This window comes from Bos indicus x Bos taurus, chromosome 13, assembly GCF_003369695.1.
Source record: "Bos indicus x Bos taurus breed Angus x Brahman F1 hybrid chromosome 13, Bos_hybrid_MaternalHap_v2.0, whole genome shotgun sequence".
Classification (NCBI taxonomy): domain Eukaryota; kingdom Metazoa; phylum Chordata; class Mammalia; order Artiodactyla; family Bovidae; genus Bos; species Bos indicus x Bos taurus.
In genome coordinates, this window is record NC_040088.1 from 35,194,056 (window position 1) to 35,322,058 (window position 128,003).

Genomic DNA, 128,003 nt, shown 5'->3' on the forward strand with positions numbered 1-128,003 from the left:
GATAGTATCAGATTCTACATGTGAAGGGCTCAGTCCTGTAAAACTGCCCTCCACTTCAAATGCAGATCCCAAACCCAGGTTATCTGTGCTTCTAATTGGCTGTACATCAGAGATTCCCACAAATCCCCTCAGTGGATTTCAGTAATTTGCTAGGGGACCTCACAGAACTTCAGAAACCCTTTACTCACTAGAATAGTTATTTATTGTAAAAGGATGTAACTCAGGGACAGCCAGGTGGATGAGATGCATAGGGCAAGTTACGGTGGAAGGATCTGGAGCTTCCACACTATTGCCCAAAAATCTCCCCATGTTCACCACCCCAGAAGCTCCCCAACCCTCTCCTTTTGGTCTTTAATGGGGACTTCATTGTTGTTGTTCTTTAGTTGCTAAGTCGAATCTGACTCTTTGTAACCCCATGGACTGTAGCTCGCCAGGCTCCTCTGTCCATGGGATTTTCCAGCAAGAATACTGGAGTGAGATGCCATTTCCTCCTCCAGGATCTTCCCTACCCAGGGATCAAACCCATGTCACCTGTGTCTCCTGCATTGGCAGGTGGATTCTTTACCACTGAGCCACCTGGGAAGCCTATACCCCTGCCTGACTATATCACCTCTCTCTATTCACCAGGGAAACAGGGCACAGTTCCTGAGATGCCAGCCTACTGTTCCCACTTTGCCTGGCAAAGCAATAAAGCTGCTCTTTCTCCTCCATAACTGTGTCTCCATATTTGTCTCCATATTTCTTTTTGGCATTGGTGCACAGAGAGGCAAGATTTTGGCAACACCAGTGTAAGATGGATTTAGGCCTAACTTCATTTGTTACGTGATTCCCATAGCTCCACCCCACCCTCCATCCAACTGTAATCTACAATGATGTTCTGAATTTCCCAGGACTAGTGTTAGCTCATCAGTAATATATCAAATTTTTTGTTTTGATTCTAGACATAAGAGCTATTTACATATTAATTTAAAATTTATGGCTTTATTGCTTTGTGATGAGAGATTATTGGCTAATATTTTTACTTTTTAGAATTTAAGGTTTATTTGCAACTTCTATGCATATTTGAAAAGAAGGTATACTCTGTCTCCAGGGTGCAGATTTTGATATTTATCAGTTGGATTCACCTCAATAATTATGTTACTCATTTCTTCCTTATTCTTTTTCATTAAAAAAAAATGAAGTATACTTGACATACAATATTACATGAGTTACAGGTGTACACATATTGATTCACAATTTTTAAAGGTTATATTCCATTTACAGGTACTACAAAATATTGGTTATATTCCCTATGTTGTACAATACATCCTTGGGGCTTATTTATTTTATGCATGAGAGTTTGTACCTCTTAGTTCCCTAACTCTATCTTCCCCCTCCTCACTGGTAACCATTAGTTTTTTTTAATATCTTCCTTTTTTGTTGTGGCCACATTTCATTTTTTATATTCTACATATATGTAACATACACTATTTCACTTTCTCTGATTACTTATTCTTGAAATCCATCCATGTTGTTACAAATGGCAAATTTTCATTCTTTTTATGGCTAAGTAGTATTCCAGTGTGTGTGTATGTATTGGGGTATTTGAATTAGTGTGTATTTGAATTAGTGGGGCATTTATATATATATATGTGTGTATGTATATATATATATATATATAACTGAGTCTTCCCTGGTGGCTCGGAGGTTAAGTCTGCCTGCAATGCAGGAGACCTGGGTTCAATCCCTGGGTCGGGAAGTTCCTCTGGAGAAGGAAACGGAAACCCACTCCAGTATTCTTGCCTGGAGAATCCCATGGACAGAGGAGCCTGGTGGGCTACAGTCCACGAGGTCGCAAAGAGTTGGGCACGACTGAGCGACCTTACTTTACTTTATATATAAATTCCCACACCCAGGATTGAAATTGCTGGGTTATGTGGTAGTTTTTTGAGACACTTCCATACTGTTTTCCGTGGTGGCTGCACCAATTTACATTCCCCCTGAACAGAGTACGAGGGTTCTCTTTACTCCACATCCTTGCCAACATTTGTTGTGTTTTTTGATGGTAGCATTTCTGACAGGTGTGAGGTGATATATCACTGTGATTCTACAACTTGCATTTCTCTAATCATTAGCAATGTTGAACATTCTTTCGTGTCCCTGTTGGCCATCTGTGTGTCCTTTTTGGAAAACTGTCTAGTCATGTCTTATTCCCATTTTTTAATTGGATTGTGTTTGTGATGTTGGGTTGTATGTGTTGTTTCTATATGTTGGACACTAATCCCTATCAGTCATATCATTTGCAAATATTTTCTTCCATTCAGTACATTGTCTTTCTGTTTTGTCGATGGTTTCCTTTGCTGCACAGAAGTTTTTAAGTTTAATTAGGTCCCCTTTAGTATTGGGTTGGCCAAAAGGTTTGTTCATTTTTTTCCTGTAAGATGGCTCTAGTAGTGCTTAGTTCTATCTTTAACTTCATTCAAAACAATTTTGTTAGACTGTATTGTGACAGCTGTCATATCAGGGTGCAGGTTTTTTTTAAAAAATGGTAGATTTTTGTGTAGACATTTTAATGTTGAAGAGGGAAGAAGAGAGCAACATTTTCAGCATATTATGTTTTATTATTTCAAGAAAGATAAAAATGCAACCGAAATACAAAAAAAGATCTTTGCAGTGTATGGAGAAAGTCTTGTGATTGACTGAACATGTCAAAAGTGGTTTGCAAAATTTCATGCTGGAGATTTGCTGGATTGTGTGCCACAGTTAGGTAGACCAGTTGAAGTTGACAGCAATCAAATTGAGACATTAACATTGTTGAGAACAGTCAGCGTTGTACCATGTGAGAGACGGGTGACATACTCAAAATAACCAGATCAAGCAAGGAAAATCATTTGCACCAGCTTAGTTATTAAATTACTTTGATATTTGGATTCCACTGAAGTTAAGCAAAAAAAAAAAAAAAACCTTTCTTGACCGTATTTCTGCATGTGATTGTCTACTTGAACATAATGAAAATGTTCCATTTTTAAAACAAATTGTGACAGGTGATGAAAAAGTGGTTCTGTACAATAATGTGGAATGGAAGAGATCAGGGGGCAAATGAAATGAACCACCACCAACCACATCAAAGGTTGGTCTTCATCCCAAGAAAGTGATGTGTATACAGTGCTATTGGAAAGGAGTCTTCTATGAAAAATGGCAGAAGGTAGTGGAACAAAACTGTGAATACACATAAAAGTAAAAATTTAAGTTGAAAAAATGAAGTATGGCTAAGTCCCTTCACTGTTCACCTGAAACTATCACATTGTTTGTTAATTGCCTATCAGTTCAGTTCAGTTGCTCAGTCGTGTCTGACTCTTTGCAACCCCATGAATCGCAGCACCCCAGGCCTCCCTGTCCATCACTAACTCCCGGAGTTCACTCAGACTCACGTCCATCGAGTCGGTGATGCCATGCAGCCATCTCATCCTCTGTCGTCCCCTTTTGCTCCTGCCCCCAATCCCTCCCAGCATCAGAGTGTTTTCCAATGAGTCAGCTCTTCGCATGAGGTGGCCAAAATACTGGAGTTTCAGCTTTAGCATCCAAAGAAAACCCAGGGCTGATCTCCTTTAGGATGGACTGGTTGGATCTCCTTGCAGTCCAAAGGACTCTCAAGAGTCTTCTCCAACACCATAGTTCAAAAGCATCAATTCTTCAGTGCTCAGCTTTCTTCACAGTCCAACTCTCACATCCATCATGACCACTGGAAAAACCATAGCCTTGACTAGATGGACCTTTGTTGACAAAGTAACGTCTCTGCTTTTGAATATGCTATCTAGGTTGGTCATAACTTTTCTTCCAAGGAGTAAGCGTCTTTTAATTTCATGGCTGCAGTCACCATCTGCAGTGATTTTGGAGCCCCAAAAAATAAAGTCTGCCACTATTTTCACTGTTTCCCCATCTATTTCCCATGAAGTGATGGGACCGGATGCCATGATCTTCGTTTTCTGAATGTTGAGCTTGAAGCCAACTTTTTCACTCTCCACTTTCACTTTCATCAAGAGGCTTTTGAGTTCCTCTTCACTTTCTGCCATAAGGGTGGTGTCATCTGCATATCTGAGGTTATTGATATTTCTCCCAGCAGTCTTGATTCCAGCTTGTGCTTCTTCCAGCCCAGCATTTCTCATGATGTACTCTGCATAGAAGTTAAATAAACAGGGTGACAATATACAGCCTTGACGTACTCCTTTTCCTATTTGGAACCAGTCTGTTGTTCCATGTCCAGTTCTAACTGTTGCTTCCTGACCTGCAGATAGGTTTCTCAAGAGGCAGGTCAGGTGGTCTGGTATTCCCATCTCTTTCAGAATTTTCCACAGTTTATTGTGATCCACACAGTCAAAGGCTTTGGCATAGTCAATAAAGCAGTATACCCCAATAAGAAGTTTAAAATAGCAACAAGAAAAAAAGAAATTTAAGTTTAAAAAAGTGAATATTTTGTTGAATAAAGTTCTTGGTGAAAATGAAAAATGTGTCTTTTATTCTTTTAAAAACCAAAGGAATTTTTTTGCCAACCTAATCATTTGAGTTTTTATCTCCTTTGCTTTAGGAAACATGTCAGAAAAATAATACTGCTATGATTTATGTCAAAATGAACTGCCTGTGTTTCCTTCTAGGAGGTTTCTGGTCTTATCTTTACATCTTTAATCCTTTTTGAGTTTATTTTTGTATGTGGTGTTATTAGAGTTTGTCTGCTTATTCTTAATATTTGTCCACTTGACTACCATGAACTGAGAGAAGCAAACCAGAATCTCTTACTAATGGGTTTCTTCATTTCCTAGTATCTCTTGTAGCTTCTGCTTCTTATTGCTATTTGGCACATATCCATAATTATTATTATTATGAATTGCTCTGCCTAGACTTATATTTTCCTTTAATAAAGCTTTGCCTTTTCATCTCCTTTTATATTAAGATGACACCCTTGCTTTCTTTTTGTATTTTTCTGGTATATCTTTGTCCATACTTTTATTTTCAACTTTGTGTAAGTGACTTTGTTTTAGGTATAACTTGCATCCAAGTACTTGTTATCCCATTTGAAAGATTTTTGTTTCAATAGGTGAGTTTAGCCCATTTGCATTTATTGATTTGACATATTTGGGTTTAGGTTTACTTCTGTCATGAATACGATAGGCTTTTTTCTTAGTCCTAAAATCCACAACATGTTTTCTTGTTTTGCTTTGTATGTTTCTAAAATTTGTGCCTGGGATTTATTTTAAACAGGAATAAGTTGACAGACATGAGACAACTGCCTTTGAAAGAATTTATTACTTACATTTCCCAAGAGAAAAGGGCAATACCATACCACAAAGGGCCACAGAGTGAATCATCAAGGCCGGTCAGGGGGTGGTAACAAAGGGAAATCCTAGGTGTTTATTGCTGTGGTGGTGGGAAGTGGTTAGGTGAGGACATCCTATATTGAGCAGGAAGTGAAACACAGTTATTAGGACTTGCGGTTGGAGGATTCATAATCAGAGAAAGCCAGATCCCAGGAGAGATGTAAACAGCTTTGGACATTAGTTTGGCCTTGTGAATAATTGATGTCAAATAGACAACAGAGGATCTAAGAAACACAGAGTTTTTTCTGATAATTTAGATTTATATCATCTTTTTTTTCTATAATTTCATCTAATTATGAAAAATCAGAGAAGGCAATGGCACCCCACTCCAGTACTCTTGCCTGGAAAATCCTATGGATGGAGGAGCCTGGTAGGCTGCAGTCCATGGGGTCGCTAGGAGTCGGACATGACTAAGCGACTTCACTTTCCCTTTTCACTTTCATGCATTGGAGAAGGAAATGGCAACCCACTCCAGTGTTCTTGCCTGGAGAATCCCAGGGATGGGGGAGCCTGGTGGGCTGCCGTCTCTAGGGTCGCACAGAGTCGGACACGACTGAAGTGACTTAGCATAGCATGAAAAATCAGATGAAAAATCATCTAAAATAATTTTATCATTTGACTTTTAAAACATCTATTGTTTTCCCCTTTGAACAATGTGTATTAACATGGTATATTTACACTACATCAGTTGATTTCAGTGCTGTCGTGTCTGACTCTTTGCGACCCCATGGACTGCAGCACACCAGGCCTCCCTGTCCATCACCAACTCCCGGAGTTTACCCAAACTCATATCCATTGAGTCAGTGATGCCATCTAATCATCTCATCCTCTGTTGTACCCTTCTCCTCCTGCCTTCAATCTTTCCCAGCATCAGGGTCTTATCAAATGAGTCAGCTCTTCACATCCAGTGGCCAAAGTATTGGAGTTTCAGCTTCAACATTAGTCCTTCCAATGAACACTCAGGATTGATCTCCTTTAGGATGGACTGGTTGGATCTCCTTGCAGTCCAAGGGACTCTCAAGAGTCTTCTCCAACACCACAGTTCAAAAGCATCAATTCTTTGGTGCTCAGCTTTCTTTATAGTCCAACTCTCACATCCATACATGACCACTGGAAAAACAATAGCCTTCACTAGATGGACATTTGTTGGCAAAGTAATGCCAATGCTTTTTAATATGCTGTCTAGGTTGGTCATAACTTTCCTTCCAAGGAGTAAGTGTCTTTTAATTTCATGGTTGTAGTCATCATCTGCAGTGATTTTGGAGTCCCCCAAACTAAAGTCTGCCACTATTTTCAGTTTCCCCATCTATTTGCCATGAAGTGATGGGACCGGATGCCATGATCTTGGTTTTTTGAATGTTGAGCTTTAAGCCAACTTTTTCACTGTCGTCTTTGAGTTTCATCAAGAGGCTCTTTAATTCTTCACTTTCTTCCATAAGGGTGGTGTCCTCTGCACAGCTGAGGTTGATATTTCTCCCAGCAATCTTGATTCCAGCTTGTGCTTCATCCAAGTATATATTATAGAAACATATAGTGTATGTAAGATTTATATAGTCTGAAGATAACTCTTTCCAGTACTCTTGCCTGGAAGACCCCATGGACAGAGGAGCCTGGTAGGCTGCAGTCCATGGGGTCGCTAAGAGTTGGACACGACTGAGCGACTTCACTTTCACTTTTCACTTTCATGCATTGGAGAAGGAAATGGCAACCCACTCCAGTGTTCTTGCCTGGAGAATCCCAGGGACGGGGGAGCCTGGTGGGCTGCCGTCTGCTGGGTCACACAGAGTTGGACACGACTGAAGTGACTTAGCAGCAGCACAGTGTATGTGTGTACTATGTATGTAATATATTTCCTCTTCCCTCTCATATCTATCACTTTATTTCATTGATGTTATCTGTGTTAACTTTTGTAAAATGTGCTTTTATACTATTAATACCTTTTAACCCTCTATCCTACACATACATATTTACATCACTATCTACCTTCCTTTCTTAAAGTCAGAACTTAATAATTGCCTTTTTTTTTTTTGGTTTTAAATTTCCATTCATTTAATCTATTGTAAGTTGTATTTTAAAGGATTCTCCAAGAATGGTTCACACTTTAAATTCTTAGTTAGGAAGTATCGGTTGGCTTTAGTTAGGAAGTTTTTTGAGGGGCAAATAACATCAGTGGTGGCTGACTTTGTGGCCCCATAGACTGTAGCCCACCAGGATCCTCTGCCTATGCAATTTTCCAGGCAAGAATACTGGAGTGGGGTGCCATTTCCTACTCCAGGGGATCTTCCCAACCCAGAGATCGAACCCAAGTGTCTTGTGTCTCCTGCATTGGCAGGTGGATTATCATTAGCATTTATACATGAATGATAATTGTCTGGCAACCCAGTACCACTTGAACTCTCAACATATAGGAAAAAGGCTGGCTTTACTGGTGCTGCCTTCTCACCTAAAACCCAGAAAACTCCTCAGCATTCTAGGTAAGGGGCATATAACCTAGGCTTCTTCAGTCAGGCATTTCTGGATGAGATTTGTTTTTTGGGGTTTGGCCATTTAAGGAGGCCCCATGAAGAATCCTTTCTTGCTGTTTTGGTGTGAGTGGGGACATTCTTCCAACTTTCTGCAGAGGCAGTGGGTTCCTTGTGTTCCTGGTACAGAAGTGGCATCCATGGGACATGAAGGCAACAGCACCTTCCTCTCGTGCCTTGTGTGGCAGTGGAGTGGTAGCAGCTTCCTTTTCAGAACAGGCTTCAGTAGCTGTGGCACCCTGGCTCTAGAGCAGTTTCAATAATTGTGGCACTTGGACTTACCTGTCCTGCAGCATGTGGGATCTTCCCAGATCAGGGATTGAACCCACGTCTCTTACATTGGCAGGTGGATTCTTTACCACTGAGTGGTCAGGGAAACCCTTTTTCTATATTCTTAAGTCAAGTTGCTTAAGCACTCTGGTTATATAACACTCTGTGTCCTCATTTATAAATGGTATAATCACCCACTTTATATTCACTGGAAGGACTAAGGCTGAAGCTGAATCTCCAATACTCTGGCCACCTGATGTGAAGAACTCACTCACTGGAAAAGACCGTGATCCTGGGAAAGATTGAAGGCAGGAGGAGACAACAGAAGATGAGATGGTTGGATGGCATCACTGACTCAATGGACATGAGTTTGAGCAAGCTCTGGGAGTCGGTGATGGACAGGGAAACCTGGCGTGATGCAGTCCATGGGGTTGCAGAGTCAGGCACAACTGAGCAACTGAACTGAACTGAACCCACTTTATGTGTGTTTACCTCACAGGGGTATGTAGTCAAAATCTGTTTTACATGCTAGGGCCATAGTGGTGAATAAAACAGTCTTTGTCCTTGTGAAGCTGGATAAAAGATGATTAATTGAGCCAGAATATGGAACTGGAAGTAATGAAAAGTAATCAGGTTTCAGATGTTCTAAAGATAGTGCTAAGAGGATTTGTTGATGGACTGATTAGGGGATAAGAGAAAATTAAGATAACGCCAACATTTTTGGCATTAGAAACCAGCAGGATAGTTACTAAACACTATAAGAAACTTCAGAACACCATGGCAAAAGGGAAGATACAAATAGCTTGTCAAGAGGAAATAAAGGTCACATGCCAAAAATATAAATGGCTTTGGAATTCCAAACAGCAACACTGAAAAGTAAAAGCAGTAGAGCAATATCTAAAATTCTGAGTGAAGATAATTTCCAAACTAAAATTCTATGTCAGTCCAGGAATAAGGGTAGAATGTATCTCATAAACTCTTCCTCAGGAAGCTACTAGAAAATGGATTCCACCAAAATGAGGGAGTAAAATGAGAAAGAGGAGCCAGAAAATGGGAGAGAAAATGAGAAGTCTCAGATGGATGTGTAGTTCAGATTGGAAAGGGCCAGAGAATTCCAGGAGAGGTCTCCAGTTAAAATAGGTTTTTTGGCTTATCTGACTTGTATTGGAGCCTTGGGTTCAAATTAGTGGTCGGTACATAGAAAGCTAAGTAGTTGAAAAACAAAATTATTAATTTTAAGGGGAAAAAAGTATACAGGGAAGGAGATGAATAATATTCAATAGACACAGTGACATTAAGACTATGTTCAGTTCAGTCGTTCAGTTGTGTCAAACTCTTTGCGACCCCATGGACTACAGCACGCCAGGCCTCCCTGTCCATCACCAACTCCTGGAGCTTGCTCAAACTCATGTCCATCGAGGCGGTGATGCCATCTAACCATCTCATCCTCTGTTGTCCCCTTCTCCTCCTGCTTTCAATCTTTCCCAGCATCAAGGTCTTTTCCAATGAGTCAGTTCTTCGCATCAAGTGGCCAAAGTATTGGAGCTTCAGCTTCAGCATCAGTCCCTCCAATGAATATTCAGGACTGATTTCCAAAATCACCAGTTTAATCTTCTTGTAGTCCAGGGATTCTCAAGAGTCTTCTCCAACACCACAATTCAAAAGCATCAATTCTTCAGTACTCAGCTTTCTTTATAGTCCAACTCTCACATCCATATATGACTACAGGAAAAACCATAGCTTTGACTAGATGGACCTTTGTTGGCAAAGTAATGTCAATGCTTTTTAATATGCTGTCTAGGTTGGTCACAGCTTTTCTTTCAAGGAGCAAGCACCTTTTAATTTCATGGCTGCAGTCACCATTTGCAGTGATCTTGGAGCCCAAGAAAATAAAGTCTGTCACTGTTTCCATTGTTTCCCCATCTATTTGCCATGAAGTGACAGGACCAGATGCCATGATCTTAGTTTTTTGAATGTTGAGTTTTAAGCCAGCCTTTTCACTAGATTTAACTAAAAATTATGATATATAACTAAACTGGAAAGAAATGGGGAAGTGTATATGTATGTATATACATAGAAGGGTTTAAAAGAACTACACTCTTATATTGTGAGGTAGGTAAAAAGTATAATTTTTGAAACTGAAAATTCAAGAATGAGCATTACTATAGATAGCAAGAATTTACTGTATAGCATAGGGAACTATATTCAGTATGTTATAATACACTATAATGGAAAATAGAAAAAATAATATAATATACACATATATATGCATAACCAAATCATTTTGCTGTACACCTGGAACTAACACAGTATTATAAATCAAGTATACTTTAAGAAAAAAAAAGAATTAGCATTAGGAGCATGTCCTTTAGAAAAATGGAGGTAAATGGGAGAACAATTGAGACTGAACAGAAAATTAGGGCATGTGGAAGAGTGGAACAGAGGCTGCTATAGTCTTGCACAGCTATTTAAATCTTTTTCATTAGCTATGATGTTAAGCTTAATATGTCAATATATGGGTGGACACTAGACTTTAGGTGAGCAGGAAACAGTATATACAGAAGTCTAATTACACATGAAGCTTATATCATGTTATAAATCAAAGTCAGTAAATAAAGCTAAGGGAATTCCCTGGCAGTCCAAATAGTTAGGACTCCATGCTTTCACTGCCAAGGGTCCAGGTTCAATCCCTGGTCAGTGAACTAAGATCCTGTGAGCTGCACGACACAGCTAATAAAAAAGAATAAAGAAAAAAAATTAAAAATTTAAAAAGTCAATATAAAATATTTCCAAAATTTTGGGGAATTGAAAGTTGGCATCAATTTATTTCTATAAGATGCTCAATTTTGTGTGTCAGAACTATTTAAATATTTAAATGTAACCCTGTGACTGTTTACCCAGATGGACATTTGATATGCACAACCATGAAATATTTATAAGAAAAAGATCAAAAACAAAACTATAAATAACTTCTAATTACATCATTTAGATAAAATGTAAAATATTTTTAGTCTTCTGGAGAAGTAAAAAATTAACACATGATTTTATCACTTCTTAAATTAGTTCAACTCTCTTTTCCTATTACATTTGGGATGTCATTTTCAGAGAACAGTTTTTTTTGCATATTCTTCACAACAAACCCAGGACAGCCTGGCTTGGTAGTCCTTTTACATAGTTTGAAGTTGGTAAACCTTTGGGCCTTTTTTCAAGAGATAACCTTGGTCATTTAGTGATCCAATAAAATTTTCAAAATCAGCAACCTAGTAGAAAATAATAAAAGAGCCTGTTAAATAATATGCAAAAAATATGATTTTTAAAATTAATCTCTCAAACAATAATATACAGTTGTCAAGTTTTGGGGGCAAATTAAAATCATTTGTACTTCTTACAGAGAAAGCTGCCTACATATGAACCTTGGATTCTATAACACCTAGCTAATCAAAAATAACTCCAGTATGCATAGAATCTTTTATATTTGTTTTAGCTTAGCTTCAAAATAAAAATTAGACTAACTTTTGAAATTGAATGAGCAATTTTCCATATAAACTGTTTTACATGTTTAAAGTGCTATTATACCCATTTTCACTAAGACTTTTAAGTAGTTAGATCAAGTGGAATCATGTCCATTTAACAAATGAGAAAACTGAGGTTCAAAGATGTGTAAAATGACTTGCCCAGAGACTGTCAGAATAACATGGACACTTGCTATGATGTTTCTCCCATCAAGATGTTGAAAACTCTTTTGAAAAGAAGTTTGAATTTTAGATAAAAACCGTTTTTTTAAAGCTCTGAGCAACTAGTTTTATATCTTAAATAAAACAAGCGTTTGTTTTAAATACACCAAAACAGCCTATTCCATGATTTTAGTCTAAATCTTTTGACATTTAAAAGTTCTTCTATACTAATAAAGCCCTCCTGAAATTATTATAAAAAGATTTACTAATTATTTATTTTATCATACCTGAATGTTTAACTCTTTGGCAATCTGTTGAAGTTGATGAAACTGAAATAAATTATTGTAAGTTCTTTCAGCAATTTTGTTGAGAGCAGAAATAAATCTTTTTGCTGCTGACCTGTTGCTCATTCCAGAACCATGCTGGGATCGTTCAAAATCTAGGTTCCCAAATTCATCAGAGTAAGTTCCTAACATGCTTATGGAAGGAAAGAAAAACAGTTACCCAATGTGTTTCAGCTATAGACATTTTTGTCCAAGTTATAAAAAGAAAAATGTGGAAGTAGCCCTGAGGCTCGGGTAACAAAGATTTAAACATGTATTTACTGAGTGGTGATTGTGAATTAACTATGTATGGACTGATTGGGGATAAAAATATTTTGGACATAGCTACCACTTTTTAAGAAACTCCCTATATTTAGAAAGAGAAATACAAATGAATTTTTGCATAAAAATACAAAGTTGACAGGCTACAATATAAATACTTGGAACATTCTCTTTGATTCATGAAAAAAAGAAATTCTAAACATACTAAATTTAGGTTTTCCTTGGTAAAGATGTCTTCCCAGCTCCTAGGGCAGCTCTGGGAATGAAGTAGAAAGGTTCTGCTGAGTTGCAGTAATGATGGTTAGATAGTAAAGGATACACCTATTTCTCCAGCTCTTGCTGCTTTCTTCTTATTTTCACAATATCATCAGGCAAAGAAATACATAATTCACAGTGAATTTTAGCCAGAAGTCTGAAAGTACCAGTTAGAGATTAGCCATCCTCTCTAGTCCAGCCCTGTTGCTGATTGCCTGCCTTAACTCTCGGCTTATATATAATCTCACAGCCAGGCTCAGAGGCAAAGATGTTATTTAATGAGTTAATTAATCAAATATAAATTGGTCACTAGACAGTAGGCTTCCCATGGCAGAACAAAACAGGTACAATTCCTGCCCTTAAGGAGCTCATAGGCATGAGTTTAAAGGGTTATTAAAAACACAGCTTCATTTTGTTCCCTGAATAGATAAGAGCCCACATGAAACAGAATAAGCTGTACATACAGGAATGAGTCATCCAAATAAGATTGCAGTAACTAATAAAGCAATTAGATGAGTATCTGTATGCCCTAGAAATATAGCCTTTTTTAAAATAATTAACTGCTTTATTATTTGTTGTTGTTGTTTAATCACTAAGTCATGTCCCACTCTTTTGCGACCCCATGGACGGCAGCCCGCCAAGGGAGCCTCATGTACAGGCTCCTCTGTACATGAGATTTCCCAGGAAAGAATACTGGAGTTGGCATTTCCTTCTCCAGGAGATCTTCCCTTCATTAGCAGGTGGATTCTTTACCACTGAGCCACCAGGGAAGCCCATACCATATAATTTACCTTATTCTTATTTCTCATAGAACAGTTGTCACAAATGCTTTAGGCTACTATGTCAATAATAATAGCTAGTATTTACCTTAACTATATTTATTTACCATGCACTGGTTTGATCTCCTTGCATCAAATCAGTCAATCCTAAAAGAAATCAACCCTGAATATTCATTGGAAGGACTGATGCTGAAGCTGAAGCTCCAATACTTTGGCCACCTGATGAGAAGAGCCAACTCACTGTTAAAGACCCTGATGCTGGGAAAGACTGAAGGCAGGAGGAGAAGGGGACAACAGAGTTGCCATGGCAGCTCCAGTTCAGTTCAGTCGCTCAGTCATGTCTGACTCTCTGTGACCCCATGGACTGTGGCACGCCAGGCTTCCCTGTCCATCCATGGCATCCTTCCCTGTCCATCCCTGTCCATGGCAGCTCCAGGTCAGATTTTAAAGCCCAAACTCTGGCAGCAATGCTATACCACTTTTACTCAGAGCTAAAGAGAAACAATTGGTTCTGACTCCAAGCAAGCCCAGAACAGTAGCTCTTAGGGGAAAAAAAATTACTTAACAAAATAATTTCGTCTTTAAATTAGTATTTTTGCAGCCTCAGATTCCTAACAGACTTATATTTTAAGTACTGTGAGAGCATATTAAGAAGAACTAATTTCTAAATTATGATAAATCCACACAATGAAACACTACAGTTGTGAAAAATAAACGGACACTCTTTAGGCATTGACACGGAATGATTTCAAGATCATTTTCTTAGTGAAAAAACTGAGGTATAGAATGTGTATGCTACCCTTTGTTTATAAAAGGGGAAAAAGAATATACAGATATGGAGTTATAATGTATATTTTATATCTGAAATCACAAAAATTGATTTGTTGTCACTAGGGATGAGGAAGAACTAGGTAGCTAGTTAACAGTACATGAAGAAACTTTTACCATTAAATACTGTTTGAACTTTGGAATTTTGAGGTATATGAATATAAACCTATTAAAATTTTTTTTTAACTGAAATGCCTATCTAAAATAATCAGAATAAGATGTTTTCTCATATGCCACTTCTTAAAAGTTAATATGTGCATAACAGGAAACCAAAAAGCACAAGAAGGAAAAAACAAAGGCATCCATGACCACAAGCTGTTTACCATTTGATGTGTTCTTCTAGGTTAATTGATTTTTTCAAAAACCACAAGTCTAAGGTAGTCATATATTATCAGTTAAAATACAATTTTTTTTCTTTTCTGTCTAAGAACTATGATCTACCAAATGATATAAAATGCAAAGGTCACAGATTAGCAATATTAGTCAAATCCTAATGCATTTACTGATCCCTGAAGCCAGAAATATCACTTCTTAGAATACACTTACCACACATGAAGTATCTCACAGAGATTACTCATTGTGGCACTGTGGGACCTGAGATCCCACATGCCTCAGGGTAACCAAGCCTGGAGAGAGTCTATGGGCTGCAAGATCCCACATGCTGCAACTAAGACCCAAGGCAGCCAAATAAATATTAAAAAATGACCCAATTTTTAAATTACCCATTCAAAAAACATTTTTTTTAACATGTGAAGATTATTTACATAGGAATATTTCAAGCCAGGAAAGTATAATTTGTTCTGAGGAAAATAAGTGATCAAATGTGTTAACTAAAAATAATTTTGCTTGGCCTAATTAAATATATAAATTGAGACAGAATGATGACCGTTTTATTTCATTTGATGAATGTTTTATTTCATTTAAAACAGCATTTAAAAATGTATTCTTACCTGTATTTCATAATTTCAACTATGTCCTCAGCATCTTCTTTAGTTGCTTCCTCTCTCAATTCCAACCTTGCTCGTGCCTTTAAAAGAAAACAACCATCTTTAGATAACAAAAGATAAATATATTTAACATTGAGCAGCTAGAGTATATCTAAGCTTATTTCATTAACTTTACACAAAAACTTCTGTATAGAGAGACTACAATATAAACAGTCAGAATTTTAAAATATTATCAATAGCTTGAATATGACAATTATCACTCTTTTTTTTTTTTTTAAGTTGAGGGTTAGGTTTTATTTTTATTTTTTTTTTAATTTTTATTTTATTTTTTAACTTTACAATATTGTATTGGTTTTGCCATATATCAAAATGAATCCGCCACAGGTATACATGTGTTCCACATCCTGAACCCTCCTCCCTCTCCATACCATCCCTCTGGGTCGTCCCAGTGCACCAGCCCCAAGCATCCAGTATCGTGCATCGAACCTGGACCGGCGACTCGTATACATGTTTCAATGCCATTCTCCCAAATCATCCCACAGAGGGATGGTTTGTCAGACACAACTGAGCGACGGAACTGAAATGAACTGAAGGATAATTGGTTTCTGGAATTTTGTTGTTTTCTGTCAAACCTCAACATGAAATCAGCCATAGATATACATATATCCCCTCCCTTTAGAAACTCCCTCCCATCTCTCTCCCCATCCCACCCCTCTAGGTTGATACAGAGCCCATGTTTGAGTTTCCTGAGCCATACAGCAAACTCCCGTTGGCTGTCTATTTTACACATAGTAAGTTTCCATGTTACTCTTTCCATTCATCTCACCCCCTCCACCCCTCTCCTCATGTCCATAAGTATATTTTCTATGTCTGTTTTTCCACTGCTGCCCTGTAAATAAACTCTTTAGTACCATTTTCCTAGATTCCATATATATGTGTTCAGTCGTTCAGTTGTGTCCAACTCTTTGCAACCCCATGGACCACAGCATGCCAGGCCACCCTGTCCATCACCAACTCCCAGAGTTCACCCAAACTCATGTCCATTGAGTCGGAGATGCCATCAACCATCTCATCCTCTGTCATCCCCTTCTCCTGCCTTCGATCTTTCCCAGCATCAGGGTCTTTTCACATGACTCAGCTCTTCACATCAGGTGGCCAAAGTATTGGAGTTTCAGCTTCAACATCACTCCTTCCAATGAACACTCGGGATTGATCTCCTTTAGAATGGACTGGTTGGATCTCCTTGCAATCCAAGGGACTCTCAAGAGTCTTCTCCAACACCACAGTTCAAAAGCATCAATTCTTCAGCGCCCAGCTTTCTTTTTGTCCAACTCACATCCATATATGATTAATGGAAAGACTACAGCCTTGATTAGACAGAACTTTGTTGGCAAAGTAATGTCTCCGCTTTTTAATATGCAGTCTCGGTTGGTCATAACTTTTCTTCCAAGGAGTAAGCGTCTTTTAATTTCATGGTTGCAGTTACCATCTACAGTGATTTTGGAGCCCCAAAATATAAAGTCAGCCACTGTCTCTCCATCTATTTTGCCATGAAGTGATGGGACTGGATGCCATGATCTTAGTTTTCTGAATGTTGAGCTTTAATACAACTTTTTCACTTTCCTTGTTCACTTTCATCAAGAGGCTCTTTAGTTCTTCTTCACTTTCTGCCACAAGGGTGGCATCATATGCATTGATATTTCTACCAGCAATCTTGAATCCAGCTTGTGCTTCATCCAGCCCAGCATCTGTCATGATGTACTCTGCATATAAGTTAAATAAGCAGGATGACAATATACAGCCTTGACATACTCCTTTTCCTATTTGGAACCAGTCTGTTCCATGTCCAGTTCTAACTGTTGCTTCCTGACCTGCATACAGATTTCACAGAGGCAGGTCAGGTGGTCTGGTATTCCCATCTCTTTCAGAATTTTCCACAGTTTAAACTACAATATTTATCCTTCTCTTTCTGACTTACTTCGCTCTGTATAATAGGTTCTAGGTTCATCCACCTCATTAGAACTGACTCAGATGTGTTCCTTTTTATGGGTGAGTAATATTCCATTGTGTGTATGTACCAAAACTTCTTTATCCATTCATCTGTTGATGGACATCTAGGTTGCTTCCATGATCTAGCTATTGTAAATAGTGCTGCAATGAATAATGGGATACATGTGTATTTTTCAATTTTGGTTTCCTCAGGGTATATGAGAGAAGGCGATGGTACCCCACTCTAGTACTCTTGCCTGGAAAATCCCATGGACAGAGGAGCCTGGTAGGCTGAAGTCCATGGGGTCTCAAAGAATTGGACATGACTGAGCGTCTTCACTTTCATGCACTGGAGAAGGAAATGGCAACCCACTCCAGTGTTCTTGCCTGGAGAATCCCAGGGACAGGGGAGCCTGGTGGGCTGCCGTCTATGGGGTCGCACAGGGTTGGACACGACTGAAGCGACTTAGCAGCAGTAGCAGCAGCAGGGTATATGCCTAGGCACGAGACTGCTGGGTCATATGGTGGTTTTATCCCTAGTTCTTTAAGGAATCTCCATACCATCTTCCATAGTGGCTATATCAATTTATATTCCTACCAACAGTGCAAGAGAGTTCCTTTTTCTCCACACCTTCTCCAGCATTTACTGTTTGTAGACTTTTTGATGATGGCCATTCTAACCAGTGTGAGGTGATATCACATTGTAATTTTGATTTGCATTTCTCTAATAATGAGCGATGTTAAGCATCTTTTCATGTGTTTGTTAGCCATCTGTATGTCTTCTTTGGAGAAATGTCTGTTTAGGTCTTTTTCCCACTTTTTGATTGGGTTGTTTGTTTTTCTGGTATTAAGTTGTATGAGCTGCTTGTATATTTTGGAAATTAATCCTTTGTCAGTTGTTTCATTTGCCATGATTTTTCTCCCATTCTGGGGTCTGTCTTTTCACCCTGTTTATAGTTTCCTTTGCTGTGCAAAAGCTTTTAAGTTTAATTGGGTCCTACTTTGTTACTTTTGTTTTTATTTCCATTACTTTCAGAGGTGGCTCATGGAGGATCTTGCTTTGATTTATGTCATCAAGTGTTCTATGTTTTCCTCTAAGAGTTTTATAGTTTCTGGTCTTATATTTAGGTCTTTAATCCATTTTGAGTTTATCTTTGTGTATGGTGTTAGGAAGTGTTTTAATTTCATTCTTTTACATGTAGCTGTCCAGTTTTCCCAGCATCATTTACTGAAGAGGCTGTCTGTGCCCCATTGTATATTCTTGCCTCCAATTTCTGGGCTTTCTATCTTGTTCCATTGGTCTATATTTCTGTTTTTGTGCCAGTACAATCCTGTCTTGACAACTGTAGGTTTGTAGTATAATCTGAAGTCAGGAAGGTTGATTCCTCTTGCTCCATTCTTGTTTCTCAAGACTGCCCTGGCTATTCGGGGTCTTTTGTGTTTCCATATGAATTGGGAAATTTTTTGTTCAAGTTCTGTGAAAAATGCCATTGGTAATTTGATAGGTATGGCACTGAATCTATAGATTGTGTTTGGTAGTATAGTCATTTTCACAATATTGATTCTTCCCACCCAGGAACATGGAATATCTCTCCACCTGTTTATGTCATCTTTGATTTCTTTCATTAGTGTCTTATAATTTTCTGTGTACAGTTCTTTGTCTCCTTAGTAAGTTTATTCCTAGATATTTAATTCTTTTTGTTGCTATGGTGAACGGGATTGATTCCTTAATTGCTTTCTGATTTTTCATTGTTAGTATATAGAAATGCAAGTGATTTCTGTGTACTGATTTAGTATCCTGCAACCTTTGCTAAATTAAATTCACTGATTAGCTCTAGTAATTTTCTGATACTATTTTTAGGGTTTTCTATGTAGTGTCATGTCATCTGCAAACAGTGAGAGCTTTATTTCTTCTTTTTTGATCTGGATTCCTTTTCTTTCTTTTTCTTCTCTGATTGCTGTAGCTAGAACTTCCACAACTATGTTGAATAACAGTGGTGAAAGTGGACCTTCTATGCCCATTTTTTGAAGAGTTTTAATCATAAATGGGCGCTGAACTTTGTCAAAGGCTTTTTCTGCATCTACTGAGACGATCATATGGTTTATCACATTGATTGATTTGCATACATTGAAGAATCCTTGCAAACCTGCAATAAACCCAACTTGATCGTAGTGTATAAGTTTTGATATGTTGCTGAATTCTGTTTGCTAAAATTTTGTTGAGGATTTTTACATCTGTTTTCATTAGTGATAGTGGCCTGTATGTTTCTTTTTTTGTGTTGTCTTTGTCTGGTTTTGGTATCAGGGTGATGGCGGCCTTGTAGAATGAGTTTGGAAGTGTTCCTTCCTCTGCAATTTTTTTGAAAGAATTTTAGAAGAATAGGCATTAGCTCTTCTCTAAGTGTTTGATAGAATTCTCCTGTGAAGCCGTCTCGTCCTTGGCTTTTGTTTTTTGGGAAATGTTTGATCACAGCTTCAATTTTCAGTGCCTGTAATTGGCTTATTCATACTTTCTATTTCTTCCTTGTTCAGTCTTGGAAGACTGAACTTTTCTAAGAATCTGTCCATTTCTTCCAGGTTATCCATTTTATTGCCATAATAGTTGTTCATAATAGTCTCTTATAATCCTTTGTATTTCTGCATTGTCTGTTCTAACCTCTCCTTTTTCATTTCTAATTTTGTTGACTTGATTCTTTGCTTTTTCTTGATGAGGCTCACTAAAGGCTTGTCAATTTTGTATATCTTCACAAAGAACTAGCTTTTAGTTTTATTAATCTTTAGAAAGAAACTATCATTTCTTTCATTTCTTTTTCATTTATTTCTACTCTGATCTTTATGATTTCTTCTAATTTTGAGGGCTTGTTCTTCTTTTTCCAATTGTTTTAGGTATGAAGTTAGGTTGTCTATTTTTCTTATTTCTTGAGGGAGGATTGTATTGCTATAAACTTCCCTCTTAGAACTGCTTTTGCTGCATCCCGTAGGTTTTGAGTTCCATGACCTTTAAAATTTTTTTTTATCTACCTATTTCTAATGTTACCCAGTAGGAAGAAAAGCAAATAATTACACAGAAAATTTAAGAGAAATCTTATAACCCTCTACCCCCTTTCTAAGCCAAAAGAGCAAGAACTTAAAATAAATGAACCTCTGTTAGACGAATCAAAGATTCCAGCTGCCTAGTAGTGATTGGTGAGCTACTTAATCGCTGGCTCTGCTTCCGGAGCTCAAGGTAAAAATTCTGAAGAATTTGAGCAGCTTCTGTGGATAGCCTTGGATAGACATACTGCCTAGAGTAGCCAATGTACTTTCTTAATAACTGGTGGGGAATTGGATCTATTGTTTCTCCAGGAACCACCTAAAACATGATAAAAAAGGCCCAAGATTATAAGGATATGTAGCAAATAAAATCTTTCTGCTAAAATAACTTGTTTAGATAAATATAATATTCTAAAACTATTCTAATACTTAGATAAATATTATATTCTCCAAATAAACCAAACTCTGCAGTTCTAGCTCTTGGTCTAGCTGACTTAGATTATTTCAACTGAACTTTATACAAACTCTAGTATTATAATATAAAAGGTGTTTGCTAAGAAAGTTTACATACTACTGCTCTACAACAAGCAACACACTGAACTCTGACTTTCAAACAAAACTGAACCAAATTATTAAAGAGAAGAAACTTACCTTCAGTCTTTCTGATAGTGGCTTATCAGAAACCACTTCAAGTATAGAAGTATTTGAATCCTGACTATTCATACGAGCTACTGTGGCACTGCTAACAGCTCTCTGCTTTCCAGCCCTTATTGCAATCACATGTTCAGACAGTAAATGATCATGATCTTCATTTGGAGTGTCTAACAGGATAAAGACCAGATCAAATCTGGATAGTAGGGCACTCCCCATTCTAAAGGTATGAAAGAAAGAAGAAACAGTGATTGGAATTAAACAGAAAACCTAGAAAGCTGTTTATTCACTTCTTTACTAATCAAGTTCCATGTAGAACTTAAATAATGAAGCTTTAGGTTAAGGAAACAAGCAATAGCTTCTGGATTCAATTTGCCCACCAACTCCAGAGACATACCAGGTCACATGTACACAGGCTTATATGTACCCATATGTTGAGGATGCTTTTTCTCACACCATCAAAACCACTAAATTCTTCTCTATGTTCTATATGACTTCTGATGATTTAGGATTATTGAAATTACAAGCTAGAATGCTTCATGATACATTGAAGATTATCTGGTTGAGAAATTCTTAATCTTTTACATCTTTTGTCTCACCAAAACGCTAAGTCTCTAAAAGCACCTACGCCCATTTAGAAGCAAAAATACCACTTTTTATTAAATATACATCTATATGCCTATTAGTCATTTTAGTAAAAGTGCTGTGTTCTACTTAATTTTTGAATCTACCAATCACATAACTCCTTTATTTGAGACCAACAAACTGAAATGCAGAATGATTAAAGACTCTGACTAACATTCTAGCGGTACCACTAAAACCAGAATCAAAGTCTCCTGGATCCTTGTTCAATAGGATCTTTCTGATCTTTCCAATTTAGGACTTTTGTCATTTTACTAAGAAACACTAGTAAGATGGCTTTTTTGGTGCTGGTAGTACAGAAATACCCAGAATCTCAAAGTAAAATTGTGTATTTTACTATGTACCATTTCTACAATTCCCAGGCAGTCCAGTGGTTAAGACTCCACCCTGCCAATGCAGGGGTGAGGGTTTGATCTCTGGTCAGGGACCTAGTAAGATCCAACAAGTAGCAAAAAGATTTTTTAAAAAAAGAAAAAAAGTAGCTATTATTAAATATTATGAAATTAGCATTTTGTTTCCCACTAGAATTTTTAAAGTTCTAAATTTTCATCTGAGGCATCTTTTTGTCTTTTTTTCACTCGTGCATCACTTGAGTCTATTTTCCCCTTCCCAAACATTTTGTTCAACCTGTACACAACAAATTAGAAGAGAAAGCATACTCACATACAGATATAAACACTGGTTTTGGAAAAAAGTAGGATCATATCACATATACAAATAAGCAGGTAACGTGCTCCTGTCACTTAACAGTAAAGCACAGACATGTTAATTATCAGAGTATATGCAAAGCTACTTTAATTCTTCTAATTGCTGCTTTCCACAGTATAGTCTTACTGTATAGTTCAACCACTTCCCTATCAATGAGCATTTCGTTTCCAGTTTTTGATGGTGATAAACAATGCTGTAAAACCCACCCTGTCAACATATCTTTGTGTATTCTTGTGCCTGTTTCTGTGAATATAACTCCTAAAAGAAATGGCTGGAACAAACAGAAAATACATTTAAAAGTGATAAACATGCCAAGCTGTCCTTCAAAATCTCAACTATGTATGTGAAGCCCCATTTCCCCACTCCATTGAAAATAATGATTAATATTTAAAATGTTTGCCAATCTGGTAGATGTCAATAGCACTTCATTGCTTTAATGGAGTGTTCTAACACATTTTTGTACATTTATTGGAAACTTGCAACCTCTGTAAAATATCCATATGTATGTCCACAGTTATCTTTTTCATACCTATAGGGATTCAATATATTAAAGTATAAATATTTGAAGAGACTTACTTTAAATTCTCAGAAACTGTTTTGGCTTTATTGTAGTGTCCTCCAACTGGATTTGCAGCAGCAATGATGGAAGTTCTTGCAGGGAGGCTACAAACCATGCCAGCCTTAGCAAGACTAATACTTTGCTGTTCCATGGCTTCTAACAAGGCTTGATGCTGATTCCCCATTTTATCAAATTCATCTATTCCACAGATACCTGCAACCACAGTAAAGTAATTCAGACAAAAATTTTTCCTTTGGTCAAGTTTCAAACCTAACAGGAAAGAAATTATTCCACAATAAAGCATATTTCCAAAAATTTCCAACAGTTAAAATTATGAAGTGTCATACAGTCCAAAATTTGTACTTGATTTACAACAAATAAAATATTGGTCTTATTTAACTTATTTAATTAGCATTTTCCACAGGCAAAGCACTACATGTGAGGGTTACAACAATGAAGATATGAGAGTAACCCTCAAAAAGCTTAAAGAGTTATATCTGAATAGATGAGGTAAGTATATACACATTCAAGATAGTGTATTTTAACAACTATAATAGATAGGCATCATCATATGAATTTTCTGGGGGTGAGGTGGGATTAAAAGAGGAAGGGGAATCTGGAAAGGTTTCAAGAAAAAGGTGCTATACAAGCTGGGTCTTTGGGAACAGTGGGCAGCATAATTTGGGAAGGAACACATGGGCTCTAAAGTCAGAAGACTGGAGTGCAGGTCTCAGCAATACCCGGTGTTGACTATAAAACCGTACAGTTAATTGTACACTCAAACTCTTTAAATATGAAGACCCACCACTGAATGAAGGCATTTTATGTGCCAGATGTATTTTACATCTAATCCACAGGTTATCGGAGGCCCTCTAACGTTATCTTGTAATATTTTTCCTCTCTTCCTCTTCATACCATGATAATTTGGTGGTCATGCCCCAAGGGCTTTGCTATGGTTAAACCTTTGTATACCTACTCTATGACTAGTCAGTGCACACCTCTCTGGAACTGATAGTATTATTGGAAATTCTCGAGATTAGTAGTATAGTTCCTCAGAGGTGGGGATAGGGTAGGAACAAAGTCAAGCTACCTCTTTCCCACTTTTCAAAGTATAAAGCAGGAGCTGGCAAACTTTTCCTATAAACGGGCAGATGAAATTTTGATGTTTTGTGGGCCACATACAGTCTTGTCACATACTCTTGGGTTTTTTGTTTGTTCTTTACAGTCCTTTAAAATGGCTTGTGCCCACACGCCACAACTACTGAAACCCACATACCCTGTGCTCTGCAACAAGAGAAACCACCGCAATGAGAAGCCCTCACACCGCAACTAAAATGTAGCCCCTGCTTGCTGCAACTAGAGAAAGCCCTCAGGAAGCAATGAAGACCCAATGCAGCCAAAAAAAAAAAAGTAAAAAAGGATTAAAAAAAAATAGCTTGTGGACTACACTAAAACAGGCTGAAGGGTGGGTTGATCTGTGGACTGAAGTTTGCCAGTCCCTGGTTTTAAAGCATCAAGTTTAAATTATGAACATTTTAAGCTCTTTCTAGTCTGTCTACAATTGATATATCTTGTTACTTGTTTTCAAACAATTTTTTGGTCGTTTCATCAGATATTGAAGAAGGGAAATATAAAACAGCTCTATTTCTCATTTTTTCCCCTGAAAGTCTTCAGTAAAAATTTTAGTAGGATCCTATTTATCATTTGGTAGGATTATATTTGTTTCTAGAATCTGCTCTCTGTTGACTAATATTCTTTTGTATTTTAACAGTAATATATATATATATAGTTAACGGTGATATTTTTACCATCATAATGCTTGGCTTATCTACATAGATTTGAAAGAGATGGCCATGGAATTTTAACACTCTGCATCTTAAATCCCATTAGCGATCTGCACAGCTAAACACTGTATCACCTTCAACTTCTTTTTTAATGGAAGATCTGACAGTTTAACAAAGTGTGAAAGTGTTAGTTCCTCAGTTGTCTGACTCTTTGCAACCCTGTGGACTGTAGCCCACTATGCTCTTCTGTCCATGGAATTTCCAGGAAAAATACTGGAGTGGGTTGCTATTTCCTTCTCCAGGAGGTTTTCCTGATCCAGGGATCGAACCTAGGTATCCTGTATTGTAGATACATTCTTTACCATCTGAGTAACCTCTTCCTGTTTCTTATTTTCTTCACCTGCTAACTTAATAAAAATAGTCACTTCTAATGAGCTATACAATAACCAGAGAAATGCTTTAGAATTTATGAATTCATCAAATATTTACTGAATGCTTTTTATAAGAAGAGGTGGCAAGAATACACAAAAGAATTATACAAAAAAGGTCTTAATAACCTGAATAACCATGATGGTATTATCACTCACCTACAGCCAGACATCCTGGAGTGTGAAGTCAAGCAGGCCTTAGAAAGAATTACTAAAACAAAGCTAGTGGAGTTGATGGAATTCCAGCTGAGCTGTTTCAAAGCCTAAAAGATGATGCTGTTACAGTGCTGCACTCAATATGTCAGCAAATTTGGAAATCTCAGCAGTGGCCACAGGACTGGAAAAGGTCAGTTTTCATTCCAACCCCAAAGAAGGTCAATGCCAAAGAATGTTCAAACTATCATACAATTGCCTTCATTTCACTTGCTAGCAAAGTTATGCTCAAACTCCTTCAAGCTAGGCTTCAGCAGTATGTAAACTGAGAACTTCCAGATGTACAAGCTGGATTTAGAAAAGGCAGAGGAGCCAGAGATCAAATTGTCAATATTCTTGGACCATGGAAACATTCTTGGACCATGGAAAAAGAGAGTTCCATAAAAACATTTATTTCTGCTTCATTGACTTAGCTAAAGCCTTTGATTGTGTGGATTACAACAAAATGTGGAAAATTCTTAAAGAGATGGGAATACCAGACCAACTTACCTGTCTCCTAAGAAACCAGTATGCATGTCAAGAAGCAACAGTTAGAACCAAACACAGAACAATGAACTGGTTCAAAATTGGCAAAGGAGTACAAGACAACTGTACACTATCACCCTGCTTATTTAACTTATGTGTAGAGTACATAATGTGAAATGCCAGGCTGGATGATTCACAAGCTGTAATCAAGATTCCTGGGAGAAATATCAACAACCTCAAGATATGTGGATGAAACCACTCCAATGACAGAAAGTGAAAAGGAACTAAAGAGCCTCCTGATGAGAGTGAAAGAGGAGAGTGAAAAAGCCAGCTTAAAACTCAAGATTCAAAAAACTAAGATCATGGCATCTGGTCCCATCACTTCATGGCAAATAGAAGGGGAAAAAGTAGAAGCAGTGACAGATTTTAGGACTTCCTTGGTGGCTCAGATAATAAAGAACCTGCTTGCCAATGCAGGAGACCTAAGAGACATGGGTTCAATCCCTGGGTCTGGAAGATCCCTGGAGAAGGAAATGGCAACCCACTCTAGTACTCTTGCATGGAGAATCCCATGGACAGAAGAGCCTGGCAGGCTACAGTCTGTGGGGTCACTAACAGTCAGACCCAAATGAGCAACTAACACACACACACACACACACACACAGTGACAGATTTTATTTCCTGGGGCTCCAAAGTCACTGCAGACTGTAACTGCAGCCATGAAAGTAAAAGATGCTTGCTCCTTGGAAGGAAAGCTATGACAAACCTAGACAGTGTATTAAAAAGCAAAGACATTACTTTGCCAACAAAGGCTTGTATAGTCAACAGATGTGAGAGCTGGAACATAAAGAAAGCTGAATGCCAAAGAATTGATACTTTCAAACTGTGGTGCTATAGAAGACTCCTGAGGGTCCCTTGGACTGCAAGGAGATCAAACAGTCCTTCATTGGAAGGACTGTTGCTGAAGCTCCAAAACTCTGGCCACCTAATGCAAAGAGCTGATGCTGGGATTGAAGGCAGGAGAAGTGGGCGGCAGAGGATAAGGTGGTTAGATAGCATCACCAATTCAGTGGACATGAATTTAAGCAAACTCCTGGAGACAGTGGAAGACAGAGGAGCCCAGCATGCTGCAGTCCATGGGGTAGCAAATAATTGGACATGACTTATCGACTAAACAACAACACTGTATTCTAGGCATGTGGATATAACACTGCAAAGACAAAATTGTCAGTCCTTGTTGTGAAGGTTACATTCTGTTCAGTGTTGGAGGCAGACAATTAAAAAAGTGCTCTGGCAAGAGATGTAGAGTAGGATAAGGCAAACAGGGTCAGTGGGGGTGGGGATTACAGTGTAAAATGTGTTGTTAAGGGAAGGTCACACTGGGGTCTTTTGAACAAAAAATTGAAAGAGCCCTGCAGACTATCTGGAGTAAGAAGGTTCCAAAGTACAAAGGCTGCAATGAGGGAACATGACATGCCTGGAGTGCTGGTGCTATACTTCGAGGTATAGCAAGGAGGCCTATGTAGCTGGGGAAGAGGAATAAGAGTGAAGAAATGGGCAGATAATGAGGCAAAAGAGGTGATTAAAGGCCAGAATATGAAATGGTGATTAAAGGGTATCTGTGTCAATATCAAACCTGGCTTTCACCAAGTAAGATGGGAAGGCACTGAAGGGTTTTGAACAGAAGAACAATGTGATCTAAGTTTTAATGGGATTGCTCTGCCTTGTTACAAACAATAGAGCAAGGGTGGTCACAGGCATGCCAACTAGATCACAGTAATAATCCATGTGAAAGATGATGGTGCAGCAGCAGTGGATAAGTGGTATCCAGAAGGTAGAGCAAACAAAGTCTGCTGACAGCCTGGATGTGAGGTATGAGAAAAAAATCAAGAATGTCTTCATGTTTCCTGATATAAGCAAATAGCAGTATGGAACTGTCATTTACTGAGAGGGGAAGATGAAGATTTTGGCTTTGGACATGCTAGGTTTGAGAAAGTTGCAGAGATACTGCATAGGCAAAGGGATATATATGCCTGGAGTTCAAGGGAGAAGAAACATAAATCTGGAAAACTTCAGCATATAGGTAGGTGAAGAGCCATGAAACTAGATAAAATAACCAAGCAGATAAGTACAGGCTGAGAAGAAAATACTACAAAAACTAAGTACTCTGAGGAGCCAACCAGTTAAGAGGCTGGGGAGATGAAGAACAAGTAAAGACAGACGCAACAGTGAGTAAAGTAAGAAGAAAATCAGAAGAGCGCAGTGTCCTAGAAACCAAGCAGATAAAGTATTCCATTGATGCAGTGATCAGCTATGCCAAACATGGCTGACAGTTACTGGATTTAGAAATGTGACATTGCTGGCAAACTGGACGGAATGATCTCAGCTGGACTAGAATCTGGGTACACACTGCCTGACACATACATAGGTATGTTTTCCCAATAGGGTTAAAACATCACAAAGAGAAACAGGCAGCAGAGCCCAACTGTCGATCTCTTCCTGCTGAGCCTTCCAACTAGATGTCTTATAAATGACTCTTGGAACAGAATGTAAAGAAAGTAATTGAAAAAGAAAAGACTTTAAAAAAGCCCCAGAATTATTATTATTATCTGCTTTGGCCTCTTACCTTGATCACCAAGTACTAGGGCACCAGCTTCCAAAGCAAAATCTCCAGAGGAACTATCTTTTGAAAGAGTTACAGTCAAACCAGAGGTGGTTGTGGTATTACCACAAACATACACGCCACGTGGAGCAACACTGCATACTGCCTAATGAAATGGAGAGTTTAAAAGAATCAAAGTAAAAGGGAAATAATACAGTAGTGGCTCACAAACATTAGCTATATGCCAGTCATTCTTCTAAAAGCTTTCCCATACAATCTTCACCACCACAGTAAGAGTATTATACAGTATTATACACAGTACTATACACCTGTTACTGATGTAGAACTAAGGTCTGAATAGAGTAACTCACACAGCTATGAAGGTGTGAGGTTAGGATTAAATCAAACCCAAGCAGGCTGATTCTAGTCTGTGGTCATGTGAATACACAACTGCAATTTATGCTTCATTTCAAGTTAAAATAGCAAATATATAAGTATTAATTTTAGTTTCAGAAACCCCAGTGCTTCTTTAAACACCAGGTAATAAAATGGCTTAATAGTGTTCACCATGAAACAAGGTAACAGTACACAGAAAAGTAGTTAAGTAGTGCAAGAGCTAAAAGCATGGACCTCTGGAGGCAGGTAGATCTGTTTAAACAGGTCTTGGCTCTATCTTGTACCTACTGGTGGTGCTACTCTTGAACCTCTCTTGAAACCTCAGCTTCCTTCGGTTTTATTACACACTGCCTTGAGGGTTAAATGAGATCATATACGCAGACTTAACCTGGTACATGGCATATATGTGCCTCGTGCAAGGCCACTGTACACCTCTGTGCACCTCACAGCCCTAGTAGGCAGTGCTTACCCTCCTATGTCAATAGTGTGCTCTGGACTGATGTAGCACACACCTAAGGGAAGCTTTGGTGCCTAGCTAAATAAATGGTAGCTATCATTATTTTTGTTACTTGTAATTCCTTAGTTGTTAGTTTGAGAATATGTTGGCTTACTAAATGGTCAGAGGAAAATAGTTTAAAAATATAAATGACTCATAACTGTTCAGTTCAGTTCAGTCGCTCAGTCGTGTCTGACTCTGCGACCCCATGAACCACAGCACACCAGGCCTCCCTGTCCATCACCAACTCCCGGAGTTTACCCAAACTCATGTCCATTGAGTCGGTGATGCCATCCAACCATCTCATCCTCTGTCGTCCCCTTCTCCTCCTGCCCTCAGTCTTTCCCAGCATCAGGGTCTTTCCCAATGAGTCAGCTCTTCGCATCAGGTGGCCAAAGTATTGGAGTCTCAGCTTCAACACCAGTCCTTCCAATGAACACCCAGGACTGATATCCTTTAGGATGGACTGGCTGGATCTCCTGGCAGTCCAAGGGACTCTCAAGAGTCTTCTCCATCATAACTGTTAGTATTAGCCTAATTTTTAAAAACTTTGGCTTAGTGGGGCTAGCAGACTTAAATGAAATTCAGATTCCCACACACACTTTTACCCGCATACCTTACCTAAGTATACTGTTTTCATTTTTACCATCTACTCTGTTTCACCTATAACTGGATACTCTGTGTCTCAGTTACCAGGTTTGCAGCAAGGGTTCAGAACAGAATAAAAACAAGTTGGCCCAACTGGCCAAAACAAAATATGAAAACACAGGATTTAAAAAATATCAGATTAGAAATTAAAATAACTGATTTTTGAAGTATACTTTTTATTTAAATATAATGTACATAATTATAGTACATATAACTGTACAGTTAGCAACAAATTTCCATGCAACTGACACCCATATCAAGAAACAACATAACTAGCATTCCCAAAGTCCCTTTCTAGGCACCACCCAGTTAGCTTGTAACACAATAAACTAGTTGTGATTTATATGAAACTTTAAATGAATAGAAAAAAAAAAAATAACTAATTTAACACTCAGCCATAGGGAATAATGACCCTGATGGACAGGTTATTAATACAATGAGGAGACCAGAGTTTTCAATTCTGGCTGCACTTCAGAATCACCTGTGGTTATAAACGTATAGATGCTAAGATCCTTAACCAAGAGATTCTTAATTCTTAATACTGGGGAAGGCCACAGTATTTTCAAAAAGCTCCAAAGCTGATAGTGATAGGGTTCCTAACCATTCTTACATTGGCTTGGCAGGTGTCACTCCAAGCACAAGCATTCCAAAGGCTGCACCTTCTAGGGCAGCACGGGGAGAACTACTAGGCTCTGATGGGCAGAGCTAGAATCTTGGGGACCAACAACATATTGGTCATGGGAATTCCCTTGTTTTAGACTCAGAGAGAAGCAGTGGAGATGGATGTGATTGACCTCTATCAGACTATTCTTAAAGCCGAATTCAGTGTTTATATAGTTGTATAAAGAAATATTGGGTGAGCCTGCTTTACTTTCTTGAACTATTCTATTCATAGGTAAGGTCACAACAATAAAGACTAGTATAGCAATGCTGCATACAAAAAATGGTTAGAGGGACTTCCCTGGTGGTCCAGTGGCTAAGACTTCATCCTCCCAATGCAGGGCAGGGGGGGCCCCAAGTTAAATTCTTGGTCAAGGAACTGGATCCTGCCTGCTGCATCTAAAGATCCCACATACCCCAGTGAAAACCGAAGACCCTGAATGTCACAACTAAGACCCAGTACAGCCAAATAAATAAATAAATATTTTTGAAAAGAAAGAAATTGTATTTTTTTTTTAAATAAAAAAAATAGGGGTTAGGGAAATGGTTAATATTTTACAATAGTTGACATCTTAACAGAGCAGTATGCTTGTACAGCCTGTGTGACAGGAGACTGGCTCAATGTGAAAGGATGGTCAGATACAAGTTACTCACACAAACCCCCAACTCACTCACACTATTTGACAAATGATATCCTCTGGAATACAAATACCCCATGTTTTAGGAAAATTCATTAGTGAATTATTCATGCATTTTATAAGCAAAAGGTCAAATCCTAAATGTCTGATTTCTTACCTGTAGCATCTGACTTTTTCCCAAGCCTGGGTCTCCAACAACAAGGACATGGGGATCTCCTCGAATTGGAATTCTGTTTTTGTCATCTGCATATTTCTGGCTTCCTCCAAAGAGTGCTAATGCCAAACCTGCTTTAACAAGCTCAAATGTGAAAGAAGAGAGAGAAAAAACAAGAAAGAAAAACAAAGATGACTAGCAAAAGGGGTGCTCCTCCTATATTTAAAACATTTGTGTGGGGATTTTTTTTTAAAAAAACATGACTGCATTTTGCTTTTCTCTTTTCCTAAGAAAAGTCTAAAAATACACTTCTTTAATGTAAATGATTAGAAAGCATATAAAATAAGGTATCGTAAAAGTCACCAAGTAAAGACCTACCTTGCCAGGCATTGAATCCATTCCACAAACCTGAGAAGTATTGGTTAGCTTCTGCTTTGCCATCTACTGTGTCCAGAGTCACTTTAAAAAAAGTCCATTCCTACTAACTCTAATTGGTAGGAAGTTCTATCTTATAAGGAACTGTGGTTTCTCTGTCACATCATTCATTTATGGAGAATAATGATTCATATTAAACTATGAATAACTAGCCAACAGAAATTACTATTTTTTGTAAAATCTTAATATTCTATTTTTGCTAAATTTATGTATTTTTTAGTAAAATGAAGTAAAATACTTACTTCATGACCAAAAATGACAGGGCAAAGCGAGCTGAAAAACAGAATACAATTCATAAATTCTAACTCACATTTTCAGGTGATAAAGATCTACTTTACAATCTGCTTAATTTACTTTACTTAGTACCAAACAGCTCAAGAAACTTTATTCTAACAATAAATTTATCAAAATTCTTGATGAATCTATAAAGGGAAGAATACTTTAGAAATTGTGTCTATGTAAGGGAGACAGGGTACTTACAAAGCATTTACATTACTAGCCTTTAAAACGCATCATAGGGACTTCCCTGACAGTTCAGTGGTTAAGATACTGCATCAGGGGTTTGATCCCTGGTTAGGGAACTAAGATTCTGCATGCAGTGTAGCACGGCAAAAAAAAAAAAAAATTATAATCATGTGTTATGATTATGGGTTATTTTGCACCCTAATACTTTAGGGTAAAGAATTATCTTTTATATGAATAGACATCTTTAGACCTGTGTAGCCAAGTCATTGAAAGAAGGAGACTAAAGGGTGAACTGAATACACAATATTTAAAGAAAGAATAAAATTTCATTTTTTCAGTTGAAAGAATCAGAATAAATAAGGTCATATATTAACATATCAAGTATTATATTTAATATAAAGAAGTATCTCACATCTGTCAGTTGTATAAACAGGAACAAAAAGGACAGGGTGGGAGACATACAATCAGGAATAAACTCTGAATCATTTTCTCTCTGTTAATATATGTAAACACAAAGTTGGTATCCTGCCATATCCCCTTGGCAAATATTGTTCAGCATGCTCCTGCAGATCACTGCTCACCTCCTACCAAGCAACTGCATCTGTGTGCCAAAAGGCTTTCTACGGCTGCAGAAGCATTAGCAGCAGGCAGGCTGGGCAGAACAGAAGTGCTGGCATGTCTAATATTCTCAGGAGCAGCTCCAAATCTAGACCCTTAAATGGAAAAATACTGAGGCTAGGTCTTTAGTCAAGTGTCCCAGAGGCCTCAGAAAAGATTAAGCCTTCATTAAGGCACCAGACACTGATTGCCTCCCTTCTCTGTCTCACTTTCTCATTCCCTTCTCAGTATTTCTGGGGATTATCTCCCAGTAAACCACACTTATGCAAATCATTGTTTCTGAAGGAACCTAAACTAAAACAGCCTTCTATTTGTCTTCTCCATTCTCTTCTCAAAGGCTTCCATTTGTTAATCTAGCAAGGGTTGACAAGGAGATCCAACCAGTCCATCTTAAAGGAGATCAGTCGTGAATATTCATTGGAAGGACAGGTGTTAAAGTTGAAACTCCAATACTTTGGCCACCTGATGTGAAGAGCTGACTCATTGGAAAAGATCCTGATGCTGGGAAAGATTGAAGGCAGGAGGAGAAGGGGACAACAGAGGATGAGATGGTTGGATGGCATCACCAACTCAATGGACATGGGTTTGAGTGGACTCTGGGAGTTGGTGATGGACAGAGAGGCCTGGCGTGCTGTGGTTCAAGGAGTAGCAAAGAGTCGGACATGACTGAGCAACTGAACTGAACTGAACTGAAGGGGTGACAACATTTTTCATAAAGGGCCAGAAAATAAATAGTTTCACTTTTACTGTCTAGGTCCTAACTACCCAACTTTCATTAAAGCAACAATCAATAATTTGCAAATTAATGGGTAGGGCTGTGTTCTAATAAAACTTTATTTACCAAAATAGGCAGCTTTCCTAGTTTGCCAATCCCTGCAAAATTAACAAATGGAGAGCCAAGAAAAATTCTAGATTTAGAACTAAAAGGTAAAAGCAAACTGTAGGAAGGAAACCCAAGTTTTTCATACTAACATACGTACTTCATTAAGTATGGCAGAAAAAAGGACCACCGCACATGTTCATTGTTATTTTAATTGGTAAGAGGTACCCAAGAGGTGTTTTGATCCTCAACCAGGGAGTTCCGTGGCCACCTGCTACAGACCACTCACCACTCCACCACTTACCACCAGATCACCGGAGTCTCCCTAGGTCAGGGCACCCTATCTATCAGGATGGGTTTGGATGGCTATCTATTCAAAGGATATCTTTGAGGGTTTAAGAACAAAAAACCCTCAAGGAATCTATACTTTTCCCAACTTGCTAATTAACATATTAAAGGCAGAAAGAAAAAAGTGTCAAATTCTCCTAGAGCCCAAAGGCTAAATGACAAGATCTATTTTTCTAATACAATGCACTTCAAAATCTCAGTTCCTTACCTCTGTTTGGTATATCTACTATCTAGTCTCTCATTTTCTATTTCTTCAAAATTATCCAAAAAACTGCCAAAATAACAGCACATTGTGTTAACCATGTTAAGGATATAATGAAATCTCATTTAATCTTTAGAACAACATTCTGAGGCAGGTGTTATTATTTCTACTTTAGAAGATAAAAATGAAGGAGAAATTAAATGCCCCAGATTACAACTGGAAGTGGCTGAAGCAAGATTCTAACTTAGGTTTCAGATCAGATCAGTCACTCAGTCATGTCCGACTCTTTGTGACCCCATGAATCGCAGCACGCCAGGCCTCCCTGTCCATCACCAACTCCCGGAGTTCACTCAGACTCACGTCCATTGAGTCAGTGATGCCATTCAGCCATCTCATCCTCTGTCGTCCCCTTCTCCTCCTGCCCCCAATCCCTCCCAGCATCAGAGTGTTTTCCAATGAGTCAACTCTTAGCATGAAGTGGCCAAAGTACTAGAGTTTCAGCTTTAGCATCATTCCTTCCAAAGAAATCCCAGGGCTCATCTCCTTCAGAATGGACTGGTTGGATCTCCTTGCAGTCCAAGGGACTCTCAAGAGTCTTCTCCAACACCACAGTTCAAAAGCATCAATTCTTCAGCACTCAGCCTTCTTCACAGTCCAACTCTCACATCCATACATGACCACAGGAAAAACCATAGCCTTGACTAGACAAACCTTTGTTGGCAAAGTAATGTCTCTGCTTTTGAATATGCTATCTAGGTTGGTCATAACTTTCCTTCCAAGGAGCAAGCGTCTTTTAATTTCATGGCTGCAGTCACCATCTGCAGTGATTTTGGAGCCCAGAAAAACAAAGTCTGACACTGTTTCCACTGTTTCCCCATCTATTTCCCATGAAGTGATGGGACCGGATGCCATGATCTTCGTTTTCTGAATGTTGAGCTTTAAGCCAACTTTTTCACTCTCCACTTTCACTTTCATCAAGAGGCTTTTTAGTTCCTTTTCACTTTCTGCCATAAGGGTGGTATCATCTGCATATCTGAGGTTATTGATATTTCTCCCGGCAATCTTGATTCCAGCTTGTGTTTCTTCCAGTCCAGCGTTTCTCATGATGTACTCTGCATAGAAGTTAAATAAACAGGGTGACAATATACAGCCTTGATGAACTCCTTTCCTATTTGGAACCAGTCTGTTGTTCCATGTCCAGTTCTAACTGTTGCTTCCTGACCTGCATACAAATTTCTCAAGAGGCAGATCAGGTGTTCTGGTATTGCCATCTCTTTCAGAATTTTCCACAGTTGCTTGTGATCCACACAGTCAAAGGCTTTGGCATAGTCAATAAAGCAGAAATAGATGTTTTTCTGGAACTCTCTTGCTTTTTCCATGATCCAGGGGATGTTGGCAATTTGATTTCTGGTTCCTCTGCCTTTTCTAAAACCAGCTTGAACATCATGAAGTTCACGGTTCACATATTGCTGAAGCCTGGCTTGGAGAATTTTGAGCATTACTTTACTAGCGTGTGAGATGAGTGCAGTTGTGCGGTAGTTTGAGCATTCTTTGGCATTGCCTTTCTTTGGGGTTGGAATGAAAACTGACCTTTTCCAGTCCTGTGGCCACTGCTGAGTTTTCCAAATTAGGTTTATATCTCCCTAAAAAAGTCTGTAACCACTATAGCAAAAGTACCTCTACACTGTTTCTTCTCTATTGCAGGACAATAACAGAAATAAAAACTATTCTGAAATACTTCTCAATAGTAAGTGACTTCTATATGACTCTCTTTCTTGCTTTCTAAAAGTAAACAAGCAACCCTCTGCTCTACATACAACTAATTGAAATTACTTTGGAATTCACTGCCCCATGACTCTTCTGTTGAGTAACCAGTTAATGTGAGATAGTAAATTTTCCTTATTGTTTCAACTAGAGATGAGCAATCTTATTTGTAAAGGTACAAACAGTAAATATCTGTGACCCATCTCTATCACGTCTACTCAACTCTGTCACTGTAGCTCAAAAGCAGTCAGACGCTATGTAAATGAACGAGTGTGGCTGTGTTCCAATAAAAGTCTGTTTTTGGACAGCAAAATCTGACTTTCACATAATTTTGTATGTCATGAAATATTCTTCTTCTGATTTTCTTCAGTCATGAAAAAACATAAAAACCAATATTAGCTCACAGGCTATACAAAAATGAGTAAATAGCTGAATTATATCTCTTCCACCCTGCCCTTTTTGTTTGTATGAATAGGATTATATAATTGATGAATGGAAAATACTTCTTTATAGTCAACATAATACTTCATATATTCATATATGGCCTTATGTATTCTAATTCTTTGAACTGAATATGAAATTTCAGTTCAAATATGAATAGAAATAAAATATGAATAGAAATAAAATATGAAATTTTATCCCTTCTTTAAATATTATGTATACAGTTCACCCTTTAGTATCCTTTCAGTGACTTGGCTGCACAGGTCTAAAGATGTCTAATGAATTGTAATTTGCAACCATTTTGACTGGTTTTCAGTTACTGGTAGCCAAAAGCACCCCCAACATGCACATGATAAAATAAAACTTGAGATAATCTCATACATACTTGACAATGAGTTTAAACAGGTTTTCTTCAGACTGAATCTCCTGGATGGCATAAAGGTCTTTAAGTGAGAACTCCATCAATGCTCCATGCTTACATCCATCCTCGGAAGCCTTTGTTTTCTGTCCTTTGTTATTGCTAACAGAATTTGCTTCAATGTACAAAAGGAACATGCATTTGTCATTCTTATTTCGAGAACCTGTAAATTTCAAAGTACAAAAATACAGTAATTGGTATTTTCATTTTCCCTACAGAGATTCAAGTAGAATGTAAAAGAAAGGCATGGTGAGTTATATTACTAAATAAACCTTTATTTTAGAGTTAAAGTGTCACCTATATAAGAATCAAAGAGTTCTTTAAACTGCTGGAAATTCAGAAATATCTTTAAAAGGGAAAAGATGAATGCTGACAAACTACTGAGAGACAGTCAGATTGAGGAAAGTCATACCACACCTTCCTCAGCATTGGAGACTTTGACAACTCCGGTAATAGTCACTGTGTCTCCTGGGACACAGCTATCCACGAGATCATGAACAAGCTCACATTCTATTGTTCGTGGAATCCGACCTGCTTCTCGCTGATCATCAGACATCAACTCCTGTATTCTAAAAAGTTAAACAGTTTTCAGTCAGGACTTATACTGACTCTAGGTTATTTCTTCAACATATTAACTAATCAGGGTCCACATGGTGCTAAGCTAGATAAAGGGCAGTTCTTTAGTTTAAAAAAGTTCAACAGTATATCTAAAACTACTTTGGCAATTTCCAATTAAAGATAGCAGAATAGGCACATGCATTAGCCTACCTTCCCATCAAAATGTGCACCAAGATGACAGTCACTCAAAGAGTGAAGGGAAATTTGGGGGTGTGCGGAGGTGCCATCAACAAGTAAGAGATATGAAATTTTAGAAAATAGAAAATGGAAAAGTATTGATGGATAAAATAAGGTGAATTCCAGAATACACACAGGAAAAATTTACACAGGTACAAGAGCAGTGGGAGCCAATGTTCTCAGCCCCAGAGAGCCTTCTAAGTTGGAGCTGGCAGGAATGAAAACTGGGAGTGGATGGCTGAAACAAAACAAGATAATCAACTGAAAGCAAGTCACTGAATAGCTATTCAGAAATTATTTGGAAGGTGGGTAGACAGGAAGGCACAAGAATGAGGGCACCCCACCAGAGCCATCAGGCCTCCCTACGCAGCAAAACCAGAGCACTGTTTCAAGGAAACAGACCATCTACTCTGTGAAGGTAGATAAAGTGTCCAGAGGGGAGTCAGAGCTCCAACATAAGGCTCCTCATTCTGGCACCTGAGGAGCCCAAATCAAATTAAAAAACACATTCATAAAGCAAAAGGTGATAGTCAAAACCGTACCTTCTATCCAGTGATGAGGCTTTTTGAAGAAAAACTCCTACCCAAGAAATAGCAAAGGAAACCTACCTACCTACTTCAAATTTCTCATTCCTCATCAGATATTTGAGGATGAAATGGCAACAATTCAAAAAGGAGAGGAGCATTAAAAACAAAACAAGCTAACAGTTTCTGAGAAAACATTACCTTCACAAAACAAGAATAAGCTGCTATAAAAAAGAAACTATTGGAAAACACAGGTGTGAAATCAGGAAAGTTCAGTTCAGAAGCTCAGTCGTGTCTGACTCTTTGCGACCCCATGAACTGCAGCACGCCAGGCCTCCCTATCCATCACCAACTCCCGGAGTTTACTCAGACTCATGTCCATCAAGTCGGTGATACCATCCAGCCATCTCATCCTCTGTCATCCCCTTCTCCTCCTGCCCCCAATCCCTCCCAGCATCAGAGTCTTTTCAATGAGTCAACTCTTCGCATGAGGTGACCAAAGTATTGGAAAGTTAAAGATGTATATAAAAAGCAAACATTTACAGAAGGGATACAAGCAAAAAAACAAAGAAATCTAGAGAAGAACATAAAACAAAGGATGGGGGGATTCCCAGGTGGTCCAGTGGTTAAGAACGTGTCTTGCAACTCAGGGAACATGGGTTCGATCCCAGGCCATGGAGCAACTAAGCCCACATGCAAAACTAGAGAACTTACATGCTGCAACTACTGAGCCTCTGTGTTCTACAGCCCAAGAGCCACAACTAGAGGGAAGCCCTAGTGCCTGGAGAACCTTGGGCACCACAACAAAGAGCATATGTGCCACAAATAAGACCCAATGCAGTTAAATAAATATTTTTTTAAAAAAAAGCAAGGGTGAAGGATAAGCAACTAAATGGATAAACCTGAAGGGAAGTACAAAGAGAGAAAACAGAAAGGAGATATTCTAGAGTGGAAAAGAGTGTCAAGCAGAATGAAGACATGATCAGATAGACTCAAACTTTTCCAGAACACCATAAATAAAAAGATTACAAAGAGTTGGAAAAGTGCTAAACAAGATTAAAGTCCAAATATGAAGCATGTTAAAATATGAAATAATTCAGTGAAGCATGAGAAAAGATAATCCATTTTTTAAAAACATTCTCTCTTTAAAAAAAAATTTATTTGGCTGTATCTTAGTTGTGGCACAGGGGCTCAGTAGTGGCAGCCCATGGGCTTAGCTGTCCCATAGCACATGGGATCTTAGTTCTCTGACCAGGGATCAAACCCACGCTCCCTGCATTGGAAGGCAGATTCTTAACCACTGGACCAGCAGGGAAGTGCCAAAGATAATCCATTTTGATTTTGATGCTTGGTCATTTACCTTTAAGGGGGGAAAAAGCCCAACAAAACAACCCAACCCAATTACACAAATTACATTTCCTTCTCTTGGCATCTGATCACCTGAGTTGATTCTTTGTTGAACAATATTTACATTATCATTAAAAACATAAGTGCTGTTTGTTGGTTTTTATCAGATATGACCTATGAATAAAATATAACAGATAATTCTGATTAAGAAACAGAAGGAAACCTGGACAATTTAAAAATAACATTTTAGCTGGAAAAAGTCCAAAGGTGGAAGGGGAAGAAGGGAAAGCAGGTACCATTGAAAGGTTGTTGTTGACCCACAAAAAGACGCCGGGATTCTTGGCCTCCGGAGGAGGAGAATTCAATCCGGGGCCAGAGACGAGGCTTGATCACTCAGAGCTTTTGTGTAATAAAGTTTTATTAAAGTATAAAGAAGATAGAGAAAGCTTCTGACATAGGCATCAGAAGGGGGCAGAAAGAGTACCCCCCTGCTAGTCTTCAGCTGGATGTTATATAGTCATTAGCAGTCTGTTAATAAAAGAATGTCTTAAAACTCAGAATGGCACCAGGTCCCTCATCCATAAGATGTATTTTGGGATAATCTTGGCACCAGACAATTCATCCTGGGCCATAAAACAATTGACTTGAATCTTGTAGAAGGGCAGATTACCATACAAATAGTTTTATTTACATAGATTAGGGGAACAATGAGTATAACATACTGCTTTGTCAAGTAGGTTCTGAGCCATTAGGCGGAACTTGAAGACAGAGTTTGGGGTAAATGCATAGTACATTAACATAGCTTACTGCTGCTGCTAAGTCACTTCAGTCGTGTCCGACTCTGTGTGACCCCATAGACGGCAGCCCACCAGGCTCCCCCATCCCTGGGATTCTCCAGGCAAGATCACTGAAGTGGGTTGCCATTTCCTTCTCCAATGCATGAAAGTGAAAAGTGAAAGTAAAGTCGCTCAGTCATGTCTGACCCTCAGGGACCCCACGGACTGCAGCCTTCTAGGCTCCTCCGTCCACGGGATTCTCCAGGCAGGAGTACGGGAGTGGGGTGCCATTGCCTTCTCCGAACATAGCTTAAGGACAAACATTTCCATAAGAAAAATGCATTGGTTAACTCAAGGTTTGAGAATAGTTAACTTCAGGTGAAACCAGGTGTCATTATGGCAACACAGTATTTTAAGAGAAACCTCCTTTTAAATTTGTATAGAGAAGGAAAAAAATATCGCTAGTTTGTTTCCTCCTGCGGTCAAGAGAGATAAAAATGTCGGACACTTGCAGCCTATTTCCTCTGTTTGGAGACCCCTGGCCTTCCTGCCTGTTACTCTCTCACCATGTCTCTAATGTCCTCAGCTCACAGAGTGGATGAGTAAAGTGAAAAAAGAGACATGATAATGCTATCTAGAATTATGTATAGGACAAGAAGTTGTAGGAACTGTGACCTTCTATGTTGATTAAGTTTTTTAAAACATTTAATATGCATTATTTTAAAACCTTCTAATCACTTACATGATGAATGTAAGCACAAACCCGACTGCACAATTACCCACTACCTTCACTCTCAAAGCACATTTAAAAACTGCCAAACTGGGACTTCCCTGGTGGTCCAGTGGTTAAGAATTCGCCTGCCAATGTAGGGTACACGGGTTTAATCCCTGGTCCAGGAAGATCCCTCATGCCACAGGGCAACTAAGCCCATGGACCACAACTACTGAGCCCACGCTCTAGAGCTCACGAGCCACAACTACTGAGCCCACGTGCCACAACTACTGAAGCCTGAATGCCTAGAGTCCATGCTCTGCAATAAGAGAAGCCACCAAAATGAAAAGCCCACGCACTACAACTAGAGAGTAGCCTCCACTCGTCACAACTAGAGACAGCCTGAGCACAGCCAAAAGTAAATTAATCAATTAAAATCCTGGTGAACTGCAATGAGAAGCATCAGAATGACACAAACATGCTAAGATCACTTTGCTTTAAAAAAAGTATATTTTAGACTTTTCTTATTAAAAGAACACCTATTTCTATGGCACCTTTGGAAAAACTTAAAAACATAGATAAACAGAAAGAAGAAAATAACAATCACCCTCATCTCACTTCCCAAACAGTATACTCTCAACATGTCTTATTTAACAGTGTTGTTTTTTAAAAAAAGATAAATAAAGTCAGTATTATATATTAATAGCAGAAAACATTCTGTGACCTGCTTTATCACTAAACTTAGTGTAAACATTTCTGGATGTCATTTCGAAACACTCTCCTACATCATCATAATTAGTGGCTATACAGTAATTCACTGTACCATCCTTCTTATAATATTAACTTCAGATGTTTAGGCTATTCTCAATTTTTGGTCATCAACACTGTGAAAACGAACCTTCAGCAAGTAATTTCTGCAAGTGTTGTGACTGTCTTCATCAGATGAACTCCTAGAACTGGGACTGCTTCTGATTCTGATATGCACTATAAAACTGTCACCCTGATGCATCCAAACATTTCAGTGCTAGCTGAAAAACTATAATTTAATTCCTTATGGACATCCAAACTAAGGCTCAGGAAAAAATGAAACTGAATTTACCGTAAATGGCAAGAAGGTGCCCTTTCTTCTAGGGCAAAAAATCATTTTATCAATAGACTAAAACAACTATCATGTAAGCTAACATTGCATTAACAAAGTTTTACTATAACTGACTCATTTAAAATGAACTTGAGTAATACCTTTTAAAAACCCACAAAAAGGATTTAAATGGTATGGGGAGGGAGGTGGGAGGGGGGTTCAGGATGGGGAACACCTGTACACCAGTGGCGGATTCATGTTGATGTACACAAAATCAATACAATATTGTAAAGTAATTAGCCTCCAATTAAAATAAATAAATTTATATTTAAAAAAAAAAGGATTTAAATGTCCTCTTTTTCTCAATCATCTACTCCTAAGTTTGATTTCCTAAAATTAGGAGATGATCATTCAAATTCAGTTAAAATACTTACGCCTATTTTTAGCCTGCTATTTTTCCCTGAAAACAAAGAGACTTTAAAATCACTTAAAAGCCATAATAATGTAATTAAATCACTGGATCTTCCATGGATCTATGTGGACCTCATAGCACCTTTGAGGCCCTCACTACCCTTTTCAGTGGTGAAAGTATTACAGACACAGGCTGGAAACTAGGCTTCCCCATTCACAAGGCACAAGATCACACTCAAGAGTTTTAAACATTTCGTCTTCTATAAAATGCTGTGTTTGTAAAGATCTCAGTATAGTGCACAGTTGATTACTGTATATATTGGTCTTGGTTTTTACAGGGCAGAAGGATGTCAAGCTAGGACAGGGCTTGGTAGCAATTTACTTCACTTTTCCCCCATGTTCTTAGAAGTTTCCTGGATAGCACTCTGACTTCAAAACTATCCATTACATTATATTTAGGAATGAGTTACAGGGCTATAGCCAGAAAAAAAATGGGATAAACTGTTAGACTAAAACTATACACACATAAACTATCTGACTTTCAAAAACAAAAAACAAGTTTTTTTAAATACCTATACAGTAAAACGTCTCATGAATAGTGTGAACATAAGATGAAATATCTATTTCTAAGGGAGTCTCTATTTTAAAACTTGAAAACAATATTATTTCTAGAATATCTTCATTATGGAATGAAACACTGTTGTTTAGTTGCTAAGTCATGTCTGACTTTTGTGACCCCACAGACCGTAGTCTGTCATTAATCTGTCATACAGCTTTGCTTATATGTAAATCCAGTTCAATGAGTCACATAAATGAGATACAAAATAATTTCTCAGTAGCAAAATGACAAAACACTTGCCCATCAAATCCTTTCTGGAATCTGATAGAAAACAAATCTCAAATAAAGATAATTATCACTTCAACACATAACTCTTCACCAAATAAACCTTTTATACTTTATTACTCTCTACACATAAGAATCAAAGTATAATACAGGAATACTGTAAATTTACTTGGCAGTATGAGAGCTCTAAAACCTGCCTTTTATTTAATGGTCTGATTGCTTACTTGATTGACTGCCAGTCCATCGTAACTGTGAGAGGAGAGCTACGAAGAGCCGTAAATGACTTCCCTCGACATGCTGGCACAGGACACTGCAACAAGATTAATTCACACTTAAATTTTGCTAAATTATAATCATATCTCAGGAAAATTCAAGTTAAAATGCTTCATTTAGTACGTTTAAAAGTTGATCCCAGAACAGTATTAAAGTAAGATGAGCTAAAAGCTGCAATGATCTATTTCCTTCTATTACTGATTCTGTTTTTGAGGCACTTTTTCACCTGGTCTCTCTTGGTTACTGCTCTTATTCTTTCTGCTGTGGGTATGCAAGGCTCCTTACATGCCTCTCACACCAAGCACTTATTCGTTCCTTTGTATTCAAGTACTGTCCCAATCCTTGAACATTCACTTATATCCAGTCCCACACATCCAGCCCCAATCTTCTCTTTTTCAAAAGCCTTTCTTGGTCTTCTTTAATCCCCAGTTCTCCTATCTAATCTCTTTCTGCCCTATCTGTATAGTATTAAATATAATATTTTTATTGTACCACACAGGCAGTCCTCAACATGTCAGTGTTCAAGTTTTCATGAATCATTTATTTTCATAAATCACTTAAGTACCTCAAGATGCATTTATAAATAAAGAGACTGTGGCAAACTGTGTTTTCCAAATATGGTTGCAATATCTCCCCTCAAACCTTTCCAGAACCTTGCCACTCGCCTATTAAGAGCTGGAGTCTAATTTCCCTCTCCTGGAATGTGGACAGGCTTGTGACTCACTTTGAAACCAACTGAATGTGACCGAAGTGATGCTGTTTGACTTCTAAGGCTGCCTCAAGAGGCAAAGCCATTCCTGCCGTCAGCTGGAACTCTGCCTCTTGAAGCTATCGGCAGTCATGTGAGCAGGAGGAGTGTCCTGAGCAACTATACTGTGTGTGAGAAGCCAAAACCAGCCCACAGAGAAAGATAATATAGAGAAGAGATGCTGGCCAGCGCCCAGCCACTCCAGTCCCTTGCTGTTCCATCCAGCTTCATAAGAGATCAAGACTTAGAAATACCAAGACAACCAGTTCTTCAAAACTCAACCTACAGAAACCATGTGAAATAATAAAATGATTGTTATTTTGAGTCACTATGGTGATTAGTTATGCAGCAATAGTGACTATAACAGAGACCACCTGGAACAATCATCCTTCTGATCATTTTGCTTCACTTAAGTTCAGACACATGAATAACAAGTTAGCATTTCTACCTACTATATTATAGGGCATGGAAATACCTTGGTCAAATAATATTTACAGAAAATATCTGATTTAAATTAGGATTTAAATTCTGGCCTTGCCAGGGAATTCTCTGGTGATCCAGAGGTTAAGACTCTGTACTTTCACTCCAAGGTCTTGGGTTCAATCCCTATTCGGGAAATTAAGATTCTGCAAGCTGTATGGCATGGCCCCAAAAATAAAATTAAAAAAAAAAAAAAAACACCTGACCTCTCTGACCTAAAGGCAGTCCTGAATCTTAAGCCCAAATAGTAGATGCCACACATTTATCAACACTATTGATTATTCAGAACCAACAGCTGAACACATTCTGTTCTTCCTACAAGAGAAGGAAGCCTTAGGAAGTTCAATCTGAGTAAAAATGTAATTAATGCTAAACTTATTAAAGTCTAAGGATGGTAACGGCAACTCTGGAAAAGAAGAATAGGTATGGCAAGTTTCTCTACCTTATTAAAAGTTTTAATAAGGTCAATGTAAGTAGGACCATGTAGATCTGGTATAGGAACAGTAATATAAAACAGATTCATGTGTCTACAGGAGTATAGTGTACGACAGATGACATATTACACATCAGTAGAAATAGAAGGATTAATGTAGAAATGGTGACAATTGGGTTTTCACCTAAAATAATAAAATTAGATCCTTAGCTTAATGCCATTCACAAAGTTAAATTTCAGATGGACGAAAGATCTAAATAGAAAATACAAGACTTAAAAGTACTGGAAGAAGAAAAACATGGCCTGAAAAGATACATGCACTTCAAGGTTCACTGCAGCACTGTTTACAACAGCTAAAACATGGAAGCAACCTAAATGTCCATTGACAGAGGAATGGATAAAAATGTGGTACATACATACAATGGAGTAGTACTCAGCCATTAAAAAGAAGGAAATAAGGCCATTTGTAGCAAGATGGATGGACCTAAAGAGTGTCATACTGAGTGAAGTAAGTCAGACAGAAAAGGAGAACTATCATATGATACTCCTTATACATGGAATCTAAAAAGAAATGATACAAATGAATTTACTTACAAAACAGAAAAGAGACTCAGAAAACAAACTTACGGTTGCCAGGTGGAAGGGACAGTTAGGGACTTTGGGAAGGTCATGTACACACTGCTGTATTTAAAATGAATAACCAAGAAAGACCTATTGTATAGCACATGGAACTCTGCTCAATGTTATGTGGCAGCCTGGATGGGAGGAGGGTTTGAGGGAGAATGGAGACGTGTGCGTGTGTGCGTGTGTGTGTGTACACATATATATATATATATATGGATGTGTGTGTGTGTGTGTGTACATATATATATATATATGGATAAGTCCCTTTGCTGTTCACTTGAAACTATCACAACTGTGAATTGGCTGGATAGGAGGAGGGTTTGGGGGAGAATGGAGACGTGTGTGTGTGTATACACATATATATATGTATGTGTGTGTGTGTGTGTGTGTGTGTGTGTATATATATATATATATATATATGGATGAGTCCCTTTGCTGTTCACTTGAAACTATCACAACTGTGAATTGGCTATACGCCAATACAAAATGTTTTTGGGGTTAAAAAAAGAATAAAATTAAATTTTAAAAGTATTGGAAGAAAATGTTAAGAGCGATGCTTATAATGCTTGAGTGAGGGGCCCTTCTTAAGCTATGCATTTGTAACAGAGTCATAAGGAAAAAGACTGATCAATCTAACCATGTCAAAATGTAAAACTCTAAAACAAAAAATGTACCACAAAGTTAAACTAAAGACTGGGAGAAAATATCTATAATGTAAGAAATCAAAGGGTATGCTCCCAACCCAGGAATCAAACCCAGGTCTCCCACATTGCAGGTGATTCTTTACCAGCTGAGCCACAAGGAAGCCCAAGAATACTGAAATGGGTAGCCTATCCGTTCTCCAGTGGATCTTCCTGACTCAGGAATCAAACCAGGGTCTCCTGCATTGCAGGCGGATTCGTTACCAACTGAGCTATGAGGGAACCCTATTCAATATCTAAAATTCATAAAAACTTCTATCCATAGTATAAACAGAAAAATGAACAGAAATTAAAACAAAATTCAATAAAGTAACTGAATGACCAATAAAGATGTGAAAAGATGCTCAAACATAACAGAAATCATAGACATTCATATTAAAAATGAAATACCATTTTATACCCATCAGTCTGGCAAAAATTAAAAAACCCAACAATACTAAGTGTTAATGAAAATATGGGGAAATTGTAACAGCCTAATACTACCAGAAGGGGTGTAAGTTGGGACCAACATTCTGGAAAGTACTTTGGCTACAGCCTAAAAAGTTAAAATTAAGCATATCATATAACTGAGGAATTCCTCTGCTAAGGAGACGTGTATAAGAACGTTCTCAGCGGCATCATTCGTAATTGTGAAAAAGTGGAAACAGCACCATGTCTGCCAGGAGAATGGATAAACAGTGACTATTCCTTTACTCCACTCAGTAAATGAAAAGATTTAGATATGTATCAAGACAGGTATGAGGAGTGGGAGGGATATATGTATACAAATGGCTGATGCATGATGTTGTACAGCAGAAACACAACCCTATAGAACAATTGTACTCCAAAAATAATAATAAAAAAACAGGCAGAATTCCAAAATAACCAAGTGAAAAAAAGGTAGCAATTTGCTACCTTCAGAATATCACTTATGTAAACAAAACAAATCCTATACATATATATAATCAAACATGAAAATGTAGATTTGAAGAATACATGCTGATTTCATAATAGTGGCTCCAGGGGTAGAACAAGTTTAATGGAACTGTAGAGGGAAACAAAGAGACTTTATAATACACTTAACATTTTTTGTTAAAAAATTAGCTAAATATTTGCCAACTCATAATGGTGCTATCCCCACTCCAGTGTTCTTGCCTGGAGAATCCCAGGGATGGGGGAGCCTGGTGGGCTGCCATCTCTGGGGTCGCACAGAGTCGGACACGACTGAAGCGAATTAGCAGCAGCAATGGTGCCATACAGATATTAGTTACATTATTTATACATTTTCTGTAGTTTTAAAATCTATAGTTTAACAAAAAAGGAACACATCACTTTCAAACAGCAAAACAAAGGGAAGAAAACAATAAGTGTACCTATTAAGTTAAAATATAAAAAAATGAACAGAAAGAATACATGTTAACTTCAAGATAGTGGCTGTCTCTGGGAATGGGACAAGCAAGGGGTAAAAAAGAGACTAAAGTTACACCAGTAATGCTTTATGTATCTTTCAAGATATATCTGGTGCTGGCAAAATGTAAATTCTAAGTGATGGGTAGAGATGTTTCATTTCTTTATTTTCTGTACCCTGAAGTATTTTATAATTTAAAAACCAAAAATAATAAAAATAAGCTCTGTATTTAGAAACACTGGGAAACGGTTTCCGTACACTGATTTGTCTTCTTTATCAAGATAAAGAAGGATGTAGTCAGGACTCCCCTGGTGGTCAATGGTTAAGAATCCGCCTTGCAACGCACAGGATGTGGGTTCGATTCCTAGTTAGGGAACTAAGATCCCACATGCTGCAGGGCAACTAATAAGCCCGTGCTCCACATCTACTGAGCCTGCTGTGATCTGGAGCCTGCACGCCATGCAATTCATGACGCAATAAAGATCTCACATGCCACAACTACTGCAGCTAACTGATACAGCCAAATAAATGAATAAATAATATTTTTAAAAACAATGAAGTAGTTAAAGAACATGATATCACCTTTGTGGGAAGATTATATTTTCCATCTGGAAGAGATAAACTCTGAATTTCTCCACATGCAGCACAAAGAAAAGCCATCTTGGTACAAAGAGGCTTTGTATTACTGACTCGAACCACTGTTCCTCTCAGAGCAATGTATTTTCCATAGTAATTTGCTCGGACGTTCTTCAACTGTGTCAGCGGCTCATAATTATACACCCTAAAAACAAAAATAGGAACGTATTTACTATGAACTCACAGTGAGCACAAAGTTGAGGTTGTCTGTATTTTCACAAGTTCCTTTTAGAAGCTAGTATGGAATTCCCAAACCATATCACCCCATATATCAGGAATTTTACAAATATTAAGTCATCCTTAAAAATAAAAGAAGTTAAATCTTCCCTTTTACTCTTGTCCCATTGGCTGTTCTCTATGGGAAAAGGAAAAAATAACGCCAAAGGGAAAGTCTCAGATTCAGCAATTTTTGAGTTTCTAACTTCTTTTTCAAGCAGTATTAGGAAATGTCTTTTTTAAATTCTGGGGAAAAACAAAACAAAAATACCTGATGATCACCTTATTCATCTCTTCCAATGTGAATTTAAAATCTTGTAATACAATACAGATAAATTCAAGAAAAAAGTCCATTTGTTCTGTGTTTAATAGAAATCTAATAACTTGAACAAAATTTAATTACACCACTTAGTGTATTACAGGGATTATTAAATGTAATCAGCAGAGTCTAGATAGGCATACATCCAAAGTTAACACAAAAATTTGCAGGCTCATATATCAACTGATTTGGGCAGAAAAGGTTTATTTCTATCATGATCTCTTTAAATTCAGCATGTTCACTTGGGTATGATAACCACTGAGTTAGCAATAAAGTCATACCCTTTTTACTGATTTCTCTGACTTTATAAAATGAGGTTCTCATTCTTAAATAGGCTTCAGTGCCTGATTGTGATAATACTTTAATACCAGCAAATTCTTCACCTTGCGTGAATGTGTGGCACATTAACCACTGTTTCCCCATTTCGAGACAATCCTTCTTGGGCTTGTAACTCAGCTGCATGCCTTTCGAGGTCCTTAGTTAATACCTAGACAAGACAGACATTTACTTAAGAGTTACTTAACAAAATATCCTCTTGAAGCAGAACTCTTTTACAGAGACTATGAAGTTTAGAATATAAACAGTTCAGAGAGATTAACAGAACTCTAACTGCCCTTTAAAATTATGATATTTAATTAAGATCAATTATTTTATAGTGGATTATGTTTTACCTGGGGTTTTGCTGTCCCTGGACTGACAGAAAGTCTGCTACTTTCTGTCTCAACTAAACCTAGTATTAAAAGTCCTTACAGAAGCCCCCAAAGCTATACATTCTAGATGTATTCTGGTGAAAAAATATTTTCTACTTCTTCAAATTCAATGTTAAGATAAAGAAATAAAGATGACTTCTGAAATAACCAATACTTACTTTCTTGGCATTTGACATTAGGTAAAATAAATATTTACCATCTACTTGTGTACAAAGCAGCATGCTGCCATGAAAAAAATAATCATCTCTGAAAAAAATGGCTCAACTCTGAAAAAAATGAGATGTGAATACACAGCTGTAATTGTTACCATAAAGATATACAGACCAAAAAACCATATGAGTTTTGAAAAGGAGTCATGAAAAGGTTTCACAGAGTCATAACTGAGTTAGACCCAAGACATTTGGATATGTGAGGCAAGGGGCATTCTATGCCAAATGGACAGCACGTGTAAGAGGTACAGGACTCAGAGAATCCTAGAGGGACCTCAGTTTAGCTGGATAGTAGTAAATACAGAGTGGGAAGAGAAGTTGAACTACGTTATGGAAGGCTTTCAATGCCACATAAAGGGTTTGGGCGTCATTTGGCAGGAAACAGTCACCATGGTTTCCAAGGACAAACCATGTTTTACCATGTATGGCAACCGTTAAGGAAAGATGAAATAGACTGTAAAGATGGAAAAGAGGTGGATTTAAGAGACACTTTAGAAATAAAAGTGAAAGGATGTGGTAATTTAGATATGAACTAATGAACAAGAGGAGTCTGAAAACAGTCAAGGTTCCCAATCTTAGGTCACGAGCAGTGTATAAATCCTGTGATGAATCTTTGTAATGAACCCTCATTCGGATACCCTGACCTCCTCTGCTCTACGTCCAGTCCTCAGTAACACTTTAAGACCCATTATAAAGCCCCCCACACCTACGAAGTCTTCCTCTAACCAGACTGCAACCTTTCAGTTCTAGCAAAGGTCTGTTGATAAAAATTAGTCTATGAGAAGGTACTGTTACTGTGAAATCTTCCTTTTAAAGTTTGACAAAAGTCACAAAATAAACATTTACCTGATGTATTGCCAGACCCATGCAAGCCAGGGTTTTCTCAGGTGTATCCCTTAATTCATTTGCTATATTTGGTATCAGTTTAATTATTTCATCATCATTTATCAGTTCTTTAAAATCCACCAAAATACTTCCCTTTCTTTCTATTTCATCCTATAAAATATTAAGATATGAAAATAAGGATTGGTTTTTCAGAGTGAATTATCATGAGCATTCGATCACACACTATGAGAAAGCATATATGTTAATATGGTGATAATAAGTATTCTATGTTTTGTGTCGAGCACAGTTCTAGTATTTAAAATATATGAGTCTGAGTGAACTCTGGGAGTTGGTAATGGACAGGGAGGCCTGGCGTGCTGCGATTCACGGGGTTGCAAAGAGTCAGACACGACTGAGCGACTGAACTGAACGGAACTGACTTATGCCACTTAACAACCCTTTGAAGTAGGTATTAATACTATTATACTCTAATAATAGACAAGAAAACTAAGGCACAAAGAAAGTAAGTAATTCACCAATGTCCACACTGCTGGTAAGTGGGAAGCTGGTAGCTGGGCCAAGGCAGTCCACTGTCTATAGTCACAATTACTAGCACCTCAAATACACTGTTCAATAAGACGACACATAAAGGTGGACTAGTAGCTTTGTTGTACAAGAACCTTACCTTATCATATAACTCAATACGCTCTGTGAAAAAACTTTCAAATGCTTCAATCTTCTCAATAAAAGGAATGCTGTCACTGTAAACTAATCCAACAAATACGACATCAGACTAATAATAATCACAAATGTATAAGCACATTTTTCATGAGACAGAAGAAATACTATTTATATACATGGTAGATGGCTTATAATCACTGTGCATTCTGATTACATTTAGATTAGAACTGGTATAAAATGTAAACTTAAGATTCTAAAACAAGTTCAGGTCTGCATAATCTGAAATGCAGACAGGAAGTAGCTCTAAAACCACCAATATCTGAAAATCTTTACAATGAAATGTGACACCTAGTAAGACCTACTAGTTCAAATAGCTTACATGATAGAGCCAAAGTTTAGCACACAGACTAAACTCTTATCTCTTTGCAAAGAAAATCCTACTAGTTCAAATAGCCATTTGTCAGATCCCTTCCTGAGATCAGGGTAGGTAGGTTACAACTTGACTCCAGTCCCAAAACTGTAAAGTTATCTTCCACTTGGTAAAGTTCTGTAACATTTTTGAGTTGGTCTCCCACAGACGATCAGTACAATGAAGGAGACTGGAGTTTCAAAGTACAACTGGCCAAAGGCGCCTTGTTCTGCGCTAACTGCTAGGGAAATATTGCAGGTATTGGTGGCTAGTGCATCCTAAAGCAACACAAGACACATCAACTATGAAACATAACATTTCTCATATGACAGAAAAAAAGAACACAACTCTCAATAGGGAAAGCATTTGTAAATCCCTTTCTTCATTCACAAAATGAATACTGAGTACGTGGTATGAAGCAAGCAGTGCAGTCTAGAGGGAGATATAACAAGCCCACAATACTATAAGACCATAGAAAAGACAATTCTCCAAATCCATACACACAGATATATGAAGTTAACCGATAAAGGAGAAATCCTTAACTATGTTTCTACATAAACTTTGTTGGTTGTTGTCTCTTGGTTCTAAGCCTATCCTTCTATTTTCTGCTCTGTGATTCTATTATTAAGATCTGCACAATACATTTCCCAGATTTCTGTAAAGTTCTGCCAATTAAAGGCAACTTTAGGTATTGGCAGGTAGAAGGATAGGAAGAAAGGAATTCATTGTTTACAATTCTTTTCAGCATTTCTCCAGATGTAGAGGATAGCTACAGTTCTAGCCCCCAACTCCAAGCACCAACCATTCTCCTGCCAGAATTACCAGCAGCAACCAGCTTAATTCACCTCAGAGTCTGAGCACAGCTCTGAAAGATATTTTGCAGAGGTCCAAATACAGGTTTGTAGGGTGTCCCTCTAAGGCTGAAACTGCAGCTACGCCGTGGCTCCTCCTTTGAATTCTTAGGTTCTGGAACCTCAGTGTGCACGTGTGCTCAGTTGCGTCCAACTTTTTGCAACCCCGTGGACTGTAGCCCATAAGGCTCCTCTGTCCATGGGATTATTCTGTCAAGAATACTGGAGTGGGTTGCCATTTCCTTCTCCAGGGGATCTTCACCACCCAGGGATCAAACCCACATCTCATCCATCAGCAGGTGGATTCTTTACTGCTAAGACAACCAGGAAGTCCAACTTCAGCACTATTTATCTTTTGTTTCCTCAGTCAAAAGGTTAGTTGCTGTTTTCCAGAGTTAATACTATCTAGTTTACCTTAATGTTCCCTTTTTGTTCTTTTAATCCTCTGTCTGTATACCCAATTCCCTGTATTAAATCCTCTTTTTGAAATAACTAGTGTGGGTTTGTTTTTCTGATACAAAAATGAAAAATAATGCTCCTGAAACATAATTTGTTTGGGTGAATCAAGATTAAAGAAAAGGAGATGGAGGTATATATATAAATATATATACACACATATATATATATGTAAGCAGAATAAATTATAGTAATTTGAGATGTAGCATCTAAAGAAAGTTAAGAAAATAAGACTTATAGTACTTTAGCACTTTAAACTCTACCTTCAGAGAAATAAAGCTTCCAGCCTTTATATGGTATGAAGTGATCCAATGTTGACTGTAGTAGCAAAGACTGTGGGGTTTGTTCTGAAAAAGCAAAAAAACCCACAAAAACAGAATACTGGGTTAATAGAAACATTTTTTTCTAATTTGCTTCCCCTTTTAATGAGATACTGACATGTTATTAACAAATATCTAAATTACAGGTTTCACTAATTTTGGATATTAACATCCAAATGTTACCTTTAAGGGTAACATCAAATAAAAGACAGACAAATTTGAATTAAACTGCTTTTCACAACAGGCATGAACAGATTCCTTCATGGAAGAAAAAAAAAAAATTGAACTACTGTTGGCCTCTCCTACCAGGATGTTTTCCTGTGGCTTTATTCAGGTCAGGTCTGTGCTCTCTTTCTCTCCATTTTCCTGAGAAGCCCCTACCACCTCTTCCACTTTTCCAGCTTTGAAATCTTCCTTGTCCAAATCCTCTGCCTCTGTACTTTCCATTCATGTCTTTCAAAAGATAGAGAATAGGAAAGTCCTCATCAAAACTGTAGGGGAAACCGTATTCCTAAAAATGTATTAACACAGTAAATAAGCAAAAATTAATATATACTCTAGTTTGAGACCAGCAAACAGGCTTGTGATGTTGCACAGAATGGTACAAACTCCAAACACTCTGCAGTTACTCTTCTAATCCTCACCTCTTTTTAAGGCATACCACAGATGTTTAAACAAGTATATTGAATGATTAAAATGATTTTATCCCATGATAAAAATAAGGTACCATAATTGCTTTCAAGGAATTCCCACAATAGAAGTGAAAACAAGAGGTAATTAACTCTAAAATAACTTTGTACTGTTGTGAGACTTACTACAGGGCAGCACTAGCTGAACATTATCTTGACCTGTGACTTTAGAAATACATCATCACAGCTCCTTACAGTCAGTCCAGCAGTGTTCTATCCACTTTTATTAGAGACACATGGATATTCTTTTTTTAGTTAATTAACTTTTATTTTGGTCATTTGTTGTTGTTCACTCAGTCGTGTCCAACTCTTTGCGACCCCATGAACTGCAGCACACCAGGCTTCCTCATCTCCATATTCTGGAGCTTGCTCAAATTCATGTTCATTGAGTTGGTGATACCATTCAACCATCTCAATCTTTCTCAGCATTAGGGTCTTTTTCAGTGATTCAGTTCTTCGCATCAGGTAGCCAAAGTATTAGAGCTTCAGCTTTAGCATCAGTCCTTCCAATGAATATTCAGGACTGGTTTACTTTAGGATTAACTGATTTGATCTCCCTGCTGTTCAAGGGACTCTCAAGAGTCTTCTCCATCACCACAGTTCAAAAGCATCAATTCTTCGACTGCTAAGCCTTCTTTATGATCCAACTCTCACATCCATCCACTGGGAAAAATCATAGCTTTGACTATAAGGACCTTTTTCAGCAAAGTAATGTCTCTGCTTTATAATACGCTGTCTAGGTTTGTCACAGCTTTGCCACGCCACAAATCAAAAACTACAATGAGCTGTCACTTAACACCTGTCAATGGCTATTGTCAAAAACACAACAAATTTATGTTGGGGAGGATGTGGAGAAAAGGGAACCTTACTACACTGTTGGTAGGAATGTAAATTGGTGTAGCAACTATAGAAAATAGTGTGGAGCTTTCTCAAGAAATTAAAAATAGAACCACCATATGATTCAGCAATTTCACTCCAGAGTACAGGAAGAAAACAAAACCACTAATTTAAAAAGGTATTCACCCCAACATTCACAGACACATTATTTACAACAGCTAAGATATGGAAGCAACCTAAATTGAATGGATAAAGATGTGGTATGTACACACATACACACACACCATGAAACATTACTCAACTATGAAAAACAAACTCTGCCATGTGCAACAAAATAGATAGAGCTGGATAGTTTTATGCTTAATGAAGTCAGTCAGAGAAAGGTACTGTATATTTTCACTTATAAGTGGAATCTAAAAAATAAAACAAAGACTTCCCTGGTGATCCAGTGGTTAGGAATTTGCAGCCACATGCCTTTGGGGCAACTAAGCCCCTTTGCCACAAATTACTGAGCTCCAGCTGGGAAAATACTGAGGCGGAGGAGCCCTGGAGCCTGTGCTTTGTAACAAGAGAAGTCACTTTATTGAGAAGCCAGGGCACCACAAGGAAGACCCAACACAGCCATAAATAAAAACATTTTTAATGTTTAAAAACTAGTAGAGAGGGGTGTGGGTGGAATCGGTAAAGGAGATTAAGAGGTACAAACTACTAGGTATTAAGTAACTGAAAAAAATGCAATGCACACAACAGGGAATAGAGCCAATATTTCAATTTCATAATAACTTTATGATTGGGATTTTCTTTTCTTTACGTTTTTGTTTTTTTTGTTTTTTGGCTGCACCGCATGCAGGATCTTAGTTTCCTGACCAAGGATGGAACCTGTGCCCCCTGCGGTGGAAGCACTTAGCCCAAGGTATTCCCTGAAGTATAACTTTAAGTAAAGTATAATCTATAAAAATTTAAACATTATATTGTACACGTGAATCTAACATTATAAATCAACTACACTTCAATTTAAAAAAGTTCCTATCTTAAGGATAAAAATAAGAATTTATCATAACATAGACTGTAGGGCCGGAGAAGGCAATGCCACCCCACTCCAGTACTCTTGCCTGGAAAATCCCATGGGCGGAGGAGCCTCGTGGGCTGCAGTCCATGGGGTCTCAAAGAGTCCGACACGACTGAGCGACTTCATTTTCACTTTTCGCTTTCATGCATTGGAGAAGGAAATGGCAACCCACTCCAGTGTTCTTGCCTGGAGAGTCCCAGGGACGGGGGAGCCTGGTGACCTGCCGTCTATGGGGTCGCACAGAGTCGGATATGACTGAAGCAACTTAGCAGCAGCAGCAGACTGTAGGGCAATTCATTCCAAAACAGCCTATCCGCATCTTTATTTAAAGCATTTAATTAATAAATAAGTTAATAAGTTCATGATGTTAAGGAACTAATAGGGCTTTGATAATATATAGACCACGTCATATATTTTAAAAATTTAGACCACAGGAAATAAGCGAACTGATTAAGATCAAAGTTGTCTGGTGACAGTACTGGGCTGAAACTTCATCTCTGCCATTCTTAAGCTGAAGCGCTGCTTCCAAACGCTACCTGCCGCGTCTTTTACAAATGAGGTAATATGGTGAGAATAACTAGTAAAAATTCCAACACAAATCCAAGAGGTAGGTCTGGAGAATGAGTAAAACCCACTGTCGGGCTGCTATGCTTGGTTATATACGCCACTTCACTTACGTCTCCTCAAGACTAAGCTCTTACTTGCAAAAGACAGAGGTCCCAAAACACTCAATTCACTGCTCGGCTGACTCTCGCTTCCTCTAGTGGGAAGGCAAGGCGAGGTGAGAAGAGACTTCGCGGTGCGAGCTCCTCAGGTGACTCTACCCAAGCCTCGCAGACTTTTCACGCTTAGCTCTCCTGACGTTCCGGCTCAGGACCGAGTCTTGTCTGTTGTAGCGGCTCGAGGACCTCAACTTCTCCACCTAGACCGCATAGGTTAGCCAGAAAACGTCTACAGTAGGCAGCCACAACAGCGATGCAAACCAAACTTTCCCTAGTTCTTTTTTGGCGCTTCTGTGACGCAACTTCCACCCGAAGCCGCGCCGAGATGTGAGGGGCGGGATGGAGGACAGCCAATCAAGGAGATTAGCCAGACGGAAGCCGCGAGGCTACCGGAAGCCCTCCCGAGGTTCCGACCGGAAAGCGGAAGCGGCACGCAGCACGTGGGGGCGGTGCCGGTCGGAGGCTTTGCGTCCCCTTAGGTTTTTGGAGGTGAACCTGCGGGCGGCAACGGCCTAGCCCCAGGGTCGGAGCGCGAGGAACTGGAGGGACGCTGCGGAGCAGAGACCCTCTGAACATCATGGAGAGCTCTGAGGATCAACCAGGCCCACAGCCACAGTATCCCGGGAATCACTGCATCCGCGACGGCGACTTCGTGGTGCTGAAACGGGAAGATGTGTTTAAAGCAGTGCAAGTCCAGCGGAGAAAGTAAGTCAGGTCTCTGGCCTTAGGAGTTCTCCGCCGCCACCTTCTAGACATACTCTCTCACCGGGGTCCCTTTCTTGGTTCTCTGGATTCTCTATCTTCTCCCTCGTTATCTCCTCTCGGATCTTTCCACTGAGGACTTAGCCCCCAGGATCCCATCCTTGGCCCTCGGGATCACCCTCACGCCTCCTGTCTTCCAACAGAGCCGTGACCTTATTCCTGGTCCTCTATGTTAAGTATCTTACTTAATCTTTCCAGAGTCCTTTCCCCATTCTTGGCCCTCGCTCGTGTGCCCCGCCCCTCTTCAGCAAGCCCCTCCTTTCCCCCCTCCCCCCACCCCACTTCCCACATCCTGGGGTTCTTTCCTCAAATGTTGGGTTCTTCTCTCTTGTCTTCTCACAGAACCCACCCTTCACCCTCTGATCTCATCCTTGCCTCCCAGAACCCCCTCATCCCTATTTTGTGTTCTTGAAACCAACAACTTTTACCCTCCCAGATTTTCTGATTAGAAATGTGTGCTTGCTTCCAAGTACATTATTTCTATAAAATGCTTATATTAATTAAGCTTTTAAATTTAAATATAGCAGTACAGCAAAGTCCTTAGGTTATAAGTTTGATGAATGATTCCACAGTTAACACAGCTGTATAACGACTATACAGGTGAACCTTTGGTTTTTCTTTCTCGTATTGTCCTTTTAAGTTGCTTTATCACAAGATGTGGTTGTTCGAATGTGGGTCTTAAAAACATACTCTTTTAGACTAGGCTTTTCATTCCCAAGGAGACAGACAGCAACATCTTTATTTCTAAAAAGTATTCTTAAGACACATACTTTGAAACACTTTTTATCAGTTTTCTTGGCAGAAGCATAGCATTAGTTTCCATTTTATTTAGAAAATGATTCTGAGCTCAACTGCATACCAGGGCAGACTGTCCCTTCACTTTTTCCACAGGGCTGCACTCATCTGGTTGGGCAGAAGCAATCCTGGCTCTGTGAGCAGACTCTGCGCGTCTCACTCTTGCCCATGTCCTTCTGACTAGGTCCCACTTTCCTGACAGCGACCTCCTGTCAGGCCGGTCAGTTTGAGTGACTTTGAGTGACTTCTTTGCATATCAGATCAGCTGCCAGAGGGTAAACCCAACCCAGCTCAGAACCAGTATTTCACAAGCACTGAACTACTCAAAGGATGAGGCAGGGGATGGTGCACAATCTAGTCTGAGCTGAGTTTCAGCTTCTCTGAGGGGATTCATGTCCACAAATATTTTGAGTGTTTATTATGTGTCAGTCACTGAGGACCCAGCAAAGAACATGAATTGGCCCTGTCTGATTCACTTAGGATCTTGGAGAAATTCACTCAGATGATTCTAGTGAGGAGACTTAATGAAGATGGACACATACACATACAGAGTTATGAAAAGGTCTAGAGCACCAGTAGAGACTTGTGATGCATCCAGGGGTCTAGAATGATGGGAAGCCTTTGGCCGGGGTGATGTGGTGCCATCTGATTCTGTTGTGGTCAGCCTCTCAGGGCACACAGAAAGAGAAGGTGTGGGATGGGGCACAAAAACTAGTCAGTACACGTCTTTCAGAATTCAGAGTTCTATCGGTGTGGGCAGTGTCCTGAAGCTAAACAGACTTCCTGAGATCCATTGGTTCTTTGTTGAGTAGACTGTGTTATGTAGTGGAAAGAACCAGGCTTTGGGTTCAGGCAGACTTGGATTTAAATCCCAGCTCCTACTATGTAACTGCATTTTGGGCAAGACACTTTTCCTGAGCTTCAAGATTGCTCATCTGGAAAGAGCTATGTCCAGGATGACTAAATTGAGAATTAAATCAAAAAGTGTGAACCATCTGATACATACTACCTAACCTCTGATCAACACTCAGCAGGTGTTATTTCTCTTCTTTTGAAAGGAAAGTTTTTTTTGGCTTTTGTGGGATTTCCTTTTTAAATTGTGCTGTGCTTCAGTCATGTCCGACTCTTTGCAACCCTATGGACTGTACCCTGCCAGGCTCCTCTGTCCGTGGGATTCTCCAGGCAAGAATACTGGAGTAGGGTGCCATTTCCTTCTCTAGGGGATCTTCCCCACCTAGGGATGAAACCGGTGTCTCTTAAGTCTCCTGCATTGGCAGGGTGGGTTTACTACTAGTGCCACCTGGAAAGCAAAATCTGGGTAGTGGGAAAAGCTAAAATTGCCAGGGCCTCAGTAGAGCGTTGTCAGTGTTAGGCATCACTTACAAATGTGTGAATTGTCAGTAATGTTTACAGGCAAATACCATTTGGTTTTACTGGATAATTTTCAAAGAAAATGGCCATTTAGGCCAGGGAATTTGTTAAATCCGTGTCATCTCAATGACTGTTCAGTTTTGAGGTTTTCTTGTGTTCAGGAGGTGTCACAGTATGTGTGTTAGTGGCACGGCAATCTTGGCAACACTTTATGCTACTCAGGAAATCTGAAATATGCAAATTTGGACATCTTGTCAGTGCAAATTGGAGCCAGACCAATGCCTCGGAAAAAATAATGTCTTCTGTCCCTGTTTCTCATTCCAAATTCTTTGTTTTTGTGCCTTGTTTATTAATTTTATCTATCTGCCCGTAGCCCGGTTCTCTTTCATTCATTTGTCAGTTCATGGTCAGAGATAGTGCTGCCAATTATCCTTTAGGGAGAGTGATTATGAAGTAAACTAGGTCAAATATATCTTTCCTAAATTGAGTGCAGATGAGATTCAGCTTATTGATTGCATTTTTCCCCCCAGGAAAGTAACTTTTGAAAAACAGTGGTTCTATCTGGATAACATCATTGGCCATAGTTATGGAACCACATTTGAAGTGACCAATGGAGGAAGCCTTCAGCCTAAGAAGAAGAAGGAAGAGCCTACTTCAGGTGCACTATACTACTTAGGATGAATAAAATAGATGCTCTTGAGCTGTCCAGTCAGAAACCTGTCAACCTGAATTAATTCTGAAATGCTAGCCCAGGCTGTTCCCAAAGGAATCTGAACTCACAATCTGAGAACTGTAGCTCAGTAGAATGAATTAGGGTTTGGTTTTGGCTTTGAGATATCCTGGGTTCTAACTCCAGCCCATCATTAACCAGCCCTCTGACCGTGGGCCAGATATTTAATCCCATGAATCCTTGCAACTTCAGTGTAAGAACAGGTGTAGAGCCCTGTTGGTGTCTAGAAGTTACCGACTTTTGAGGTAGATAGCATATAGGGAAGAGGATAAGATGTCGGGTTTTTAATTCAACTGACTAGGTTTAAGTTCCAGCTTCATCACTTACCTGGTAACCTTGAGCCAGTTATTTGGTTTCTCTAAGGTTTATCTGTAAAATAGGACCATAACACATGCTTAATGACCAAGCTATAGTGAGTATTCAATCATATGACACATAGGAAGTTGTAACAGCCTCATGGGTTTAGTATTATCATTAAATTGAATCCTTAAATTTTTATTAAAATAAGTATACTTAAAATATTTTATGAATAAAATTATTAAATAATTAAAATACTAATGAAATTCTGATTCAAACCACTTTACTAAATATTTATTAAATATTAGATACAAATATTCATATTTTTATTAACCATCAAATACATTCCAGGCATGATTAAGCACTGCAGTTACAGCAGTTTGTTAGATAGACCATCCCATAAAATTTATTTAGCAGTGGAAGTGTTAGTCATTCAGTCGTGTCTGACTCTTTGCAACCCTATGGACTGTGGAATTCTCCAGGTAAGAATACTATAGTGAGTTGCCATTTCTTCCTGCAGAAGATCTTCCCAACCCAGGGATTGAACCTGGATCTCCCACATTGAGGGCAGATTCCTTACCATCTGAGCCATCAGGGATGCCCACTTAGCAGTGGGAAATGCCAAAAATAATCAAATAGACAAGCAAACAGCATAATTTCAGGTGGTGATGTGTGCTACGCAGATGGTGGAGCAGGGAGGTGTACTGAAGGCTGATTGAATGAGATAAGACTTGGCTAAGATGGTAAGCTCAGCCCTGAGTGATGTAAAGAGGATCCACCCACTTGGAAACGTTGCAAGAGCATTCCAGGTGGAGGGAGCAGCAAATGCCAAATTCCCGCATTGTAACCACCCTGCTGTGTCTGAGGAACATGAGGAAGTGGAGTGGCTGAGTACAGGGCTTGAGAAATGAGACCTGAAAAGTAGCCGGGTACCAAATCATGTGTAACCTTGCGGGTCGCCTTTAAATTGCTACAGGAAGTCACTGTGTGGTTTTGTGCGTTGGAATAGATGAGCCAGTTTGCATTTTAAAAAGAACTCTGCTGTCCAGGTGGATTGTTAGGGGGCAAGAGTGGAAGCAAGAATATGAATGAGAGGCTTGGGCTAGTTGTGACAAGAAAGGGTAGTGGATTGGGGTGGGGGCAGTGGAATTCATTGGAAAAGACCCCGATGCTGAGAAAGATTGAAGGCAAAAGAAGAGGGCAGCACAGGATGAGACGGTTAGCATCACGGACTCAATGGACATGGATTTGAGCAAACTCTGGGAGATAGTAGAGGACAGAGGAACCTGGTGAGTACAGTCCATGCGGTCACAAAGAGTCTGACATGACTTAGCAACTGAACAACAAAAGAAGTAGAACTGAAAGGCCAAATTTAAGTGGCCGACGGGCTGGATATACATATAAACTTAGAAGAAGAAAGATTTTTAAATAATTTCAGATCATATATGTCATAGAGCAATTTTCTTCCTTAGAAACCAAAGAAGCGGGCACTGATAATCGAAATATAATTGATGATGGAAAATCTCAGAAACTTACTCAAGAGGACATAAAAGCTTTAAAGGACAAAGGCATTAAAGGCGAGGTAAAATTCAAAGAATTTTTTGTTTCGTTTTCATTTTTTATTTAGGAAATTGGTTGCTTTTTAAAGCAGACTTTTCCTAAGGTAAGATGTAAAAATACAGTACATTTCTATTAAAAATAGCTTGAAGTGTTTATGCAATTCAGTGTGTCAAAGATTTTGTTTCTTAAACACAAGAATGTAAGTGAATGACATTACTAATATTGTTAACAAAAGGGAATTTGATAACTTACTGCATCTTAGAGCTTGACTTTGTTCATTTTCAATAATGTTTTCAGCCAGTGTCTTCAGGACTGACAGTGTACATTACCTCTTTTCTCCCTAAATTGTATATGTCTGTTCTTTTACTTTGATTTAAATGGAGTTATAAGGTACTAATATTTTAATACAAATTCTGGATAGAGTATAAAAATACTAAGTTCATCCATTTGGACTTCTGTGGAAAAGGGCCTGGAGAATCAGACTTTTGGATACACTCTGTGGTAAGAAACCTTTGAAGTTATCTGTGCTATGAAAATAAAGTTTCAGGAAATCTGCTTGCTCCTTTTCTTATAGGAAATAGTTCAGCAATTAATTGAAAATAGTACAACATTCCGAGACAAGACAGAATTTGCTCAAGATAAATATATAAAAAAGAAGAAAAAGAAGTAAGTAATTATGCTTTTAAAAGGATGAAAATACAAAATATTTTTATAGATTTATAAAATGTATTATTTAAATAAAATATTTTTAAACTAGCTTTTTAAAATTAATGTTCTGTTTTTCTTCCTCCAGATATGAAGCCATGATTACTGTTGTGAAGCCGTCCACCCGCATTCTTTCAGTTATGTATTATGCAAGAGAACCTGGAAAAATTAAGTACGCTTTGTTTCCTTTCAAAAGTATAATTGGGGGAAAATATATCTTTAAGAAAGTCATGATTTTAAATAAAATGAAAATCTTGCTCATCTGCATAAAGTATCCTCCTACTTCATAAATTGTAAGTCCTTTTTTACTGTTGCCTCCAAAGCAATCAATAATCTTATCAACATCATTTTTATGAAACAAACAAAACTTGAAAAATGATGGTTAAAATAGAAGACTTTGCTTAGCTAAAAATGAATACATTATTCTTTTTTCCTTAGCCACATGAGATACGATACACTCGCCCAGATGTTGACATTGGGAAATATCCGTGCTGGCAATAAAATGATTGTGATGGAGACGTGTGCAGGCTTGGTGCTGGGTGCGATGATGGAACGAATGGGAGGTAAGATTTAATGTTTTGATGTTCATTAAAAGCCTACCATGATTTGAGTAGAGGGGTCTAAAAAATTCAAACTCATGGAAAGTGAGGTTGAGTTACTGGAAGTTAATGAAATGACTTGGGTGTGCCTGCACAGCTCCAGTCTCTGGGAGCTTCCTCCACAGTCCACATCTCCCAGCCTGAGCTGTGTTGGCATCCCCAGTGGCAGTGTCCTTTCCAGCTTCCATGTCAGTGGGGGTGGTTCTGAAGCCTGTGACCGGCTAGGACTTCAGGACAGTGATTTCAATTTCAGTAAACTCTTGGGTAACTGGTGCTCATTTTATTGGCCTGAATTGAGGGGAGGGAATAGGGTGGGAAGAATACTAGGTATGTATCCTGTCCTAGAAGAAAACAACACAGCCTGATTTGCCTACCCTTTCTCTGACCCTGTTGAAGATAAGAACTTTTAACGGCCTGTTTAAAGATTGGCCCAGAGAGAAGCTGAGAGCCAGTCGCCAATCATGTTACATACAAATTCGCAGGCGCGCAGGGTTTTACTGTAGTGTCAATGGGGGTATACTTCTTTAAGACTTCCTGTGTACCTGTTTGGAATTGTGTTGCCTCCATTGGGAAGATACATAGAGTCCAGATGGACCTCCCTGAGGAGCTGCATCATCTTCAACCTCTGAACAACATAAAGCAGAGAAACTTTCAGTCTCCATAACATGGCATACCCTGAGGGTAGCATAGTCAAGTTGTCTCCATTAAGCAGATGTCTGTTTCTTTTATTTTTTCAGGTTTTGGCTCCATTATTCAGCTTTATCCTGGAGGTGGACCTGTTCGGGCAGCAACAGCATGTTTTGGTTTTCCAAAATCTTTCCTCAGTGGTCTTTATGAATTCCCCCTCAACAAAGTGGACAGTCTCTTAAATGGTACATTTTCTGCCGAGATGTTGTCTTCAGAGCCAAAAGACATTGCTTCAGTTGAAGAAAGTAATGGCACACTGGAGGAAAAACAGACTTCTGAACAAGAGAATGAAGATAGCATAGCAGAGGCCCCAGAGAGCAATCACCCAGAAGAACAAGAAAGAATGGAAATTGTCTCTCAAGATCCAGACTATAAGGAGCCTAAAGAGAGTGGAAGTAAAAAGGATTATGTAAGAATGTTAAGAGTTCCCACTACCCTCATAATGCTTTCCCCAAGGCTTCAGTTAACTTCATGTAAGCCTTGAGATTTGATTTGACTTTAAGAGCATCAGCTCCCAAGATAATAAATATCAAAACAGAGAAAGAGTGTGTGTGAGTGTATACATGTGTGATTTCATCTTTGGGATGGAACTTTAGGATACAGAAGCATTATATAGGTAGCTCCATGATGGTTTTATAACAGCAGGGATCTTATGTGTTTTCAACTTCCCTATAAATGATCTCCCTCTGTTGCTTTAGTTCAAGTTGATAATTATTGTTAAAATGTTTGGATAGACCAGTATTTCCAAAAACCTGACTCAGCATGTTGGTTTCTTATTTTTCTTCTTGAAGATTCAGGAAAAGCAGAGGAGACAAGAAGAGCAGAAGAAAAGACATTTAGAGGCTGCTGCTCTGCTGAGTGAAAGAAACGCAGATGGGTGCGTTGATGAAAGATCACAGGCGATGTCTTGGTGTTCAAGGGCTCTGCTTCAGGCAGATTAGCACTCTCTGCTTATCTGCTTTGGTTGTAGCGGGGACAAGCATGATGATTCTGTCTTGGATTTGTAAAGAAAGGAGACTGCATCTGGCAGGGGTGGGAAATTGATTATGCTGATTTCAGAGTTTTAAAAGAAATTGAAATTTCTCCAATGATAGCACATGATCAGATGGGGCTTTGCAGTCCCACTAGCTGCAGTGGGTGGGGCATTCCAGTTGATGTGATACTGGCTAAGGGCAAGGGCTAAGGAAAACCTGACGGGAGAGGTAGATTTGGGTATCTACAAAGCCAGTGTTACAATGTTGGATTTGTTTCCAGATTTTTTTTTTTTAATCAAGAATGTCATTAAATTCCACTTCGAGTTGCCAAGCACCATAAGAGTTTATAATCCAATTTGTGTTTCTTAGAAAGTAATAGTTCATGATTTTACCGTTTGGGATCTCTAGAATATTATATTTAAAAGTCTTCCTTGTGTGAGTCATGCAAATAAATATATGAATATTTTAGATGCATTTCAAAACCTGTGCTCCACCTTGGGACATAGAGAAATAATTTGTCTAACATTTTCTTGCAGGTTAATTGTAGCTAGTCGTTTCCATCCCACTCCACTGCTGCTGTCTTTGCTGGACTTTGTGGCTCCTTCAAGGCCATTCGTGGTCTACTGTCAGTATAAAGAGGTAATACTGACATGGAATGGACTAGAATTCTTACATCTAAACATTGCAGCCCTCAAAATAATTATTTATAGAACTCTGTTTATGCCTTTAGCCTCTGTTGGAGTGCTACACAAAACTTCGGGAAAGAGGAGGGGTCATCAACCTCAGGCTGTCTGAAACCTGGCTCAGAAATTACCAGGTACGTACATGTTCTTACAGCCAGTCCCTGGGAGCTACTCTCCTGGGTTGCCAGCACAGTAGTACCGAAAGCTGGGGCTCTCCCTATTTCTATCTACAGAGATGAAAGAGTCTCATGTCTGTAACTCAAAGTGCCCTGACCTTTCCTGACCCTTTTTTCTTTTATCATGTCATAGTAACTCAAGTCCAGAGACACTTAAAATGCAGACAACTGTGCTTAATGTTTCCCCAAGGCTTCGAGAGCACTGTACAGTGAATAACTGATAATAGCAAAATTCCTCAGCTAACAAGAAGGTGACCCTTTCCTCTTTGCTGGGATGTCTTTGCAGCAAGTGTTCAGGATTTCCTGATGGAGTCTGTAAGTTCAGGTTCTCTGAAAGGTAGAAGTGTAAGAGATTGATTGGAGAAACACCTTTGAAAGATAAAGAGAGAGGGAGCAGGATTAGGCAGGGAGCGTTGCCAGACCATCGTGCCGGTCTGATGCCTATGACAGAGTTGGAGGACAAAGCGGGAGGAAGGGCTTGCGTGCTGCTCTGAGAAAGTCTCAGGATGATGAGGAACCCCAGAGCAGAGATTGCCCACTAGAGGAGTGCAGTATTGGACAGTTGTGGTACCTGTGCTCGGCTATCAACTTGGAATAACCCATAGCCTCCATATGTGTGACTGTTAAATGCACACATCTTAAAGGAGCAGCAGCTAAAGGCTTTCTGTTGCTTCACCTCAACAGCCAGTTCCCTGTTAGAGATCTAAGACGTGGCGGGGGGCGCACCTCATGACTGTCACAGGCCCTGCTTTGCTTCCTGGATATCTTACTTAATCCAGGACATTCTGCAGACCTGGAAAACCTTGCACTTCACAGTAGTCAACTTATTTAGTTCTAGAAACAGGAGAAAAGAATTTTTGACAAGAGTTAACAGGGTGTTGGAGAAGGAAGGCTCTGGCTATATGTCAATAGCTACTTCTCCATGGACCCAGCTCCGCTGTTGACCATGAAGCTTTCTGGAGCCAAGAGGGAGAAAGCCAGGCCTAGAGCACTACACAAACCAGTTGCCCTTTTACCTCCAGGAACTTGCTTCAGGTTTAAGAGAAATTATTTCACTTATATTTTTCAAAGAAAATCACTCAAATCAATTTCTATACTTTTATCTGCACTATTATGCGAAAGAAGGACCTCCTTAGGAATTGGTCTGATTAATTTGTTCTCTCTTCAAGAGAATCTGTGTCATTTAAATTCTGATTTCTGGCATGTGTATTGTTAGCATGGCCTTATCTGCTTAGGGAAACATGAATGTCTTTCTGTCTTGATTAGGTTTTGCCAGATCGAAGTCATCCCAAACTACTGATGAGCGGAGGTGGAGGGTACCTTCTCTCAGGCTTCACTGTTGCCATGGACAACCTTAAAGCAGACCCCAGTCTCAAATCTAGCACCAGCACTTTAGAATCTCACAAGACTGAAGAGCCAGCAGCTAAAAAACGGAAATGCCCAGAATCTGACTCTTAACCTTTTAAAAATTGCTTTGATTTTTGTTCTCAGACACTATACAGTTAGTAAGTAAACCTTAAATGCCATTACTAATTGTGTTTTCATATCCTAAGAATAAGAACTTGTTTATACACCTGTTCCCAGGAAGGAGAAGTAAGCCTTTTGTCCACCTCTGACATAGCTAGGTTTGGACTGTCGAAACCTTGAGCTGAAATACCTGAACCTGGGGTAAGCAGTGGTCTGGTTTATGGCCAATTCTGTTTATTTCACAAAAATCTTTAAGTCCTTTCAGTACTCTGTGCAAATTTCTTGAGAATTTAGAGATCAAAGAAATATATTTATACAAAGTTTTGTTTATATGTTAAGCTAAGTGGAATAACACACCATCAGTGAAACTTGGGTACTATAAAGAAGGAATTTGTGGAAGAAATTTCCTCTCTTCATTACGTTCTCTTCAACCTAAGCAATATGAATGAGTGTGAGATTTACAGTACCAAAAATGTCCATCCTTTTCCTTTCAATGGAATAAACTTTTAAAAAATATTTTACTATTTTAATAGTTGATGACCTGGAAAAACTCTTGAGTATTTATTTTATTGCTGTTTTTGTCAGTAGGTGTAGTAGGGTACTTCTTTGCATTGATTTGCCAAACCTCTCATTCTTTTGTTCCAAATAAAGTGACTAGAATTTTTATGTACTATTAAAGGAAGCAAATGGTTTTTTCTCCCCCCAGAGACTTATGGAGATAGATACATGTATGTGAATATTAGTATATGCACATATATATATTTATATACACACACATGCACATGGAGACAGAATGCACTGTCTGTATGAACTATAACAAAGTTTAGTGCAGGGCTTAGACCAGTCCTCATTGCATTAGTGTCACTCCTTGTCAAATGTATTTTAAAGTGCCTTTTTTGGTGATTATTAATGCTGGTTTGTTGAGCTCTGGCATGACTGGGGGTTAGCCTTTCTAAGCTCTGAAAAAAAGTGTAATCAAATTATTTTGGTCATCTGCTGCAGCCAAGAAAAAATGTTTAGAGGAAGTCAAGGCTCTTGTCCATTGAGAATCTGAGTCTTGCTCATTAAACATGTTCATCATGTATGTTGTTAATGTCATCATAGAATAGATGTGGATCATCCAGCAAGGAGCATCTCAAAAAGAAAAAAAGATTGCTCTTTCCTAATAGCATGTACTGTTCTAAAAATGGCCAGTGGTGATTACCAACAAGTACAGTTCTGATTCCTCTTTCTTAAAACAATTGCTTTTAAGGAACAAAAGCATTTTGTTCTATGATCTGTCTGACTTATATTAATGATGCAGTTAGTGATGCCACCTTCATTCACTTTCAGCTGATTGTGACACATGGTCTGTGTAAGAAAACATGCGTGGATTGGCATCTCCAATCCAGGCATGGATTCACTGAACATGTGATCTCACTGAACATGTCCATGAAAACAGTTGTCACCCTCATGCATCCAGTCAAGTCTGGTCAAAGAGAACACAATATATGCACAGACAGATTCAGTAGTGGTTGGTCTCCACTGGTCACTGTTGTTAGAACCATATCCTACTTGAAACTCAACCAGTTTTCAAGTCCGATCTCATTCAATTCAGTCTAGGGGTCTGCACTGCCAAGGCCCTGTGTGCCCATATAGCTACCCTGGAGTTGTGAACTTAATGCACCAGGTTTATCTATTACTTTTTCTCATTCATGTAATTTACTTAATCTTTGAGTCCTGATGATTTAATTCAGTGGTTTGAAGATTTAGTGTGCACCAGAATCTCCTCGTGGGCTTATTAAAACACAGATTGATGAGCTGCACTGAGTTTCTAAGTAAGTCTGTGATGGGGCAGAAGATTCACATTTCTAAGTTTCCAGGTGACACTGGTGCTGCTGGAGCATAACCAACTACTTGAGAAACATTTATGTGTGGACACCCAAATCACACGTGTCTTGTTTGTAAAATGGACATCACCTTTGGAGCAGATAAGTGGGTAATTCTATGGCTACTGGACATCCAGTCACCAGGAGAGTTATGCGAAATAGCACTTTAATGAGTGGCCATCAAAAAGTAAAGACAATCATTAATAATGTCCATCATACTCTTCATTTGATTAGGGTACTTGGAAATATAATGTGTTAATTAGATTTTTTTAGCTTAAAGGTGTACTAAAATTGTATGAAGCAATTTTTTTCAGCTTTATTGAGTTATAACTGACATAATATTTTGTAAGCTTAATGTGTTAGTGTGTTGATTTGATACACATATATTGCAGAATTATTATCACCATAGCATTAACTAACACCTCCACCTGTGACATAATTACCATTTTTGTGGGGGTGGGGGAAGGACATTAAAATTTTACTATCATAGAGCCTGTACAGGGCTGGCCAAAGCATGTCGGGAGCAGGCTCTGAGGCCGCTGGGCCCCAGCTGCCACCTTGGACATTAAATTTTTAGAAGTTATCAGACTTTTCTGTGCAGTTCTACCAGAAATTCAGAAACCTGAAAGGAAAATCCAGTTTAGAGAGAATGTTCGAAGGATTGCTGTAACTCTCTTCATATTCTTAGTATGTCGTCAGATACCACTCCTTGGAATCATGTCATCAGATTCTGTAGATCCTTTCTACTGTATGAGAGTTATTCTTGCATCCAAAGAGGAACTCTAATGGAATTGGGTATCTCCTCAATTGTTAAATCTGTTTGATCATGCAGTTGTTAGCTGGAACCAAAATCATTGAAATTGGAGTACACGAGACAGAACCTTGTTCAGTGGAGCTCAGAGATTTGGTACAATCATTACCATTGGGTAAGCCATGGTTGTATGTATGTCATGATGGGCATGTATGGGGATCTGCTGAAATGGATGCTGGAATCTGTCTCCTTATCATTCAGGATGTTTTCTCAGACTTGGTCTCTTACCTGTGCTGTCAGCCAGGTGGCTGTCATGATGGTAGTCACTGCCTGCATCTGTATGTCAGCTTGGTCACGTTTATATTGTTCCTTATGTCACTGGGTTACGTACATTGTTGGTACAACATGCTGTTGAGTTTAATTGCTATTTAAAATGTCTCCCAACAGTCTGCTGTAATTTGTTATTGAAATAAAGTTACTGTGTATAAACAGGCACAGAGCAAGCCAGATGATAAAAATCTAAGTCTAAACTTTTTTTATAAGCAGACATTAAAAATTCTTTGTAATGGGTTAAAAAAAGTTTACTCTCAACAACTTTTAGGTATATAACTATGATTAACTATAATCACCATTTTGTTGTTGTCCAGTCGCGAAGTCACGTCCAACTTTTTTCAACCCCGTCCATGTACTGCAGCATGCCAGGCTTCCCTGTCCCCCACTATCTCCCAGAGTTTGCATCCACATCTGCTGAGTCAGTGGATCCTGTCTAACCATCTCATCCTCTGCTGCCCTCTTTTCCTTTTGCCCTTGTTCTTTTCCAGCATCAGGGTCTTTTCCAGCATGTCAGCTGTTCACATCAGGTAGCCAAAGTATTGGAGCTTCAGCTTCAGCATCAGTCTTTCCAATGAATATTCAGGGTTGATTTCCTTTAGGATTGACTGGTTTGATCTTGCAGTCCAAGGGACTCTCAAGAATCTTCTCCAGCACCACAATTCTAAAGCATCAATTATGTAGTTTTCCTTATGGTCCACCTCTCACATCTGTACATGACTGCTGGAAAAACCATAGCTTTGACTATACATATCTTTGTCAGCAAAGTGATGTCTTTTCTTTCTAATATGCTGTCTAGATTTATCAAAGCCTTCCTTCCAAGGAGCAAGTGTCTTAATTTTATGACTGCAGCCACTATGTGAAGTGATTTTGGACCCCAAGAAAATAAAATCTGTCACTGCTTCCACTTTTTCTCCTTCTATTTGCTATGAAGTGATGGGACCAGATGCCATGATCTTAGTTTTTTGAATCTTGAGTTTTAAGCCAGCTTTTTCACTCTCTTCTTTCACCCTCATCAAGAGGCTGTTTAATTCCTCTTCGCTTTCTCCCATTAGAGTGGTATCGTCTTCATATCTGAGGTTGTTGCTATTTCTCCCAGTGATCTTGACAGTCACCATGCTCTACATTAATTCCCCAGAATGTGTTCATCTTAGAACTAAAAGCTGGTGCCTCTTGACCAGTATCTCCCCATCTCCTGCACCCACCAGCTCCTGGCAACCACCTTGTTTTAAGGGAAGTTTATTGAATTTGTTACATTATTGCTTCTGTTGTTTTATTTTATGGTTTTTGGGGGTTTTTTGGTTCTTTTTTTTTTTTTTTTTTTGGCCACTAGGCATAGGATCTTAGCTCCTCCACCAGAGTTTGAACCCACACCCTCTGCATTAGAAGGTGAAGACTTAACCACTGCACCACGAAGGTCCCCAGCAACCACCACTTTACTTTGTTTCTATGAGTTTTATATTTTTAGATTCCACATAAAAGTGACATAGTATTCACCTTTAGCTTATTTTAGTTAGCATAATGCCCTTGAGATCTATCCATGTTGTCACAAATGGCAGGATTTCTCTGCTCATTGCTGAATGACACACCATTGTAAATACATACCACATCTACCCATTCATCTGTTGACAGACATTTAGGTTGTTTCTGTTATCTTGTCTATTGCAAATAATGCTGCAATGAACATGGGAGTGCAAATACCTCTTCGAGATACTAATTTCATTTTCTTCAGAAACATATTCAAGGACAAAAAGTCTATACATTTTTACACTCCCCCTACATTTTGTATGTTTGATGTTTTGTCTTTTTCATGTGCCATTTCCACTTTCACTTTCAAGTACTGAAAGTGAAGTGAAGTGAAGTCACCCCATCGTGTCCGACTCTTTGCGAAGCCATGGACTGTAGCCCACCAGGCTCCTCCGTCCATGGGATTCTCCAGGCAAGAATACTGGAGTGGGTTGCCATTTCCTTCTCCAGGGGATCTTCCCCACCCAGGGATCGAACCCAGGTTTCCCATATTGCAGGCAGACACTTTAACCTCTGAGCCACCAGGGAAGCCCACAAAGTACTGAAGCATGTCCTAAAAATCTGATTACTAAGACTCACTTTGTTCTATTCTTCCTGATTTTGGACTCTATAGAAGGGATCTGATTACATCTGATATTTTTTACTTCAAATAGAATGTTGCCTCTGGGCTAGTGATTGGGACATTTCATTTTCAAACTGCCAGAAAGTTAACAAGGCGCTAAAGAAACTTTGTTTCAAAATGTGGGTGGGCTCAATGTGTTGTTTGTTTGGTCTGTTTTGTGTTATCATTCTAAAGCAGCAGGCTTGGAAAAGTAGAGAAATTAATCCAGAGGGTGGAAGTGAGAGTGGAAAGTCTTTTACCTTCTGGGAGTGCTTTCCCCAAACAAATAAGTATAAGTAATGTATTCTTAGTTCTTTTTCATCACCTGTGAGTGACAGACTAAGGCAGAGAGGAGGCAAAAATAAGAAAGTATATGATTACTTTAACAAATCACACCCAGTCTGGTGCATGCCAATTTTTTTTTTTTTTTTTTACTAAAAAAGTTTTTTAAAGTTGGGGGGAGCAAAAAAATAATTTTGTGATATGTGAAAATTCCATGAAATTCAAATTGTAGCACCCATAAATGAAGTTTACGACAGAGGATGAGATGGCTGGATGGCATCACTGACTTGATAGACATGAGTCTGAGTGAACTCCGGGAGTTGGTGATGGACAGGGAGGCCTGGCGTGCTGCAATTCATGGGGTCGCAAAGAGTCGGACATGACTGAGCAACTGAACTGAACTGAACTGAGGCTAATTTGCCCAAGTATTATCTATCCATGGCTGCTTCCATGCTATGGCCAAGTTGAATAGTTGTGACAGAGACCATATGGCCCTTAAAGCCTAAAATATGTGCCATCTGTCCCTTTCAGGAAGAGTGTGCAGGACCACAGATTGAAGTGAAGTGATTAATACAACAGGAGTACAACTTTTCCGAGTCTGGTGGGAACTGGTTTGGAGCAAGCAAAGTAGTGGTGCTAGGGCCCCAGCCATGGTCTGAGGGGGCAGTCCAGAGGGGATAGCTTTGCCCCAACAACTGGGGAATTGCAAACATTCCAAGAATATGGAGATACAGGGTTAATCTGGTTTGGAGAAGAGGGTATGACTCAACTAATGTAGATGCAAAAATAAGATTCCATTGGATGCTTCAGTGCTTTTTTAAAATTAATTTCTCTTAATTGGAGGCTAATTACAATATTGTGATGTTTTTGCCATACATTGACATGAATCAGTCACAGGTGTACTTGTGTCCTCCACCCTGAACCCCTCTTCACCTCCCTCCCCACTCCATCCCTCTGAGTTGTCCCAGACCACCACAGCTTTGAGTGCCCTGCTTCATGCATCAAACTTGCACTGGTCATCTATTTTACATGGTAATATACATGTTTCAATGCTGTTCTCTCATATTGCCCCACCCTTACCTTCTCCCACATAGTCCAAAAGTCTGTTATTACATCTGTGTCTCTTTTGCTGTCTTGCATATAGGGTCATCAATACCGTCTTTCTAAATTCCATATATATGTGTTAATATACTGTATTGGTATTTCTCTTTCTGACTAATTTCACTCTGTATAATAGGCTCCAGTTTCATCCACCTCTTTAGAACTGACTCATGTATACCCATGGCTGATTTATGTCAATATATGGCAAAAACCACCACAATATTGTAAAGTAATTAGGCTCCAATTAAAATAAATTAATTTTAAAAAATAAAAAAAAGAACTGACTCAAATGCATTGTCTTTTTATAGCTGAGTAATATTCCATTGTGTATATGTACCACAATTTCCGTATCGATTCATCTGCCGATGAACATCTAAGTTGCTTCCATGTCCTAGCTATTGTAAACAGTGCTGCAATGAACACTGGGGTACATGTGTCTCTTTCAGTTCTGGTTTCCTCAGTGTGTATGCCCAGCAGTGGGATTGCTGGATTGTATGGCAGTTCTATTTCTAGTTTTCTAAGGAATCTCCACACTGTTCTCCATAGTGGCTATACTAGTTTGCATTCACACCAACAGTAAAAGAGAGTTCGTTTTACTCCACACCCTCTCCAGAATTTGTTTGCAGACTTTTTGATGGCAGCCATTCTGACCGGCATGAAATGGTACATTTTGGTTTTGATTTGCATTTCTCTGATAATGAGTGGTGTTGAGCATCTTTTCATGTGTTTGTTAGCCATCTGCATGTCTTCTTTGGAGAAATGTATTTATTAGTTCTTTGCCCATTTTTTGATTGGGTCGTTTATTTTTCTGGTATTAGAAAAGGCAGAGGAACCAGAGATCAAATTGCCAACATCCGCTGGATCATAGAAAAAGCAAGAGAGTTCCAGAAAAACATTTATTTCTGCTTTATTGACTATGCCAAAGCCTTTGACTGTGTGGATCACAATAAACTGTGGAAAATTCTGAAAGAGATGGGAATACCAGACCACCTGACCTGCCTCTTGAGAAATTTGTATGCAGGTCAGGAAGCAACAGTTAGAACTGGACATGGAACAACAGACTGGTTCCGAATAGGAAAAGGAGTTCGTCAAGGCTGTATACTGTCACCCTGTTTATTTAACTTATATGCAGAGTACATCATGAGAAACGCTGGACTGGAACACAAACTGGAATCAAGGTTGCCGGGACAAATATCAATAACCTCAGATATGCAGATGACACCACCCTTATGGCAGAAAATGAAGAGGAACTCAAAAGCCTCTTGATGAAAGTGAAAGTGGAGAGTGAAAAAGTTGGCTTAAAGCTCAACATTTAGAAAATGAAGATCATGGCATCCGGTCCCACCACTTCATGGGAAATAGATGGGGAAACAGTGGAAACAGTGTCAGACTTTATTTTGGGGGGCTCTAAAATCACTGCAGATGGTGACTGCAGCCATGAAATTAAAAGACGCTTACTCCTTGGAAGGAAAGTTATGACCAACCTAGATAGCATATTCAAAAGCAGAGACATTACTTTGCCAACAAAGGTTCATCTAGTCCAGGCTATGGTTTTTCCTTTGGTCATGGATGGATGTGAGAGTTGGACTGTGAAGAAGGCTGAGCGCCAAAGAATTGATGCTTTTGAACTGTGGTGTTGGAGAAGACTCTTGAGAGTCCCTTGGACTGCAAGGAGATCCAACCAGTGCATTCTGAAGGAGATCAGCCCTGGGATTTCTTTGGAAAGAATGATGCTAAAGCTGAAACTCCAGTACTTTGGCCACCTCATGAGAAGAGTTGACTCATTGGAAAAGACTGACGCTGGGAGGGATTGGGGGCAGGAGGAGAAGGGGACGACAGAGGATGAGATGGCTGGATGGCATCACTGACTCGATGGACGTGAGTCTGAGTGAACTCCGGGAGTTGGTGATGGACAGGGAGGCCTGGCGTGCTGCAATTCATGGGGTTGCAAAGAGTCGGACACAACTGAGCGACTGATCTGATCTGATCTAATCTGAACTGCTTGTATATTTTGGAGATTAATTGTCAGTTGCTTTATTTGCTATTATTTTCTCCCATTCTGAAGGCTGCCTTTTCACCTTGCTTATAGTTTCCTTCGTTGTGCAAAAGCTTTGAAGTTTAATTAGGTATCATTTGGGTTTTTTTGTTTTTATTTCCATTACTCTGGGAGGTGGGTCATAGAGGATCTTGCTGTGATTTATGTCAGAGAGTGTTCTGCCTATGTTTTCCTCTAAAGAGTTTTATAGTTTTTGATCTTACATTTAGATCTTTAATCCATTTTGAGTTTATTTTTGTGTATGGCGTTAGAAAGTGTTCTAGTTTCATTCTTTTACAAGTGGTTGACCAGTTTTCCCATCACCACTTATTAAAGAGATTATCTTCATTGTATATTTTTGCCTCCTTTGTCAAAGATAAGGTGCCCATAGGTGCCTGATTTATCTCTGGGCGTTCTATCTTGTTCCATTGATCTGTACTTCTGTCTTTGTGCCAGAACCATATTGTCTTGATGACTGCAGCTTTGTAGTATAGTCTGAAGTCAGGAAGGTTGATTCCTCCAGTTCCATTCTTATTTCTCAAGATAACTCTATTTGAGATTTTTTGTATTTCCATACAAATTGTGAAATTATTTGTTCCAGTTCTGTGAAAAATACCATTGGTAGCTTGATAGGAATTACACTGAATCTATAGATTACTTTAGGTAGTATACTCATTTTCACTATATTAATTTTTCCAACCCATGAACATGGTATATTTCTCCATCTATTTGTGTCCTCTTTGATTTCTTTCATCAGTGTTTTATAGTTTTCTATATATAGGTCTTTTGTTTCTTTAGGTAAATTTCTTCCTAAGTATTTTATTCTTTTCATTGCAATGGTGAATGGAATTAATTCCTTAATTTCTCTTTCTATTTTCACATTGTTTGTATATAGGAATGAAAGGAATTTCTGTGTATTAATTTTATATCCTGAAACTTTACTATATTCATTGATTAGCTCTAGTAATTTTCTGGAGGTGTCTGTAGGGTTTTCTACATAGAGGACAATGTCATCTGTAAACAGTGAGAGTTTTACTTCTTCTTTTCCTATCTGGATTCCTTTTATTTCTTTTTCTTCTCTGATTACTGTGGTTAGGACTTCCAGAACTATGTTGAATAGTAGTGGTGAAAGTGGGCACCCCCATCTTGTTCCTGATTTTAGAGGAAATACTTTCAATTTTTTGCCATTGAGGATAATGTTTGCTGGGGGTCATCATATATGACTTTTATTATGTTGAGGTATGTTTTTCTATGCTTGCTTTCTGGAGAGTTTTTATTGTAAATGGGTGTTGAATTTTGTCAAAGGCTTTCTCTGTATCTATTGAGATAGTCATATGATTTTCATCTTTCAGTTTGTTAATATGGTGTATCACATTGATTGATTTGCAAATACTGAAGAATCCTTGCATCCCTGGGATAAAGCACTCTTGGTCATGATGCATGATCTTTTTAATATGTTGTTGGCTTCTGTTTGCTAGGATTTTGTTAAGGATTTTTGCATCTATGTTCATCAGTGATATTGGCCTGTAGTTTTCTTTTTTTGTGGCATCTTTGTCTGCTTTTAGTATTAGGGTGATGGTGACCTCGTAGAATGAGTTTGGGAGTTTTCCTACCTCTGCAATTTTCTGAAAGAGTTTGAGTAGGATAGGTGTTAGCTCTTCTCTGAATTTTTGGTAGAATTCACCTATAAAGCCATCTGTTTCTTGGCTTTTGATTTTTTGAAGATTTTTGATTACAGCTTCAGTTTCCGTGCTCATGTTGAGTCTGTTAAGATTTTCTGTTTCTTCTTGGTTCAGTTTTGAAAGGTTACAGTTTTCTAAGAATTTGTCCATTTCTTCCAGGTTGTCCATTTTATTGGCATATAATTGCTCACAGTAGTCTCTTATGATCTTTTATATTTCTGTGTTGTCTGTTGTGATTTCTCCATTTTCATTTCTAATTTTATTGATTTGATTCTTCTCCCTTTTTTTCTTGATGAGTCTAGCTAATGGTTTGTCTATTTTATTTATCCTCTCAAAGAACCAGTTTTTAGTTTTGTTGATTTTTGCTATAGTCTGCTTTGTTTCTTTTTCATTTATATCTGCTCTGATTTTTATGATTTCGTTCCTTCTACTAACTTTGGGATTCTTCTTTTCTTTTTCTAGTTGCTTTAGATGTAAAGTTAGGTTATTCATTTCATGTTTGTCTTGATTCTTGAGGTCAGCTTGTATTGCTATGAATCTCCCTCTTAGCACTGCTTTCACTGAATCCCATAGGTTTGGCGTTATCGTGGTTTCATTTTCATTTGTTTCTATGCATGCTTTGATTTCCTTTTTGATTTCTTCCATGATCTGTTAGTTATTCAGAAGTGTGTTATTTAGCCTCCATATGTTTGTATTTTTAATAGTTTTTTTTTTTTCCCCTGTAGTTGACATCTAATCTTACCTCATTGTGATCAGAAAAGATGCTTGAAATAATTTCAGTTTTTTAAAATTTACCAAGGCTAGATTTATGGCCCAGAATGTGATCTATCCTGAACAATGTACCATGTGCACTTGAGAAAAAGGTGAATTCCATTGTTTTGGGGTGAAATGCCCTGTAAATATCAATTAGATATCAATGGTCCATTGTATCATTTAGAGCTTGTGTTTCCTTGCTAATTTTCTGTTTGGTTGATCTATCCATAAGTGTTAGTGGGGTATTAAAGTCCCCCACTATTATTGTGTTATTGTTAATTTCCCATTTCATACTTGTTAGCATTTGCCTTATGTATTGAGGTGCTCCTATGTTGGGTGCATATATATTTATAATTGTTATATCTTGTTCTTGGATTGATCCTTCAATCATTATGTAGTGTCCTTTGTCTCTTATCATGATCTTTATTTCAAAGTCTATTTTATCTGATATGAGTAATGCTACTACTGCTTTCTTTTGGTCCCCATTTGCATGAAATATCTTTTTCAAGCCCTTCACTTTCAATCTGTATGTGTCCCTGGGTTTGAAATGGGTCTCTTGTAGACAGCATACGTAGGGGTCTTACTTTTGTATGCATTCGGCCGGTCTTTGTCTTTTGGTTGGAGCATTTAACCCATTTACATTTAAGGTAATTATTGATAAGTATGATCCTGTTACCATTTACTTTGTTGCTTTGAGTTCATTTTTATTTTATTTTTTTAAGGTGTTTTAGTCTTGCCTTTATTTTAATACTGTTAACTTTATATTACAACTTTAATAACACCTCGAACAGATTTAAGGGCATTTTTTTCCAGACAAAATTCTCTGTTCTCCACAGACCACTTTATACTTAGTGATTGAATAGGAAAAGTAAGAAATCATGTGGCACTTCAGTAGATTACTTTTCAGTTGTATACACTACTTTTTCAGTTTCACATTCATGTCCATTGTTTTGCTGACTTCTTAGAATGGTCCATAAAGTAGATAGGTTGTAAGTGAAACCAAAAGCACAAGTAACAAAAATTAAAATGAACTTCTGGGGGGCAAAAAAACAATATGTTGAAAAGCTAACCTACAGAGACAGATAAAAATATATGCAAACTATGTGTTTAACAAAAAGTTAATATCCAAAATATATAAAGAATCATACAACTCAATAGTAAAGAAGCAAATAATTCAATTAAAACTTGGACAAATAACAAGAAAAAAATTCAGTAACTATATATAGTGACAAATGTTAACTAGACTTATTGTAGTGATCATTTTTCAATATACAAATATCACATCATTATGTTATACACCTGAAACTAATATAATGTTATATGTCAATTATACAACCCACTCCAGTATTCTTGCCTTGAGAATTTATGGACAGAGGAGCCTGGCAGGCTACAGTCCATGGGGTCTGGGTTCATTTTTATAAACCTTTACGGTGTTTCCTGTCTAGAGAAGATCCTTTAGCATTTGTTGAAGAGCTGGTTTGGTGGTGCTGAATTCTCTCAGCTTTTACTTGTCTGTAAAGTTTTGATTTCTCCTTCATTTCTGAATGAGATCCTTGCTGGGTAGAGTAATATTTGTTGCAGGTTTTTCTCTTTCTTCAACTTTAAGTATGTCCTGCCATTCCCTTCTGGCCTGAAGAGTTGCTGTTGAAAGATCAGATGTTATCTTATGGGGATTCCCCTTGTGTGTTATTTGTTGCTTTTCCCTTTTAATATTTGCTCTTTGTGTTTGATCTTTGTTAGTTTGTTACTATGTGTCTTGGGGCGTTTTGCCTTCGGTTTATCCTATTTAGGATTCTCTGGGTTTCTTGGACTTGTGTGGGTATTTCCTTCCCCATATTAGGAAAGTTTTCAACTATTATCTCCTCAAATATTTTCTCCTGCCCTTTCTTTATGTCTTCTTCTGGGACACCTATGATTCAAATGTTGGGGCATTTGACATTGTCCCAGATATCTCTGAGGTTGTCCTCATTTCTTTTATTCTTTTTTCTTTTTTCCTCTCTGCTTCATTTATTTCTACCACTTATCCTCTCTATTGCCTGTTATTCTACTGTTGGTTCCCTCCAGAGTGCTTTTGATCTCAGTTGTTGCATTACTCATTATTGATTGATTCTTCTTTATTTCTTCTAGGTCCTTGTTAAACATTTCTTGCATCTTCTCAATCCTTCTCTATTCTATTTATCTGTAACTCCATTTGTTTTTAAGATTTTTGGATCATCTTTACTATCATTATTCTGAATTCTTTTTCAGGTAGACTTCCTATCTCCTCTTTTTGTTTGGCTTGCTGGGCATTTATCATGTTTCTTCATCTGCTGAGTATTTCTCTGTCTTTTCATTTTCATTTTGTTTAAATTTCTATGTTTGGGGTGCTCTTTCTGCAGGCTGGAGGATCATGGTTCCTCTTAATTATTGAGTCTGCTCCCTGTGGGTGGGATTGTACTAATGGTTTGTCAAGGTTTCCTCATTGGGGGAGCTTATGTCTGTGTTCTAGGTGGGTGGAGCTGGATCTCTCCTCTCTGGAGTGCAATGAAGTGTCCAGTGGTGAGTTTTGGGATGTTTATGGGTTTGGCATGACTTTGGGAAGCCCGTCTTTTAATGTTCAGAGTTGTGTTCCTGTTTTGTTTGAGAATTAGTGTGGCGTGTCTTGCACTGGATCTTGTTGGCTTTTGGATGGAGCTTAGTTTCAGTGTAGATGTGGAGACTTTTGGGTAAACTCTTGTCTATTAATGTTCCCTGTAGTTAGGAGTTCTCTGATGTTCTAAAGTTTTGGAGTTAAACCTCCTGCCTCTGGCTTTTGGTCTTTCTTTTACAGTAGCCTCAAGACTTCTCCATCCATATAGCATAGAAGATCAAGCCCCTAGGTTATTTGTGAAACAATTCTCCACAGCCAGAAATACTCAGAGAGATTCACAGAATTATATAGAGAAGAGAAGAGGGAGGAGGAAGATAGATGTGACCAGAAGAAAAGGGGTGTCAAAAGGAGAGAGAGCAATCTAGCCAGTAATCAAATCTCTAAGCTCTCTCCACAGCCTGGAACACCCAGAGAGATTCACAGCATTATGCACGGAAGAGAAGAGGGAGGAAGGAGATAGAGATGACCTGGAGGAGAAAAGAAAGAGTCAAAAGGGGAGAGAGCAATAAAGCTGATAACCAAATCCCTAAGTGAAAATGGATACTGAAGACTAGATTCTTAGACATATAAAATCAATAACAAATATCAAAAAGCAAAGATTAAAAACCTAGAAGAGAAGTTAGACTCAAAAATACAATATAAAAAAAACACAAAAATTAAAAAGAAATATATGGAATATGTTTTTAAAAATAGGAGGGTTTTTTTTGGAAAGGTAATAGTAAGCTAGAAAAATGAAAGTTAAAGGAATAATAAAGAACTAAATTTTTTTAAAAAATTAAAAAGTGATAATAGTAAAAATATATCTGAGAATTTCTCTGGAGCTGTTGTGGACAGTGTGGGGTCAGTTCAGTGTCAGATAGTCCCTTGTTCTGGCTTATAATTGTTCCCAAGTTCTATAGTTGCCCCTCAAATGCAGTCTCAGCATTTACTAGGGTGTTAACCTATTGCAGCACTTCCCCGGGCAGTTCCCCCTTCTTTGTTTATTTTGGCTTCCTCTGTTTGCAAGTCTCTTCAGTGTCTAAATTCCACCCTGACACGAGGGGGCCAAGGTGGCCACTTACTCAGGTTCACTTGTTCAGTAGTGCTGTGGAGAGGGAGGGACACTGCAAAGAAATATTGCTGGCATGTTGGGGAGTGCTCGCAGTGAATGGACCATACTGGGTTTGCCACAGCCAAAGGTGGCGCATACTCCCCAGGTCCACACTACTCAGGTTCTAGGGTGCTCTGCAAGGGCACTGTCCCAGGTGAGCTCTGTATTTTGTGCACCTCCCACATCTAAGCCGCTCAGTTTCTCAGGTGCTTCACAAAACCACAGACCCAGATGGGCTGTGCATTTTGTGTCCTTCCCAGGTCCAACCGCTCAGGCAACCGGGTGTTTGGCGAGCTCACTGTCCCAGGTGGGCCGTGCATCTTATTCACCTGCCCAGTCACAGCCGCTCAGTTTCCTGGGTGTGCCACGAAAGCACAGTCCCAGGCATGCTGTGTGTCTCCTCTGGGGAGCTGATCTCAGGCTGTGACACTCCTGGCAGATGTCAACCATCCAGGATCCCAGGAAGACGTGGTTAGCAACTAGAAGTCTGCTTACAGTCTAATGGAAGATGCGGTCTCTGGGGCCGAGATTATAGCAGCCCCTTGCCTTCTGGTTCTGGTTGTCGCATGTCTGCCTCTCTGCCTCCAGGGGTGAGGATTTTGCTTGTGTCATGTATTGGTTTTTTGGCTGTGAAACGTGGGATCCTATCTCCCCAACCAGGGATCAAACCCACACCCCCTGCATTGGAAGGTGAAGACTTGACCACTGGACTGCCAGGAAGTCCCTGGATGCTTCAGTGCTTGATAGGTAAAACTGGAAATGGCAGAATCCAGTTCTTCTAACATTACTGGAGTTGATACAGTTTTTCAGAAATATTATAGAGAAGGTTTATCTAACATTAAGTTGAAAGTAAACTTTTTTTGGCCATGCTATAAGGCATGTGGGATCTTAGTTCCCTGACCAAGGATTGAAACTGCACCCCCTGCCTTGGAAGCCCAGAGGCTTAACCACCGGACAGCCAGGGAAATCCCAAAGGCAAAAGTCTTTTTGAATCTTTTTACAAAGCTGTCTCTGTTTCATATTAGTATTGCCAGAGGGATATTGATGCCATAAACCTTAATCCTGACAGTGCAGTTGAGAAGACGAAGCATAATCTTTCCAGAATGTTGAAAAGTGATTGACTTTTTTCCTAATAACCTCATATAATTTAACCAAGAAATTGTTGCTAAATGAATTCAGTGAAGGAATTGAACTTTCAAAAGACTACTGACAGCCAAATTCAGCTTTGGAGTCAGATCTGGAAACTGCTGCAGCACTGGTTTTCCAAAATATGTGAGACTTTTTATTGGACAAATTCAGTAAACTTTTTAAAAGAAGCTCTACATCAAAGTAAGCTTGACACAAAATCCAAGTGCAAATAAATGCTTAGTAAGCACACAAGATGCACACGTTGAATGGATAGAATGGGTTGGTAAAAAAAAAAAAAAAAAAAACCATGAGCATGTAAGTGGTTGGGTTTTAGAGATAAACCAAGAATAATTTAAATTTTTCTTTTGTATTTAAAATGTAAATATTTTTCTTTCTGAGTAAAAAGTAATTCCTGTAACTACTGAAATAGTTTAAAACTTTAAAGCAGTAAGTGAATGTACAGCGGGGGGAGAAAAGATATAAAGTGAAATCCAGAGCTCTTTCTCAGTCTTCTAAACCTATTGGCAGCATTTGACCCCCCTCTGTGACAGTTTTCCTCTTCCTTTTGTGACAGGTTCCCTGCTTCCTTTTTAGCCTTTCTTCCTCCATCTCTATTGCTGGTTCTTCTTCATCTTTGTGATGAATGTTTAGGAGAACATTAGTGTGCCCCAAGGCAAAGAACTGCACCTTTTCTCTTTTTTGTCTACACTCGCTCCTTGGTTGTAGAAAGTTCAAGGGATTGGATGTAAGAAAAAGAACCATGAGGTGGCAGGAGCACACACTTATTGGATGATAATGATACTCTGATGGGTTTGCAAGGGGAGGGAGGGAGGGGTGTCCCTCACAGCAGGAATCTGTCCAGAAGCTACACCAAGGGGGTTGCTACTGGAGGGGAGGAGGGCAAGGGAAATCCCAGGGAGAGGGGAATCAAAGTGGTGCCTCTGGTGTCTAGGTAATGCCATTCAGCAGCGTAGCAGGAAGTCCCTGGGTCAGAGAGCTCCAAGGGGCAGGAGTCTCATAGTTTGTAAGGATTGAGATCTGTCTTGTAGTCATATGGTTCTATCTTATCAATGGCCAGCAGATGCTAGGTATAGTTTGGTGGAGGTATGTGAAGGAGATGGGCCCTGAATGTGCAAAAATGTACTTCTTTGGGATATGTTTAAAATGAATTTTGATGTTCAGTCACTCATTCATGTCCAACTCTTTGCAACCCCATGGAATGCAGCATGCCAGGCTTCCCTGTCCATCACCAACTCCCGGAGCTTGCTCAAGCTCATATCCACTGAGTTGGTGATGCCATCCACCCATCTCATGCTCTGTCATCCCGTGCTCCTCCCGCATTCAATCTTTCCCAGCATCAGGGTCTTCTGCAATGAGTTGGCTCTTGACATCATGTGGCCAAAGTATTGGAGCTTCAGCTTCAGGATCAGTCCTTCCAATGAATATTTAAGGTTGATTTCCTTTAGAATTGACTGATTTGATCTTCTTGTAGTCCAAGGGACTCTCAAGAGTTTTCTCCAGCACCACAGTTTGAATGCATCAGTTCTTTGGTGCTCAGCCTTTTTTATTGTCCAGCTCTCAAATTCATACACAACTACTGGAAAAACCATAGCTTTGACTATGCAGACTTTGTAAGCAAAGTAATGTCTCTGCTTTTTAATATGCTGTCTAGTTTTGTCATTGCTTTTCTTCCAAGGAACAATTTCATGGCTGCAGTCATCGTCTGCAGTGATTTTGGAGCCCAAGCAAATAAAGTCTGTCACTGTCTCTATTGTTCCTCATCTGTTTGCCATGAAAAGATGGGACCAATGCCAATGATCTTTATTTTTTGAATGTTGAGTTTTAACCAAACTTTTTCACTCTTTTCTTTTCATTTTCATCAAGAGGCTCTAATTCCTCGATTTCTGCCATAAGGGTGGTGTCATTGGCATATCTGTCGTTATTGATATTCCTCCCCTCAATTTGGATTACAGCTTGGGTTTCATCCAACCTGGCATTTCCCATGATACATTCTACATGTAAGTTAAAGAAGCAGGGTGACAGCATACAGCCTTGACATACTCCTTTCCCAACGTGGAACCAGTCTGTTTTTCCATGTCTAGTTTTAACTGTTGCTTCTTGACCTGCATACAGATTTCTCAGGAGGCAGATGAAGTGGTCTGGTATTCCCATCTCTTAAAGAATTTCCAGTTTGTTGTAATCTACACAGTCAAAGACTTTAGTCAATGAAACAGAAGTACACTTTTTTGTGAAATTCTCTAGCTTTTTATATGGAGAAGGCAATGGCAACCCACTCCAGTACTCTTGCTTGGAAAATCCCATGGGTGGAGGAGCCTGGTAGGCTGCAGTCCATGGGGTCTCGAAGAGTCGGACATGACTGAGCGACTTCACTTTCACTTTTCACTTTCATGCACTGGAGAAGGAAATGGCAACCCACTCCAGTGTTCTTGCCTAGAGAATCCCAGGGACGGGGGAGCCTGGTGGGCTGCCGTCTATGGGGTCGCACGACTGAAGTGACTTAGCAGCAGCAGCAGCAGCAGCTTTTTATATGATCCAGCGGATGCTGGCAATTTGATCTCTGGTTCCTCTGTCTTTTCTAAATCCAGCTTGTAAATCTGGAAGTTCTAAGTTCACATACTGTTGAAGCCTAGCTTGAAAGATTTTGAGCATTACTTTGCTAGCATGTGAAATGAGTACAATTGTGCAGTAGTTTGAACATTCTTTGGCACTGTCTTTCTTTGGGATTGGAATGAAAACTGACTTTTTCCAGTCCTGTGGCCACTGCTGAGTTTTCCAAATTTGATGTCATATTGAGTGCAGCACTTTAACAGTGTCATCTTTTAGGATTTGAACTAGCTCAGCTAGAATTCCATCACCTCCACTAGCTTTGTTCTTAGTGATGCTTCCTAAGGCCCAGTTGACTTCACATTCCAGGATGTCTGGCCCCCAGAGTGTCTCACAGAATCATGATGATCCGAGTCATTAAGACCTTTTTTTGTAAAGTTCTTCCGTGTATTCTTGGCAGTTCTTCTTAATATCTTCTGCTTCTGTTAGATCCATACCATTTCTATCCTTTATTGTGCCTATCTTTGCATGAAATATACCCTGCTGCTGCTGCTGCTGCTAAGTCGCTTCAGTTGTGTCCGACTCTGTGCGACCCCATAGACGGCAGCCTACCAGGCTCCTCTGTCCCTGGGATTCTCCAGGCAAGAACACTGGAGTGGGTTGCCATTTCCTTCTCCAATGCATGAAAGTGAAAAGTGAAAGTGAAGTCGCTCAGTTGTTTTCGACTCTTAGCGACCCCATGGACTGCAGCCGACCAGGCTCCTCTGTCCATGGGATTTTCCAGGCAAGAGTACTGGAGTGGGGTGCCATTGTCTTCTCCTGAAATATACCCTAGGTATCTCTAATTTTCTTTAAGAAATCTCTAGTCTTTCCCAGTCTATTGTTTTCCTCTATTTCTTTGCATTGTTCACTTGGGCTTTCTTATCTCTTCTTGCTATTCTTTGGAACTCTGCATTCAGATGGGTATATCTTTTTCTTCTTTGCGTTTTACATCTCTTCTTTTCTCAGCTATTTTTAAGGCCTCCTCAGACAACCATTTTGCCTTTTTGCATTTCTTCTTCTTGGGGATGGTTTTGATCACTGCCTCCTGTACAATGTTACAAACCTCCATCCATAGTTCTTCAGGCATTCTGTCTATCAGTTCTAATCCCTTGAATCTACTTGTCACTTCCACTGTATAATCATAAGGGATTTGATTTAGGTCATACCTAAATGGCCTAGTGATTTTCCCTCCTTTCTTCAATTTAAGTCTGAGTTTTGCAATAAGGAGTTCATGATCTGAGCCAGAGTCAGCTCCCGGTCTTGTTTTTGCAGAGTGTATAGTTTCCTCATCTTTGGCTACAAAGAATATAATCAGTCTGATTTCCATATTGACCATCTGGTAATGCCCACAAGTAGAGTCATCTCTTGTGTTGTTGGAAGAGTGTGTATGCTATGACCAGTGTGTTCTCTTGGCAAAACTCTGTTAACCTTTGCCTGGCTTCATTTTGTACTCCAAGGCCAAACTTGCCTGTTACTCCAGGTATCTCTTGACTTCCTACTTTTGCATTGTACTCCCCTGTGATTAAAAAGGACTTTTTTTTTTGGTGTTAGTTCTAGAAGGTCTTGCAGGTCTTCATAGAACCATTCAACTTCAGCTTCTTCAACATTAGTAGTTGGGGCATAGACTTGGATTACTGTGATATTGAATGGTTTGCCTTGGAAACAAAAAAAGATCATTCTGCCATTTTTGAGATTGCACCCAAGTACTGCGTTTCAGATTCTTGTTGACTGTGAGGGCTACTCCATTTCTTCTAATGGATTCGTGCCCACAGTAGTAGATATAATAGTCATCTGAACTAAATTCGCCCATTCCTGTCCATTTTAGTTCACTGATTCCTAAAATGTCAATGTTCACTCTTGCTATCTCCTGTTTGACTATGTCCAATTTACCTTGATTCATGGACCTAACATTCCAGGTTCCTATGCAATATTGTTCTTTATAGCACTGGACTTTACATTCACCACCAGACACATCCACAACTGGGTGTTGTTTCCACTTTGGCTCCCCCTCTTCGTTCCATCTGGAACTGTTTCTCTGCTCTTCTCCAGTAGCATATTGGACACCTACTGACCTGGGGGTTTCATCTTTCAGTTTCATATCTTTTTGCCTTTTCATATTATTCATGGGTTTCTCAAGGCAAGAATGAAGTGATTTGCCATTCCCTTCTCTAGTGGACCATGTTTTGTCAGAACTCTCTAACATGACCTGTCTGTCTTGGGTAGCCCTACATGCCACGGCTCATAGTTTCATTGAGTTATACAAAGCTGTGATCCATGTGATCAGTTTAGTTAGTTTTCTGTGATTGTGGTTTTCATTCTGTTTGCCCTCTGATGGATGAGGTGGAGGGACTGGCTGTGGGGAAAACTGGATCTTGTTCTGGTTGGCAAGGCCATGCTCAGTAAGTCTTTAATCCAATATTCTGCTGATGGATGGGATAATGCTCCCTCCCTGAGTTTGGCCTGAGGCAAAACTATGGTAGGGGTAATGGCAGTCATGGCAACCTCCTTCAAAAGGACTTATGCCAGCATGCTGGGCCTCCCCGGACTGTTGTAGTCAGTGTCCCTGACCCTGCAGCAGGCCTCTGTTGACCCACACCTCCACCAAGACTCCCAAGCACACACAGGCAAGTCTGGCTCAGTCTCTTGTTGGGTCATGCTCCTTTCCCCTGGGTCCTGGTGTGCACAAGGTTTTGTTTGTGCCCTCCGAGAGTCTCATTTTCCCCAGTCCTGTGGAAGTTCTGTAATTAAATCCTGCTAACCTTCAAAGTCAGATTCCGTGGTGATAAAATGAATGGATGTGTAAAATTTGAGTCTGCCACTGACAGGTTTTTGAGCTAACAGTTCTCAACCTATACTGAAGAAATAAACAACTTTGGGGATGGTATACAGAGGGCATCTTTGGCTCATTTTTATAACACTTGGTGGTCTCACTCACTTTGAAGGCTTTATATACCATCTCTGTGATGGTGATTCCCACACTGTGTCTTTAACAGACCTTTTCCTTGAGGCCCAGGCCCATAAACCCAACTCAACATTTCCCACGTGGTGTCTTGTCCAATCTCAAACTTAACAAATCCCAACCTAAGTTCCACACACCTCCCTTCCAAACCAGTCCCTCCTGCAGCCTCCCCTGCCTCCGTTCTAAGCCCAATTGCTAAGGCCTGAAACCTTGGAATCATCCTTGACTCCTTTTTTTCCATCCTGCCACACCAAAACCATTGGCTCTCCCTGTTATCTGTCTCCAAAATAGATCCTGAGTTTGACTACTTTTCCCCATCCCCAGTGCCACCACCCTGCTGTAAACCATCACAATGTATACCAAACCATGTCAGTCTTCTGGAGAACTCTTCAGTAGCTGAAGCAAATGTCCTTACCAGGACCTACAAAACCCTGCATAATCTGGACCCTGCCACCTCTCTACGCTCATCCTCCATGGCTGTCCCCAAGCTGCCTCCTTGTTCTCCAAGTGTTCTAACCACATTCCTGTCTCAGGGCCTTTGCACCTGCTGTTCCCTCTGCCTGATATGTCTTTTCTCAGATGTCCACGTGGCTCATCCTGCTTCCTTTTGGTCTTCACTTTCTCATTGAGGCCTGTTATGTGTCCAAGTGACTAATTCCTGAGCAAAAAATAGTAATTATTGTATTTAGTTATTTAGCACCTGATCTCCCAATTATATGTTATAATAATATAGTATGTTGTATATTTTCATTTTGTAATGAGAGAATCCTTTCTCCCCTCCTGACCCATCACTTGATAAAATATTAGAAACCATGACAATTAGAATGCTCAACTAAAAAAAAAAAAAAAAAAAAACTGTAAAGTAACTACAGGTGGCTGGATCTGCAGAAGGATTTGGGATGAGGGGGCAGAGGCCGTCTGTTTCTCATTGTATCAGGTACCTATGGTACCCTAACAAAGTACCACACCTGGGTGTCTTAAAACAGAAATGCAGTCTCTCACAATTCTAGGGGCCAGAAATTCCAAATGAAGGTGTCAGCAGGGCCACGCTCCTCCTGATACTTCTAGGTGATAATCTTTCCTTGCCTCTTCTGGTAACCCCAGGCGTTTCGTGGCTGGTGTCAGCATAACTACAGTCTCTGCCACTGTCTTCACATGGCCATCTTCCCTCTATGTTTGTTTTCATATGGCATTCATTCTCCTCTGTGTCTGTATTTAAATTTCCCTCTTTATATTGGATATGGGGCCCCTAATGACCCCAGTATAACTAGATTGCATCTGTAGAAACTCTTATTTCCAAATAAGGTCACATTCACAGGTGCCAGGGGTTAGGTCTTCCACATAGCATTTTGGGCTTCTCTGGTGGCTCAGACAGTAAAAAATCTGCCTGCAATGTGGGAGACCCAGGTTTGATCCCTGGGTAGGGAAGATCCCCACAGAAGGGAATAGCTACCCACTCTAGTATTCTTGCCTGCAGAATTCTATGGACAGAGGAGCCTGGTGGGCTGCAGTCCATGGGGTCGCTAAGAGTCAGACACGACTGAGCGACTTCACTTTCACTTTTCACTTTCATGCATTGGAGAAGGAAATGGCAACCCATTCCAGTGTCCTTGCCTGGAGAATCCCAGGGACGGGGAAGCTTGGTGGCCTGCTGTCTATGGGGTGGCACATAGTCGGACACGACTGAAGCGACTTAGCAGCAGCAGCAGTATTTTCTATCAAGATGCATTGAGACAGGTGGTTATAACTGCAATGTATTATAACTGTGGTTACATTATTTGCCATAAAATAAGCTTGCCTTTGAATTTTCTTATGTTATGGTTTCCCAGGAGCAATCCCTGAACTAAAAAGCTGAGGACAATCAGTTTATCTAGGAGGTGATCCCAGGAAACATCAGTAGGGTCACCAGTAGGAGAAGGACAGAGAGGTAAACACAGCCTATAATGGGTGCATTAGTGAGGTCACCTGTGGCAATCCCCTGGGGAGTTGTGGGAGGCATAGAATATGCGGCTCAGAGTTAACCTACCTGAGGGGTGTGGGAGCTGGCCTGCTTGTTAAATTGTTTAAATGGGTTAGATTTTGCCCCCAGAAAAAGATATGTTGACGTTCCAAGCCCTAGTTCCTCCAAATGTGACTTCAATTGGAAATAGGATTGATGCAGATGTAATCAGTTAAGATGAGGTCATACTGGAGTAGGGTGGGCCCTTAATCCAGTATGACTCACATCCTTATAAAAAGAACATTGTGTGAACAGGAGAAACTCATAGAAAGAAGATGGTTATGTTAAGATGGGGGCAGAGATTGGAGTGATGCTGCCACAAGTCACAAAATGCCTGAAACCACCAGAAGCTTGAAGAGGCAAGCAAAGATGTTCTTCTACTGACTGGGAGGAGTGTGGCCCTGCCAGCCCCTTAATTTTGAACTTCTGGCTACAAGAGAAGAAATTTTTGTTGTTTTAAACTACCCAGTTTGTGGTACTTTGTTATGGCAGCCCCAGGAAACCAGTACAACATTTATATATCAACTCCTTGCCTCACAAGGACTGCCTTCCACAGCCACTTGGAGAAGGCAATGGCAACCCACTCCAGTACTCTTGCTTGGAAAATCCCATGGACGGAGGAGCCTGCTAGACTGCAGTCCATGGGGTCTCGACGAGTTGGACACGACTGAGCGACTTCACTTTCACTTTTCATCTTTCATGCATTGGAGAAGGAAATGGCAACCCAGGGAATCCCAGGGATGGAGGAGCCTCGTGGGCTGCCATCTATGGGGTCACACAGAGTTGGACTGAAGCGACTTAGCAGCAGCAGCACTCTCACTTGCCTCTGCAAGAAATCTATCATGATCCCATGGTGAGAAAAAAAGGACCCTAAAGAGATAATAAGCAGCCTTTGAAAAGTGTGTGCCCAGATTTAGAACAATTTGCTGTCAGTTTCATCACAATGATTGGCTTACTCTCTGTATGATAGAAGGATCACCGAGAGCTAACCTCAGAATAATCTGGCTGAATCACAGGCCATTCTTGACTTAGTCAAGAGGAAGAGAACCAGGCCTTCCAGATGAATAAAAGTCATGGTTGATGCCCAGAAAACAACTCTTTCCCTAAACTGCCAAAAGAGTAGTAATAAACCAAGCAGAAGCCACCATATGTGAGGAATGAGATGACAAGAAAAGGAAGAAGAGATCTTATCTGTCAGTCTTGCTGGGAGAAGCTGCAGCCATAGAAATGCTAGCAGCCAGTGTTTCCTACACCAAGCACTATGCTGAGTGTTTTGCATAAACTCAGTCATCCTCATAACAATCCAATGAACAGATATCCTTGTTTTACTGATGTACCTGAGCTCCAGAGAGGGAAAGTAACTTGCTCAAAGTCACACAGCTACAGAGTCAGAGCCTTGTCTTCTTAAACAGCAGAAATCAAACAGGCCCTGAAGTTCCAAGGATCTGTCTGGCCTATCCCAGATATGATTCCCAGTCAGGAGTTCTTCCCACTATCCAAACTTTCTCCTCAGCCCTGAAAAATGACTCTGGCTGGCTATTCCCAGAGCTCTCTAGGTGATAGGATTTTAAAATTAAAACCATTCTTTAAGTCTATTTATCCTTTCTCCAGCCCAGGGGAATAGATGCCTTTTCCTGATCTCTTTATCTTTATATCCTCCACTGCTGCTGCTGCTAAGTCGCTTCAGTCGTGTCCAACTCTGTGTGACCCCATGGACTGAAGCCCACCAGGCTCCTCTGTCCATGGGATTTTCCAGGCAAGAGTACTGGAGGATTCTTTTATTTCAGATGTTTGCTCTTTTCCTTTTTTTTTTCTATTCTGCATCCAAAGACCAAGAAACCAACAAATCTTAGTGCTGTATTTTAGAATTTATTTTGAAGAATGGATCTGAAAGTCAGACTATTAGACCAAGGGAAACTGCGAACATGATGCTTTTGGCCTCAGGTGAATCTTTTATTACTTCAAACTAAGACATTTTTTCAAGGACAGTAGCACAGTCATTGTCACAAGCATGTTAATATATCTACTTTTTTATAAAGAGTATACTACAAGTCATGCTATTTATATTTCCAATAGCACTCTGGCAAAAATCAAAGACATTTCCAATTGTGTCAAACATTGGATGAGTAAATTCTACTTTCTGCCTTTGGATAAATAAATGGGGTCTTTCAGTGAAGTGGTGGATAACAGATCATGTGAAGGCTGTCTTAAAATCTGCCCTTTACTCTAATGACCATTAGCCCCTTCGGGTACCACTGAACTTCTCAGCTATTTTCTGTAGTTCCAAATCCATCGCAGCCAAGTTTTCAAGTTCTTTTTCCTAGAAAATATAGAAAAGTGGAGGCATGAGGTCCCAGATCAAAAAACAACCTACCTTTTTGTAGTTTGAGGGAGTATGAATAGAAAAGGGAGTTTTTGATATGTTAGAGGCTATAGAAGATACCCTACATCAGTGGTTTTCAAAATGCAGTTCCTTGACCAGCAGCATCAGCATCACTAGGGAACTTATCAGAAATACAGGTTCTTGGGCCCTACCTGGGGCCTACCTACCAAACCAGACACTCTAAGGCTAGAAATCCCATATGATTCTGATGCACATTCAACTTTGAGAAGCACCAACCTACATAATCAATACTGGCAGAAAAAAAACAAAACAAAACAAAACACTGTTAAGGAAGGTAATGCTCCAGGAATGTTACTTCTCCCAGACATAGATGTCTGAATGTTGTAGGCTGCTGCTGCTGCTAAGTTGCTTCAGTTGTGTCCGACTCTATGCGACCCCATAGACCCCACCAGGCTCTGCCATCCCTGGGATTCTCCAGGCAAGAACACTGGAGTGGGTTGCCATTTCCTTCTCCAATGCATGAAAGTGAAAAGTGAAAATGAAGTCGCTCAGTCATGTCCAACTCTTCGTGACCCCATGGACTGCAGCCTACCAGGCTCCTCCATCCATGGGATTTTCCAGGCAAGAGTACTGGAGTGGGGTGCCATTGCCTTCTCCATGTTGTAGGCTAGGAGATAATAAAGAGAGAACAAAGCAACTAATTTCTGTACCATCTGTTCTTTCCTACCCTGGGAAATAGTGATGAAAAGTCAAATGACCAAGGAGAATACACTAGGCCAGTGGTTTTCAACCTTGGCTGAATATTGAAACCACCTGGGAGCTTTAAAACATCCTGATGCTCAGGCAGCACCCAGTACCAGACAGAATCTCTGGGGGTGGGTCACAGAATGTCAGTAATTTTTCAATCTCTCCAGGTGATGACAATGTGTAGCTGAGGTTGAGAAGCACTGCAGTGGGAGGAAGTTGACAGGGATGTGGACAACGGCTAGATGCCAGGTAGAAATCAAACCTAGATGTTGTCTCCATTCCCTTACTAGGTCTACAGTCTCATGGTGATTAATTCCCATCATTTTCCCCGTAACATTAGATAATCTTGTACATAATATACGAACATTAACTATCTGAAGTTAGTTTTAAGCAGAAGCCCCACACTATACCTCTTCCTCCGTCAGAACTCCTTGGCCAGCCTTCTCCTCTTCATTTTCTGCTGTGTGTTGTGGGCTCACCTGCTCCTCGGAGTCATAGAAGTCTGGGAACTCAGCTGACTTCTTCCTGTAGTGAAGGAGCTGGTCCAGTTCGGCCACTCGGTCATACTGCCTTTTTAGATCCAGTTTGGGGACCGGGTTTCTCTTCTCATACCCCCAGTTTACATCCTCTTCAAAGGGCTTTTTCTCCCACCAGTCATAGTTGTATTCTGGGAAGAAATTTTTCTCATTCAAGGTCAGCCCGTTTTCCTCTTCACCCTCAAGAAAACTGTCATCCATGGGGTCTTTTCTCTCAAAACGGCTGCTCTTCCACTGGGAAGGGTCGTAGAATGGATTGAGTAGCTCCCCTAATCTCTTTTCAGTGATGTGATGGGGAGCATACTGTTTGCCTCGAAGCCTAGCCTCTTCCCTGTTCTCGTCAGCGTCTCGCGGGTCTCCCTGCGGCTGCCACTTCCCTCTGGCTGCTTCCTCACCCTTTTCCTCACCATAGTCGAGGTAATTTCTCAGCTCGCCTGGTAGGCGGCGCCTCGCCTTGTCCCTCTGGCTTTCCTGAACACGGTGGTGCGTTTCACCCAAGAACCGTTTCTCATCTGTTTGGCCTAGTGTGGAGTAGGCCGCCGCCTCCCCTCCCCGGGCTCTGTAGCTGGGTCCCCGGGCCGGACCCCTCTCTTCCTCGCTTTCCTCGCTGTATCCCTGCGCCATGTTTAGATCCGGGCTGAGGCCATGTCTCTTGTTTCCCTGCTCTAGGCTCTCCTCGCTGGGACGCCTTAGAGCCTGGTGCTCTCCACGTCCTCTGCCCCCGAATCGTGCCCCCTGCAAGTCTCCAGGAGCCTGGGCAGCTGAGTGTCTCCTCACTTCCTCCCCATATTCGGCTCCCTCCTCCAAAGCCCTAAAGTGGGCTGGATGGCGGGCTTTCTCTTCGTCTGAGTTGCCCGTGCCCACGTGTGACTCCTCCTCGAGGGGAGGATTCCCCTCCTGGGAGGACCTGTCGGGCCTGCTCCTCCCGTGGTGGTGTCTTGGCCTCGAGCGCCGTTTGTCCACCTCGGGGCTGGCATCCTCTTCACTTTCTCCGGGTGCTTCCTGGCCCTCCGGATGGCGTTGCAGCTCTTGGGGCCAGTTCTCCTGGCTCTTGGTCTCCTCTCCACTCTCCTGGCTGCTCCTTTCCCGGCTGTGCGACTTCTCAAGGCCCCTGGCAGACTGTGTATCATATCTGGACACTAACTCCTCTTTCTTAGCCGGAGTCTGGTTTCTTTGGTTGAGAAAAGCCATTTGTGCCTTTCCCGGCCCTTCAGACAGTCTCTCCTCACTGCCAACTTCCCCACGTTCCCTTTTCTGGTATTTCACCATTTCTTCCTCCCTGTTCTGTCCCTCGCTCTTAGAATAGCGTGTCTTTGCTTCTTTGGCCACTTGACTTCCCGGGGGCTCACCTGCCCGCTCTCGGCTATGCCCACCGCTCTCCGTGTCTGCTACTGTTGGGACTTGGGCATCCCCCTCCCCTGAGTCCTCCCTACTGGAGAGCCCGGGGGCTTCTGAGGTGTCAGCTGGGTCTCTCAACAATCTCACTTCAAACCTTGTGTTTTCATTTTCACTTTTCTCTTCATCTTTGAGCTCTTTTCCATCTATAATGAAAATAAAAAAGAGTATCACTTCAGAATTGCTTGTGGTTCAGTAAGCACCAGCCTCAGTGATCACTACAAACCCTAAAGATCCTGAAAATCCTTGGGTAATCTTTTAAGTTAATTTTTTAAGATTACTTTTGAAAGAAATGGTATGAAAACTCCCTAGCTGTATTTAAATCTGATAATAAATATTCTATATATTTATTTTTTCATAACACCCAATAAACATTTATTTTGGCTGCATTTTCTGGGGGGGACTTCTTTGCTGCCTGCGGGCTTTTCTCTAGTTGCAATGAGTTGGGGGTCTACTCTTCCTTGTGGTGTACAGGCGTCTCATTTCGGTGGCTTCTTTTGTTGCAGAGCACAGGCTCAGTAGTTGTGGTGTATTGGGCTAAGTTGCTCCAAGACATGTGGGAGCTTCCAGTTCCAGAGATCAAACCTGTGTCTTCTGCATTGTTAGGTGGATTCTTAACCACTGGATCACCTGAGCATCTTTCAGTGACCAAATTGAAACTCAAATATAGGTTTATAAAATACTATAAAAATTCTATAAAATGTTAGAATTTAGAACCAGAAGAAACCTTAGAATTTGTGTAGTTCAACCTCCTTGTGACTACAGAGACATTGAGGCTCAGAGAGGTGTAATTAAGGACCATTCTTTCCAAATTTACTCTAAGTAAGCCTTTAAAAATTAGCATTGTGTAAATATCTTCCACTAGAACCCAGCTAAGTAAAGTTAAATAGCAAAAATGGGAAATATCAGATTCAACAGAGGATTAAATTTCTTTAATTATTAGTTTGTTGTTTTTCAGTCACTCAGACTTGTCTGACTCTTAGTTTATCAGACTTTAATTATCCAGTCAACTGTATAAATGCAACTTAGCATTAAGTGACAACATAACTTAATAATTGGTGATAAGCAGGGTGTGTATTTCTTCTGAGAAAACCGCACAGCAGTGGAAGGGACCATGTCCTTCCCTCATTCAGGTCCCATCTGCCCCTCCTGTTCTTAAATGTTGAGAATGAACTTCAGTAAACTGAATTATCTTTGTATTACACAAGTCAACAGTTACAGTAGATGGTGTAACAAATACTTTAACTGAATATTGTTTTCTCTCATCTTTTCCAAATGTTGACAGCTTTTTTTAAAGTTATTTAATTTTAATTGGAGGATAATTGGTTTACCACGTTGTGTTGGTTTCTACCATATATCAACATGAATCAGCCACAGGTATACACATGTCCCCTCCCTCTTGAACCTCCCTTCCACCTCTTACCCCATCCCAGCCCTCTAGATTATCAGAGACCAACGAGGCTGAGCTCCCTGCTCTAAATGGCAACTTCCCATTAACAATCTGTTTTACACTTGGTAATGTATATCTTTCAATGCTATTCTCTCAATTTTTCCCAATATCTTCTTCCCCTGCTGTGTCCGTAAGTGTATTCAGTATGTCTGAATCTCTATTCCTGCCCTACAAATAGATTCATCAGTACCATTTTTCTAGATTCCATATATTTGTGTTAATATACAATATTTGTTTTTCACTTTCTGACCTACTTCATTCTATATAACAGGCTCTAGGTTCGTCCACCTCACTAAACTGACTCAAATTCATTATTTGTTGATAGCTTCTTTACTAAGGTAAGGTTAGGTAAGGTGAAGTTGCTCAATGGTGTCCAACTCTTTCCTAACCCACAGACTATAGCTCCTCTGTCTATGGGATTTTCCAGGCAAGAGTACTGGAGTGGGTTGCCATTTCCTTCTCCAGAGGATCTTCCCAACCCAGGGATCGAACCCGAGTCTCCTGCATTGTAGGCAGACACTTTACCGTCTGAGCCACCAGGGAAGTCCCTTAACTCAAGGGCATCCCACGAAAGGAGATAATGCAGTTAACACTGAGTTGTTAGCTTGGAGGGCTTGGATTTCAACAGATGTCACTGAGTTCAGATAGAACAACTGAAGTCAAGGCCGCTCACAGCTCTGGGCTGACCTCTGTGCCATCCATGGTGAGAGTCACCAACCCTTTGTGGCTATTGAGGACTTGAAATGTGGCTGGTCCAAACTGAGACATGCCATAAATATAAGACGTGACAAGATGTCAGATACCTCAGATTAAAAAAAAGAATGTAAGATGTCTCAAATTTTCATATTGATTATATGTTGAAATGATAATATTTTGGTATTATAAATATATTGGATATATAAAAATTATATTGATAAAGTAAATGGGACAAATTAAATGTATTATTTACTTATTAAATTTATTATTATTTATTCTTTTTACTTTTTTAAGGTGGCTACTGGAAAATTTGAAATTATATTTATGGTTCACGTGGTATTTCTACTGAACAACTCTTGATGATTCATTTTGAATTGACACTTGCAAAACAGAAAAAATTGGTCTGTTTTGTAAAAATGTCCAAGAAAGCAGTCTATTCCTCTCTGCTTAAAAGCCTAGTCTGGCATAATAATATTCTCATGTTTTATGAGGCAACTGAAATGTCCCTGACCTTTCATACCCAGACACTTGAGGGCTAGCTCCTCACCAATGCCTCTGCCTTTTAAGAGCCAGTGATGGTGTGTGTAGCACTGAGGCAGGGCTGACCAGGTAGGCACAGATAAGCAGGGAGGATCTGAGCAGATACTGACATCATTCAAACAGCATCTCAGCTTCCCCGGGCAGAGGCTGTGTGGCCCATTTCCTACTCCCTGCTGGTAAGGAAGATAATTATTTTTATTTTTTTCTGGTTAAATGTATGCTGCCTACAGCAGCTTGCCTGAGACTTAGCACTTCTTCCTAAATTTAGCTTTTAGCCCCTTCAGGTGAGATATGAGGAGGGCTGTGATTAGCAGCACACAGTTTTGTCAATCTGAAAATGAAGGTGTAAAGCTCACTCTTACTTCAAATAAAAAGGGGAAAAATGCACCTTCCTTCCCTGACTGTTATGTTGCAAAGAGGACCAGATCAACCAGGTCAAATAGATTTTTGTACCTGTTAAATTGGACCATGAATTCCCTAAGGTCTCTTCAAACCATAAAACAATGATTCTTCTTTATTCCCCAAATGTTCATTTGCTCAGCACATCCAGAGATGTGCTGGAAAGAGTGGGAGTGGAGATGGGCTGGGAATGGGAGGGAGGCTGCATGAAGAAATTCATCCATCTAGTTGGCAGAAAACTCCATTAGTTTTCAGTGAAAGAGAAAACCAGAATAGGACAGAAGTGTGGACAAAGAATGTCACCTGCCAAGTCAGTAAACAAAGGATGTTATTTATGGTCATCAAGACATCAGCCACACCTAATTGTGTACCCAGAAGGGATTTAGGAAGGAAAAAAATAAGATAAAAGTACATAATCCAAGGGATGACTTCAATAATCCCAGACTCTTGTATTTTCCCATATGTAGAAAAGTGCCAAATTCATTAACTTAAGATGTCTAGTTATCTTCAATTACCAGTAAACTTTTGAAGTTCTGATTACCTGGTTTTTGTTGCAAAACCTCCTATATATCCTGGCTCCTCCCTTACCTCTTCAAAATAGCCCCTCAGAGCTATCTGAGAGGCTGTTTCCTGGGCTTAAATCCTCAATATGTCCATGGAATAAAACATAATTCTCAACTTTTGGCTGTGCTTTTTTTTTTTTTCAGTCAACAGAAGTTATGAACTGGTAGCCCAGAGGTGAGTTGTATTTGGCCTAAATAACATTTTCAGTAAATTTGAATTCAGAGGCAATACTTAAATGCCAGGAGATACTGCTCAGGAAAATCCAACTTTTAAATTATTGTGAAAAATCCCAAGATCTCTCAACAGAATCCATATTTCTTTCACAATAGGATTGAAGCTGCGAAAAATCTACTCCCCTTTAGAAGGGGCATGTATCCTCCAGTTTGTGAGTCACTTCATGTCCTGTTTTACTCCTTTCTGTTATCTGTCTGTCTGGCCCTGACTGGTGTTTGAGTCTCTGCCACCCTGGAAGAGCTCAAATTTTCCTGATCTCAGTATTGAATGGCTCTCTGGCTGTGAAGTCTCTAAGGTCCTGATAGACATGGGTCATTTGATTTTTGCCAGTTTTCTTGGGGATCTCTCAAGAGACCTCAAAAAAACCCAGGGCACAGTCAATGATGAGCAAAAGCTAGAATCCTATCTGAGGGTTAAGAATCTGATCTTGGCAGTTAACAGCAGTTTGCCCTACAATCAATAACTCTTCTAAGTGACTGAACAACAAAAAGCAATCATGGTTCTTTGATGACCTAGTCTGACAGACCCAGAACTTCTACGTTCATCTGGTAAACAAAGAAAGGGGAAGGGAGAGAGCAAGATGGGTTGGCCCAAAGGAGCAGATTTTAGTCCCTGCCAGGAGACCCACCCCTGCTCTCACTCATTCCCTGCAACGGTTAATAAGCTCATTCAAACAAGCTCATTTCTGTAACCGCTGGAAGAGAAAGTTGGGGAGAAATTCATAAAAGTATTAGGCTGGGAATGGTAAGGAAGCTTCCTTCCACTGTCCATGGGGCTCCTACGGCCTCAAGCTCCCACACCTCCTATGGTTATCCTGAAGCCCCCAGTGGTGGATAGAGTCCCCCAGGTTACTCTTTTGGCTAGTCACTAATACTTTTTTTAAAATATAATTTTATACATGGGGCCTCATGTGCAGCAATGGAAAGAGAGTATTATCTTGCAATGGGAGATTTTGAAGGTGAAAAGAAAAAAATAAAATCTTTTGTTCATAGCCTGACTCAAAATTTAAAAGCAGAGAAAGATGTTAAAGAGAGCAGAGCTTTGGGGATTTTTTTGAATCAGTTTGACTTTATGATAAAAGAGATGCATAGTTTTGCAAAATTTGTCTCTTTGAGTCAACTCCCAATGAATACTGGTTGTATCACTGTTCAAATTTTGTTTTCAGCATAAGCTGTTTTGCAGAGAAACATCCCAGTCTATACTCAGAAGGCCATCACTCTGATTTTTTGGATGCTCTAAGTCTGTCCCCACCCCTTCCAAGTCTCAGGCCTGAAACTCCTGACACCATTTGGTAGTACCACTCATTCTAACAATGGGCTTCCCAGGTGGTACAGAGATAAAGAATCCGCCTGCCAATGCAGGAGACTCAGGTTCTATTCCTGATTCAGGAATATCCCCTGAAGAAGGAAATGGCAAACCACTTCAGTATTTTTGCCTGGAAAATTCCATGGACAGAAGAGCCTGGCAAGAGCTGCCAAGAGTTGCATGTGTGCACGTGTGCAGGCATGTGCACACACACACATTCTAATAAACTATGCATTAAAATGGCTTACCCAATCTGTTACATAAACCGGCCAAAAGTTTCCCAGTCACCTTTCCAAGCTTCTAACGCCTCGTTGTCAGAAGAGTAGAAAGCAAAGAGAAGCATAATTTTTGTTTTCTTCTATCCTTTCATCTTTCAACACTTCTCCCCTCTGTCTAATCACAAACAAGCATTCCCCATACCTCCCTCCACTAAATAAAAGCCTGTTTTAAAATTCCAAACTCTCAAACCAAGGAATTTAAGAACTGATAAACATCTCACAGACTATCATCGAGTTCAACTCCCTCATTTAATTTGAGGAAATAGGCCCAGAGAGGCAAGGGGTCTTCCCCATGGTAACACTAGCTACTAAGTGAAGTGGCATAGCAAGGACTAAAAGCCATAGCTTATCTCCCCAGATACTGATTGAGCCTGTACCCTTCCCACTACATCACACCCCTGGGTCATAGGGAAGTAAAGTGGAAGTTGAAATGGAGGGAGCAGGAGAAAGGACAAATATTTCCTGCAGTGGAGGGCACTTACTCTTCTTCAGGACTTGTCGGCACTCAGGGGTGATGGGTGGAGCGCTGGACTTCAATAGGGCATTTGAGAGGACCTCGATGATGCAGTGAGTCACCTAGGGGGGAACCCAAAAGTAGGTTGGCAAAGCTGGTATCACTGGGATGGACTACTTAACCCAGAGCTGCTGTCAAGAGAAGCTTGACTGTGTGACCTGTACTTATGCAGAATCCTTGGAGGAATGTAGATTCACAAGGTCTGTACTCAAACCTCCCAGGCCTCTCCACAGAGCAACGCAAAAAGGCACTGGGTCAAGACTGTCCAGAGAAAGAAAGAAATACCCACTTCTGAACAGATTAGAAGGAAAATGGTGTGATGACAGCTATCCTCATGGGCACTAAAACATCCAGGAAGAAGGTAAAAAAAACAGGGCAAGAGGGACATCACTTACTCCCGTTTCCACATTATTGTTTGTTTTTTTGTTTTGTTTAGTTTGATGAGATAATGAGTGGGAGAATCTAGAGTCTAGATAAAAATCTAGATTTCAGAATTCCATTTCAACTTACCACTTCTTCATTGTGGTTCCTGATGTCCACTGGCATAGAGCTGACGGCTTAGAAGGAGAAAAGGAATGGGAAACAACTTGAGTTGATTTTGGAAGCTGTGTATCTGCAAACTCACAAAATCACCCCACCCCTAGCTTGTTACTTGGAAGGAGGAGCAGAGTCAGAGCTGAACAAGGTGGAGACAGTTGGGGATGTCTGCCTCAGGGACCAGAATCACCCCAGTTGCATGTATACACACACACACACATACACATACACAGCTGTTTTCCCTTAACGTGTTGTAAACAAGATTAGGAATCTTATATCCAATATAAATCATATCCACAGAAGGAGACCTTCTGGGATACTGACAGTGTTCTATTTTCCATCTGGGTGCTGATTACACAGGTGTGTTCAATGAGTGAAAAATTCAGTAAGAAGTATACTTTAATTTTTTGGCCACGTGGGATGTGGGATCTTTCTTTTTTCAAAAAACTCTTTTTGAAAATAATTGTCTTTATTTATTTTTGGTTGTGCTGGGTCTTTGTTGCTGGGTAGGTTTTTCTCCAGTTGCAGAAAGCAGGGACTATTGTCTATTTGTGGTACACAGGCTTCTCATTGTGGTGGGTTCTCTTGTGGACCATGGGCTCTAGGACACAAGGACTCATTAGTTGTGTGCACAGGCTTAATATAGTTGCAGAACATGGGCTTAGTTGCTCTGAGACATGTGGGATCTTCCTGGATCAGGGATCAAAGCCATATCTCCTGCATTAGTAGGTGGATTCTCTAGCCCAGAACCACCAGGGAAGCCCAAACTGTAAACTTATGATTCATGCAGTTTTCTATATATAGCAATAAAAAATTAAAAGCAAACCTAGTTTAAATGAAACTAGGGTGCCCTCCTCAACCTTTCTGCCTACTCAAAATGGGTAAAGATATGTGATTCCCTCTGCCTCTTCCAGTCCCCAAGAAAATATTTTCCTGAAATTCACTTCCTTTACAAAACTTGGTTGTGATTATTTTATATAATTAATTACCCTGTTTTACCCCAAGTCTTTTCTTAGACAAGCGTGCTAATGTGGCTGTATCAGTGTGGCTTCCCATCCCCCATGTTGTCTGCATCCAGGTAAAGAACATGAAAGAAAGAAAGAAAGTGAAGTCGTTCAGTCGTGTCTGACTCTTTGCGACCCCACAGACTGACTGTAGCCTACCAGGCTACTCTGTCCATGGGATTTTCCAGGCAAGAATACTGGAGTGGGTTGCCATTTCCTTCTCCAATGGAAATTATCTAATTTTATCAGGACAGCACCGAGTCCATGATAGCACATGCAAATAAGTGTTTAACAGAGGCTCATGAGATATTGTAAAAAGATAAATTTTAATTTATTTAAATTAAATTTTATGAGATTCTGTTTATTTTAAACCCATGATTGAGATGCTTTTGTCGTCTTAGGAAATGCTTCAGGTGTTTTTAATTTTGCAGTGCCTTTTTCAGTTGCTTTGACTTTTTATCTTTCACTTTGATTTTGTTCTGTCTAAGCCCTTTCCACTGGAGGAGTTCAAAGCATTTACATACAGGCCCATCTCCATAGTTCTCCTGATACTTCCAGTTATTATCACTGGAGAAGCTCAGTGCAAAAGATCCTTCCAGGAATTTGAAACAAGTGAAGAGATATTTGGAGCAAGAGCAAAACTCTCAGACATCAGAGATGTAAGCTATTCAAGTGAGCCGCTTATTACCAGCAACCTAACCTTTCCCAAATATTTGCTTTCAAAGTCTCTTGAACTGCTTCCCCCTAGTCAAACCATAGCACTCAATTTAGAAATAAAACTCCTATTTCATTTACTTACCTTACTGAATTTTCCTTATCAAAGCACAGCCTGAGATCTACTTCAGTTGTTTCAAGGGACTTAAGTAATGCAGTGTTGGGTAAAATATTTGAGAGGTGGCTGACAAGGTATGACCCCATGATGTTCCTGAAATGTAGTTCATACAAAATCTGGATGGCCATCTTTGACATTCAGAGTCTAATGTGCTGGGCCATTATTTTATCCCCCAAATGACTGTTATTTGAGAACATTCCTACTTCAGCACTTACTCTTTCCACCTGATATCCAGGAAATCCCCTGAAAAGCAGTAACTGAGAAAATTACTCCTGTGATAAATTAGAAGGTGCCTTTTTAAATTCTAGCTTTACTAAACTTTCATTGGTAATACATTTTCTTGCTAATAACTTTTCTCTTTTTTCTCCCTACAAATATATAATAGTTGCTATTATTAACTATTTGGGGCAGAGGAATATTTTTCTTTAGTGACTCTAAATAATTTGTAACTTATGTTTGTTTTTATAGAACAGTCCTGTTTCCCTGATTGAGGCTCTTCAGATGTGTTTGATGGAACTCAGATCTCCTTATGAAAACATATTATGCATCTAGTGAGATATCTAAGTTCTATCGTATCTCTTCCAGTAGACTCTGTGACAGCAAAGTAATAACCAAAAATATGTTGATACCCCTAAAGTAGCTTACTTTATTTCTGTATAAGTTAAGATTTAGGGGTCACAAAAGAAAACCCAATGATTATGATAAAAGTGAAGTAATCAAATGGCAGAAAAACCTTCAAATAATATCACATGGTAAATCTGAGAATAACTTCCAAAATATTAGTATTCCATAAGACTAACTGCTGAGTTTTCCAAGTTTGCTGGCATACTGAGTGCAGCACTTTCACAACATCATCTTTCAGGATTTGAAATAGCTCAGCTGGAATTCCATCACCTCCACTAGCTTTGGTCATAGTGATGCTTCCTAAAGCCCCCTTGACTTTGCATTCCAGTATGTCTGGCTCTAGATGAGTGATCACACCACTGTGGTTATCTGGGTCATTAAGATCTTTTTTTGTAGGAGAAGGGGATGACAGAAGATGAGATGGTTGGATGACATCACTGACTCAATGGACATGAGTTTGAGTTAGCTTCGGGATATGATGAAGGACAGGGAAGCCTGGGATGCTGCAGTCCATGGGGTTGCAAAAAGCTGGATACGATTGAGAGACTGAAGAAGAACAAATAAGACTAACAAACTAAGGTTTCATCCCAGAGTGAAAATAAAACAGCTATAAAATAATACAGTAAGCAAGCTCTTTTGAATGCAGAAACCATCTTACCTAGTGTAATATGAATAGCATGCACCTCCTGAATGCATATTAATTTTTAGGATGCATAGTAACTACTGTAGAGAGATATAGATCTCCTTCCAGAAGCTCATAATGGTAGGAAATAAACCAGATGGTTTCCACAGGATTCCTGTGATTTTGGTAAATAACAAACTCTGCTCAAAGGTTACCATGTCTCATTTCCAAGCATTTGAAGGAGGAGGGAATGGGGAATAGAGTTTTTTTTTCCTGGGGTGAGAGAAAATGTTCTGAAATGTTATAATGGTTACACAATCTGTGAGTGTTCAAAAAATCACTGATTTATGCACTTTAAAAAGTATAGATTTTATGGTGTGAATTGTAGCTCAGTAAAAAAAAAAAACTTTTTTAAAGAATTTCATGATTTGAGTGACATTAAAATATAAACCCTTCTTAAAATATTATCTTGCAAAAGAGCCATAAATATTTTACCACTATAGGGGCTTCCCTGGTAGCTCAGTGGTAAAGAAACTGCCTGCAATGCAAGAGACTGGGTTTGATCCCTGGGTTGAGAAGATCCTCTGGAGAAGGGAATGGCAACCCACTCCAGTATTCCTGCCTGGAGAATTCCATGGACAGAGGAACCTGGTGGGCTACAGTCCATGGGGTCACAAAGAGTCAGACACAACTTAGTGACTAATACACGTGTAGGTAAATAAGTCTCAGAAATAACATTGTTTTTGTGGTCTATAGCACAATGTATAGCACAGATTTAGCCTATTAAGCAATTCCTTTCTGCAAATATTTTTCACCAGGAAGGACTCTAAACATTTATTTGGCTTTCTTTAATTAAATCATGAACATTTGTAGGCAATTTGTAACAGTGACAGAAGTTTTTGAAAATTCTGACTTTGCAATAAAGAAATTACCTCTGGCTTTTGTCTCTCTTTACATCTGGGATCCAGTAATTACTGTCAATGGAACCCTCATATTCATGGATAGCAATGCTTCAATTCTAGTTAGGAATTTCAATCTTAGATAAGAACAATATTCTACGAGGTCACTAAGACAGTTTAAAAAAAAAACCTCCAGTTTAATCTGGTGGCAGCATATTTACTTTTCAGTGGACTTGTAGTGACTTCAGCATGCAAATACACACACACACACACACACACACACACACACACACACTTCCCCCCCCCCCCCCGCAAATTTCCAAAGATCATTGAGATTCAGAGCAGTTTGAAAGATTAATCCCACAATTTTCCACACATAAAGAAACTGTCAAATATCTACTACTTAAAATTGCATCCTCCCAAATTAACTAAAACAATTTATTTTTACTACTCTAAGAATATTTTTGTGGTTATTTCACACTCACTATTTTTCTGGAGCACAAAAGTCAAAATATCTACTGCACTTCTCATTTATAACTTAAAGATGTATTAATCTGAGTGTGAAATTACCTCTTCCCAGAGACAGAAATATAAAATACAGAAAAATATTACGTTAAACCTGTCGATAAATGAACATACATATGTGTCATTTCTTAACATATATGTTAAGAAAAAAGATATATACATATATACATAAGAGACTTATCTTTATCTCATTATGTTTAAATAATATTAACAGTCATAGAAATTATACAGTTGCCAACTAATATAATAGGTATACTCCTGTCTCTCCGTGGTCATCTGGCTTTAAAAAGCCAAACACTTAATTTCAGATACAGAAAAAGACTATAACAGCATTTCTCTAAATAGATGGAGAGGATGTGACATTTTAGACATGAGCTAGGAAGTCCTCTGGCTTTTTCCAAGTCAGATGTTGGGGCGGGCAGTTGAAGGGAAACACTCAGGGAAGGGAAGAAATTAAGAGCCTCAATCAAGAGGGAGAGACCTTCACTCAACCCTCCCTCTCACCCAGTATCCACCAGCCAAGATGCCCAGAACTGCCAAGGAGACAGAGGCTGGCGCTGTCCGCGGTGCTGAACGGCCAGCCGCGCCCACTCACCTGCAACCACCGTGGCTCCCAGAAGGCCGAGAAGGGCGGCCGGCTGCATGGCCTCGCTCGTCCAAATCTGCGCGGAGAAGAGGATAGCAGTCGGAAGGGTGAATGAGAAGGGGACGGAAGGCGAGATGAAGATGCTGTGGGAAAACAACCTTATATCCTGGTCCCCGCGGTGTGGGGTGGTTGGCGCAGGCCCTGCTCTTTTAAAGGGCAAGCCAGGGCCGCAGGGCTGGGAGGGACTGGCACCCTGGAGGCGGCGCCCCCTAGCTTAGCTCTGACGTCATGAAACGGCCTTCAGGGGCGGTGGCGCACGTAGGTAGAAATTTACGCCAGTGCAGTCGCCTCGGTGCTCTGAGTCTTCAGCGCGAGTGGAGAGTTAGGCAGAAAGGGTGGAAGGATGAGGAGAGGTAGCTCAAATCGAAGTCCAGAGGGGAAAGGAGCGAGTCCTGCTTAGATTGTCGAAATACATTTCTCATCTTCCCCGCATCCCGCCTTCTCCAACCCCTCCAAACCACCCCCACCCCCGACCCCAGCCGCCAACCTCCTTACCTAGAAACGTGTTTGAGGCTGTGTATGAAAGTATCAGTCGCTTCAGTCGTGTCCGACTCTTTGCGACCCGATGGACTGTAGCCCCGCCAGGCTCCTTTGTCCATGGAATTCACCAGGCAAGAATACTGAAGTGGGTTGCCGTTTCCTTCTCCAAGGGATCTTCCCGACCCAAGGATTGAACCCAGGTCTCCCGCATTGCAGGCAGATTCTTTACCATCTGAGCCACCAGGGAGGCTATGTATCTCTTTTCATTATTGTAGTTGGCCGATAACCAGTTCCTATATTCAGACTTAGTTTTCTTTTTTTCTCATTATTTTATAAACTTTTTATTATTTTTGCTTTTGACATTTAGATTAACATGTACAGTGCAGAGGTGGGGGCCGCGGAAGATTTCTCATGAATTCTCTCAAAGCAGGATGACAGAGGAAATCAGTATTTTCTTTATGAACAAGGGCTTTAGAATAAACATCCTATGAGATAGAGGCATGGTCACTTTTTTGTTTTTTGTTTTGGCTGAGCAGGAAGCGCAGAATCTTAACCTCTAGACCTCCAGGAATTCCCATTTTTTTAAAAAAAGCAGAAGTCTATTTTCTATGTATGTTTCTCCATTGTTGCCCTGTAAGTAAATTCTTTAGTACCATTTTTCTAGATTCCTTATATATGTGTTAGAATACGGTATTTATCTTTCTATTTCTGACTCACTTCACTCTGTATAATAGGTTCTAGGAAGGAGAGGGTGAGATGTATGGAAAGAGTAACAAGGAAACTTACATTACCATATGTAAAATAGGTAGCCAACAGGAATTTGCTGTATGTCTCAGGAAACTCAAACAGGGGCTCTGTATCAACCTAGAGTGGTGGGATGGGGAGGGAAATGGGAGGGAGCTTCAAAAGGGATGGGATATATGTATACCTATGGCTGATTCATGTTGAGATTTGACAGAAAACAGCAAAATTCTGTAAAGCCATTATCCTTCAATAAAAAATAAATTTAAAAAAATCAACACCTAATTTTTCTGGGAATTTGTTTTTTTTCTTTTTACTAAAATGACCATATTTCCCAACTGTTGTGTAGTTTAACTTTGGAAAAAACCTAGAATTCATATGTGCATGTTAATGGGCATGTTTCTGGACTCCTCTAGAATATCAATCCGTCCCATTTCAGTGGTCTATGTGTTTGTCCTTGAAGCAGTACCACAGTTTCTTTATCATCATATCTTTTAAATATGTCTTGATATCTGGTGGAAAAGTTCTTCCCCCCTTATTTTTCTTTACGAAGTTATTATTCTTGGCCCTTTGCACTTTCATATAAATTTTAGAAGCAGTTTTCAATTTTCATGAAAAAAGTCTGTTAAGATTTTGATAGGAATTTATCAGATTTATAGATCTATTTGATTGCAACTGACATCTTTAATCTGTGAATTGATTTGGGAACAAATGACAAGAGTGGACTGAGGTTTTTTGATTGCTGTTTTTGTTCTGGGTATAATTTTATCTGAACTTGTACAAAATACTATTACCGTAGGAAAAGAAAAGAAGCTACATGGAAAAACATATCTCAGGAATGCTCTCAAAGAAAAATTGAGGAAAACAAACCCTTGGAAACCAGGTTTTAGAAAAAAACATAGTTTTGTACATGACTCCTGAAATAGGTTACCCGTCAGGATCCAGCTAGTAAAATGAAACTACTAGAAGGAATTTAATTTAGGAAAAATAGGGATTAGAAAAGCTGAAATGCAAATAAGAGAAAATGAGGAAACCCAAAGATTGTTAACTGCAGGCAGCTGGTATGCCCCTAGGGAATGGTAGGATCAAGAAAGGATGTGTCTTTGCTAGACTATGAAGGCCATGGAATCATGGAGGAAGGGCAGTCTGGTGGGAGGTAGAATCACAGAAGAGAAGCAGCCACTGCTAGAAATGCATCCTCTCCTCCCAAGAAGAGAAATTGGGAGAAAAACCCTGACTTCTCTCTTTCAGTGCAAGTACCTCTTAGTGGCAGAACATAACTGGGAATGACTGACAACAGAGACTAAAAAATATGGTTTGCAAGGAAGGAGTCAGAAAGCAAATGACAAACAAAAGGCATATACATCAAAATTACAGGTTAGAAGTTCAGGTTCTGAATGTAGATTTTTCTCTCAAAATGTATTAATTCATTTCATTTGCTTATATCAAGCACTGTGGTAGATGCATATTCCATTGGCTACAGCAGATTACCGAGTCAGTCCCAACATTAATCGTGAAAGGAAATACACTCCTCTGCCTGCTGTAGCAGAGTTCACTAGTCAGAGAGTAAAGATGAGAGAGATGGAGGGTAGACTCCAGGTCTACAGAGGATGGGGAGAGAGCATGGCATGCTGTGAAAATGACATTACCATGGAACCTGCTGCCCTGCAGGTATGCTATGCTATGCTAAGTCACTTCAGTCGTGTCCGACTCTGTGTGACCCCATAGATGGCAGCCCACTAGGCTCCTCCGTCCCTGGGATTCTCTAGGCAAGAACACTGGAGTGGGTTGCCATTTCTTTCTCCAGTGCATGAAAGTGAAAAGTGAAAGTGAAGTTGCTCAGTCGCGTCTCGGACTCTTTGAGACCCCATGGACTGCAGCCCACCAGGCTCCTCCGTCCATGGGATTTTCCAGGCAAGAGTACTGGAGTGGGGTGCCATTGCCTTCTCCTGCCCTGCAGGTATACATCTACAGAATTCCCTGTGTTTGTGGTCAATAAGATAAACATTTATCTATGTGACTTTAAGGGTTTTTTTCCTAATAGAGAGTACCATGTTAATAAGTTTTCCTTAGATAATTTGATCCTACAACACATTTAGTACCTGGTTTCTTAGGTCAGATTCATAACACACTTTGACATAATTAAGAAATAACAAACCAAATTCTCATCTTAAGAGAAGAAAGAAACTTTTCTAATCCACTACATTATGGGTAATATAAATCCATATAGCTTGTAAGAAGATACATATTAATAAAAATTAACACTTCACTTATTAAATGTTAGTTCGCTTTATAGCTATAGAGATTAGTGTGTGTTTAGTTGTTTTCTGCTGTTTCAGAATGTAGTTAACCATGATTAGTTTTGTAGAAATAAAGGACCAAATTTTTGGAGGACTGTTTAAAAAATTAACATATCTCAAAAAAGGTCAAGAGATAGAGCTACAACCATTCAGGTGTGACAGAACGTTCCCAGGGAACGTTCCTCTTGAATTTGGAGTTTGCAGAAAATTGGATGTACTAGATGAACAAGTGCCCTTATTTGTCTATATACTGTAGAGTATGCAAGAAACAGATATTGAGGACTAGGTGGGAAAACCACAATTTGGGTCTGGTGAGTTGATAAGACCATTAAGCTCTTGACAAATCTATTACAGTTAGTAACATATCACACGGTAGGGATTTAGAATGGAGAATGCTTGCTGGTCTTCACATGTTCCTCCTCCTAATACACACACACAGCAGCAGCAGCAGACACTCCTACTTTTCTGCCCATTTCCTTGATTTCCCTCATTCTTACCATTTTGATGGTAAGAATGCTTTGATTTCCAGTGGCCAAAATCTGCATTTCTCTGCCTGATGGCTTTCTCTGGTTACCAGAGTCAACAGTTCTATGCAAATGGCAACCTGAAAATGCTGAGGAACTGAGGCCCCCAGAAGCAGCCCTCACCCAAAGGTGAGATGTATAAAATCCCTAGACTCACAGCTCCTTCAGCTCCCCGCAAAGGCTCTGAGAGCTTCCCAGCAAGACTGAGATTAGTTACACACAGCGGAAGTTTTTGATAGCAAGCTATATATGGGTGACTTTCTTTTCCTGTTTTGCTTTTCCACTCCCCATTGTTATTTCATGGAATTATCTACAGAATAAGTTATTTGAAGTCAAGTCTTTATTTCAAGGTCTGCTTTTGGGGCAAGTTGAACAATGACACATACATTCACAAACCTAAATAGAATTTTTCTTGTTATGTCTGATTGATTATTGGCTGAAGCCTCAGAGGTAGGTATCGTGGGTTTTAAGTACCCACATGTTTCAAAGAGAGGAGCCAGTCACATTTCTGTAAGACTGAAATAGCAGAGTGGGTGTCACTATGTAATGGAAAACTACAGATACAAACTTAGAAATGCAAAACTATAAAGGGACTGGTTAGAGAAAGGACTTTTTTTGAAGAGAGTTTGCAGGGAGCCCTGTACTGTTTTGTGATGTTTCTTCCTATTTCTGCCAAGTCAGGGGCTGCAAGAAAACAGCTCACATAAAGTGGGGTTGTCTGCAGGAAGGGAAACTGACATTTCATTTCCTTGCTAGATGCTTGCTCAAGTGCAGAAACCCATAGACTTCCTCCAATGACACTAGGAGAGAATGGGAAGGAGATCATAGGGCAATTTAATTTGTGGCCCCAAGATTTTGAGAGTGAAGGGAGCAAGGTGGAGGTGGGCAGGAGGCCAGATGGAGTAGCCTCAATGGTGAGCTGGGGAGAGAGGACAGTGGCTAGAGCATCTGCACATGCAGAGATTTTCCCTGGGCCAAGTGAACTCCGTGAAATGTTATTGGTCTCAAGTCATCCCCCAAAGCTTCTGCTTGAAGGGGCAAGGGGATCCCTGGAATGTGCTGATGATGGTAGCTGAGGTGTTATGAGAGGTCAGAGAGCATCATTTCTGTCAAGGACTGGGGGAGTAAGGAGGTTGCCATGGAGGAATCTGAAGAACCAACAAAGGTCCCTTGGGAAAGGATCAGCCATCATCTGGAGGTGTGCCATGACAGAGGGCACTGAAAACCAAGAGAGGACCACAGATGATGCTGGCCATCTCTGACACCTCCACTCACACAGTCGTTTTCCACTTCGTTTCAAACCGACAGGAGCTGGAGGGAGGGGTATGGTAGGAAAGAAAGAAGCAAGGGCCCGTACTTACCTCTTCCTTATGACTGGTTCTGGGTCAGGCAGCAGCTGGGAGATAGAGGGGCTTTGAATTGGGTGAAAAATAGAAGTTTGGACTATTGTAAAGATCCAGAGTTAATGAAAAGCTATTGTTTCTGCCTGAGATATTGTCCAAGGATCAGTAAGGCAGCTTTGAAAGAAATGCTTGAAAAAAAGAATGAAGATGTTTCCTCAATGTACCTTCCAAGTTCATCATGTTCAAATGGTTTATGTGTAACATAGGATAGAAGAGTGTTTGCACATTGTTTACACATATGAGTACTGCAATATAAAGGGGAATGCTCTGATGGGACCAGAAATCATGAAGAATCGTTGAGTGATAAAAACAGATGGGTACAGACTGAAAGAGAAAAATCACAGCTTTTAAGACATGCTCAGCCGTGTCCAGCTTTTTGCGACCCCATGACCAGGCTACCCCATTCATGGAATTTTTCAGGCAAAAATACTTGAGTGGGTTGCCATTTCATCCTCCAGGGCTCCTAAGTTTTGACTAATGATTGAAGGAGGTTTGAAGTTCTGTCAAGCCCAGAAGCAGGCAGAGAATGTTGGGCTGAATGTTGAGGAGTTTGAGCAGAGTCCCTAGAGGAAGCACACAGATTGCATGACCTTCCCCCTCCTCCAGTACTTGTACTGAGATGTCAAGACCTGCATCCTGTTGGGTTCTTTCCACCTCTTAAGAGCAACCTCTTTCCATCTCTGATGTCTTGATGTCCAGGAGACTTTTTCTTCTCTTTTTCTGAAAATTCCTGCTCTATATGATGTTCTTCATAGGGACTTTTAAAGTTTGGTTTCATTTGAAAATATGTATTTCAATTTGTGGAATTTCTAGCAACAAGCCAGAAATAGTGGTCCTCACAGTAACTTCAAGTCAACATGTCTGATACTGGAAATCAGATGCAGTCCTGTGCTGATTGTTTTGAAGTTTCCCTCTGGTACTCTCTCTGGCCTTTCTCTCTGTGCTCACCCTCAGGAGTCATGAAATGTAAGTTGGTTTCACCTTGTGATTCTAAGAAATCTATTGGACTTAGCAAGTTCTCTTTTTTCTGAGAGGAGGCATTCTTTTGCTAATGCTGAATTTTTAATTGCTTATGGCAAATATTAGAGCATACCAACTCCCCAGGCCTCTCCTCTACAAAAATGTATTCTCCAGAAAACTCCATGTAGGCTAATTTCAGTTTTATACCTATGACTATTTTATTTCTCAGTAATTCATAATGATCCTCAAGGAGCCATTCAGTTCAGTTCAGTTCAGTCGCTCAGTCATGTCCGACTCTTTGTGACCCCGTGAATCGCAGCACGCCAGGCCTCCCTGTCCATCACCAACTCCCGGAGTTCACTGAGACTTACGTCCATCGAGTCAGTGATGCCATCCAGCCATCTCATCCTCTGTCGTCCCCTTCTCCTCCTGCCCCCAATCCCTCCCAGCATCAGAGTCTTTTCCAATGAGTCAGCTCTTCGCATGAGGTGGCCAAAGTATTGGAGTTTCAGCTTTAGCATCAGTATTTCCAATTAAGTAAATATGCTTAATCAGAAACTTCCCAAGATGTAATTGACCATGTTTTTGTTCTGGGTAGCATGTATATATACATATAGGCCACTTCTTATCAGTTTTATTAAAGGGTTGTTCTCCATCTTTTTTTCCCACTTTCCTAGCTGCCTTTCCTTTCTTTTGCATTCACTCACAAAGCTAAGAAAAGAGCCCTGACCGATATTATCCTGCCATATAAGCACAATAAACTTGTAAATTGCCTAAACTTGTAAATTACCAATGGATGGGCCAGTCTTAAAATTTTTGTCTTTCAGAAGGCATATTATCCTATCAGGTATGAAAACAAATATTGGAAGACTTACTGCATTTGGTCCTTTCTCTCCAGCAATACAATGAAGAGCTAATTTCAGAGCTAACTTCAGATCAGATCAGATCAGATCAGTCGCTCAGTCGTGTCCGACTCTTTGCGACCCCGTGAATCGCAGCACGCCAGGCCTTCCTGTCCATCACCAACTCCCGGAGTTCACTCAGACTCGAGTCCATCGAGTCAGTGATGCCATCCAGCCATCTCATCCTCTGTCGTCCCCTTCTCCTCTTGCCCCCAATCCCTCCCAGCATCAGAGTCTTTTCCAATGAGTCAACTCTTCGCATGAGGTAGCCAAAGTACTGGAGTTTCAGCTTTAGCATCATTCCTTCCAAAGAAATCCCAGGGCTGATCTCCTTCAGAATGGACTGGTTGGATCTCCTTGCAGTCCAAGGGACTCTCAAGAGTCTTCTCCAACACCACAGTTCAAAAGCATCAATTCTTCGGCGCTCAGCCATCTTCACAGTCCAACTCTCACATCCATACATGACCACAGGAAAAACCATAGCCTTGACTAGACTATGTTGACTAGACCTTTGTTGGCAAAGTAATGTCTCTGCTTTTGAATATGCTATCTAGGTTGGTCATAACTTTTCTTCCAAGGAGCAAGCATCTTTTAATTTCATGGCTGCAGTCACCATCTGCAGTGATTTTGGAGCCCCCCAAAATAAAGTCTGACACTGTTTCCACTGTTTCCCCATCTATTTCCCATGAAGTGATGGGACCAGATGCCATGATCTTCATTTTCTGAATGTTGAGCTTTAAGCCAACTTTTTCACTCTCCACTATCACTTTCATCAAGAGGCTTTTGAGTTCCTCTTCACTTTCTGCCATAAGGGTGGTGTCATCTGCATATCTGAGGTGATTGATATTTCTCCCGGAAATCTTGATTCCAGCTTGTGTTTCTTCCAGTCCAGCGTTTCTCATGATGTACTCTGCATATAAGTTAAATAAACAGGGTGACAATATACAGCCTTGATGTACTCCTTTTCCTATTTGGAACCAGTCTGTTGTTCCATGTCCAGTTCTAACTGTTGCTTCCTGACCTGCATACAAATTTCTCAAGAGGCAGACCAGGTGGTCTGGTATTCCCATCTCTTTCAGAATTTTCCACAGTTTATTGTGATCCACACAGTCAAAGTCTTTGGCATAGTCAATAAAGCAGAAATAGATGTTTTTCTGGAACTCTCTTGCTTTTTCCATGATCCAGCGGATGTTGGCAATTTGATCTCTGGTTCCTCTGCCTTTTCTAAAACCAGCTTGAACATCAGCAAGTTCACGGTTCACATATTGCTGAAGCCTGGCTTGGAGAAATTTGAGCATTACTTTACTAGCGTGTGAGATGAGTGCAATTGTGCTGTAGTTTGAGCATTCTTTGGCATTGCCTTTCTTTGGGGTTGGAATGAAAACTGACCTTTTCCAGTCCTGTGGCCACTGCTGAGTTTTCCAAATGTGCTGGCATATTGAGTGCAGCACTTTCACAGCATCATCTTTCAGGATTTGGAATAGCTCAACTGGAATTCCATCACCTCCACTAGCTTTGTTCGTAGTGATGCTTTCTAAGGCCCACTTGACTTCACATTCCAGGATGTCTGGCTCTAGGTGAGTGATCACACCATTGTGATTATCTGGATCATGAAGCTCTTTTTTGTACAGTTCTTCTGTGTATTCTTGCCATCTCTTCTTAATATCTTCTGCTTCTGTTAGGTCCATACCATTTCTGTCCTTTATCGAGCCCATCTTTGCATGAAATGTTCCTTTGGTATCTCTGATTTTCTTGAAGAGATCTCTAGTCTTTCCCATTCTGTTGTTTTCCTCTATTTCTTTGCATTGATCGCTGAAGAAGGCTTTCTTATCTCTTCTTGCTATTCTTTGGAACTCTGCATTCAGATGTTTATATCTTTCCTTTTCTCCTTTGCTTTTCGCTTCTCTTCTTTTCACAGCTATTTGTCAGAGCTAACTCAAAAAAGTACAAAGAAATCTTGTAGACATTTGACCCAAGGGGAAAAGTGATGCCTGGGTCCTACAGACTAAAGCAGAAGTCTCAGGATTCATCAGACCGGAGTCTTGGGCCAGTTCTAGCCTACAGGTCGAAGAGGAGGTAAAAGGAGCATCTAAAAGACCCTGCTGAATTTATATCCCAAGGAGAGGTTGAAGGAAGGTCAGAGCATGAGGGACAGCAGTTGCTTCAAGGGAAATGGTTGAGTCACTGAAAAGTGAACTTGAATGCTTCCCACTCCTGAATTCACCAAAAACAGCATGAAATGGACAGACAATACTTCTTCAAAAGCTAAAGCAATAGTTTATATGCATAATAAGTCAGTGTTTTATTATGATACTCTGGACACCATTTTAACAGTGGAAATGTAGAGGGACAAAGAAAACAAAAAGTGTATTTAAGAGACCAAGTGCCATACACACAAGTTCCTACCTTGTGATTTAGGTAAATTCACATATGGGTGTTCTTGGATGCTGCTACATCTTGATTTGAGGGGAAAAGTCACAAAGGAGTAATGAAAGCCTCAGAGAAGGCATCAAAAAACCAAATCAGTCAATAGCCCCTGAGTCTCTGGTTCCCATAGCCTATTTTCCATTTCTCCCTTCCCCTCTACATGAAAGGGAGGTGCAAAGAGAATTTTGGGAGGCTAGGAGACAGTAACTTGGGGACCATGTTCTGTCTCCTTGTCATTCTGCTTCAGTTTATGCATCCAGACTATGAACTTCATCATCATCCTGTCCCAGGACCTAATAACATCCCATGATTCTATCTTTAAAAGTGAAATGATAATTTGCATAAAATGTGCTATTACAAAGCACTAATGAATGTTCAGTTAGGAGGCTCCAAACCAAACCAGTATTACTCCTGGAGCCATTTCAGAGCAACTTGTCCTAGAGACATCCAAGGGGAGAGAATCCATGAATAGAATGTCAGACACAAGGAGAGGTTCCCCAGGGACCTACTTCAGTTAAGAGCCTTCTCGATGTCCCTCAGCTCATACCTGTGGGTTGTGGCCCACTTGGTGGGCCAACTCTGCTCTTGCTCTACAAGGAAACAATAACTCCCATAATTATATTCTTGGAGTGGGGGTGGGGCTGCTGAAGTGGACATTTCTGTGAACACTGCAAAGTGGGTGGTGGGAGGATTTTCCAGAACTCCTGGGAGGGGCAGAGGTCTTTATCATCTCTGTCTCTTGACAGCATTTGATCCAACTTCAGTGATTAAGGAGGTGTTCATCTTGGGATGTAACTTGACTGCCTCTGCTGATCTCAGTTATCCACAACTAACATACTTTACCTGTGCCCATGAGCTCAGCCTTGCCTTCATCTTAGGACCTCTCTCAACCTCTGTTAGGAGAGATTCACAGAGTTCAGCATTAGGCCACATTTCTTTCTATGTGGTTGGGCTCAACCCTGCGTCTGACTTTTCATGACTTTTTTATTTCTGACTACTCTGCCACAAGTCTTGGGGTCATCCTCAACTCCTCTATTCTCTTACTCCACTAGTTGATCTTTAGAAAATCCTGGAGACTCTTGATTGAATATAAGTAGAGAATCTAACTGCTGGTTTCCAGCTCTAATTACTAATGCTGCTGCTACAAGTTACCACCATCCCTCAGGTAGATAAATGAATGTCCACCTCACTGCTCTTCCTGCCCCTACTCAGGTCTCTTTATAGTTCATCCTCCAAAGAGCAGCCAGAAACAGACTGAAGTGTGTAGTTGTGTCATGTCACTACTCTACTTTGAAAATGTTCAACTGGCTCCCATCTCATTCAACCAGTCTTTCATGATCTGGCTTCCTTTACCCCTCTTGCTTCTCCACTTGTGTGCCCTCACGCACCTGCTCCAGCTGTACAGGCCTCTGTGCTCTTCCTAAAACATGCCAAGAAGCCTCCTGCCTCAGACCCTTGGTGCTTTCTGTGCACTCAATGCCACCTTTTCAGTGAGGTCTTCCCAGAACTACCCCCTCCCACTTTGCCAGCTTTCCTTATCCTTTCTCCTGATTTTTTGTTTTCCAAAAATAAGTAAAAGAGCACACTTGTTTTACTTATTTGTTTGCTGCCTACCTCTCCCACTAGCGTGCAGGCTCCATGGGGTCAGGGGGTTTTTCCCATTTTATTCTGTACTTTCCCTGGCATCTAGGAAAAAGCCTGGCACACACCGACTGATCAGGGCATGTTGAGTGAGTGACTGATGGCAAAACTAGATAGGGGAATCATTATTAGGGAGGACATTCAACCAGTAGGGTGCTGGTCTATTATGATCTATTTTTGAGAACATTAAAACTATGACATTGTGTAGCATTTGCTGGGTTAAATTCAAATGTTAGATTATTTTTAAAAAACTACTCAATTATGTTCAACTTCCCTGGTGGCTCAGATGGTAAATTGTCTGCCTACAATGTGGGAGACCTGGGTTCAATCCCTGGTTTGGGAAGATTCTCTGGAGAAGGAAATGGCAACCCATTCCAGTACTCTTGTCTGGAAAATCCCATGGACGGAGGAGTGTGGTAGCTTACAGTCCATGGGGTCGCAAAGAGTCGGACACAATTGAGCAACTTCACTTTGTTTCCTTCAGTTATGTTCACTGACTTCCCTGGTAGCTCAGCTGGTAAAGAATCCACCTAAAATGCAGGGGATCTGGATTTGATCCCTGGGTTGGGAAGATCCTCTAGAGAAGGGAACAGCTACCCACTCCAGTATTCTGGCCTGTAGAATTCCATGGGGTCACCAAGAGTCAAGTATTCTGGCCTGGAGAATTCCATGGTGTCACCAAGAGTCCAGTATTCTGGCCTGGAGAATTCCATGGGGTCACAAAGAATTCCATGGACTCTATGGGGTCACAGAGTCAGACACGACTGAGTGACTTTCACTTTCATGTTCAATGGCATTTACAGTGTTTGGATATTTGCTAGAAGCTACAGTTTTTTGTACATACTACTAAGCTGTGTTTCTCATTTATTAGAATATTTAAAGAAATTCATAATAATGAATAAAAAATTTCTAATATTTCACTTTCAAGTCCTAAAAATTAATATTTTTGGAAAATTTAGAAACACTATAATGAGTGAAGATACAAAGAAGTTAGTGAGATCCGTTTTGAAACTTTACCCAGGGTCAGTCTTGTTCCTGGAGGACAAATGATGGTCTCCATGAGGCATGGGTTTCCACAGGAAGCATAGATATTTAGTAAATGTCACAGGCTAAAGAAGCCATAGAAAGTTGCTTTTGTTTATCTTGTCTCCCATGATTGCAATTTCATTTAAAACATAATTTTACTCTGTCTTGGCTGACAAGTCAGCTCATATGCTTATGGGGGCTTAAAAGAATGAGGCAACCTGAGCTACTGTTTGGTTGTAGAATCAGCAGTTTCTTAACTACTCTGAGGCTGAAAGTGCCCAGGGCCAAAGAGCAAGATCTGCAGCTTCTCATGCCAACTGCATGTTTTCCAGCCCAGACCAGTTTAGGTGGAACAAGATGTGATCAAACCATATCAAGTTCTCAAAGAACAGTGACTGCTCTCTTAAGAATAAATTATTCTTTATCACTGTGTTGGAGACAATTGTGTCTGCAGCAGATGCCCTCTGGTCCTGGGGACTGGCAAGCAAAGAGAGGGCATGAATGAAAATCATCAAGCACATGCTTAACTTCTTGCTTCAATCCAAATAAAAATGGAAGCCTCTTTGGCTTCTACTAGCGGGAACCAAAGTTGTCCTTTGAAGCCAGGACAAAGCCTGCAAAGAGTTCACAACTCTTATACTTTAGCCAGTGTGATCAACAATGGTCATGCTCTGTTCTGCTCACATTTTAGTATGTGGCTAGAGGAGAGGAGAATTAAAATTAAATTTTAATTTTAGATGAAATGGACCACTCATTTTGGTGTAACAAACATTTTTGTGTGTGGCCTGTGATATTATGATTTGTAATAAGAAATGTATATATTTGTCTTTGTCCCTGTTTCTGGCACAGAGCTTCTAAAACCCTTGAAATTTCCTAAGAGTGATAAAGTTGCTTTGATATTCATAACAAACCTCTTTTGATTTGAATTTATGTTAAGAAGATGACTTCTGAAAGCACCTAAGGATGGGAGCTGGTTTCCAGAGGAACCAACCATCCACATGATTGGAGATTCAGAACTTTCAGTCTCATCCCATTTCTGAGGAAGGGACAGATCCTGGAAGTTAAATTCATCATGACTATGTAATGACTATGTTTGACTATGTAATGATTGACTATGTAATTAATTTTGACTATGTAATGAAGCCTCCATAAAGATCCCAAAGCATGGAGTTTGGAGATCTTCTAGGTTGGTGAACCAAACTGCTTCCATGTGCCACCATGCCAAGCCCCAAACTCCATGAGGACAGAAGCCCCTTTGTCTGAGACCTCACCTTTGAAACCCTTCACTTATAGTCAGTCAGTCAGAAGAACAGATACTGTAACAGAGCAGGATGAGCACAGCCCTCAGCAGGCAGCCATTGCTGTGCCTCCTCTGCTCCCTGTTACTAGGCAACAGGTCTTGCTCAGCCATTGCTCAGTGCCTCAGTGCCTCAGTGGGCCCTGCCCACAAGCAAGCAACTGTCAACGAGCGACTGTTAATTGTCCTGCTCAACAACTGTTCAGCACCACAGTGGGCCCTGCCCTCTGGTAACTGTCAGTGGGAGACCACTGTGGGGAAGTGATTGAGTCCAAGGGTCAGTGTTGAGGTGGTTAGAGGCAGATTCAGGCCTTCTCCTGGAGGCCCTCTATCTTACCCAGCTTTGGGTCAGTGAGTGAGCTAGAAGACCCAGAGACCAGACTGGGGACTATGTCCTGCAGGTCTCCAGAGCCCTCACCAAGGCCCTCCACTAGCCTTGGTCCAGCCCTTGAGGCAGCAGTGAACCTCTCCCCCATCCCCGTCTCTGAGACCTAATAGAAGTGGCCATATGCCTAGGTCACAATCTGTGAGACCTAGTCTTCCCCTTTGGGTGGCCTGAGGAGACTGAGGGCCAGTTAGGTTGGGGGCCAGGCTCCCTCAGGGATAACAGTTGGGCACATTGTGAGAAACTGACCCCAAAGGAGCTGCCAAATGAGATCTGCCTCCTCTTAGCCAGGACTGGGACCTTGGAGGGTGAAAGTTGTGCCTTGGGACTTTGCCCTTTCTTGTCAGGATAGAGAATAACATTTATCTGGCAGAGATTTACAGGAACATCGTTACCTGACCATGACCTTACCTCAAGAACAAAGGATCTGACACCAAGAAGTCTACAACAATTAACCATGCCCATCCCTTACCTTTTGCTTTTACAAGGATTTGCAGAAAGCATTCAGTAACTTTGGGGTTCTTAGAGCATGAGCCACCCATCCCTTTGTATGAATCTGTAATAAATCTTTCTCTGTTCCAAACTCTAGTATTGATGGGCCTCACTGTGCGTCAGGCACATGGACTTAAGAATTTGCTAACAATACCAACTTAGACTTGTGATTGGCACCTGAAGTGGAGGGCAGCCTCGTGGAACTGAGCCCTCAACAATGGCATCTGATGCTATCTCTGGGGTTGACAATGTCAGGATTGAGTTGACTTGTAAGACTCCTAGTTGTTGTCTTACCATTGCTTAATGGTGCAACCCCTTCCCCCACCAACAAACTCATGAACTGGTTCATCAGAATCTTTATGGTCAGAGAAGGAGAGAATTAAGATTAAATTTTAATTTTAGATTAAATGAACCACTAATTCCAATGTAACAAACATGTTCTGAGCTGCTAATTAGATATAAAGGTATATGTAGATTTAAAAAATGTAGGTTATGTAGATGCAGGTGCTGATATAGATTATGTAGTTTATGTAGATACTGTAATTGCTGTCAATGACATAGATGTAAATGCATATGTAGATTCTTTAGATATAAATACAGATGTAGATAGATATCAGTTAGAGATGTAGATGTGTATGACATAGCTGTAAACATGGGTGTAGATTAAAATTTTCAACTGTAGCACTATTGATATTTTGAGCTGGATAATTCTTTGCTATGAGGGGCTGTCCTAGATGCCAGGGGCCCTCTCTCACCTACTCTCAAGTTGTGACAATCAATGATGTTTCTGGATGCCGCCAAATGCCTTTTGGGTGCACGTTTCTGGGGTTGCAAACCAGTGATGTAGACAATGTAGACAACTGATATATGCAAATATGGATGTATCAATAGATGATGATATGAGTAGATACAAGTTATATAACTCTAAACATAGATGTAGATGCTTTTGTACTTTTAAAATTTTTATTTATTTATTTGGCTGTGTCAGGTCTTAATTGTGGCATGTGGGATCTTTGATGCATCATGTGGAGTCTTGTTGTGGCACATTGACTGTCTGGCACATGAGCTCAGTAGTTGTGGGGCACGGGCTTAGTTGCCCTGCAAGTCATGTGAAATCTTCCCAAACCAAGGATAGAACCCATATCCCCTGAACTGGCAGGCAGATTTTTAACTGCTGGACCACAGGGAAGTCCCTAGGTGACATATTTGATATGGACAATGTAGATGGCATAAATATAAATTTTATGATCTGGGCAGGAAAATGTAGATGTTAATGATGCAGATGACATAGATTAGGTATAGGTGATGAGATAGATATCTAGATAGATTAAAATAGAAATGTTTCTCAATTTGAATTTAAGTTCTTTGAAGGTGATATTCATATCTCCAAAAGCAATTTGAAGCTATTCATTAGTGATCTGTTGATTGGTTAATTAGCTCTACCACTTCAGAGCCACCTAAGTTCTCTTCAATATTTCATGTATGCTTTCTATTAAGAAAAGATTATCTTCAGAAAATTTATGGGAATTTAAAACCCTGAGTTATAAATAAATGTATGTGGGCAGGCAGTAAATACATTTTTAAAATATCCTTCATATATTTTCCCAACATTTTATTATGAAAATTTTCAAACATGCAAAATACTTGATGCAAATTTACAAGGGCTGTATACCCACCACATTTTACCATTAATATTTTATATTTTGCCATTAATTCTTACTGTGCTAACTTATTTCATGTCTATCCATCCATCACCCCATCTTACTTATTGATGCTTTTCAACCACATCCTGCACATGTTTTTAATTGATTTCCTAGAAGACTAAATTCCTGAAAACTGCTTTGACTTCATATAATTACATACTATCATTTTACTTGTGATGGTCATAGGCCACTTGAGAGTTCTGCAGAATAAATCTTTGTAGTATTGGGAAGTTTGTCATAATGTTTATTAAAAATTTGAAGCTAAAGGGGATATATGTACATGTATGTATGTATGTATGTATGTATGTATATGTATGGCTGAATCCCTTCCACTATTCACCTGAATCTATCACAACATTGTTAATCACTATCCCCCAATACAAAATTAAAAGTTCAAAAAAAAAATTTAAGCTGAAATTTAAGAAGGAATAAGCCCAGAGCTTACTAAGGAGAAACACTGAGATCAGGGAGGCTGTGGCATTTCTCACACCTCTTTTAGGAGAGTTTTCAGACCAAGGGTAAGTAGATTCCTTTTAGGAATGGTTTAGTGTAGTGTTGCATGAAGTGAAGTGAAAGTCGCTCAGTCGTGTCTGATTCTTTGCGACCCCATTCTCCAAGCCAGAATACTGGAGTGGGTAGCCTTTTCCTTCTCCAGGGTATCTTCCCAACCTAGGGATCAAACCTATATCTCCTGCATTGCAAGCGGATTCTTTACCAGCTGAGTTACCAGGGAAGTCTAAGAATATTGGAGTAGGTAGCCTATCCCTTCTCCAGGGGACCTTCCTGACCCAGGAATTGAACTGGGGTCTCCTGCATTGCAGGTGGATTCTTTACCAGCTGAGCTACCAGGGAAGCCCAGTATTGCCTGAAGACAGAGAAATTTCCCAGATGATCTATTAAGGCCCTTTTCAATAGAGCTAACTGATTCTGAGATCACTCAGTTTTTAATAAAGGTTAATAATCAGGGTAAAAGAGGGAGAAAAAGGATGAAAATTAGAAAGACATCAGACTCAAGCTATCCGTTTATTAATATAAAATCATATGGCAAGACTCAGATGGCCTTTCAACTCATTCAATAAATCTTGGCAAGATATTCATACATCAGACTACAACTGAGTATATGTTTCTGCTTTTACCAATGTCTTTCTTTCTAGATATTGCCAAGTTGCCAATTCACCACTGGCTGACTCATAGTTTACACCGATACTATCCATAGTCCTAAAGGAATGTGACTTTTTCCCTTGGAGATGAGAAATACTATATCCCCTCAAGATCACATACCGAAATCATCATGTTTAGCAAATGGTAAATCTCTCCAGAAGATCAAAGCTTACAGTTTAGTTCAGATCAGTAGCTCAGTAGTGTCCAACTCTTTGCAACCCCATGGATGGCAGCACACCAGGATTCCCTGTCCATCACCAAATCCCGGAGCTTGCTCAAACTCATGTCCATTGAGTCAGTGATGCCATTTAACCATCTCATCCTCTGTTGTCCCCTTCTCCTCTTGTCTTCAATCTTTACCAGCATCAGGATCTTTTCCAGTGAGTCAGTTCTTCATTTTAGGTGGCCAAAGTTTTGAAGCTTCAGCTTCAGCATCAGTCCTTCCAATGAATATTCAGGACTAATTTCATTTAGGACTGACTTGTTTGATCTCCTTGTAATCCAAGGGACTCTCAAGAGTCTTTTCCAATGCCACATTTCAAAAGCATCAATTCTTCAGTGCTCTGCTTTGTTTATGGTCCCAACTCTCACATCCATATATGACTACTGGAAAAACCATAGCTATGACTATACAAACCTTTGTCAGCAAAGTAATGTCTCTGCTTTTGAATATGCAGTCTAGGTTTGTCATAACTTTTCATCCAAGAAGCAAGTGTCTTTTAATTTCATGGCTGCATTCACCATCTGCAGTGATTTTGGAGCCCAAGAAAATAGTCTCTCACTGTTTCCATTGTTTCCCCATCTATTTTCCATGAAGTGATGGGACCAGATGGCATGATCCATGATCTTTGTTTTTCGAATGTTGAGTTTTAAGCCAACTTTTTCACTCTCCTCTTTCACTTTCATCAAGAGCCTCTTTAGTTCTTCTTCATTTTCTGCCATAAGGGTGGTGTCATCTGCATATCTGAGGTTATTGATATTTCTCCCAGGAGTCTTGATTCCAGCTTGTGCTTCATCCAGCCCAGCATTTTGCATGATGTACTCAGGATAGAAGTTAAATAAGCAGGGTGACAATACACAGCCTTGACATGCTCCTTTCCCAATTTTGAAGCAGTCCATTGTTCCATGTCTGGTTCTAATTGTTGCTTCTTGACCTGCATACAGATTTCTCAGGAGGCAGGTGAGGTGGTCTGGTATTCCCATCTCTTCAAAAATTTTCCACAGTTTGTTGTGATCCACACAGTCAAAGGCTTTAGGGTAGTCAATGAAGCAGATGTCTTTCTGGAATTCTCTTGCTTTTTCTATGATCCAATTGATGTTGGCAATTTGATCTCTGGTTCCTCTGCCTTTTCTAAATCCAGCTTGAACATCTGCAAGTTCTCAGTTTATGTATTGTTGAAACCTAGCTTGGAGAATTTTGAGTATTACTTTGCTAGCATGTGAGATGAGTGTAATTGTGGGGTAGTTTGAACATTCTTTGGCATTGCATTTTTTGGGGATTGGAATGAAAACTGACCTTTTCTAGTCCTGTGGCCACTGCTGAGTTTTTCAAATTTGCTGGCATACTGAGTGAAGCACTTTCAAAGCACTGTTTTTTAAGATTTTAAATAGCTCAACTGGAACTCCATCACCTCCACTAGCTTTGTTTGTAGTGATGCTTCCTAAGGCCCACTTGACTTCACACTCCAGGATGTCTGGCTCTAGGTGAATGGTCACACCAAAGCTAACAGGGACCTGTCTAAAATACATTGGCTGTGGACTATGGAGTTTCCAAACACCTAGGTTGTTGCTGAATTGGAAGTAGGAGTGAGTCAGTCAGTGAGACTTATTCAGTGTTTCCAGAGCTGTGGTTAGGGTCTGAGCTGCTAACATGTTACTAGGCAGGGCTGAAAGAGGACTAAACCACAGATTGACCCTGTAACATGGGGGGAGATGCACTGAACAATAAATGGTGAAATAAGTAATCTGTACCAATTAGAAATCTGGTTTGGAGTAGACAGAGGATGCACACCTACTGGTTGACTCTGGGCTGAATGGATGGGGAACAGAAAGGTTATCCATGAGTCTGGAGGATGAGAGAACACAGTGTAGCAGATGCTAAGGCTATCCTGCCGGTATCACCCTGGGCCTTGACATTTTGCACACAGCAGCCTGATTTCCAACTGCCAGCATCTGCCTGTTTACCAAAGGTCTTCATCTGCTGGTTTGCATTTGCTCTGTTCAGACATGCAGCAGGCCAGAAGTGCTGGAGAATTAGTGCCTTCCCACCTGCAACCTTCCACCAAACACTGTGGAATTGGTGCTTATATCCAGCTCCCTAACTCCTTGTGCAGGATAACTGAGGCTTACATTCTGTACTGACCCCCAAAGTTCCCCAGTAGGGTTGAATTCCGATTGTCTGTGGTGGCAATTTCCTTAAACATGAGCTTCCTACAGGCTTCTGTCCCTCCCGTCTCATGTCCTACTCAGACAAAGTACTTGCACTTGAATTTGTATCTCAGTCTACTTCTAAGGGAACACAAACTATGACACACAAGCAGTGGACAAATGCTCTGAAGGTCACTCTGGCTTTTTTTTCCTTTCTTGTAATCTGTTGGATAAGAGGCTTATGGGAGTGTCCTGATGGGAGAGACTAAGGGGGAAACTGGGTCTTGTTCTGAGGGCATCAGAACAAGAGGGCAGAGAGAATGAAAAACTCTGAGGGCATCAGAGGGCAGACAGAATGAAAACCACAATCACAGACTACTAATCACACTGATCACATGGACCACAGTCTTGTCTAACTCAATGAAACCATGAGCCATACCGTGTAGGGCCATTCAAGATGGACAG

The 128,003-nt window shown here is 39.9% G+C and overlaps 3 protein-coding genes across 6 annotated transcripts; 1 reads left to right on the forward strand and 2 right to left on the reverse strand.

Moving 5' to 3' along the window:
• Positions 1-11,103: 11,103 nt before the first annotated feature.
• MCM8 (minichromosome maintenance 8 homologous recombination repair factor) lies at positions 11,104-57,207 on the reverse strand. Of its 2 annotated transcripts, none has more exons than XM_027559403.1 (19): positions 56,870-57,207; positions 53,880-54,026; positions 53,517-53,600; positions 51,542-51,624; positions 50,878-51,027; positions 49,496-49,599; positions 48,524-48,722; positions 43,520-43,605; positions 37,226-37,377; positions 36,776-36,971; positions 31,975-32,005; positions 31,301-31,441; positions 28,330-28,471; positions 22,831-23,026; positions 20,905-21,124; positions 20,363-20,572; positions 15,235-15,311; positions 12,105-12,294; positions 11,104-11,403 (listed from the first exon to the last, which is right to left on the reverse strand). In XM_027559403.1, exons 2-19 carry the CDS (start codon positions 54,022-54,024, stop codon positions 11,311-11,313), a joined length of 2,499 nt encoding a protein of 832 aa, XP_027415204.1. In that variant the 5' UTR covers positions 54,025-54,026; positions 56,870-57,207; the 3' UTR covers positions 11,104-11,310. The 2 variants fall into 2 exon arrangements, with proteins under 2 accessions (XP_027415204.1, XP_027415205.1); XM_027559404.1 differs by having other exon boundaries at positions 53,880-54,084; positions 56,870-57,199.
• A 19-nt stretch (positions 57,208-57,226) lies between these two features.
• Positions 57,227-70,822, forward strand: TRMT6 (tRNA methyltransferase 6). 3 transcript variants are annotated; one of them, XM_027559405.1, is made up of 11 exons: positions 57,227-57,595; positions 60,349-60,476; positions 62,318-62,427; positions 62,980-63,071; positions 63,199-63,282; positions 63,549-63,673; positions 64,447-64,805; positions 65,188-65,273; positions 65,907-66,009; positions 66,101-66,187; positions 67,496-70,812. In XM_027559405.1, exons 1-11 carry the CDS (start codon positions 57,468-57,470, stop codon positions 67,685-67,687), a joined length of 1,494 nt encoding a protein of 497 aa, XP_027415206.1. In that variant the 5' UTR covers positions 57,227-57,467; the 3' UTR covers positions 67,688-70,812. The 3 variants fall into 3 exon arrangements, with proteins under 3 accessions (XP_027415206.1, XP_027415207.1, XP_027415208.1); XM_027559406.1 differs by lacking the exon at positions 60,349-60,476 and having other exon boundaries at positions 57,309-57,595; positions 67,496-70,822; XM_027559407.1 differs by lacking the exons at positions 60,349-60,476; positions 62,318-62,427 and having other exon boundaries at positions 57,508-57,595; positions 67,496-70,822.
• Positions 70,823-92,887: 22,065 nt separating this feature from the next.
• On the reverse strand, positions 92,888-107,914 carry CHGB (chromogranin B). Its single transcript, XM_027559408.1, has 5 exons — positions 107,679-107,914; positions 102,551-102,597; positions 102,009-102,102; positions 94,540-96,206; positions 92,888-93,358 (listed from the first exon to the last, which is right to left on the reverse strand). Exons 1-5 carry the CDS (start codon positions 107,725-107,727, stop codon positions 93,275-93,277), a joined length of 1,941 nt encoding a protein of 646 aa, XP_027415209.1. The 5' UTR covers positions 107,728-107,914; the 3' UTR covers positions 92,888-93,274.
• Between the last annotated feature and the right edge of the window lie 20,089 nt (positions 107,915-128,003).

Excerpts from the sequence above, each read along its gene's own strand:
- MCM8 (XM_027559403.1), bottom strand. The coding sequence starts at position 54,024 with ATGAATGGAAAGTACAGAGGCAGAGGATTTGGACAAGGAAGATTTCAA. Across the intron at positions 31,442-31,974 it reads CTGTCATTTTTGGTCATGAA|CTTGTTAAAGCAGGTTTGGC; the intron begins GTAAGTATTTTA and ends TTCACATTTGAG. Across the intron at positions 23,027-28,329 it reads CCTAGTACTTGGTGATCAAG|GTATCTGTGGAATAGATGAA; the intron begins GTAAGAGGCCAA and ends CTGTGGTTGCAG.
- TRMT6 (XM_027559405.1), top strand. The coding sequence starts at position 57,468 with ATGGAGAGCTCTGAGGATCAACCAGGCCCACAGCCACAGTATCCCGGG. Across the intron at positions 62,428-62,979 it reads ACAAAGGCATTAAAGGCGAG|GAAATAGTTCAGCAATTAAT; the intron begins GTAAAATTCAAA and ends CTTTTCTTATAG. Across the intron at positions 63,072-63,198 it reads ATAAAAAAGAAGAAAAAGAA|ATATGAAGCCATGATTACTG; the intron begins GTAAGTAATTAT and ends TTCTTCCTCCAG.
- CHGB (XM_027559408.1), bottom strand. The coding sequence starts at position 107,727 with ATGCAGCCGGCCGCCCTTCTCGGCCTTCTGGGAGCCACGGTGGTTGCA. Across the intron at positions 102,598-107,678 it reads GGGAGCCACGGTGGTTGCAG|CCGTCAGCTCTATGCCAGTG; the intron begins GTGAGTGGGCGC and ends TCTCCTTCTAAG. Across the intron at positions 93,359-94,539 it reads GAGTTCTGACGGAGGAAGAG|GAAAAAGAACTTGAAAACTT; the intron begins GTATAGTGTGGG and ends TATATTTTCTAG.